Consider the following 144,179-nt stretch of genomic DNA (forward strand, 5'->3'; position numbering starts at 1 on the left):
AAAAATTGCACCGCATCCGCGGATGCTTGCGATTTTCATGCGGCCCCATTCACTTCTATGGGGCCTGCGTTGCGTGAAAAACGCAGAATATAGAGCTGTGGCGGAACCCGCCTCGCCACTGGGCATTGGAGAGGCCTGGCTGCCCGCCTCCTACCTGCTGACTATGGCCCCTGGTGATTTGGTACGTTTGAATGCAATATTTGGGCATGTGGTATTTTATATTGCTGCTACTGGCCCTATATTGCTGCTGACTTTTAGGAACAATGCCCCTTTACGACTGGGTAGCAGATTGCATTCAGGCTGTCTTACAGACTATGTATGTTATTATGTGTTCGGTTACATTGTATCTGTGTATGCCAGGGTTCAAGTTAGTCCATTACGTTTGATAATTGTATTTTCGTTACAGACAGAGGGAAGGGGATTTTGTGTACAATTGCTGGGAAGGTTTAAATACTGTAGATACATATGATTGGCTGTTTTGCAGAGCCTGTGGGTGGTACCTTGTTGGAAGATATGTATAAATCAATGCTTGTGTTAAAATAAAGGGAGTTCCTGTTTTAACCCTCAAGGTGAAGTATCGTCTCATTCTTGGGGGAGGATTTATGGTATGCTGTCCCAGTTTGACTGCTAGGAGTGAAAACCTATTCGTATGGTTCCTATTCAACTGCCTACAGCATTCATTGCTGGGAGAGGATTTATATGCTGGTTCGGTGATTGTGGTGTCTGCCAGAGTGCTTGGAAGCCTCAGGAAAACGCTAGGCGCATCCGTAAACGGAGGTACTCAGTCGGGGTGCCGGGTGATCCGTTACATTGGTGGCAAGCAGTGGGATGGCGTCCTAGTGCGAGGAGAAGCAGCTCAGAGACACCGGTAACGTGTGGAGTTACAAATTGAGGGCAAACGCTAGCACTCGTGCAGCGCCCCTGGGAGCAGAGGTATCCAGCGACTTGGAGCAGACAAGTATGGAAGGCTCTGAAGATGACTGGCTGGCCGAGGTGAGGCAGCGAGTGGACCAGTATGGAGATAATGTGTCCATGGATATATGCCAGGCCATCTGGAACCAGGTCACAGCCAAGCGACACGCAAGGATGGAACGAGAATTCCGACTGGCGAAAGAGAGAGAAATTGCCCAGCAGAAGGAGTGTTACAGCAGCCGAGCAGAGGCTGCATCCGAGGAGGTAAGCAGTTTCCCCTTGAGGCGGCCAGAGGAACCCGAAGTAGGGGTCCTCATAGACTGGTCCTGTGAGGAACCACAACAGGCAGGTGGAGACGGGACCGAGGTCTCTCCACCGGGATGCTGGGCAGCTGGCCCAGACCCTCAGCAGCAGCCGGAGTTGCCAGGTGTGGACGCAGGTGGTCCTTACTCGCAAATGTTGAGGGACCTCACAGACTGGTCCTGGGAAGACCCACAGATGGCAGGTGGAGATGGGACCGAGATCTCTCTACCGGCCCTACAGGGATACTGGACAGCCGGCCCAGATCTCCAACTCCAGCAGCAGTACCAGGAGGAGGAGGTAAGCAACCCCTCCCCTCCACAGCCAACTCTAAACCAGGTACTGGGGTCAGTAGAGGAGTCGTTAGCCCCCTCTGGCCCCCTCCCAGCAGAAGAGCTGGCATCTGGGCAGAGCGCCGCTGGCCTCTGCCCTACTTGTCCCCTTACTACCCAGCAGGACTGTACTCCAGTCCCTCCAGCAGAAGAGCTGGCATCAGGGCAGAGAGCCGCTAGCCTCTGCTCCACCGACCCCCTTGTTACAGGGCTGGCTTGTACCCCCCTCGCCCCAGCAGAATTGCTGGCATCAGTGCAGAACACCGCTGGCCGCTGTTCCCCAAGTAGCCCCAGCGGTTTGCCTAGCACACCAAGGGGAGACAGCAAGCCCCACAACAGTGCAGATGGGACCGTAGTCTCTGTACCTGCACCACTGGAGATATGGACAGTCTGTCCTGGTCCACAACAACAGGACAATGTATTGGAAGGAGAGGCAGTCTGTTTTCCCCTACAACAAGGGAGGGTGTCGCAGAGAGAGGAGCCTGTTACCCCTTCCCCCCAGCAACAGCTTTGTTTAACCAGGGGAGAGGGCACCCTGGTTACCTTCCCCCCAAGTCATGGATCTACAACTGGGCACAAGTGGCAGGGGGCCACAGGGACAACTACACCCTTGGAGAAAGGCCGGCTGACTATCAGAGCCCCAGACCGCCTGGAGGTCTGGAGTCTGGATAGTCTCAATGGGAAAGGGGAGAAATGTGGTGGAACCCGCCTCGCCACTGGGCATTGGAGAGGCCTGGCTGCCCGCCTCCTACCTGCTGACTATGGCCCCTGGTGATTTGGTACGTTTGAATGCAATATTTGGGCATGTGGTATTTTATATTGCTGCTACTGGCCCTTTAATGGCCATCCATGGCCATGTTATGACTTTTAGGAACAATGCCCCTTTAAGACTGGGTAGCAGATTGCATTCAGGCTGTCTTACAGACTATGTATGTTATTATGTGTTCGGTTACATTGTATCTGTGTATGCCAGGGTTCAAGTTAGTCCATTACGTTTGATAATTGTATTTTGTGGATTGCGTCTGAGACAATGCTTATTGTGTTGGTTAATTACATCTCAGACAATGCTCATTGTGTTTTGTTTATTTCGTTACAGACAGAGGGAAGGGGATTTTGTGTACAATTGCTGGGAAGGTTTAAATACTGTAGATACATATGATTGGCTGTTTGCAGAGCCTGTGGGTGGTACCTTGTTGGAAGATATGTATAAATCAATGCTTGTGTTAAAATAAAGGGAGTTCCTGTTTTAACCCTCAAGGTGAAGTATCGTCTCATTCTTGGGGGAGGATTTATGGTATGCTGTCCCAGTTTGACTGCTAGGAGTGAAAACCTATTCGTATGGTTCCTATTCAACTGCCTACAGCATTCATTGCTGGGAGAGGATTTATATGCTGGTTCGGTGATTGTGGTGTCTGCCAGAGTGCTTGGAAGCCTCAGGAAACCGCTAGGCGCATCCGTAAACGGAGGTACTCAGTCGGGGTGCCAGGTGATCCGTTACAAGAGCTTGCTGCGATTTTCACGCACCACACAAGTGATGTGTGAGAATCACAGCTCGTGTGCACAGCCCCATAGAAATGAATGGGTCAGGATTCAGTGCGGGTGCAATGCGTTCAACTCACGCATTGCACCGGCGCGGAATACTTGTCCCTGTGAAAGGGGCCTAAGGGTAATCTTGCTGGCAAATTTTTGGGAAGTTCATAAGTAATCCAGTTAATTATGAACCGATTCATCTCTAATTTAAATAAAATAAAAAAACTAATCCCAAAAAGTTCAAGTTTTTGTATTTTTATAGATTATATTTATTTAATTTGAGAGTTTTCAGGTGACCCCACAGATTTGCATTTAAATGCCCTTTTTCCTTTCACTTACTGTCTTTAACAGAAGCTGTAAACCATGTGGTTTTTTTTATGGTACCCGTTTCCTGTTGGAATACATTTAGCAGTATACTGTAATTGCCCAAAGTATACTTAAAAAAGCTCACATTTATCCTTGTATGACAATAGCTGCTCCCAGGCCATGCCCTGAAGTGCTGCCCTCAACCAGGTGAAATTGACCCATTTAAAATAGTTTGCCCCCCCCCCCCCCCCAGCCAGTGTACACTACTGTGCATCCTGCTTTATTTGGTTTTAAAGCTGTACTTTCATCTCGTCTGTTAGGGGTCTAGAGTTCACAGTGTATTTAATTTCCCTATACTAGCCCACCCATAAAGTTTCAACATCCTCACCCCAATTGCTTCTTTCACACTTTCCCAGCATAATAGCATAATCTGTATCTGCAGAGAATCAGGTTTCTGTGTTCACATTGAATCCCATCATCTGATGGCACACGTGAATCCCTTAGGCCTCTTTCACATGAGCATTGCGGGTGCGTTACAGGAAAATGCACAATTTTTCCGCGCGAGTGCAAAGCATTTTAATGCACTGTGAGCGCTGTGAAGTCACCAAAAGGTCCTTTTCCTCCCAGGTCCTCAAAGAAGAAAGACGACGAGCCCAGCTGCGCTAACAAGTGGTTGAGGAGAGTTAAATTTTAGTTTTAATTATTTTTTAACCCCTCTAACTTAACCCCCTAATTTACTTAGAATTCTGCATTAAGAATGCCATTTTCCCCTATAACCATGTTATAAGGGAAAATAAAGATTAGGTCCCCATCCCGATAGTCACCTAGCAACCACGCGTGAAATCACACCACATCCGCACTTGTTTGCGATTTTCACGCAGCCCCATTTACTTCTATGGGGTCCTGCGTTGCTTGAAAAACGCACAATATAAACATGCTGCGATTTTCGCCCAACGCACAAGTGATGCGTGAAAATCACCGCTCACGTGCACAGCCCCATTGGAGTGAATGGGTCTGGATTGAGTGCGGGTGCAATGCGTTCACCTCACGCATTGCACCCGCACGGAATTCTCGCCCTGTGAAAAGGGCCCTTAGGCTACTTTCGCATCGGCGTTTTCAATTCCGCTATTGAGATCCGTCATAGGATCTAAATAGAGGAAGGCAATGCTTCAGTTTTGTCCCCATTGTCAATGAGGACAAAACTGAACGAAACCGAATGCACCAAAATGCATTCCGTTCCGTTTGTTTGCGGCCCCATCGCTGACAAAAAAACTAAATAAAATACGCTGCAGAGTTCCTGTCCGCGATGTGGTGTGGAGCAAGACGGATCCGTCCTGACAGTCATGGACAGATCAGTTTTCTCTGACAATAGAAAACAGAGCCATCCCCCATTGACTGTCAATGGTAGTCATGACGGATCCATCATAGTTATACAAGACATAATACAACCTGATCTGTTCATGACAGATGCATGCAGTTGCATTATTGTAACGGAAGCGCTTTTGCAGATCCATGAAGGATCTGCAAAAACGCTAATGTAAAAATAGCCTCATCTGTGATCTCTTGAAGCTCAAACTCTTATTTAAGCAAAATTTTGGTCAATTTAACAAGAATTGAGCTGTAATGAGTATTAATGAGCTGTCAAGAGTTCAAAGAGCAGGGCTACAGACTGAGCAGGCTGCTCTGCTGGATAACCAGACTGAGGTAACTGGAAAAAGTCTGCAGATATGTAAACCCAACCTCTGTAGTACAACTGCTGGGAGTTTTTAATAAAGACCTATTTACCACAAAATATTGCCTCAAAAAAAAAAAAAAAAAAAAAAAAAAAAAAAAGTGTCCATGGCTTTTAAGCCTACAACCTAGTTCATTGAAATTATGCTTAAGGACCTGCCACTTTGTCACTGGTCGGTTCCAACATGGACCATGACAGTTGGGGCATCACCAGTCACTCCCATATTCATTCACATCTCGTCAAAGGCATGTTTCAGTTGGCAAATATTCTTTGTATATGAAAAGCTATCAAATTGTTTAGAGCAAGTCTATTGGACAAGATTTCTGTTAGTCAATGGGCACCTTCATCGTTAGATTTTTCTGGATAGAAATCTTGCCTGGTTAGGTCATGGATGTACAATGAAAGTTCTTATTGAATAGCTACAAGCAGAGATCTTAAAAGATTGAATAAGAACATTTGAAAATTCTATAAAACGTAACATTTGCTGAAACCAGAAGCAAAGATATAGTCAATCTAATTTGAGCCTGTGTTGTAAGGGTATTTTACGCAATCAAGTACTTATTGGTTATATGATCTATTTTTTGTAATCAGGCAGGCCACGCACCTGCTACGGGCCCGTGGCAGGAGTGGATGTAAGGTCCGCCCCCTACAATGTCTCCATTTGTGTATCATGCTATTGCCATAGTCCTATCTGGGGCTTGGACATCCCCGCTTCCACTCTGCTCAAGCCCCCCCCTCCTCCCTTACATACATTGTGTGCACAGATGGCGATGTCCCCAACCGCCGGGCACTGCACTGGTAGTGCCAAGCTCCTGCTGCCGATTGGCTAGTCTATTGCAGGAGCAGACAGAACTGAGCGGGTAGGACGCAGCAGTCTTCAGTGTGATACTGCACTGCCTTGCTCAGTGAAGCCACAGGAATCCAGCCCCCAGCAAGTTTCTGAGACTGTGTGTGCCACAGACAAAGCAAGTTTAACACCCAGAAGTGAGTCCCTCTATGTTTAAAAGAGTTCATGGATGGATGGTTAGTGGTGTGAAGAGGAGGCTCTTCTGGGGCAGAGCAAGCAGAGTTCATGAGGAGGGGAGGGAAGTGTTGCACTGTTCTGTATATAAGTCTCATCATATTAGAGAACAGTGTGCCCCTCCACCCCCCACATGAACTCGTGATTTCTGTTCATACTCATATGGAGGACAGTGTGCCATAGGTCAGTCTCCCCTCACCCTGAAGGGGTGGGGGCACCCTAGTGCATACCAAGTATAAGCACAAAAAAAAAAAAAAAAAAAAAAAAAAGATGTTGGGGGGTGGGCTATGTCAGGCTTTAGCGCAGTAGGCACAGGAGGGAGGAGTGATGTGTATGCGGGGCCCTGCCCTTGCATACATATGGTGCCCTGTGCCCACTCTGCTAAAACCTGACATAGCCCATCTATGCCCACTTCTACCAAAGCAGACAGGCAAGAGCAGTCATGTGTACTGTACCTCGCTCACAGCAGCCCCAGTGAAATCCTTACTCCCATACACCACTGAAAATAAAGTGTTAGAAAATGTTGTTTTAATGGTACTTACAATAGGTTATAATAAACTTTATTTTAAAAAAGTTTAGATACACTTTGTCAGGGATGCCCAACCTCCAACTGGTGCAGAACTAAACTTCTTCACATGCCCTGCCTTGTAGTTGCAATAGCTGGAGGGCCACAGGTTGGATATTTCCACTTTAACGGTTGTTTGAAGTCATCCCCTATCCAGAGGAAAAGGAGGGGTGGTGATGGGGGAGGAGCCAGGACAGTTAGTGGGATGGGCCAAAAGGTGGGTAGTGGCCAGAGCTGGGAGGACCAATTCAGACTTTTGCTATGGGGCCCCATTGATTTCTATGTATACCCCTGCTTGTAATGTAGCAAGTTGGGGATAGTTGGATAACATACTACCCTCCCATTTGCTGTGAAGGCCACGTCCCTTAGTATTATCTCAGAGATATGCATACTGTAGACTGGACATTTTTCAGGGAGGAGGTATAAACTTGTGTGCACAAAGACAAGTAACTGGAACTCCGCTGAGGACATCATCCAAGTAGAATGTTGTAGGTCACTCTTGTAGCCCATGGCCAACATCCCATGGTGAGTTTCTCCCCCCCCCCCCCCAATTTTATTGTGCAAGTCTGATTAATCCTCATTTATTCTGTATGTGATTTGTATATTTAATAGCACTTGGTAAATATTTTTTATCATTTAGCCTGCTTAAAGGGAGTCTGTCACCACATTTGAGCATATTAGACAGATCCAATAGCATTATATGTGCCACCCAGAAGTTAAAAACTGTACCTTTGTTGCATATACCGGAGTCTTCTTTCAGCCAAAAATGAACTTTGAAGATTCAGTAAACGCGCCCTCTCAAGTGCCCAGGGCGGCGTCTCAATCTTCCGAGCCCAAGACTGGACCTCCCCAACGGCTCATAACCTCGCCCTCCGTGTGCCTGTGCCCGTCCTTTACTCTCCTCCTCTCTCCTTTTCCACTGCGCCCGCTACGAATTTGACTGCGCAGCAGTGGAAAAGGAGAGAGGAGCGTAAACGAGCGGGCAGAGGCACACTGAGGGCGGGGTTATGAGCCGTTGGGGAGGTCCGGTCTTGGGCTCGGAAGATTGAGACGCCGCCCTGGGCACTTGAGAGGGCGCATTTACAGAATCTTCAAAGTTCATTTTTGGCTGAAAGAAGACTCCGGTATATGCAACAAAGGTACCGTTTTTAACTTCTGGGTGGCACATATAACGCTATTGGATCTGTCTAATATGCTCAAATGTGGTGACAATATAAGTTAAATCCACGGCACTCCAAAAGTTTTTTTGCAAAATAAAGTTTCACATTTTAATTTTCAGTATACAGAATATCGTTCATGTACATCCAGTGCAATTCATAGTGCAATTCATTTATAAATAGTAAGTATGTGCCATATCAGAAAATTCCCGGACGTTTCGGTCTGTACGACCTTCTTCAGCGGGCTCTGTAGGCAGGGTCAGGAGGCTGGCGCTGGATGTCATCCAGCGCCAGCCTCCTGACCCTGCCTACAGAGCCCGCTGAAGAAGGTCGTACAGACCGAAACGTCCGGGAATTTTCTGATATGGCACATACTTACTATTTATAAATGAATTGCACTGGATGTACATGAACGATATTCTGTATACTGAAAATTAAAATGTGAAACTTTATTTTGCAAAAAAACTTTTGGAGTGCCGTGGATTTAACTTATATTGTCTAAACCACTCTCACAGGCACCCACACTGGATCGAAGGTGTGCGGAGTACAAAATTATCTAACAAATGTGGTGACAGACTCCCTTTAAGCCCATTTATTCTCAAATTGTCAAATTTACATTAAAAACAGATCCCCTTAACCTACCTCTCCCAAAATATTTGTTCATAAGGGTTCTTCATTTACAAGGCTATAGGTAGGGGTTACGTTTGTTTAATGTGCACAAACCCACTACTGAGGGTGTTACAGAGACCGCCATTTTGTCCCATTCGTCCTGTAGCCATGTACTGCATTTAATAAATTACTCAGGCAAGATTTGAGGATTCAAAAAATAGTTTATAGGTTTTAAAGAAACATTAGTGCTGTCTCCATTACCATAGTACCAACCTTATAGTTGCCTAGTGACCAGTAGACAACTGTAGAACAGATTCTCAGTATATGGAGCAAATAGAACATAAATTATGTACAACAGGTTGTGCCAGTACATTGTGGACATAGTTGGACAATTGCATAGGCATGGCTTGCACAGAAGATACCTGTTGCACTGCTCAGCATTCCTGCTGTATGCAAAAATGTTTGGATTTCTTTCAGTGAAAGTTAAGGATTTAGGGATCAATAAACTGTTTTCCAATTATCATTTTGGTCTTCTTTTAGAACATATATGTTTCGTGAATCCTTTATGTGGTTGTATAAACAAGGCGTAGATAGATTGATTTTGCCATTGGAAATTAGATACAGAAATGCATCTTTATAACCTTGGAAGTAAAAATTCTTCAGTACCTGCGGGTGCAAAATAAAATGTATAACCGTATGAATAGTCTTAATAAAAAATGCTAATTACATAAACCCAGTGCATGTGTACACATCTGCATACATGGTGTAAGTACCCACCATCATATTACTTCATGCAAATGTTTTATCATAGTTAAAATGAATAAAAATGTGAGTTCAAGAAGATCAGTGACCAAAACACCAAAGGGGGGGGGGGGGGGGGGGGAGACAGAAGTGTCATCTGAAATATATCAATTTTTATGGAACGCCAAACCTTGAGTACCTGCTGCCTCACTGGGCGAATAATTTCACTGCAAAATCACGTGGCAATTGGCATTTTCGCGGGGATTATATCTTATTTGTGTGCAAAAAACTATGAAAAACCTTGCAAGTAACAAGTCTGTGAATTAAGTCTGCCCATTTGTGGGTAAAGCCCAGCATAGAATGACCAGACACAGTGGTCCCTCAAGATACAATGACCTCAGGATACAATATTTTCAACATATAATGTTTTTTTTTTCTGACCTATCACATGTTGAAACTAGATCAACATTCAATGGCTCAGACTCCGATCCAACCAATGAATGCCACTTCTCTGTTAAAAATAGTTTTATTAGTTGCTAGTTAGTTATTCCTGACTGTTATATGTAAGGACTTGTTTTAGCGATCTTAGTTATCTGCTTATTTTTCTTAAGTCTTCATTTTCTCTCATCTTGGATGACATTTTGGGTCTTTGGAACCAATACTCAAGTTACAGTGGTTTCAGGACAACCATTATAACTTGAGGGACCGCTATATAAATATACACAGTCTTGCAAAAGTGAGTACACCCCTCAAATTTTTTGTGAATATTTTATATTTTCATGGGACAACACTGAAGATATGACACTGATACAATATAAAGTAAAGTAGTCAGTGTACAGCTGGTATAACAGTGTAAATTTGGTGTGCCCTCAAAATAACACAGCAATTAACGTTTAAACCACTAGCAACAAAAGAGTACACCGCTAAGTGAAAAATGGTCAAATTGTGCCCAAAGGGTCAATATTTTGTATGGCCATTATTTTCCAGCATTGCCTCAACTCTCTTGGGAATGGAGTTCACTAGAGCTTCTCAGGTTGCCACTGGAATCCTCTTCCACTCCTCCATGAGGACATCACAGAGCTGGTGGATGTTAGAGACCTTACGCTCCTCCACCTTCCATTTGAGGATGCCCCACAGATGCTCATTAGGGTTTAAGTCTGGAGACATGCTTGGCCAGTCCAGCACCTTTACCCTCTGTTTCTTTAGCAAGGCAATGGTTGTCTTGGAGGTGCGTTTGGGGTCGTTATGTTAGAATACTGCCCCGCAGCCCAGTTTCTGAAGGCAGGTGGATCATGCTTTGCTTCAGTATGTCACAGTACATGTTAACATTTATGGCTCCCTCAATGAACTGTAGCTCCCCAAAGCCAGCAGCACTCATGCTGCCCCAAACCATGACACTCCCACCACCAAGCTTGACACCATCTGAACCAAATAAGTTTCTTTGTCTCATCAGACCACAGGATATGGTTCCAGTAATCCACATCCTTAGGCCTCATGCAGACGACGTTTTTTTTTTTACGGTCCGCAAAAACGGGGTCCGTAGGTCTGTGACCGTTTTTTCATCCGTGGGTCTTCCTTGATTTTTGGAGGATCCACGGACATGAAAAAAAAAAAGTGCAGAGCCAAACGTATCCGTTCTGAATTACAATGCAAGTCAATGGGGACGGATCCGTTTGACGTTGACACAATATGGTGCAATTGCAAACGGATCCGTCCCCATTGACTTTCCATGTAAAGTCTGGAGTCCCTTTTATACCACCAGAATTTTCTCCAATCCGATGGCATAGTTTAACTTGAAGCATCCCCATCACTATGGGAATGCCTCTATGTTAGAATATACTGTCGGATATGAGTTACATCGTGAAAACTCATTTCCGACAGTATATTCCAACACAGAGGCGTTCCCATGGTGATGGGGACGCTTCTAGTTAGAATATACTACAAACTGTGTACATGACTGCCCCCTGCTGCCTGGCAGCACCCGATCTCTTACAGGGGGCCGTGATCAGCCCAATTAACCCCTCAGGTGCCGCACCTGAAGGGGCTAATTGTGCGTATCATAGCCCCCTGTAAGAGATCAGGGCTGCCAGGCAGCAGGGGGCAGACCCCCCTCCCTCTCCAGTTTGAATATCATTGGTGGCCAGTGCGGCCCCCCCTCCCTCCCTCTATTTTATTAATAACATTGGTGGCACAGTGTGCGGCCTCCCCCGGCCCCCCCTCCCTCTATAGTAATAAGAACAATGGTGGCAAGTGTGCGGCCTCCCCTCTCCCCTGCGATCATTGGTGGCAACGGAGTTCCGATCGGAGTCCCAGTTTAAATCGCTGGGGCTCCGATCGGTAACCATGGCAACCAGGACGCTACTGCAGTCCTGGTTGTCATGGTTACTTAGCAATAGAAGCATCATACTTACCTGCTGGCTGCTGCGATGTCTGTGTCCGGCCGGGAGCTCCTCCTACTGGTAAGTGACAGGTCTGTGCGGCGCATTGCTAAATGAACTGTCACTTACCAGTAGGAGGAGCTCCCGGCCGGACACAGACATCGCAGCAGCCAGCAGGTAAGTATGATGCTTCTATTGCTAAGTAACCATGACGACCAGGACTGCAGTAGCATCCTGGTTGCCATGGTTACCGATCGGAGCCCCAGCGATTAAACTGGGACTCCGATCGGAACTCTGCTGCCACCAATGATCGCGGGGGGGGGGGGTGGAGAAAGAGGGGAGGCCGCACACTGGCCACCATTGTTCTTATTACAATAGAGGGAGGGAGGGGGGGGGGCGGGGCACACTGTGCCACCAATGTTCTTATTACAATAGAGGGAGGGGGGCCGCACTGGCCACCAATGATATTCAAACTGGGGAGAGAGGGGGGTCTTGCCCCCTGCTGCCTGGCAGCCCCGGATCTCTTATAGGGGGCTATGATACGCACAATTAACCCCTTCAGGTGCAGCACCTGAGGGGTTAATTGTACGGATCACAGCCCCCTGTAAGAGATCGGGTGCTGCCAGGCAGCAGGGGGCAGTCATGTACACCGTTTGTTGTATATTCTAACTAGAAGCATCCCATCACCATGGGAACGCCTCTGTGTTAGAATATACTGTCGGATCGGAGTTTTCACAAAATGAAAACTCAGCTCTGAAAAAGCTTTTATGCAGACGGATCTTCGGATCCGTCTGTATGAAAGTAACCTACGGCCACGGATCACGGACACCAATCTTGTGTGCATCCGTGTTCTTTCACGGACCCATTGACTTGAATGGGTCCGTGAACCGTTGTCCGTCAAAAAAAAAAAAAAATAGGACAGGTCCTATTTTTTTGACGAACAGGATACACAAATCACGGTCTTGGCTGCAAAACGGTGCATTTTCCGATTTTTCCACAGACTTATTGAAAGTCAATGGGTCCGCGAAAAAAAAAAAAAAAAAGGAAAACGGCACAACGGCCACGGATGCACACAACGGTCGTGTGCATGAGGCCTTAGTCTGCAGAAAACGGTTTGCGGGCTTTGTGCATCATCTGAAGAGGATTCCTCTTCCATTCAGACCAATTTGATGCAGTGTGCAGAGCACTGACAGGCTGAACCCACACCCCTTTAACCTCTGCAGCAATCATACTTCTCTACTTTGGATATGACTGAGCACAGGCACTAAACTTCTTTGGTTAACCTGTTCTGTAGAACCTGTTTTGTTAAACCGCTGTATGGTTTTGGCCACAGTGCTGCAGCTTAGTTTCAGGGTGTTGGCAATCTTATGGCCTAGGCCTGTGATGGCTAACCTCCAGCACTCCAGTTGTGGTAAGAACTCCCAGGACGCACACTTGCTTGGCTGTTCTCACAACTCCATAGAAATGAATGTAGAGCAATAATTCTTTTTTTCAGATCCTCAGAGTTCTTTGCCAAGAGGTGCCATGTTGAACTTCCAGTGACCAGTATGAGAGTGGGAGAGTGATAACACCAAATTTAACACACCTGCTCTCCATTCACACCTGGGGAGGGAAAATGGCTAATTGTTCACAATTTGGCAATTTTCAATTATGGGTGTACTCAGTTTTGTTGCCAGCGGTATAGAGAATAAAGGCTGTGTTTTAAGTTATTTTGAGGGCACACCACAATGACTGACTACTTTATGATGTATTAAAGTGTCATATCTTGTCCCATAAGAAAATAGTTACAAAATATATATTTTAGCAGGATGACCCGGCTTTGCATGGGTATATTTTCACCATTTCATTTAATGCTTGTGTACTGTTGAAAATACAGTATCGGCCATAACAGTGACCGACAGCACCCCTCCCCCTTTACACAGTTGCCCGCTACCTTAAAATAAACCCCTACAGTGTCTCACCCCCTTAAGTGACCTGCACAATGGCCCACACCTTTAACAGTCACCTTTACAGTACCCTAACCCATTAACTGAGACCTCCTCAGTGCCTGCCCATTGTTGTTATAGAAACCTGGTGTAAAACTGTGTGCATGTCGAAACCGAAGGACCTACAAGCTTCTATTGTCGGATAAGGGTCAGGTGATTGTGCCATATTTACATTTTTTTGGGGGGGGGGGGGGGGAATATCTCAGAAACTGTATGTCCTTGAGAGCCTTCCCGGACACCTGATGTACCTGTGTGCCAAATTTGGTGAAGATCGGCCCAGTCATTTGGTCTGCATTAGACAATACAAGCCCCCAACTGCCATGCACATGGTCACATGTCCCTTTTCAGCCAATGGAAACTCAAAGGCTCTTAGTCTCCACATACACACAGTTTTACTCCAGGTTTCCATAACAACCCAGCCACTTTTCTTCACTGCTGTAGGTCAGCTTTAGGCTGTCGTGTCGCAGCGTGACACCATAACCTATCAAAAATGGTTTGTGACAAAAGAGGGAGGGGCACTGTGGAGATCACTGTAAAGGGTGGGCTCCTGAGGTCAATGTCAAGGGAATGGGGGGCTGTGAAACTCAACGTTAAGGGGCGGGCTGCTATGAAGGTCAAAGTTAAGGGGATGGGCTGTTGTGGAGGTCCCATTTTAAGGAGGCAGGGCACTGTGGGGGAAGTCCGTGTTAAGGGGCAAGGAGCTGTGGAGTTCACTGTTAAGGGGGCGGGGTACTGTAGAGGTCACTCTTATGGGGGGATACTGTTGATATCTTTTATCAACGCAAACATTAAATGAAATATACCAGTGCAAAGCTGGTTCCTTCTGCAAGTTTATCTATATATTTTAGCAGGATGAACCTGCTTCCCAGATATATTTCGATTATTTCAATTAATATTTATGTGAGGGAAAAAATAAAGATATATGTGTCCCCATAACATTGACCTCTACAGCGCCTCACCTTGGTAACTGTAACAGTCACAGCCCCCTGCCCCCATAACAGTGTTCTCCACAGCGGTCCGTCCCTTTAACATTTACCCTCCACACTGACCTTCACAGCAGCCTGCTGCCTTAACAGTGACCTCCACAGCGACCCACCCCTTAAATAACCTGACAATGACCCGCCCACTTAAAATCAACCTCTACCCCCTTAACATTGTCCTTCACAGCAGCCAGCCCCATTAACAGTGGCACCTCCCCCCACACAGTGGACGCAGACTTAACAGACCTGCACAGTGCCCCTCCCCTTTAAGAGAGGCAAGGGTAGCCACAAATAGTTTCAGATTTCTCCAGATTTCTCTTGTTCATTCACTTTACTTTGCAAAATGCAAACACAGCATTATGTAGTTTGCACAGTACTGTAGGCAGGTTGCTGAAGCTCATTAAATAGACTAGTCCTGTATGGAGCCATGTTTATTTCCCATGGCGCATTGCCAAGAAGAAAAGAACCATCTGGCTAACCTATTTTCCTTTGTCAAAGCCCAAGGCTTAATGGAAAGTTGGATCTTGACTCCTTGCCAGTGCCACCTAGAAGTTTCTCTTTCTTGGGAGATACACCTTTGCACATTAATGTATATATATTCTGCCTAGTCAGTCCCTTCTGCTCTAGAACAGGATGCCTACACAGATCTATTCTTGATAGGTTCCTTCATATGTGGCAGCCTACCCTTGCTTGGTTGCTGGTCATGAGTACGATTGTAAGGTCACACTATCCATCTTTCACATTCTAGATACCATTTTAATTCAAAAATAATGTTCAGTCTAATCCATTGACTTGCATGGTCAGATTTGAGCTCACAAAAATGAGCAGGATCAAGCAAATAAAATCCAGTAAATAAAACCCAGTTTGCTTTATTTCATCCTATTAAAATATCATGATGATACCCTATACAGTACGTCTCCATACTCACATCTTCCAAAAAATGTGAATATTCAGTTGTATGCTGAATAGTCATGATATTTTAAGAAATAAAGCAAACTGGATTTTATTCGCTGGATCCTGCTCGTTTCTGTTGGATACATGTTAGAGTCTGGACTGATTTGGGATCCGTAGCTGAATTGGATTACAACTCCCCCACCTGCAAAAGCTGGACTTTTCTACAGACATGTCAAATTTGAGCTACAGAATCTATTGCCTTATTGTCCTGACTACATACAATATTGCTGGGTACTTTCAAACCCATATGGTGTGTTGGCCATATCAATTGTGGAGTCAATGCTTTAAAAGATTATATAAAAATACTTACTGTTCTTGTTGGTGGGAATAACGTTTGGACCACTCTACACATGTTCTGGATCGAGTACAAGAAGCTGGTATTAAATATATTCACGCACAGATGGCTGACAGGACAATCTCTGGGACAGATGTCAATCTCCCCTGTGAACGGGGATATAGTGATCATAGACTTTCCATCGAAGAATGGGTGGAAGTTTGTAATCCCACCGTCAACATATCTCTGGTAAGGAAAAAAAAAAATATATATAAAATATAAAAAAAAATTATTATATATACACACAGGTCCTTCTAAAAAAATTAGCATATTGTGATAAAGTTCATTATTTTCTGTAATGTACTGATAAACATTAGACTCATATTTTAGATTCATTACACACCAACTGAAGTAGTTCAAGCCTTTTATTGTTTTAATATTGATGATTTTGGCATACAGCTCATGAAAACCCCAAATTCCTATCTAAAAAAATTAGCATATCATGAAAAGGTTCTCTAAACGAGCTATTAACCTAATCATCTGAATCAACTAATTAACTCTAAACACCTGCAAAAGATTCCTGAGGCTTTTAAAAACTCCCACCCTGGTTTATTACTCAAAACCGCAATCACGGGTAAGACTGCCGACCTGACTGCTGTCCAGAAGGCCATCATTGACACCCTCAAGCAAGAGGGTAAGACACAGAAGGAAATTTCTGAACGAATAGGCTGTTCCAGGAGTGCTGTATCAAGGCACCTCAGTGGGAAGTCTGTGGGAAGGAAAAAGTGTGTCAGAAAACGCTGCACAACGAGAAGAGGTGACCGGACCCTGAGGAAGATTGTGGAGAAGGACAGATTCCAGACCTTGGGGGACCTGCGGAAGCAGTAGACCGAGTCTGGAGTAGAAACATCCAGAGCCACCGTGTACAGGCGTGTGCAGGAAATGGGCCACAGGGGCCGCATTCCCCAGGTCAAGCCACTTTTGAACCAGAAACAGCGGCAGAAGCGACTGACCTGGGCTACAGAGAAGCAGCACTGGACTGTTGCATGCCATTCGGAAATCAAGGTGCCAGAGTCTGGAGGAAGACTGGGGAGAGGGAAATGCCAAAATGCCTGAAGTCCAGTGTCAAGTACCCACAGTCAGTGATGGTCTGGGGTGCCATGTCAGCTGCTGGTGTTGGTCCACTGTGTTTTATCAAGGGCAGGGTCAATGCAGCTAGCTATCAGGAGATTTTGGAGCACTACATGCTTCCATCTGCTGAAAAGCTTTATGGAGATGAAGATTTCATTTTTCAGCACGACCTGGCACCTGCTCACAGTGCCAAAACCACTGGTAAATGGTTTACTGACCATGGTATTACTGTGCTCAATTGGCCTGCCAACTCTCCTGACCTGAACCCCATAGAAAATCTGTGGGATATTGGGAAGAGAAAGTTGAGAGACGCAAGACCCAACACTCTGGATGAGCTTAAGGCCGCTATCGAAGCATCCTGGGCCTCCATAACACCTCAGCAGTGCCACAGGCTGATTGCCTCCATGCCACGCCGCATTGAAGCAGTGATTTCTGCAAAAGGATTCCCGACCAAGTATTGAGTGCATAACTGAACATAATTATTTGAAGGTGGACTTTTTTTGTATTAAAAACACTTTTCTTTTATTGGTCAGATGAAATATGCTAATTTTTTGAGATAGGAAATTTGGGTTTTCATGAGCTGTATCCCAAAATCATCAATATTAAAACAATAAAAGGCTTGAACTACTTCAGTTGGTGTGTAATGAATCTAAAATATATGAAAGTCTAATGTTTATCAGTACATTACAGAAAATAATGAACTTTATCACAATATGCTAATTTTTTGCAGAAGGACTATATATATATATATATATATATATATATATATATATATATATATATATATATATATACACACACACATACATACACACACAAAATGGGATAAATAAAATTATTCATTTGTGTAAGATATTACTGTCAGAGGCATAACTTGAGAAAAGTCTCTTGGCTCCAATGCAAAATGTGTAGCTGGACCTCCCCCACCTACAATGTAGACACCAGGACAAGGGTATGACAACCCTGCCTCACCTATAGCTACACCCTTTTTACGTTTATCACATATTATACCATAAGTGACTATGCTGTTGGGTGCTTTTTACACTTCAGAGTTCTGACCCATGACTCCAGATTAGTTGCACTGCCTCTCGTCAGTGGCTCATGCTGTGGTCTCCGATTTAGGCCTAGCTGTGTGAATTGTACTTCTTACTTTCATTTTGTGCCGCCAGCTAATAACCCTTATCTCTAAAACTACTAAGAGGTCATAAATACTTCTTTAAGCCACATTCTTATCAGTAAGATAAGAACGGAGCTACAATGAGCTTTTTTTAATGTCAGAGAGCAGAGATAAGGAGCCTGTCAGATTAGCTGGCTGATGGGGCGGAGAGAAAATTAAGATCCCCCTGTTAGAGCCTCTCAGCCCTGTACAAAGGGGTTTGTAATAAAGACCAATTTAGCTAAAAATAATTTTTTTGCTTCAAAAGGAGTACAAAGCAAGTTGCCCCCCAAAAGATGTACATAACCATTAAGGGCATCCAGTCACCGCCAAGGCCAGTGATTGGCTATAGCCATGTCAAGCCAGATATTTTCAGCAAGGGAGCCCAGCAGAGCATTGCAGGCCCAGATGAGAAGGAGTGGGGAGCCAGGGCCAGGATGAAAGCTTCCCATTACAGGTCTGGCCAAGTATTGGCAGGGTATGGGGGTTCCAAAAACCCTCTCCAATCTTGCATAACCAGTTTTCATTTTTTCACTCTTCTCCTTCTCAAAAGTCACAACTTTATTTTTCTGTCGACATACCCATATGAGTTTTTTTTTTTTTTTGGGCGACAAGATTTACCTTCTAATGGCACCATTTAAATATTGCATATGATGTAGTAAGGAGATAGAAAAAGTAAATAAATCAAATTTATCCAAAGGATAAAAGCCGTAACCCAGGCATAAAGGACCTTTGGGATATCTTAGGTAAAGGATATCATAGCCTCCGGCAACCTCACCAGAAGTTCCACCGACATTGAACTAACCCACTGCTCCAAAACCAAGAAACCTAAACAGCCTAAAACAGTGGATTTGCAGAATTACCTCTGTACCATCTAGAGACTGCATAATTGTACTGCTGCAACTAAAAGACATCCAAAGTAAAAGTTGTGAGTTGCATCTTACCACTGTCTACCTCATTATTACTACCTATGGTTGTACCACCATTAACGGTACTGGCGTCACAACATAAAACATCAAGGGATTAAGCCGCAACAAGCACTCTAAGCATCCCTAAAATCAAGGGCACCTCAACCACCATCTTGGCTGATGCTTCCTACCACAGAGCGTGCCCCGGAGGATTTCGTGCTGTCCACCTCACTGTGAGGCCAGCCCAGGGAGGCCATCAGCTAACCGTGAGTAAACTGATCAACTGTGTGTTATATCATTTGGCCCCTCATCGGTCCACCGTGCACCTCACGTGTTGCCCCTGCGACTGGCTGGCTGCACAGTGAGAGGCCTGAGCTCCCAATGTCATCTAGCGGTTATGGCTTGAATGGCTGACTCGGTCATCCACTTCGTCCCAAGTGACATCAGACACCCCCAGCCAAGAGTCAGTGGGTTCATCAGACAGCCTTTAGTTGGCATGACCTGGGAGCAGGCCCTGTGCCCTCGCCTGTCCTCAACCTGCCTCGGTCCTTTTCTGTTTCCCTCAGCCAGAGAAGTATTGTATGCTGTAGGCTCAGCGCCACTATACAGAGAGGACGAGCTACTAGAAGACAGTCAGCAGCTACTGGCAAGCCAAGATGTGGAGGAGACATCTGCCGCTTCCTCCACTAGGCAGGCAAGTAGTGATGAGAGTGGCATGGGAGCTGCTGACCCAGAGATGGTTGAGGAGGACATCAGTGATGTGCAGACTTGATGAGGATGAACGCACTTGGGATCCGGGTGACGAAGAGACATCATCATCATCATCATCATCGGGAGAAGAGGAGGTTGGCAGCAGCAGAGCCAGCAAGATGCTAGCATGGCCGGGAGTCAGCAATGGAAAGTCAGTAGCCAAACATGCCCAGGGTAGACCACCTGCTTTGCAGGAGCCTACCAGCCCAGGAAGTAGAGGTGCATGGGTTTACAGAGGCAGCAGCGCGTAGTGTTGGGGTTAAAAAAATCACCTACTCAGCAGTGTGGCAGTTTTTTGTTAAGCCGCCAGGGAAGGTGAACATGGCCATATGTAGAATCTGTGGGCAGAAGGTGAAGTGTGGCCAGGGTGCCAATATTGGCACAACAGCCCTGCATCAACATATGCTGTCACCATAAAGTGGCCTGGGAGAAGTGTGGCTCTGATGTGATGGCGCAGCATCACCCAGTAGCACGCAGCCGATTTCAGGCAGTCAAGGTTCCACCACCTCAGCTGAAGTGAGCAGTCTGCCCTTCCCATCATCTGCTGGTCCTGATGCTCCTGCTCCTCAGCATTGGATCACCGAAGCGATTGCCAAGAGACAACAGTATGCATGCACTCATCCAACGGCGCAGAAGCTGAACGTGCTCCTGTCCAAGTTGCTGGTGCTGCAGTCTCTCCCTTTACAAGTGGTGGTGTCACAATACTAGTGGAATACTGCTGGAATCCAATGGCAGGGACAAGGCCTGTACACAGGAAACACTGGAGTCTTGAATAGGAGGTTGCAGGACTGAAGGATGTAGCAGAGCCAAGCAAGCGGAGCTGTAACCGGTAGCAACGGTGCAGGACTGAAGGATGCAACAGGGCCAGGCAGGCGGGGCCGTTACCGGTAGCAATGGTGCAGGACTGAAGAATGCAGCAAAGCAGAGGTCAGACGAGCAATGGGTCAGGGCAGGTGGCAAAGGAACGTAGTCAAACAGTCCGGGTCGGCAACAAGAGGTAGCAGGGTCTTCACAAAGTAGCAGGGTAAACCGCAAGTAGGAGGAACAAACCAGAGTGCTACTTCCAAGCAAGAGGACTGCACGAGCAGAAGCTAAACATAATACTCAAACAATTAGTAACAGGCTTGAGAGGTTTAAATGTGAAACAGGAAGTAAGATGGCACCCAGCTGAGACACAATCCACCATCTTAACTGAGGGAGAACTTAAAGGGCTTCTGTCAGCCCACTAAACCCTTTTTTTTTCTCCCGTTAATATTAATCCCTACACTGCAAGCTCCCTGAACATATGCTAAATATTCATTTTCGTTCAGTAGATATTGTTAAAAATCAAGTTTTATAATATGTAAATTACCTTGCTACCAGCAAGTAGGGCGGCTACTTGCTGGTAGCAGCCGCATCCTCCTCTCATCATGACGCCCCCTCCGCCGTTTGATTGACAGGGCCAGGGAACAGGTTCGTTCTCTGCTGGCCCTGTTCGAATTCAAAATATCGCGCCTGCGCCGTACCTTTCTTTAATCGGTGCAGGCGCACTGAGAGGTGGCCTCTCTCCCGGCCGCTCCATCCTCAATGCGCCTGCGCCGGGTGTGGATGTGATGTCATCGGCGCAGGCGCACTGAGAGGTGGCCGCTCCATCCTCAACGCGCCTGCGCCGATGACGTCACATCCACACCCGGCGCAGGCGCATTGAGGATGGAGCGGCCGGGAGAGAGGCCGCCTCTCAGTGCGCCTGCACCGATTAAAGAAAGGTACGGCGCAGGCGCGATATTTTGAATTCGAACAGGGCCAGCAGAGAACGAACCTGTTCCCTGGCCCTGTCAATCAAACGGCGGAGGGGGCGTCATGATGAGAGGAGGATGCGGCTGCTACCAGCAAGTAGCCGCCCTACTTGCTGGTAGCAAGGTAATTTACATATTATAAAACTTGATTTTTAACAATGTCTACTGAACGAAAATGAATATTTAGCATATGTACAGGGAGCTTGCAGTGTAGGGATTAATATTAACGGGGGAAAAAAAAAAATAAAAAAAAAAAAAAAAAGGGCTTAGTGGGCTAACAGAAGCCCTTTAAGGGCAAGACAATCTGAAATAAACAGACGTACCAGGATGATTTCTGACAGGTGGACTCTGCACCTTTCAGAGAACTGATGGCTTGTGCAGTCAAGGTGGAGAGTCCCAATCTGTTATTTATTTGCCAAAAAGGCAGTACCAGCCCTGCACACACATGTAGAACAGAAGCTGGGTCAGTCCTTGAGCCCGTCAGTGTGTCTGCCAAAGTGCACTGCAGCACCGACGTGTAGAGCTGTAACTATGGTCAGGGACAATACATATCCTTTATGGCTCAGTGGGAGAATGTCGTTCCTGCACAGCCACACCAGCAACTTGGCCAGATCACGCCGCTTCCGCCTCCATGTTCTCACACAGTTGGTCCTGCGCCAACATCCGCCTCCTCATCCTTCACTGCAGGCAGAATTCACAGTGTTCCTCCAGCATACCAAATCTGCAGGGCACGGCGGTGTCACGCTGTTCTACACCTAGTTTGCCTGGTCGAACTGAGTCACACAGGGGAGAAACTGCTCCGTGTCCTTCGTCAAGAAATCGAATCCTGGCTTTCTCCATGACAACTGAAAATTGGAACCACGGTGACAGACAACAGGAAGAACATTGTTTTGGCACTGCGCCAAAGGAGGACTGAGCCATGTGCTCTGCATGGCACACATGTTCAATTCGGTTGTCAAGTGGTTCCTGAAGCTTTTCACCCATCTGCAAGCCATCCTAAAAATGGTCAGGGAACTTTGCATGCACCTCAGCCACTTGAACACCGCAAAGCACACCCTACTTAAGCTGCAGAACAGCATCCCCCAATATAGGCTATGTGATGTTTCCACCTTCCATATGTTGGACCTACTATACGAACAAAGAAAGGCCATAAATGATTTCTTGATGATCCAAGCAGACAGGCGTACTCCCTTGTGTAACTTCAATGTCATCCAGTGAAGGACGAGGTTGGAGCATAAGCAATGTCTAGCGAAATGGGTGGTTTTTCTACACAGGTGACAGGAGAGGAGGAGCAGGCAGAGGAGCTACAGGGTGATGAGTAAGACAAGGCAAAGGACCCAGACACACCGTGGCAGTATGCAGTGCAGATGGAGGCAGGGAGTCCCTCTGAGTCACTTGCACAAATGGCCTGATGCATGCTCTCTTGCTTGCGTAGTGACAGACGAATTGTCACTATTCGGCAGAGGGATGACTCCTGGCTCTCCACCTTGTTGACCCTCGCTACCGGGCCCAAATTTTTTATTTATTTTTTAATTTTTACACTCGCTGAGAGGGAGGACAAACTGAACTATTAGACCCCTTTCATACGGGCGAGAATTCTGCCCGGGTGCAATGCGTGAGGTAAACGTATTGCACCTGCACTGAATTGCGCGTTGCGTGAAAAAAAAAAAAAAAAAAAAAACACACACTTAAGAATGCTTACTAAAATGTGGCTTGAGGGGGTTATAAAAACTCACCTCAAATCCGGAATGACCGTGTGAAAAAGGCCTTATAGAGACATCCCATGTAGTCAGTTGGCCGCTGCCTATATGCGCCATCGCCCATCCTCATGCAGGTCTGACTGGGGGGCCCTCTGCACTCACGTTCCACTGCCATGGCTGCTGGAAGGGGTAGGAGCAGTTTTCTTCACCTGCCTACTGAAGAAACTACTCACCAGCAGGTAGACATGGAGCAGAACCTGAACCAGCAGGTGGTGGCATACTTGGACAGCACCATGCCACCCCAAGTTGAAGATACGCTGGACTACTGGGCAGTCAAACTGGATTGTAGTGGAAAAGCTGTCCTGCAAGGCCACTAATGAGGCATCAGAGTGGGTGTTTAGTGCGGCAGAAGTCATAGTTACCCCAAAAAGAACTTGCCTGTCCATCCAAAATTTGGAGAGACTGACCTTTGACAAGATGAATCAGGTGTGGACCAGCCAGGATTTCCACCCACCAATGCATCAGACTAGATCCACACCAACATTGACTATTCTAATGCTGCCACTCGCCTGATGCCAAGTGCTCCTCCTTTCACCTACCATCTTCAGTGGGTATTGGTATTGCCACCCTCCCACTTTGTCGTCTCCTGATGCTGCCACCACCTCCACACCGCCATTGTGCCACTCTGGTCTCCTCCTGATGTTTCCACCTCACCACTATGCCATAGGGATACTCTGGATTTCTCATGCTGTTCCCACCCTCCCTACTTCATGACTGGGCCATTATTTTGCCTTTCAGCCTGGCTGACATCATTGGTTTGACCCTTCTTCTAATCTGTCAGAAGGGAAAAAAAATATATAAAAAAAATTAATAAAATAAAATAAATATGAGACGCACAACGGAGCCTGTCTGTGTAGCAGCTGCAAGGCCTGTATGGGCTCATCAGAATTGTCTTATGATTTGGTAGCCAAATCTCATCTCTAATCACAATGATATCACCATTGCACTGCTTGAGCCATGCTTCGCAGGATTGTCACTAGGGGTACTTACAGTTAAAATGTTGAGAGCCACTACTTTATAGCAACTGCAACTCTATTAGAGTGACTTAAACGGGACCGAGCTGCACCAAAAGGTCATCTAACCAATGATGGGCATGCACAGCAGAGTCCCTTCCACAAATGTTCAGCAGGGGTGCCAGTAGTCAGACCTCGATCAGATATTGAAGACTTTTCATTAGGTTAGGTCATCAAATATTATACAGAGTATTGGAGTAGTCATTTTTACTTACCACTCCTCGGAACGTAGGTGGCACAAACCCAAAGTAAAAAGGAACAAAACAACCACATATTATAACCTGTGGAAAAAAAATACAAATAAATTATATTAAAGCAGATTAACAGCATACTTTATAAAAGATTGTCAGTTTGGAAACACTGGAATTCTACTATGCTAACTGAGAAATGTTGCTAGACAAAAAAAAAAAAATTATAATATGGAAAGGCAGGACAAAATGGTCAAGTTGATGACTCAGAAGCCCCTGCCTTTGGCACTTGAAATTCAACATGACTGGTGCTAGATGGATTCCCTTCTTGATCCTTTTCTCACCAATGTTGAATAGTAAAGGGAAAAAGTGCCATTCATGCCATGGTGCCGAGGAGGTGGGTTTTCAGGTTTCTTTTGAAGGATTCCATGGTAGGCGAAAGTCTGATATGTTGGGCTAGAGAGTTCCAGAGTATGGGGGAGGTTTGGGAGAAATCTTGGAAAGAGGGGAAAAGGATGTCCTGTGGGGATGTATCAGAAAAATAGCTCAGCTGTATGGAGGGGACAGGATGTGGATGGTCTTATATGCATTTGTTATTATCTTTAATTGAATTTGCTGGGTAATGGGAAGCCAGTTAAGGGATTGGCATAGAAGTAATGGGGTGAGAGGTGGATTAGTTTGGCAGCAGAGTTGAGGGGTGGTGTGCTAGATGGAAGTCCATGTAGGACACCAACAGAGAGGGGGATGAGATGAGGAGGTGGGGTGAGTGGGAGACACTAAATGTCCGGTCTGTGGTATGATGCGATTCAGGAGAGGGCCAAGTCGGTGATGCCAAGAGATTAGAGACTTTCAAGCAGATATATTCTACATCTAGTTTATTATTTTTATCTATAATCCATCCTTGGTGTCCACCTATTTTACCTACTGCTCATTCTGTCCCTGCCAGGATGTATACACCAAGCCATTGGGTTATGAAAGTTAGACACTAAACAAATTAAAGCAAAGGGACCCTCTAAAGAAAGATCTTCTGTGAGCAATGTGTGAACTTATTAGGGCTGTTTCACAAGAGCAAGTCCACTGCAGATATCACGCTCCATGTGAGAGCATGATCCTCCATTCTGAAGTTGCTGGAGCGCAGGGCATTATTCTTTATAATGCTATGTGCCTGTCACTATGATTCTGTATCAGTAAGGTCATGCAGCGACATTATAAATCATGATCATGCCCAGCGCTCCTGCAAGTCCAGAATGGAGGATCACGCTCAGTCCTGTAATGGACTCGCTCATGTGAACTAGCCATTAAAATGTCTCCCTCTTCAATTAAGGCCTCATGCACACGACCGTTGTGTGCATCCGTGGCCGTTGTGCCGTTTTCCTTTTTTTTCGCGGACCCATTGACTTTCAATGGGTCCGTGGAAGAAAAAAAATAAATAAAAATGCACCGTTTTGCAGCCGAGACCGTGATCCGTGATATACTCAGATCCGACTCATGAAGACTCAGATCCGACAGTATATTCTAACACAGAGGCGTTCCCATGGTGATGGGGACGCTTCTAGTTAGAATATACAACGAACTGTGTACATGACTGCCCCTGCTGCCTGGCAGCACCCGATCTCTTACAGGGGGCCGTGATCCGTACAATTAACACCTCAGGTGCTGCACCTGAAGGGGTTAATTGTGCGTATCATAGCCCCCTGTAAGAGGAGATCCGGGGCTGCCAGGCAGCAGACCCCCCCTCCCTCCCCAGTTTAAATGTCATTGGTGGCCAGTGCGCCCCCCCTCCCTCCCTCTATTGTATTAATAACATTGGTGGCACAGTGTGCGCCCCCCCTCCCTCCCTCTATTGTAATAATAGCATTGGTGGCACAGTGAGCGCCCCCCCCCCCCCCCTCTAGTGTATTAATAACACAGGATCTGGCAGAGGGACGGGTGGATTGAGGAGGCGGCGCTGAGGTGAGGAAGGCGGCGCTGGGCGCCAGACGGCGAGGGGTGCAGGCGGGCATCCTGGATTAACGCAAAACCCCTTGGGCACCTTAGGTAGGTGAGTGACAGCTTATAAAAACCTGTTTTTTTGGGCTAATAGAGCTACAAGCAGGTTTAATAAGGGCAGTTTAGGATTCATGTGATTAGCACCGACATGGCCATATGTTTAGCTTATAGGGCACAAATCTGATGACAGAATCCCTTTAAGGACCAGGCCTTTTTTTTTTAAATCTGACATTGTGTCACTTTGTGGTGATACTTTAAAACGCTTTTACTTATCCAGGCCATTTTGAGATTGTTTTCTCGTCATGTATTGTACTTCATGACAGTGGTAATTGAGTAAAATTGTTTGTGATAAAAAAATTATTATGATGAATAAATAATATTAATAAATAATTATTTTGAAAAATTTGCCAATTTCTATTTCTCTACTTCTATAATACATAGTAATACCTCCAAAAATACTTATGTCTACTTAATGTTTGGATCATTTTGGGAATGCCATTTTATTTTTTGGGGACATTAGAAGGCTTAGAAAATTTTCAGAAAAATTTCAAGATTTGCTTCTAAAACCCACTTTTTTCAGGACCAGTTCAGGTCTGAAGTCACTTTGTGAGGCTTACATAATAGAAACCACCCAAATAGGACCCCATTTTACAAACTGCACCCTCAAGGTATTCAAAACTGATTTTACTAACTTTGTTAACCCTTTAGGTGTTCCACAAGTATTAATGGAAAATAGAGATTAAATTTCACTTTTGGCAGATTTTCCATTTGAATCCATTTTTTTTTTCTAGTTACAAAGCAAGGGTTAACAGCCAAACAAAACTCAATATTTATGGCCCCGATTCTATAGTTTACAGAAACACCCCATATGTGGTTGTAAACTGCTGTACGGGCACACGGCATTGCGCAGAAGGAAAGGAACACCATATGGTTTTTTGGAATGCAGATTTTGCTGGACTGGTTTTTTGACACCATGTCCCATTTGAAGCCCCCCTGATGCACCCCTAGAGTAGAAACTCCATAAAAGTGACCCCATTTTAGAAACTACGGGATAAGGTGGCAGTTTTGTTGGTACTATTTTAGGGTACATATGAATTTTGGTTTCTCTATATTACAGTTTTTGTGAGGCAAGGTAACAAGAAACAGCTGTTTTGGCACAGTTTATTTTTTGTCATTTACAACATTCATCTGACAGGTTAGATCGTGTGGTAGTTTTATAGAGCAGGTTGTCACAGATGCGACAATATCAAATATGATATTGGTTGTTTCAGTTTTACATAAAGCATTTTTGAAAAAAATATATTTTTTTAATGTCCCCACATTCTGAAAACTGTAGTTTTATTTATTTTTTGGGCTACTGTCTTGTGTAGAGGCCATTTTTTTTTTTTCGTTACAGGCAATACCTGTATAGGATGTAGGGTGCCCGCGATGGTCCCTCGATTCAGGACGGAAGACAGCAAAAAAAAAGTTCACTGCGAGGAGGGAGGAGACGGTTAGAGTGGTACCATTTTGGCGGGCACACACCTTTTTGATCGCTTTGTGTTATACTTTTTTTTAAATATTTTATTTAGCTTTTTTTGGGGGGTGGGGGGTGGTTTGCGGTGTTCATCTGATGGGTTAGTTCATGTGATGTTTATAGAGCCGGTCGATACAGATGAGGAGATACCCAATAGGTCTACCTTTTTACTTTTTTCAAGTTTTATTTTTTACTTTATTTTTGTCCCACTTTGGGACTTCAACTTTTGGGGGTCTGATCCCCTTTACAATGCATTCCTATACTTCTCTATTGGAATGCATTGGCTGTATGTGTAATACAGTGTGTACAGCTTCCTGCCTGTGAGATCCAGGGGGCTGGATCTCACAGGCTCTCCACCGGAAGCCAGCCCCGATGCCTAGGGAAGGTATTGCGCTGCCTTCCATGCCATCGGGTCCCCATCATAGCAGCTTAGATTCCCGCCCAACATAGCACGTGCCGCGGTCACCGATGCCGGCACATGCAGCAGGGGTCCGGCTATCGGTCACTGCCGGACCCCTGCTGCTGATCGGGCAGGTGCAGCTCCTGCACCCGCCCGATCACCATGACGTACATTCAAGTCATGGGTCCTTAACCTGTTACAGACACAGGGTGTACAGGTACATCCTGTGCTTTTCTGATCACTGCCGCGAGGTGATCGGAACAGAGTGCCTGCTGAAAATCATTCAGCAGGCACTCTGGGACAATGCCCGGGGCAGGGGTCCTGTGACCCCTCTGTATCGGCGATTGCAGCAAACCACAGGTCAATTCAGACCTGCGGTTTGCTGCGTTTCCAGGTTAGTCGGGTCTCTGGTGAGCCGATAACCCAGAATAGGATGGTGATCGGTGGTGTGATAATACACCACCTCTCAGGATCGCTTGCTATTTGCTGCAGGGCGGGGGTTGACACTGAGCCACCACAAAAAAAAAAAAAAGGGGGTACATAGGGACAGGTTAGGGAGAGCTTAGATAGGTAGGGAAAGTCGGGTGTCTAGGGGTCCACAGCACACTCAGCTGTGTGACCCTAGACCCCCCCAGGGGTGCTGCAGCTTGCCCCCCCCCCCACCTCACACACACACTTTTTGGGGCGCAAGCACTTTTTTTTGTGCATGTGCTGACTGTGGCTGGCGCATCGCCCACCCCACCATTGTGGAAGCGCTCATCTCCATATTCATCTGCATCACTGTCCTCAGGCAGGGGAGAGGCATCTGATAATGATCAGCATCTGATAATGATGTCATTGAGCCGCCTGAGCAAGGAGCACACAGTGGGGTACACAGGCCAGAAGAGGCCTGCAGCGCTGCCAGTCTCATGAAGGCATTTGTGTTTTTTTTTTTGTGTTTTTTTTGTTTTTTAGTGCACCTGGTGACACTAGGGCATTTCTTACTGGCCCATTTTTTGTGGGCACTATGGGGTCATTATTTGGTGGCACTATGGCATCTGGTGCCACTAAGGGGGCATATTTTTTTTTTACTGGCACATTATGGGAGACACTATAGGAGAGTGCCATGCTATAGGGGCATTTTCTTTACTGGCACTTTATAGGGGGCACTATGGCATCTGGCACTAAGTGGGCATTTTTTACTGGCACACGAGAAGGAACTATACGGGAGAGCAGCACTATGGGGCATCTGGTGGCAGTAAGGGGGATCTTTACTGACATTTGGGGGCACTGAGAAGGGGCATTTTATACTGGTATACATTATGGGGACATTAGCTTTTTTACTAAGTGGGGGCATTTCTTGTACAGTCATGTTATAAGAATTATTACTACTAGGGGCATTATGGTGAGCATGACTAGTATGTGCACCATGGTGGCATTATTACTACCAAGTGTGCTCTGGAAGAGAATTATTTCTATTGGTGGGATTTTGGGGAGCACTGTTACTTTAGTGGGCATTCTGGCACAGTATCAGCTTAGCACAATTTTTTGTGGACATTATGTTTATACCATTAGTGTCTGGGACACCATTAACTGGGCAGTTTTTTTTTTGTGTGTTTTTTTCTTTAGAGCACTGGTTGCCAATGATTGTTGAAGCGGGCACCATCTGTAGTACAAATATTTTTCAGGGGACAGTTTCTGCAGTGTAGTATTGGGGTGGTAGGATGGGGTGTTCAGAGGAGGTGTGCAGCACGCCAGACCTGCAGGGTATATAGACAGTGAGGTCAAGGTATGGGCAATCGAGGGTTACTCACTTTTTGGAGGACCCTGGGCAGGCATGCAGCAGTGAATGAGAGGCGGACACTAGTTCCTCTGGGGCACACTCTGGGTGTAGAGACCTGGCCTGATGTTGGGTGAGGTGCCCTGGTTGTTGCAGGTGTTTAGAGTGCCTGAGGCAAGGTCCCTTTAAGGATCGTGACGCCAGTGCCTGTAACAGTGGCACACCGGTTTTCAGTAGCAATAAGTGAGGTACACAGATGGTATGGTGAACCAAACGTTGCTTTACTTATAACAGTCCAACCTTGTACATCAAGATGGTAATACAGTCCCTTATGTCATATGCTGCACAAACAGGCTTATTTAAATAATGGCAGGTATAATCTTGCAAGATACTCGGAGGGTAATAATAATGCACACACTCAGACCAGGCTGTACCTTCTCCTCAGAAATAGTGTACCCTGTACTTTTGAACTCCTGGCTGGCTTTCTATCCCAAGGCCCGGACGCCTGAATGCTGGCTTTTATCCTTGGCAAATAATCTTCCTCCCGTATTTACCCTTGCACTGTCTTTATAGGTCCTCTGCCCATCAGCTTACTCATCTTAACTGGATACTCTGGCTCTGCTTGGCTGGAGGGTACTGCAGGTTTCTCCCAGGAGGCACATCTCTACTACTGGGGTTGATTCTTCTGAGCTAACATAGGCTCTCTTGATCCACAGGCAGGCTAGGGTTCTTCACTAGCCTCTTGGTTGTAGCTAGCAGTCGGGGCTATCAAGCTGCATGTCAGGAGGAGGCCCTCAGCATGTCCTGGGCTGGTGCCTTCTCACTTCTGTCTCCACAGACTCCTGACTAAGAACCCAACCCCTCCCTGTCTGGGCCTGGACATTTATACTAGGGGCTCCCTATCTCCCTCTAGTGTCTAGGATGTTAAACATATGACAGGGGGAACATAGCATGTAAAAACACACAATTTACATTAAATGCATAGATCAATACAATAGCACTGTCCCTGGTGAGTAGAAGTAACACGCTACCCAATTGACCCTTGTGTAGTGCCCACTCCTACCTAGTGGGACACTACATGTGAAGATGGAAAAGCGGTTAACTAATGTTTGTCAATCTCTGCAAAGACGACTGAAAAATCATGGTGATCTGGTCTGAATGGAGAAGGTGACATCACTGGATTTAAGGAGGTATGTGTCGCTCTGGCTCCTCTCCCTGCCATTTGCAGAAGGAGGATTAAGAGCTGGGTGAGGACAGCAGGCCACGGGTGGGTGGCGGATGGTGGTAGTGGGCGGTTACCACAGGCCTTGAGCAGGATCTGGGGAGGGAGGAGAGTGGAGGAGCTTCCTGGCTGTAGCCTGCTGTTGTCCATTGTATAATGTGAAGCAGACAGTGCAGCCAGGACAGGCCTCCCCCTCTGATGTGTACAGCCGCATTACTCCTACAAGTGTAGGGGGCGCTTGTGTTTACAGCTGATCAGCAGCAGGGCCAGGACACAACTAATGAGTGCTTTCATTGTGGAAGCGCTCATTAGTAAAAGGAGGTTGAAGGAACAGTTCGTACAGTGCCCAGTGTGTGAGCTGTACTCACCCTGGCCCTCTTCTCTAGGGCTGCAGCATTTCTGGCCAAAGAGCAGCTTGTGCAGAGTGTGAGGGAGAAGTGTAGTGTCCCACTAGGTAGGGGTGGGCACTACACAAGGGTCAATTGGTGAGCGCGTTACTCCTACTCACAAGGAACAGAAATGTCATATTTAATTCTGCATTTAATATATGTTTTAATGTGTTGTTATATGCAATGTACCCCTGTATGATGCAACAGCAGGCCTAGTTGGGTGTAGTTAGACATCCCAGGCACTAGAGGGAGATAGGATGCCCCTAGTATAAATGTCCAGGCCCAGACAGGGAGAGTTAGTGCAGAGTCAGGAGTCTGAGAAGACAGAGGTTAAGAAGCCTGCTCCTGACATGCAGCTGGATAGCCCTGGCTGCTAGTGATGTCCAGGAGGCTAGTGAGAAGCTCCAGCCTGCCTGAGAACAAGAGAGCCTAAGTTAGCTCTGAAGATACCCCAGTTGCAGGACCCAACCTCCTGGGAGAAACCCACAGTTATCCACCTTACAGGAGAAGGCGATCCAGGGTAAGCTAAGTAACCCTGATGGGCAGAGGACATTAGAAAGTGTAGCAAGAATCTAATACCTGAGGAAGATAGTAACCAAGGATTTAAGCCACCCTTCTAGGCATCCGGGCCTTGGGAGATATAAAGCCAGAGCAGGAGTTCTAGAAAGGACACTGTACATTGATTCTGAGGAAAGGTACAACCTGCTGCTGAGTGCTTATGAAGTTTACCCTCTGCGTATCTTGCATGAATATTGCCTGCCATTTTGTGTATAAGCCTCCTTGTGGAATTGTGTTTGAAAGACTGTACTCCTACCTGCTGTACAAAGTTGGATTGTTCAGTAAAGTTACGTTTGGTTCACTATATACGTGTGTACCTCCATCATTCCAACCACCAACCGGCGTGCCACCGTCCAAAGGCACTGGCGTCACGAATACCACAGGGACCTTGCCCCAGGCACACAAAATACCTGTAACATCCAGGGCACCTCATCCACCATCAGGCCTGGTCCCTATCCACAGAGCGTGCCCCAGAGGAACCGTGTCTACCTCTCCTTCACTGCCACGCGCCTGCCCAGGGTTCTTCAAATATAGTGAGTACCCTCGATTGCCCATAACCGTGACCTCACTTAGTCACACCCTGCAGGTCTGGCGTGTTGCAGAAGGAAGGGCCTGTGGGAGCGGGTCAGGCAAGGAGGAGGGGTCTGTGTGAGAAGAGGACACGGCACTGCATCAGGGAGGAAGAGGAGCTCATCTGGGGGAGGATTCAGGCAGCTTCAAGGAACTTTCTTCACAGCGAATATGAACTATAATGTGAATGTGCTGGAGCCTGTGCATGAGGAGAGGGAGGGGGGCTCAGTACATGAGGGGAGATGCTGCGGAGGAAGGGGGTGCTCAGTGTATGTGGGCAGATACTGTGGCGGCACTATGTCCTGTCAGCGCACAGCTCCAAGACGTATTTTACATAGGAGCACACTATGACCTGGCGCTGTGTGATGTCAGGACATGGTTTAGCACTGTGCTGCACTAAGTGCAATGGAGCCTGGAGAAGTAGCAGAGAGGGGAGTATTCACCATATACATTTCTTCTAGTCTGAGGGCTGCATTTTTGTACTAAGGAGTGTGGTGGAGGTTATAGGGGTGACAGGGGTCTGAAAGAAAATTTGAAGCCTGTATAAATTTGTGGGCTATTTATGAGTTGGGTGGGGGGGGTTGTTCTGGGGTCTGTATATAAATTTGGGGACAGATATGGAATCTTGGGCAGAAAAACAAAAAACAACATCTCCATCATCACTATAAATTTTGTCCTAGCAGACTAGAGGGGGTTATTAATTTTGGCAATTGGGGCCACTTCAGTCAATACTGTCTTTAAAATGCCCTGTCCATTGCACAGTAGTACTTTTTGCCAGACAACCCTCTTTGATAACACAGCCTAGGTGGAAATTTGAGGATACAGACAGTTTTATTTTTCTCATCTATGGATTGCTCTTCATATTTTGTTCACAAGCTACCCCGTGTATTGACTGTTTGCAGGGATATACCCTCAAGTGGCAACACCCAGCTCTTAGTTTTTTAAATACATTTCTAGCAAGAATAACAAAATGGAGAGTTCTTAGAAAAGATTATCCTGAAAGATTACATAAGGAATAGAGGCATTTACTAAGTCATGCCAGGAGAGGCAACAGGTGCTCCATAAACAAGAAGTTTCATGTGGTTGTGTTCCCGATACCTTAGAGCCGAAAAGGAGCTATCCTGGTGCCTCTTAGATAATCAGGCACAGAATTATCTTAAAGGGGTTCTCATCTCAGATTTTGAGGGCATATTGCGAAGATATGCCAAAGTCAGATAGAAGTGAGTGGGTCCCAGAGTTAGGACTCACACCCATCTCTAGAACAGGGCCTCCCAAGTGAAAAAGCAGCGTGTTCTCTATTCATTTCTATGGGACTTCCAAAAATAGCCAAACATGCCTGTTTGGTAAATAGAGCATATCAAAATACCAAACAGTTATCAGTGGACTGATAACAGGTGTTTATCAGTCCACTGTATTTACAAGTCTCCCCCCCCCCCCCCCCCCCCGACTTCCAATCTAACAGTTATAGATATGTATTCCAGTAAGAACAAGTTAAAGGGAACCTGTCACCTGGATTTTGGGTATAGAGCTGAGGACATGGGTTGCTAGATGGCCGCTAGCACATCCACAATACCCAGTCCCCATAGCTCTGTGTGCTTTTATTGTATAAAAAAATGATTTGATACATATGCAAATTAACCTGAGATGAGTCCTGTACGTGAGAGGAGTCAGGGACAGGACTCATCTCAGGTTAATTTGCACATGGAGCAAATCACTTTTTTTTTTTTTTACACAATAAAAGCACACAGAGCTATGGGGACTGGATATTGTGGATGTGCTAGCGGCCATCTAGCAACCCATGTCCTCAGCTCTATACACAAAATCCCGGTGACAGGTTCTCTTTAAGAAAGAGCTGTAACATGTATTGCTTTACTAGAACATAAAGCAAGCAAGCAAGAAGGACAGTCTGCATTTGGTGGAGTTCTCTCCTATGCTAGATTTCTATGAAGAAAAAAATATATATATGTTTTACAGGACTTTTACAACATATTATACCTCAATGACCTCTTCTTTTGAGTTGTATTCAGAAGCCAGTATGGCTTCTCCATCTGATAGACGCGTGAGAGCAACATAGAATCTTCCGGTTCCAATTTCATGTGCATTTTCAGGCAACAAGTTGAGGAGAGCTTTCCGAAAAATTGTTGCCAAATTAAAGGTTGGATAAAAAGGGCCAAGTATGGTTTTCCTAGCTTCAGCGGCTGCATCCAAGACTACTTTCTTTAGCTTATCTGTAAGGATATTAAAAATAAATAAAATTATTTTTATAGTGTTGCCATACACAAAAATGGCCAGAGAGATGCAAACCAATGGCATATCAGTAAGGGGGTTGATTGACGTTTTTTGTAGCTGCAAAAAGTCAATCACGCCGAATTAGAGATCTGAATCTCAATGAAAGCCCAGTCTAGGCCACAGATCACTACAGATGGATTGGTCATTTCTACAAATTTTAAAAGTGTACCCGAGTTTTCAGAGAAAGTTTGCATAATGGCCTACTTCATTTTAGAACCATAACTGAAGGAGCATTTTTTTTTTCCTAATGTCTCTCAGCCGGCCATATTATATTATTCCCTCTTCCAATTACACAGCTAGATACATTTCTTTCACAAGCGGAGTGGGGGAGGGGGTGGGGGGGGATCTGAAGGGAGTTAAGTCTCCCTTCTCTGGAATCTGCCAGTACTGTATGCAGTGATTTCACTTCCCATTAGGTTTGTTTTCTTCTAGGGAGTGATCACAGTTACACACAGGATCATCTTTGCAGTTCTTCCATCAGGCTCATGATTTCAGCTGGTTCTGACACATCCCCATTTCATGGGAACAACCTTCTATGTCTGTCTGTTACTAGACACAGATCTAGCCCAACAAGAAGTGGACTGCAAGTTATGTTTAAATGAGACTTTTCAGCTTTTTTTTTCCAGTGGATGCAGGCAGTTTATTTTATTTTTTTAAATGAAGAGATTTAGAAATTTGCTAGTCACACTAGTCTCTGTTAAGTATATAGCCTGGTGTTAGAACCCGCAGCACATGCTAGAGTCAATCTCTTGCTAGCACTGGCAAGACAGACACACGCATGCTCTGCAAGTTAAGGCAGCGGAATTGGAAGATTCAAAGAATATATAACATTTCTAACTTACTGGGAAGCCCTGAGACATAGGACAACCTTGCAAAAACCAACCCATAAATGAATTCATAGCTAAAAAAAAAAAGGAACACTATCAGGGCCCATCATTTTGCACTGCAAGAACAGCCCAAAATACTGGAACAAAAATGTCCAATGTGCTTTTAACAGGCTATTCTGGTTATAGAAAGTTACCCCCTATCCACAGCATAGGAAATCCTACCGTAGGAACCTCCAAATCATTACAATAGGGGAGACGTACCCCATGGAGCCCCTCTGAAATGGAGGGAGTGGCTGGTCAAAAAAGTGCTTCACCGCTCAATTTCTGAGAATGCCAGAAATAGCTGAGTGGTATATTCCCTTACCTCCAGCACTCCCATAGAAATTAATGGAGTGGCAGTGCGCTTTTCTGACCAGTGACCATTACCATTTCCGGGGGGGCTCCATGGGCTACTAGGTTCCTGTTCTTGTGATTGTGGTTCTACCACTGGGACCCACACACCAACCAGAGTCATCCTCTATCCTGTGCAAAGGGATAACTTTCTGTAACATGAATAATCCTGTTTACTGAAAACTTAGTGCCTAATTTTGGGGACTTCCAAGATACAGAATGTTGAAGAACTGTTTGAATATTCTAATTATTTTAATGACAAGAAAAAATAAAAATAGAAAATTGTGATCATGTAATAGAAGTTGCATATCAAGTCAAAAAAAAAGAAGAAGTACCATGTCAATGACCAAAAGCATACTTCAGCACTGAAGTGTAGACACCACATCAACTACAAAACCTAGTCCATTTTTTATTTTATTTTTTCCTTAGGGGCCTCTGTTTCATACAGATTAGGCTCAGTTTCCATTACATTAATTTTGGAAAGCTTTTATAATAGATTTACAGTAATATAAAACAGAAGTCACCCATACATTTCTCCATTTTAGAAACTACACCCCTCAAGTTATTCAAAACTGATTTTAAAAACTTTGCTAATCCTACATATGGGCACACTGTAGGGCTAAGAAGAGAATGGGCACCAAATTGTTTTTGGAGGGTAGATTTTACTGGGATGGTTTTCAGGTGCCATGTTGCATTTGAAGAGACCCTGGGAGGTACCAATTAGTGTTGAGGGAAGAGAGTTTCGGATGCTACATCTGAAGGCACTTCATACAGTATTCGGATTAATACTGTATGTAGATCTGTCTCTGTACAGTATTGGAATGTATGGGCTCAGATAAGAAGAAGTTGCACGTGAAATTATGCGGTATGCCAGACCTTGCAGGGGTATTATGTGTGAGGTCACTGTGTGAGCAATAGGTGGGCCAAGGTAAATACAGTTCTGGTTACATCGTCCCTGGGCAGGCTCGCACAAGTGAAAAGGAGAATGGCACAAGAATTCTCTGGGGCACGCTCTGGTGTAAGGGACACTAGCCAAATTGTTGTTTGAGGTGCCCTTGGTGGTCTGCATTAATATGCCAGTGGCAATGTCCCTTGTAGTTGTGACGCCAGTACCTTTTGTATGGAGGTACAACCATTTACTATAGTGTTAGAGGAACTGAGTCTGAGGCCAGCAGGATAAAACTTAAAGTTGAACTTTTACTGAAGATGACTTGATAACAGTTCATCCAATGCATTAAATAGTCTCAATATAGAGATAAACCTGCTGTTAGTCCTTTGCTGACAGGTGTAAGATGTCCCATTCTAGATATTAGATAAGGAGATTGTAGCCTTACTGGTAGATTACTTCAGGAATGGTCCTGGTTATCCTAGTTCAGGCTTGTGGAGTTGCCAACGGCAGATAAATTCAAAGGTCCTATGGCACTAGGAAGATTTGTCCAATAATCCTTTGGGGGGGGGGGTGTCTCCTTTCTGTGTAGTATTCTCAGATTAGGTAAAAAAATCACTTCAGCTCTGGGCTGAGATATGGAGAAAAGATCCAGATAACAGGCAGCAAAACTGCTAGACTATGCTCAATTGTAACTCTAGTCTCAACAGAAAGTTGTCTGGAAACTAGACTCAACAGGAACTGTTCTGGAACCTGACTGCACTAGACTGAACCGGCTAGGCCTGAGCTGGACTATATACAGTCCTGATCAAAAGTTTAAGACCACTTGAAAAATGGCAAAACATTATATTTAATATGGCTGTATCTAAACAAGGTTCCAAGTAGAGCTTCAACATGCAACAAGAAGAAATGGGAGTGAGACGAAACATTTTTTGAGCATTCAATTTAATGAGAACAAAAACTGAAACTGCTTTTTCAGCTGATCAAAAGTTTAGGACCACACCTCCAAAAATAAAAATAACCCCCCCAAAACAGAAATCCAAACATGAACTCAGTAATGAGTAGCTCCACCGTTATTGTTGATCACTTCAAAAATTAGTTTCGGCATGCTTGATGCAAGTGTTTCCATGAGGTGAAGGGGAACATTTGTCCAAGTGGTGAAGACGTCCGCACGAAGGCCGTCTGTCTTGAACTGTTGTCCACTTTTGTAAAAGCTTCCCTTGCCATCCATCCCCAAAGGTTCTCAATTGGATTTAGATCAGGGGAACACACAGGATGGGCCAAAAGAGTGATGTTATTCTCCTGGAAGAAGTCCCTTGTCCTGCAGGCATTGTGTACTGTAGCATTGTCCTGTTTAAAAACCCAGTCATTACCACACAGACGAGGGCCCTCAGTCATGAGGAATGCTCTCTGCAACATCTGGACATAGCCAGCGGCCGTTTGATGCCCCTGCACTTCCTGAAGCTCCATTGTTCCACTGAAGGAAAAAGCATCCCAGACCATTATGGCGCCCCCTCCACTGTGGCACGTAGAAAACATCTCAGGTGGGATCTGCTTGTCATGCCAGTAACATTGGAAACCATCAAGGTTAAATTTTTTCTCAGAGAATAAAACTTTCTTCCACCTTTGAATGTCCCATGTTTGGTGCTCTCTTGCATAGTCTAAACGAGCAGTTCTGTGGCGTTCAAGGAGACAGTCTTTGAAGACGTTTTTTGTTTTTGAAGCCCTTCAGTCTCAGATGCTGTCTGATGGTTATGGGGCTGCAGTCAGCACCATGTAAGGGCCTTAATTTGGGTCGAGGATCGTCCAGTGTCTTGATGGACAGCCAATTGGATCCTCCGGCTCAGTGCTGATGACATTTTTTTGGGTCTTCCACTTGACTCTTTTGTTCCATAACCCTCAGGATCATTTAAGAATTCAAGAAATTCCAAATGACTGTCTTACTGCATCCCACCTCAGCAGCGATGGCGCGCTGTGAGAGACCCTGTGTCAGAAACCATCCTGATATAGTTTACTTTGCCCTCAAGTTTGCCCTCAGTCAAGATGGTGGATTATGTGTTTCCTGGTTGCCATCTCACTTCCTGTTCCTGTCAGAAACCAACCTGATCTAGTTTACTTTGCCCTCAGTCAAGATAGTGGATTATGCGTTTCCTGGTTGCCATCTTACTTCCTGTTCCTGTTCCTTTTTAAACTGGCCAGACCTTCCTGTCTTTGCTGGAGTATTGTGTTTGGCTTTTAGTCTGCAATCCTCTTGCTGGAACTCACTCCTCCGTGAGTTCTGTGCCCTAGCGGTTCTCCCTGCTACCTCCTGTTGCTGACCCGGACTGTTCTTGGACCTTCGTACCTGCTTGCTGCCTGCCCTGACCTTTTGCTCGTCTACCTTCCTGCCAGCTTGCCGCCTGCCCTGACTTCTGCTATCCTGACCTCGGTTCTCGTCTACGGACTCTGTCTCACCTGTGCGGAGCACAACAACGTGGGTACTGCTACATCCGTGTTATATATACTCTGCTCCCAAGTCCTGGCCATCGGATTCCAGTTCTGTTGCACCAGTATCGTGACACCCTGCTTATGCAGTTCAACAACCCGACCACGTTAAAAAACTGAGTTTTTTTGCCTTTGCCATTGCAACGTGTGACTACCTGACAGAAAATGACAATGAATCCACATCTTTGCACAGATTTGGCCTTTTAAAAGGCATGTGGTCCTAAAATTTTGATCAGCTGAAAAACAGCCCGTTTCAGTTTACTCCTTGTTTTCATTAAATTGAATGCTCAAAAAATGTTTTGTCTCACTCCCATTTCTTCTTGTTGCATGTTGAAGCTCTACTTGGAACCTTGTTAAGATCCAGCCATGCTAAATATGATTTTTTGCCATTTTTCAAGTGGTCTTAAAGGGACACTGACAGGGCCAATAAGCATATTGAGGTATATATATGGCACTACAGGTCTTATAATGGGTATTACAATCATATAAGTATCCCCCCTGTCCACATTATACATACAGTAAACTTTAAGTTTTATAACCTGCTCCAACGGTCTTCAATCTGCCCAAGGGGCGGCGTTTCACCTCTCTTGCGCCCAGCCAGCCTCCCCCAACTGCCGCTTTGAAGCGCCGCCCAGCTCATGAATATTCAGTTTGCTGGGCAGCTTCTGCGGTCCCAGCTCTGAAGCACTGCGCTGAACAGTGCCCTGCGCATGTGCCGGATCTTGTGAAGTCAGGGACAGTAAGCGCCGCCCAGCGAAGTGAATATTGATGAGCTGGGTGGTGCTTACTGTACCGGACTTCACAAGATTCGGCGCATGCTCCGGGCACTGTTCAGCGCAGCGCTTCAGAGCGGGGACCGCAGAAGCCGCCCAGCAAACTGAATATTCATGAGCTGGGCGGCGCTTCAAAGCGGCAGTTGGGGGAGGCTGGCTGGGCGCAAGAGAGGTGAAACGCCACCCCTTGGGCAGATTGAAGACCGTTGGAGCAGGTTATAAAACTTAAAGTTTACTGTATGTATAATGTGGACAGGGGGGATACTTATATGATTGTAATACCCATTATAAGACCTGTAGTGCCATATATATACCTCAATATGCTTATTGGCCCTGTCAGTGTCCCTTTAAACTTTTGATCAGGACTGTATATGTGAGGTGTTCTCTCCCCCTAGTGGTAAGCTCAGTGTAATTAAATGCTAATACACCTGTTTGCGTTGTGTCGTTATGCATAATTCCTGCTATATACAAAACAGGCTATAAAAGGCATTATAAGTACAATACAACAACTTTGCAGTACCCACGAGAGTAGTGGGACACTGCACTTCTTGACCTTCCCACAGCGTATATATGCCTCCAGCTTCCTGGTTTTGGCCTCTTGGTTCATGTAAGCTCCTGGTACTGCCCTCCCACCTTAGTTCTGACTATTTTTGGTGTGGAATAGAGCAACTTGGGGTTTTGGTTATTCACCCGTTCTCTTAGGGTACTTTCACACTTGCGTTTTTCTTTTCCGGCATAGAGTTCCGTCACAGGGGCTCTATACCAGAAAAGAACTGATGAGGCATATCCCCATGCATTCTGAATGGAGAGTAATCTGTTCAGGATGCATCAGGATGTCTTCAGTTCAGTCGTTTTGACTGATCAGGCAAAAGACTTGCCTGAATGCCAGATCCGTCCTTCCGTTCTGCGCATACGCAGACTGAAAAAAAAAAAAAGGTGAAAAAAAATAAATAAATGCCGGATCCGTTTTGCCGGATGACACCGGAAAGACGGATCCGGCATGTCAATGCATTTTTTCGACTGATCAGGCATTTTTAAGACTGATCAGGATCCTGATCAGTCTTACTAATGCCATCAGTTTGCATACATTTTGCCTGATCCGGCAAGCAGTTCCGGCGACGGAACTGCTTGCCGGATCTCTCTGCCGCAAGTGTGAAAGTAGCCTTAGGCTAGGTCTACACGACGACATTTGTCGCACCAATGTCGCGCGACAATTTTTATAATGGCAGTCTATGGTGTCGCACTGCAACATGCGACATGCTGCGACTGCGACAGTCGCAGAAAATCCATTCAAGATGGATTTTTCTGCGACTGTCGCGTCGCAGTCGCATGTTGCAGTGCGACACCATAGACTGCCATTATAAAAATTGTCGCGCGACATTAGTGCAACAAAATGTCGCGCGACAACTGTTGCGCCCTATTTGTCGCGCGACAAATGTCATCGTGTAGACCTAGCCTTAATCTGTCATATTGTTCTGTCTTTTGTAACATGGCGATTGTGTTATGGTTCCTTTGAGGTCACAGCTGGCGGTATTGAATATAGTTCTGAATAGATGAAGATCAGATGGAGGACTTGCCTGCCTGCTCCATATGGTCAGTTTGAGCAGTTTTAAGGCTTGTGGACTTGGTTTTACAATTAATAAAATCTGTGGTTGACCACCCAGAAAATAATAAATATTTTAGGGGGTGGAGGTTCTGCTTCAATTTTTGCATCAGGCTGCATGCTTCTCTACCCCTGGCCACATAGCAGGGAGAGCCCATGAGCCTTTAGCTACGCCTTTTGCAGAAATAAATGCTCAAAGTATGGTGCACAGTGAAAATTGTAATATTTTCACAGATATGGCCATTTTAGTGCCCATTATGTTGTGTCCAGTGTCCCATGGTGAAATGTAAGCCCTGTTAATATGCTCTTCTTCCTGGCTTTATAAACAACCTCAGGCTGGGTTCACACCCTGAGCGTTTTACAGCGCGTTCCTACGCGCTGTAAAACGCACAACAGGCAAGAACCAATGATTCCCTATGGGAATGGTTCTCACCTGGGCGTTTTACAGCGCGTACGATCGCGCTGTAAAACGCCCGACGCTCAAACAAGTGCTTGAGCTTTTTTTTGGGAGTTTGTCGCGCGTTCCCGCACATAGAAATTCGGGAACGCGCGACAATGTGTGAACGCCAGTCTCTGTATGCGCGATTGTAAACGCCCGTACAATCGCGCATACAGAGCGCTCGTTTCAGAACGCTCAGGTCTGAACCCAGCGTAAATGTGGTGCTATTCTTTTGACTGAATGCATGAGAAGGCTCATGAGTAGAAGAGCACCATTCACATTTTGAGGCCCAATGTGGCGAGTTTGGCTACTTTCACACTTGCGTTCGGAGCGGATCCGTCTGGTATTTGTACAGACGGATCCACTCCTATAATGCAAACAATGGTATCCGTTCAGACAGACGTCTGCATTATATTTCACTAAAAAAGTCTAAGTACAATGTGTATGCAGATGGATCCGTCCAGACTTTACATTGAAAGTCAATGGGGAGGCGGATCAGTTTGAAAAATGCACCATATTGTGTCACCTTTGAACAGATCTGCCCCCATTGACTTCCATTGTAACTCTGGACGGATCAGTTTGCCTCCGCACGGCCAGGCGGACACCCGAACGCTGCAAGCAGCGTTCGGGTGTCCGCCTGCTGAGCGGAGCGGAAGCCAAGCGGAGCCATACTGATGAGTGGATGCGGATCCACTCAGAATGCATTAGGGCTGGACAGAAGCGTTCGGGGCCGCTTGTGAGAGCCTTCAAACGGAACTCACAAGCGGAGCCCCGAACGCTAGTGTGAAAGTGGCATTACACTGTGTGGATAACTGTAGAGGCCCTGGGGTTAAAATAAAATAGAGAGATGTCCTTTCAGTGCCCAATAATATGCTGTGCCCAACTGCTTTTCATTGTTTTGCTTGATAGATATTTATGTAACGTTCTATATTGAGAAACTAAAACTTAAATTCCCTACTTCGTTTACATACAGGTCAATGGCACAAGATCATTTGTATAACAGTTGGCAGAATGAGCATAACTTTTGTTAACTCCAGCAGGGATATTTGCATCATACTGTGTATTTCATTATTTATTACGTATGCATGTCAATGGTGGTTTACATCTTTTATATTGATGGCCCACCCCAAGCTGAACTTTTGCACCAGGGCCCAAACAGCTGAACTGTGGGGGTTAAGGTTGTCAGACATTGATGGCCTATCCCAAGGTCAGCCATATGAGAGGACTTTGCAATCTCCTTAAATGGGTTCTCTGGAATTTACATATCGATGACCTATTCTCAGGATACGAGATCGGCAGGGGAGCCAGAATCAAACCCCCTGCCAATCAGCAGTTTGAGGAGGTCAAGGTGCAACAGCGAGTGCCATGACCTCTTCACTCCCCAAGTACAGCGGCTGTGCTTGGTATTGCAGCTCTGCACCATTCACTTGAATGGGGCCTGAGCTGTGCCTATGCCACGTGACTGATGAACATGACCCCAACAACTCTACAGCCATTTGTTATTTTATAGTTTAGAGAAATATACTGGAAAGTCTACATACACAGACCATTTACTGATCATAAAGATGATGTAAGTGTAGACTGTCTAGACCTGCACCAGATTTATCACAGTGGGAAGGGGGGGGGGGGGGGGAGGAATTTGACCCTTTCTGCATTGGTGATTGGTTGGTCAATCACAGCTTCCCCACTGTAAAAGCCAGCCAGTGATGGAGGACATTGGTGCTTTAGGGCACCAACCACCGCCATGTTTACCGAGGGACATGGGTGGTGCCTCCCCTGTATGTGCAGAGTTTGGTATGACAAACCAATTGCAGCACAAAAGGCTTGTAATTTTTTTTAACCCCTTAAGGACACAGCCCTATTTCACCTTAAGGACCAGGCCATTTTTTGCAAATCTGACCACTGTCACTTTAAGTGCTGATAACTTTAAAACGCTTTGACTTACCCAGGCCGTTCTGAGATTGTTTTTTCGTCGCATATTGTACTTCATGACACTGCTAAAATTGGGTCAAAAAAGTTAATTTTTTTGCATAAAAAAATACCATATTTACCAAAAATTTTGAAAAATTTGCAAATTTCAAAGTTTCAGTTTCTCTACTTCTGTAATACATAGTAATACCCCCAAAAATTGTGATGACTTTACATTCCCCATATGTCTACTTCATGTTTGTAGCATTTTGGGAATGATATTTTATTTTTTGGGGATGTTACAAGGCTTAGAAGTTTAGAAGCAAATTTTGAAATTTTCAGAAATCTTCAAAATCCCACTTTTTATGGACCAGTTCAGGTTTGAAGTCACTTTGTGAGGCTTACATAATAGAAACCACCCAAAAATGACCCCATTCTAGAAACTACACCCCTCAAGGTATTCAAAACTGTTTTTACAAACTTTGTTAACCCTTTAGGTCTTCCACAACACTTCATGGCAAATGGACATACATTTTTAGAATTTAGATTTTTTGGAAAATTTTCCAATATAATCAATTTTTTCCAGGAAAAAAACAAGGGTTAACTGCCAAACAAAACTCAAAATGGGTTGCCCTGATTCTGTAGTTTGCAGAAACACCCCATATGTGGTCGTAAACTACTGTTTGGCCGAACGGGAGGACATAGAAGGAGGGGAACACCATATGGGTTTTGGAAGGCAGATTTTGCAGGACTGGTTTTGTTTATACCATGTCCCATTTGAAGCCCCCTGTTGTACCCCTAGAATAAAAATTTCAAAAAAGTGACTCCATCTAAGAAAGTACACCCCTCAAGGTATTCAAAACTGGGTTTACAAACTTTGTTAACCCTTTAGGTGTTCCACAAGAGTTAATGGCAGATGGAGAAACAATTTAGAAATTTCTATTTTTTGGAAAATTTTCCATTTTAACCCTTACTTTATTACTGAAAAAAATGGGTTAACAGCCAAACAAAACTCAAAATGGGTTGCCCTGATTCTGTAGTTTGCAGAAACACCCCAAATGTGGTCGTAAACTACTATTTGGCTAAACGGCAGGACATAGAAGAAGGGGAACGCCATACGGTTTTTGGAAGGCAGATTTTGCTGGACTGGTTTATTTACACCATGTACCCTTTCAAGCCCCCTGATGCACCCCTAGAGTAGAAACTCCATAAAAGTGACCCCATCTAGGAAACTACTGGGATAAGGTGGTTGTTGATTTGGTACTATTTTAGGGGTAAATATGATTTTTGGTTGCTCTATATTACACTTTTTTGAGGCAAGGTAACAAAAAATTAAATTCTAAAATTTTTCTACATTTGCTATTTAGTTTTGTGGAACACCTAAAGGGTTAACAAAGTTTATAAAGTAACTTTTGAATACCTTGAGGGGTGTAGTTTCTTAGATGGGGTCACTTTTTTGGAGTTTCTAGTCTAGGCTACATCAGGGGGGGCTTCTAATGGGACATGGTGTCAAAAAAAAAAACTGTCCATCAAAATCTGCCTTCCAGAAACCATATGGAGTTCCCTTCGTTCTATGCCCTGCCGTGCGGCTATATAGCCATTTACGACCACATATGGGGTGTTTCTGCAAACTACAGAATCAGGGCCATAAATATTGAGTTTTTTTGGCTGTTAACCCTTGCTTTATTACTGGAAAAAAAGGATTCAAATGGAAATTTTGCCCAAAAATGGGTGTTTTGGCACCGTTTTTATTTTATATTTTTAACACCGTTCATCCGAGGGGTTTGGTCAAATGTTATTTTTATAGCGACGACTTTTACGCACGCGACGATGCCCAATATGTATGGCTCTCAGACTTTGGAGACACTAAGCAGGCATCCTAAAACTGCGGCCCTCCAGATGTTGTAAAACTACAATTCCCACCATGCCCTGCTGATGGCTGTAGGTTGTCTGGGCATGCTGGGAGTTATAGTTTTACAACATCTGGAGGGCCGCAGTTTGAGGATGCCTGCACTAAAACTAATATTTTTTTGGGGAAAAAAAATTGTTTCTGTGTCTCCAAAGTCTGAGAGCCATAGTGTTTTATGTTCTCTAGGGGACTGTTGGAGATTATAAAAATTTAGTACTCCATGGAAGTGTGATACTCCCTGAAGCAATCGATAATGCAGAGGCCCGGATGATCGGGGCAAGTGTCACACTGAGTAGTGGTGTCCTTCCGTATCCCCCTCTTGTGACACACTCTGCATCTTTTTTGGGTTCGTCCCTTCTTTCCAGTATGGGGGACCACACCTGGAAAGTGTTGGCCAGGGACGATCCGGGCGCCTCCAGTTCCCGAGGTACTCCGGCCTGCTCTTTCCCGGTCCGAAAAGATCAGGTCTTTGAGGACTGCCTCATAGAATTGGAGGAATGTCCCTGTGCTGCCAGCGCTTCGGGATAGTACAAAAGAGTTGTACATGGCAACCTGCACCATGTAGACCGCAACTTTTTTGTACCATGCCCGGGTTTTGCGCATGGCATTATATGGCTTGAGGACTTGATCAGAGAGATCAACTCCTCCCATATACCGATTGTAGGCGACGATACAATCGGGCTTGAGGACCGTTGCCGTGGTACCTCGCACAGAGACTGGGGTGGTGCTGTTACCGTGGATTGTGGACAGCATAAGGACATCCCTCTTGTCCTTATACCTGACCAGCAACAGGTTTCCACTGGTAAGTGCACGGGTCTCACCCCTGGGGATAGGTACCTGGAGGGGGTGGGCAGGGAGGCCGCGTTGATTTTTCCGCACGGTCCCACAAGCGAACGTGGATCTGGCGGCAAGGGACCTGAACAAGGGAATGCTGGTATAAAAGTTGTCCACGTACAAGTGGTAACCCTTATCCAGCAGTGGGTACATAAGGTCCCACACGAGTTTCCCGGTAACACCCAGAGTGGGGGGACATTCTGGTGGTTGAATCCGGGAATCTCGCCCCTCGTACACACGAAATTTGTAAGTGTACCCTGAGGTACTCTCACAAATTTTGTATAGCTTCACGCCATACCTCGCCCGCTTTGTGGGAATGTATTGGCGGAAACTGAGTCTCCCCTTGAACGCAACGAGAGACTCATCAACCGCGACCTCCCTTCCAGGTACGTAGGCCTGCTGAAATGTGGCCCCAAAGTGATCGATGACCGGCCGTATCTTGTACAGCCGGTCATAGGCAGGATCACTTCGGGGGGGACATGCTGCATTATCGGAATAATGCAGACATTTCCGGATGGCCTCAAACCGGGAGCGTGTCATGGCCGTACTGTACAGTGGGGTCTGGTATAGGACGTCCCCACTCCAGTACAGCCTGACACTGGGTTTTTGCACTAGACCCATATGCAGCACGAGGCCCCAAAATGTCCTCATCTCGGCTGCACTGACCGGCGTCCAGCCACCGGGTCTAGCCAAAAATGAGCCCGGGTTTTGAGCGACGAACTGTTGGGCGTACAGATTCGTCTGCTCCACCATCAGATTCACCAGTGGGTTACTGAAAAAAAAACTAAAAAAGTCTATTTCAGTAAACCCCACTGTGGGAATCTGGATTCCAGGATTGCCAGCGAAATCCGGAATCTCAGGCTCAAAGTCCACTGGGGGACACCAGCTAAGTTCATCGGCAGGGGGCTCCGGTGAACTTATTTGGTGGGCCGGGAAACCAGTACGAACCCCAGGGCGGCTCGTACTAGGGTGGGCCACAGGATCCCTAGCATGTGTGGCCCCTGGCTCCGCCTGGCGGCGTCTCCGCTGCCTTGGTGGCTCATCGTCATCCGATGATGATGAGGAGGATGCGGATGACAAAAGGAACGTGGGGTCATCCTCATCCTCACTGGGGCTCTCAGAGTCGGAGGCAATCTGGGCATATGCCTCCTCGGCCGAGAACACCCGGCGGGCCATGGGTGTGTGTGTGTGCGTGTGTATGTGCGTGCGTGTAAACCTTTATTCTATGTGCGTGTGTGTGGGGGCACGGGTGTTCACGTACTAAAAGTCCAGGCAAAAAAAATGGGCAAGTGTTAAAAAAAAAAAAAAAAAAAAGTTCAAACTTGCTGATCAGCGGTTCAACGCTGATCAGCGGTCGGTGGGGTGGTGGGGCGGTGGGGCGGGCGATGCGCTAACAGTGGACGGACGCTAAAAAGTGCCGGCCAGTCAGCGCACGCAGAAAAAAAAAAAAGTGGTGGTGGGCGGGTCTGGTGGGGGGGGGGGGGGCTGGTGGTGAGGGGGGGGCTGGTGGTGGGGGGGATGCGGGGGGGCAAGTGGCAGGGGGGTCTGGGGTCTGGTAGCTGTGGAATAAATGTGATTTTTTTTTTTTTTTTTTTTTCTAACTTTTCCCTTCTATCCCTGCCTAAAGGTGCCTCTCCCTCACTGACCCTAACCTACCTGGGTGGCGATGGGTGCAGGAGGGTGATGGATGGCGATTAGGGGGACACAGGAGCTGGTGCTGGACGATGCTGCCGGGTGCTCGTGCAGAACAGGAAGAGGAGGGGAGAGAGGAGCGCAGGAAGTTTGAATCTCGCGCCTCTCTCCCCTGCACCAATCAGCACCCTGGACAGCGGCGTTCAGCACCAGGGCCAGCTCCGCCTCTGCAAATCCTCGGACTGCGATTGGTGGTGTAAAATTACGCCACCGATCGCAGTCTTTTTCCGGTTCATCGGGTCACAGGACACCCGAATGGACCGGAAACGCAGAAAACCGCAGGTCTGAATTGACCTGCGGTTTTCTGCGATCGTCGATGCGGGGGGGTCAAATGACCCCCCCCCTGCATTGTTACAGGATGCCGGCTGAATGATTTCAGCCGGCATCCCGTTCCGATTAACCCCCGCGGCGCCGGCATCGCTATTTAAAGCCATGACGTACCGGTACGTCATGTGTCCTTAAGGACTCGGGAAACATGCCGTACCGGTACGTCATGTGTCCTTAAGGGGTTAAATACACCCTCTACAAGACTCCATTTCAAATAGAGCAGCATGCAGAGAGGGTTCTTGCCTGTCTCCGCTGTAAGAGCCAAGACCACTGGGTCTTAATGTGCGGCACTGTGTAATGCCCCAGAGTGGAATTACCACTCCTATACCCTGCTTCTATCTATCTGTGTATGCCAATATATGTCATCTTGTGTATTTATTTCAGGTCCTATACACTGCATGTCTAATGTTTGTAACTTATGGTCATATGTAATATGCCTGGTTCACCAGCAAACACGGCAGAGCTACAGTTAAGTCGAATGGAGCTTTCCATTCTAATCCCCCGCTCTGGATGAGTGAGCGAGTACCCTGCTAGGGGAAGGAGGGTGTGCTGGGCATGTCTCTGCTGGACGTGCCCAAGCCAAGCCAGCCAGAGCACCTGGGGTCCAACTGTATCCAGGTAGGAGCACCATGACACAAACTAGAAGGAAGATTTTAGCCCCCCCTATTCCAACACCTGGGTATCACCACAAAATGGGCCCTGGTGGCTTTGTGGCAACTGCGCTCTATTGAGCCGTCCCAAGATCCAATCTCCTGTCTGCTTTCGGCTGGCATAGAGCCACCAGTGCACATTTGTCACCTTTTGTCTTTGTTAGTCCTGCACCAACTCCTCTTTCCAGGTTTCTGTGACTACAGATCAGTGGTGTATGTTACTGTGCTGAATTTGTTGCAAGAGGTTCCCCCCCCCCCCCCCAATTGTCTTTTGCACCCTTGACATCTTTTCTGCATGCATCCTGCAGCCGATAAGCACCGACCTATTCCAGAGGTACTGAAGCTTGCAGAATTGTATGCAATCAGTCCCCCCTAGCCCTCTGCTAGGACAACCACCCAGAATGGGCAAAAGTTCTCTGCAATGAGAACATATTGCTGAAAGGAAATGTGTCAAAAATTGTATCAGCCAGTTAGAACCAGATAAGGCTACTTTCAGATCTGCATGGTTGCTGGATCTGTCATGATCAGCACAAACGTTTCCATCAAACGGATACAGCCGGTTGAAATATCTCTAAAATGGCCATGATGGATCCATCACTAAAAAGCCAAGTCAATGGTTGCTGGATCCATTTTCTGCTGTGTTCAAGTAAACGGATCCAGCACCATTTATTTATGTCAGGACTAGAATTGAGCGGACACCTGGATGTTTGGGACCCGAAGCCCATTGAAGTCAAAGGGGACCAAAACTTTTGAGCACTAAAGATGGCTCAAAAAAAAAAAAAAAAAAAAAAAGCTACAAATGCCAGCAAAATGTGGTTAAGAGCATGGCAAGTGCTCTGCAAACAAATGTGGATAGGGAAATGACTTTGAACAACAAAATACGTAAACAAAAACACACAACCACTGATCTAGAAGGATGAGGTTCATATGGAGTAGGAGGTTGAGGAGGCGGCCAACACTTTTTTTTGTTTTAAATTATTTTTTTAAATTAGGGTACACCCCAAAACACTGGGAAATATAACCTGTGATAACCCTCTCCTGTTGTGCTAAACACACGTTCAGACAATACACTGGAGGCAGTGTACCCCAGCACCTCCAAGGGGTAAACAGGCAAGCTCAGGCCATGTGCCCAAGTTGGAGACCCAGAAGTTGAAGGGGGCAGACCAGTCATTCAGTTTGTGTAGGCGTGTGCAAACATACTGCCCCACCATGTTGCACATCCCCGTGAGGTTCACGATCCAATTGGATATCTGCTCTATCAACTGTCGATTTGGTTTTCTGCGCCTACCATGTTGATCACAGTTAGCGGTGATTCGGCGAATCAGGGTTCCACGCCGGAAAGGGAGATCAAGTGGATGAAAATTTAAATTGTGATCGAGCGGAAATGTGGGAGAAGCTATTAAAGTGGAAGAATTGAAGGAAAGGAGGGGGTGCACGGCAATTACCCACTCCCGACTCGGGGAGGTAGTGATGATTAATAAAAATGCAGGACTCTTAAGATGCCTTGTGTTATTGGAATGATTAATAAAAAAATAATTATTATATACATTATATGTTTATATTATTGGGGAAGTTAGACAGGAGAGGCCATGCTGCCGCTTTGTTGACTTTAGACAACTTCTGCCTGATCGTACGTCCTCAATCCATTTGGATATCTTCTCTATCAACTTTCGATGTTCTTTTCTGAGCCTACCATGTTGATCACGGTTATCAAATAAATAAAATATACTCCAAACATTAAACTTTCACTCAAAAAAAAAAAGAAAAAAAATTTTTTTGATAAGGATTTTTTTTTTTTTTTGTGAGAAAGTTTAATGTTTGATGGATTATTTTCTTTACGTATTTTATTTGGAAAATGAGCATTTTGGAGAAATCCCTGGAGCAATTAGATTCGTAATGCAATTATCAGGTGTGCCATGTAGGGGGGGGGGGGGGGAAGGGAGGGGGTTAAATAGCCGCCTACCCTAGGCATGGTAGATTCTCGCCCCTGACGAAGCTTTATGTGAAACCCGACTCGGGCTGTGCGGAAAGAATACTATCATATTGATATGCTGAATAACCTTTTAACTTCTGTGAGTATAATAAAACAGAAAGTTTTTACTGTGCCGGAGGTACTCTCACTATTGTGTGATTTATGACATCTTGCAGAAAAGCCTTTAACGATCCAGCAAAGATTTGCTGAGATTCAATCTGGGTTGAAGCACACCACTATCCAACTAAAGGGTGTCTGTCTTGAGCCAGAGAAAGTGATTACCTGCATTCCTGGAAAAACGCTTTGTGTGAACAAGGAGCAGCGCGGTCCCACTACATTAACACTTTGGATAAAGAGGCAGTATGACTTCCTGAAGTTTTTTGTGGTTTCTAAGTAATCAAGCACTGCCCGTCTAACATCAAGCGAATTAAGGGTAGATTCCCAATCATTAGACGGGTTGTTAAACAGTGAAGGTAGAGTGATCTCCTGGTCTTTATGAAGCTTTGAGACCACTTTTGGTAGAAAACACTGATCTAGTTTTAGAATTATCCTGTCGTCTAAGACCTGTAGGTAGGGCTCTCTAATTGATAGTGCTTGTAGCTCACTGATTCTTCGGGCTGAGCTGATGGCCACCAGGAAGGCAGTTTTCTAAGATTTTAGTTTCAAGGAGCAGTCACTCAGAGGCTCAAATGGAGGATGGGATAGTCCCTTAAGGACAATGTTTAAATCCCAGGTAGGGACCTGGGACCTTAGAGTCGGACGTAACCTCGTTATTGCCTTCGTTAATCGCCTTATCCACCTATGGTTTGCCAATTCGGTGTCATAAAAGCAACTGAGAGCCGATACCTGGACCTTCAGTGTGGATGGTCTCAATCCCATGTCAAATCCTTTTTGTAAAAAGTCCAGAATCATCTGGATATTTGGAACTGAGGTATTTGGCGAGGGCAAACCTGACCACGAGCAGAACATAATCCAATAATCCCTGATGCTTTAGAATTTGGGTCTCAGGATCCAGGCTGCTAGGTTGAGGAAGTCCGGGTTTGGGTGTAGAATCGGACCTTGGTCTCGTCTTTGGCAGAATCCAAGGATCTTCGCTGGCAAGGTTCCACAAGATTGGGAACCAGCTCTTATTTGGCCAGTAGGGTGTTACCAGTATGACCAAGTCCTGTCCTGAATGATTTTCTGTACCACCCTCTGTATTAGCGGAAGAGGAGGGAAAGCGTAATGAAGACCTCAGTTCCATCTGAAAGAGAATGCGTCCAGAAATTTTGGGCTGTCTCTGGGATCTAGGGAACAAAAACTGGCAATTTTGAGTTTACCCGAGTGGCAAAGAGATCCATTGCTGGTCTCCCCCATTTGTCCAACATAGTCAGGAAAACGTCCTCGTTTAAGGACCATTCAGAGTGGTCTCTTTTTGCCCGGCTGAGGTAGTCTGCTTCCACATTTAGGGACCCCTTTAGATGGACTGCAGACACTGAATGAACATTCGCTTCTGCCCAGGTGAATATCTTTGCAGATAAATCCAGCAGGCTGCTTGATCCCGTGTCTCCCTGACGATTTAAATATCTTATCACTGTCGTATTGTCTGACAGGACTCTTACGTGATGGCCTTGAAGATGAATTTTGGCTTGCTTTAGAGTTTCCCAGACTGCCATCAATTCTCGAAAATTTGATGACTGGAGACAGAATAATTTTGGCCAGACTCCTTGCTAGTAAACATCTCCGACCTTCGCTCCCCTACTGTACTGGCTTGCATCCGTGGTGATCTGGGCATAGGGATTCTTTGACCACGTCACCCCCTTGGAGATATTGAGCCTGTTCTTCCACCAAAGGGAGTTTATACTTTGAGGGATGATCACCTTTTGGTCTAGGGAAGATTCCCTTTTGTCCCAGACCCTGAGGAACAGCTGCGTCCGTGATCAGAGTTTCCTGGCCAACGGATCACGGACCCATTCAAGTCAATGGGTCCATGAAAAAAAAAAAAAAAAAAAAACAAGGATTCTCACAAGATTGGCATCTGTGTTTGTGATCCGTAGGTTACTTTCATAAAGCCGGATCCGAAGATCCGTCTGCAATAAAGCTTTTTCAGAGCTTCGTGAAAACTCAGATCTGACAGTATATTCTAACACAGAGGCGTTCCCATAGTGATGGGGACGCTTCTAGTTAGAATATACTACAAACTGTGTACATGACTGCCCCCTGCTGCCTGGTAGCACCCGATCTCTTACAGGGGGCTGTGATCCGTACAATTAACCCCTCAGGTGCCGCACCTGAAGGGGTTAATTGTGCGTATCATAGCCCCCTGTAAGAGGAGATCCGGGGCTGCCAGGCAGCAGACCCCCCTCCCCCCCAGTTTCAATTTCATTGGTGGCCAGTGCGCCCCCCCCCCCCCATTGTATTTATATCATTGGCCTCCCCCCCCCCTCCCCCGATCATTGGTGGCAGCGGAGAGTTCCGATCGGAGTCCCAGTTTAATCACTGGGGCTCCGATCGGTAACCATGGCAACCAGGACGCTACTGCAGTTCTGGTTGCCATGGTTACTTAGCAATATTAGAAGCATCATACTTACCTGCTGGCTGCTGCGCTGTCTGTGACCGGCTGGGAGCTCCTCCTACTGGTAAGTGACAGATCTGTGCTATAAGCAATGCGCCGCACAGACCTGTCACTTAACAGTAGGAGGAGCTCCTGGCCGGTCACAGACAGCGCAGCAGCCAGCAGGTAAGTATCATGCTTCTAATATTATTAAGTAACCATGGCAACCAGGACTGCAGTAGTGTCCTGGTTGCCATGGTTACCGATCGGAGGCCGCACACTGCCACCAATGAAATTGAAACTGGGGAGGGAGGGGGGGGGGGGTCCTCTCTTACAGGGGGATATGATGCGCACAATTAACCACTGAGCGGCACCTGAGGGGTTAATTGTGCGTATAATAGCCCCCTGTAAGAGATCGGATGCTGCCAGGCAGCAGGGGGCAGTCATGTACACAGTTTGTAGTATATTCTAACTAGAAGCGTCCCCATCACCATCGGAACGCCTCAGTGTTAAAATATACTGTCGGATATGAGGAGTTTTCACGATATAACTCAAAGCCGATGGTCCGTGGATCCTCCAAAAATCAAGGAAGACCCACGGACGAAAAAAGGGTCACGGACCCCGTTTTTTTTTTATGGACCAAAAAAAATAAAAAAAGCGCGTGCATGAGGCCTTTGTCTAATTCTGGCCGAAGACATACTCCCCAGAAAAGGGAATGGCACATAGTCTCAAAATCCAGACTGTCACCCGACCAGCATTTAAGCCACTGAGACCTCCGAACATCTCATCTTGTACTGATGGAGTAGAATGCACCTCCTCTACCCCCATAGTAGCCCTAACGGCTTTTAAAAGCTCGGGCATATCTTCAGAAGAGAAATACAATTTCCTTCTGCTCTCTGAAAATTCTCGCTGAGAGTTAATCTTCATCCTCCATATATTTAGAAGAGGAAGCTGAACCACCATAAACTTCAGAATCGGATGAAACATAAATCGTCTGATTTGTGGCGTTTGGCGGGGGGCTCCGTAAAAACGGGTTTCTGTTTGAAGTGAAGAAATGGCCGCAAAAGGAGGAGTTAATCTCTTCCTGCATCATAGATCTATTTAGTCCATGAGGGACGACTGTTCCTCACGGACAATTTTAGAAATGCAGTCCCCGCACAAATTCTTAGGATGGTCATCAGGTAAACATTTAAAGCATGAAATACATTTTGGAGTTTTCTTGGGCTTTCTCAGAGGGTCTTTAGCACCAGGGAAAATATCCACAATAGTGTGCCCAGGTGAGAGAGGAAGAAAAAAAAAAAAAACCCTCTCCCCTATGGGGAACTTACGGACAGCAGGGTAGAGGCCTCAGACGCAGACATCCTGGGGATAGCCAGAGAGAGGGTAAGCACTCACCGCAGGACGCTGCAGCAGGGGGATCCATTTGAATTCTCCTGCCTCCAGAAGCCGGCCGCGTCACTTCCGGTAACGTCACTGCTGGCCGGAAGTGATTAACCCAGATCAACCGGAGGCGAGTCTCTCCCCCCTGCCCGACGTTAGTACAAGACCGCGGGCTGATGGGGGGGGGGGGGGGGGGTTCCCGCCGAAGCAGGTACGCCACTCCACATCCAATTCAGGACCTTCATCTCCACGGCGGCTGCACATGTAGACCTTTCTCCGCCCCTGTCCTCTGTAGGGACAGGAAACACTGGTGTTTGGTGGTGGGAGGGGGGTATTTAAACCTCTCTCTGCTTCCTGCCCCTACAGAGGTCAATCTCCTTGTATGGCCGTCGTGGTGATGCTATGGAAAAATTTGTGAAATTTATTAAACCTGTCAACTAGGTAGAGCAGTGGTATATCAAAGCCAAAAATTTGTGAATTTCACCCAAAAATTTAATAGGCAAATTTGTGAAATGACAAAATAAAATACGTACAAATTAAAAAAAATAAAAATAATCTTGATGTATGAGGTGGAGGTCCATATGGAGTAGGAGGTGGAGGAGGCGGTGGATGTAGCAGTGTAGGTGGAGGAGGACGAGGTAGACACTGGTTTTTGGTTTAATTATTGTTATTTTTTTATTAGGGTAAACTCCAAAAGAGTGAAATATCCAAGATACAACAACGAGCAATCGCGCTGTAGTATAACAATGGCTGCTTAGTGCCGTATACATGTCTATTCTGCACAAGGTACGGACAAGTCCTGTGGGATCCATGCCTCATTCATTTTAATTAACGCGAGCTTGTCCACATTGGCTGTGGACAGGCGGCTGCGCTTGTCTGTGATGACGCCCCTTGCCGTGCTAAACACGCGTTCAGATAATACACTGGCTGCAGGGCAGGCCAGCACCTCCAAGGCGTAAAGGGCAAGCTCAGGCCATGTGCCCAATTTGGAGACCCAGAAGTTGAAGGGGGCAGACCCATCATTCAGTACGTGTAGGCGTGTGCACAGGGGCGTAGCTAAAAGCTCATGGGCCCTGGTGCAAGAGTTCAGCTTGGGCCCCCGTCCCTCATTGCTTGCTGGCAAGAGGAGCACATATCCTTCCTGCTGCCTGAGGCAAACATTGAAAGGGCCCCCCCTCATGCCAAATTCTTAACCTAACCCCTTCCCTCCAGCCAGAGGTGTAAATTGACCAGTATGCACTTTCTATAATGCCAGTGTCTTATGTGGCACAAGGGTCTTTGGGCCCCCTCAGGCTCCTGGGCCCGGTAGCGACTGCTACCTCTGCACCCCTTATAGCTACGCCCCTGCGTGTGCACACATACTGCTTCACCATGTTGGTAAAAGGCTGCCTCCTGCTAAGACGTTCCATATCAGCTGGTGGTGCTGGTTGTTGTGGGGTGCTGACAAAGCTTATAGATATTATTGCAGTACGCAGCCCTGCAGGGTGAGGAGAATGGTGAGGTCACAGGGGTAGTTACTAACCGAGGGTGGTTATAGCACTCAGTCTTTTATATACCCTGGACAGACATACAGCAATGATGGAGAGGCTGGCACAGGGGACCTCTGGGGCAATGTGTATAGGGACCAGGCCTGATTGTAGGTGAAGTGCCCTGGATGTTGCAGGTTTGTTTAATGTGCCGGTGGCAGGATAGCTTTAGATTTGTGACGCTAGTGCCGATAACGGTGGCACACCGATTTATGGTAGGAATAATTGAGGAACACAATGTTGTGGTGAATCAAAAAACTTCTGTTTACTGGAACAGTTAACTATATACAGTCTTTTCATATGCGAGAGGTATATACAGTTCCATATGCGAGAGGTAGTAACATGCAGGCTTTACATCAATTGGCAGGCACAATGTTCTTGCAAGATACTCAGAGGGTTAAACACTTATAGATCAGGCTGCACTTTCCTCAGAATCCTGTCTGTCTTTATCCCAAGGCCTGTATACCCTATTGCTGGCTTTATCCTTGGTTAGGGGAAACTTCCTCAGGTATATGTCTCCTTGCTTTAAATAGATCCTTCTGCCCTTCAGCTCTGCACTGTACTTTGTAGGAACTTAGTTTCTCTCAGGAGGCAAGCTAGTAGCCTGGGCTATCTAGCTGCATGTCAGAAGCTCCACTTCAGCTGATGCCTAGCTAAAGTCCACACTGAATTCTGACTCTACACAGACTCTTGACTGACTCTCCCTGAGCTGAGCCTGAATATATAAACAACTAGGGGTCCCCTAGCTCCCTCTACTGTATAGGAGGAGGAACTACCCCGAACAGGCCTGATACAGAGATTACAGGGAAAATACACATAATGGTGGTATGCTGGTGAGGACTCCCCTGCATAATGGAAAATGGACAGATCTGCTTTTTGCAGTCCATAGACTTCTATTATGACGGAATGCCTCTAAAGGCTTTCCGTTATGCATTCCATTATAGAATTGCGTTATGGTCTGTGGTAACAGAATCCATAACGCAATTCTCCTTTTACCAAAGAAAGCGTGAACAAAACTTCAAAATATGCAATTCGCTCATCTCTACTCGTGACTTTCCCACTTGGTCCTCCCTGTGTATCAGCAGCACATGATCCCAAAGACAGTACACACTGGCTCCTTCCCCGCCCAAGTGTGTGGAGAGACAAAAAGGGCATTTTTTTTTTTTTTACACGAAAAAAGTTAATTTGTAATCCACATGAGGTATGGCTCCAATGTGCACAAGCTGGAGATGTTTTTATTTTTTGGGCTGATGGAGTCTAAGAATCTGTGCTCAAGAGGTAAAACAGGGTGTTAAGATATATGACATTTTCTTTATATGCCCTTATACAGCTTATCTATCGATCTACAGTCATATGAATATGTTGTCTGTTTGTTAACCAGAAAGTGTTTAAATAAAGTTGCACACACAAAGAAAAAAAAAAATGAGAAAAAGAGGCTGCACAGTAAGCAGCAGTGTGTGTTCCTGAGGAAACAAAAAGCATGGTGCCTGTGTGAGTTTGTCCTCCATCAGAGAGCTGCTGTAATCCACAAGATAAGTTCAGAAGCAACTTAATCCGGCTATCCTGTCTCTTAAGTAAAGAAATGGCAACAGGTTATGGGCCCAGGAGAGAAGGAACAAGCCGATGGAGCAGGCTACTTTTTGATGGAGATGAGAAGAATTATGAGCTGTGGGAGACAAAATTCCTAGGCCATCTACGCTTGATGAACCTTAAAGAAACCATCCTGTGTGAACCAGCAGATGGAGTAGACCCTATGCAAGATAGGAGTAAGAATGAAGAAGCTTATGCTGAACTAATACAATTCCTAGATGATAAAAGTCTATCTCTTATAATGAGAGAAGCAACTGATAATGGAAGAAAAGCGCTGAAAATCCTGAGAGATCATTATGCTGGCCAAGGTAAGCCACGTATCATAAACTTATACACAGAACTAACATCTCTTCAGAAATCTGAATGTGAAAGTGTCACAGACTATATCATACGCACAGAAACAGCTATTACAGCACTGAGAAATGCAGGGGAGACCCTCAGTGATGGACTGTTAGTTGCTATGATTCTTAAAGGCCTGCCTGAATCATTCAAACCATTTGCAATCCATATAACACAAGGTAAAGAAGATATGACTTTTACTGACTTTAAAACCCAGTTACGGATTTTTGAGGACACTGAAAAATATCGTAGCAGCACAAGCACTGATAATGTTATGAAGGTCGGCACCCCTGTTATACCAACAAAGGGGAAAGACATCATTATCTGCTACAGTTGTAATCAGAAAGGTCACAAAGCCAATGCATGTCCAAGCAGAGTGAATAAAAGGAAGACACAGTGGTGTAATTATTGCAAGAGCTCCACTCACAGCGAGACATTGTGCAGACGAAAAGCACGAGACAATGTAAAGCAAGTAGTGGATGATACAGAACAAACATTTGCTTTTAAGATAAGCGAAGACCAGTTAAGCAATCCCGTAACAAAAAGCCTGATGGTAGATACAGGAGCAACATCGCATATTATTACAGACATTAAGAAATTTAAAAGATTTGACACCTCATTTAAGCCAGAGAAACACTACATGGAGTTGGCAGATGGAAAAAGAACTTCCGGTGTAGCACTCAAGAGAGGCGACGCAGAAGTGTACCTAATGGACAGTAGGGGAAAACAAATGAGAACATTGCTACAAAACGCATTATTTATTCCCACATATCCACAAGACATATTCTCAGTTGAAGCAGCAACAAGGAATGGGGCGTCTGTGGAATTCCGACAAGATGACAGTATTCTGGCTCATAAGAATGGTACAAAGTTTATTATAAAGAAATACAACAGGCTTTTCTATTTGGACACCTATAAGGGATGTGAAGACAGTTGTTACGGTTGTTATGATATTCAGATATGGCATAAAATTCTTGGTCATTGTAATTACGATGATATCTTGAAACTACAGAATCTAGTAGATGGAATGAAGATCCAAGGTAAGGTTGATAAGTCCAACCTGAAGTGTGAGATTTGTACCCAAGGGAAATTTGCTCAGAGTAGAAACAGAGAGCCTGACACCCGTGCAAAATACCCACTTGAACTAGTACACACAGATTTAACAGGTCCTATACAGCCAGTTGCAAAGGACGGATTCAAATACATCATAGCATTCACTGATGATTATTCTGGTGCAGTGTTTGTATACTTTCTGAAGAACAAGAGTGACACAGTTCTAGCCACAGAGAAGTTTATCGCTGACACTGCCCCCTATGGGACCATCAAGAGAATGAGGTCAGACAATGGTACCGAATTCACATCGAATGACTTCCAGTCACTACTCATAAAGAGGAGCATAAGACATGAGACTTCAGCACCTTACTCACCGCATCAAAATGGAACGGCTGAAAGAAACTGGAGAACACTGATAGAGATGGCAAGATGTATGCTAATAGAGAGCAAAGTACCAAAAGAGTTATGGACATATGCAGTGATGACAGCAGCTATGATTCGAAATCGATGCTTTAACAGTCGTTTGAAGCAAACGCCGTACAACATACTGACAGGGAAGAAACCAGACTTTTCAAAAATGAAGATTTTTGGGTCAGAATGTTTTGCATACAAACATGATAAGAAAAAGCTGGATCCAAAATGCACAAAAGGAATTTTTGTAGGATATGACAAAAATAGTCCCTCTTACCTGGTGTATTACCCTGAAACTGGCAAAGTCTTCAGGCACAGACTAGTCAAATTCATTGAAAAGGATGTAATCGAGAAACAAACTCAGACTGAGCTGTTGGACAATAATGATGATGACTATGAGGAAAGGAGTGTAATTCCTGTATCAAGTCCAATAACTAAAGAGACCCCAGATTCTTTAGTGGAGATTGCAGAGGACAAAGATGATGACCAGGGTACAAGATACCCTACAAGAAATAGAAAAACTCCTCAGTATTTAAATGACTATGTACTAGAATCTGTTCGTGATGATCAGGTACTGATGAATATAGATTACTGCTATAGAGCACATGATGTACCCCAGACCTTCAGAGAAGCTGTTGTGGAATCATATATCTAGTATCAAATGTATACTTGCTTGTATTATATCTAACAGTTTGCTTAACAAAATGGCCCCTGAAGTAGCAGCCAGCTCCCTTAATAATCCCTTACTAAACACTTTATGATATTGAAATTGCTGACATAGTGCTGACATTGCTAAAGTATGGAGTGATAATGTGATACCTTGTCATGGGACTTAGTAATGTGACAATTAGATCATCAAATTAGCCGAGTCATAAAGTTCCTCTTTTTTGCTATAAAAAATCATGTAATCTGAATAAACGCAGCATCTTGCATTGACTGACTTCTCTGTGACAGTCTGTGTGTGATCTCTTTCAAGGCGTACGTATGCCAATCATTTTATACCATTCGGAGCAATACATCAACTCTTCACTGACTATATTGGAGTCAGATCCAGAACCATATCAGTTGGCGCCCAACGTGGGGCCTGAGGATTGGACCTCCTGCTGGCGTACCCCCAGAGACTGGATCCAGAGAGACAAGCCAACGGACACCGGGACTGCGCAGCCCGTAATAAGAGGTGAGAAAATATATTCATCTTACCTATTCTGTGTCCCTTGGCTTAGTCTATCCATATTTGTTCTAGGGAGGGGTGCACCGACAGTGAGGCATCCTCAGGGGCATGAAAGTAAGAACCCCATTGTATTGATAAGCTTGATGTATTGTGTTTTATTATTTTTTTGTGTATGGTTGGTTTCTCTGGTCTCTGGGAGAAAGGAAAGGAGAGGCATAGACTGACAGAACAATAGAAGTCTCCTAAAGTGCCTACATTGAGGGGTAACCCTGGTGTGTAACCCCAAGAAATAGTAGAAGGGAAGGAGACGGCTTGCTGATAACCCAGTGGTGTGTTAATCTCAAGCTCAAGGTGTTTGTTTGTCAGTGTCTGTGCTAATCCAACTATCAGAGACAGTCAGTAAGTGAAGGCTCCAGAACGTGTTGAAGGCTCCAGAACGTGTTGAAGGCTCCAGAACGTGTTGAAGGCTCCAGAACGTGTTGTTTTGAAAAAAATGGGTAACCGAAATAGTGTCCCGAAGGGCTATTGTTCACCTGAACAGTACGTGGCGGACCGGAGAGGAAAAGGTTATGTTAAAGGACTAAGCAAGTTAGAAAAGAATTATGGTATTGCAAAAGGAGGTGTATTGTGTTCTGCTATGTGGCAGACATTGTTGACTGAGAAAAGAGGCAAATTGAATGATGATAAGTTGATAGATACAGTCAGGGTATGGCTGGACTGTAGCAAAGAATTTGAACAGACAAAAGGAGAAGCAATGTTTGATGAAAAATCAGGACTCCATTACTATCGGCCTGGCCCAGTCTTAGTACAGGAACAGCCACCGCCCTATAACAATGGCGCAGCTGAAAGAAAAAGGGGAAGTTGGACTTGTACACATTGTGGTCAGCAGAACCCTGCCCCCCCGTGATACGTGCTTAGCCTGTGGTGCTCCACGCCCACATAATCATGCTCTTTTAGCCCCCCAGCACGTCTCACCAGTCCCAGCAATGACGCCATCTTGTCCTCAGCCAACGCCCAAGGCTGGACTTGTAATCTCCCCAAACCCTGCTCTTTCTGTCATGCCACAAGTCACTGCTATATACCCACTTGTAAATCCTGACGGCACCTACATGCTACCCAGTCAGCCCATAGCTCCAGCTCATATAATGGTAGGAGGTAGTGGTGCTGTAGATCAGGAAGATGAGGATGGGGAGAAACAAAAGGAAGATACAGGGGAAGACTCACAGCAGACAGTGGACTATGCACCTGGTGCTGCAGCACAAACCCCGGGATATCGCAGCCCCCCACCGCACCTTGGACAATTTTCTGATATTACCCTAAGTAGCCAGCAGGGTGCAGCAAGAGCAATGAATGAGTCTTTTCAAAACCAAATTACAGAGCTGCAAAGAGAGATCCATAACATAGGACAAGGAAATCTTGAAGCCTTAAGGGAAATATACTTGAACACTCGCCCAGTCGGGCCACCTAAGTATGTGTCCTTTACCCCCCAGCAGTTGTTCACCATAGTGAACCTCATGCCTGACCCAGATACACACCCTATGCCCTTTTATAGAAAATTGGCACAAGTTTATCAAACCTACGGGTGTACTTGGTCAGACTTGCAAAGTATTGTGCAAAATAAAACTGGTGAATTTTCTTCACTTATAATGGATCACATACGCCAACCAGAACTCCCTGGAGCAAATTATGACACTCGTGATTCAGAATCTGGCCGTGATTTCATTCAGCAATTATATAAGTGGGCGAAAGACAGACTAGCAGAGCAGTCCACGACCCTGCAAGACATGGTGCAGGATAAAGCAGAGTCAGTAGAAAAGTTTGTACAAAGAGTTAAACAAAACTATAAAGATATGGGATTCAGTCCAAATGAACCTGTGCACTTAAGACTCCTAGCACGGTCATTTGTAGATGGCCTTAGGCCAGATCTGAACAAAGCTCTTGTAACCTGTCGCCCAGAATGGAAATCATTAACATTGGAAATTTTAGAACAAGTTGCAAAAGGGCTGGAGAGTAGTACAAAGAAATCCCGCATATCAGTCATGGCAGTCATGACGGGAGAAGAAAGAGAGGAAAGACCCCCGCCCCGTGTCTGTTATGGGTGCGGCAAACCAGGGCACATTAAGAGAAACTGTCGCTCCAAACATCTGTGGCCAGCAGATCAGAGCCAAAGAGGAACTCCTCCTCCGTGGCCAGCTCCATCCCACTAGGACGTTGGCAAACCAGTGTTGCTGGGAGGGGACACCCCGTGTATGGCAGTCTCTGCCCCTCCTGCAGGCCCCGCCCCTCGAATCACCCTCGATGTGGCAGGGAAGGAACTCTCATTCCTTGTAGACACTGGTGCAGCCCGCAGTGTGTTATGTGAGAACGCCATACTCCCTTCCTGGCTCACAGATATGCATTTACCCTGCTCTGGTTTAGAAGGGGTCACCCAGCACAACCCTGTTACTAAGCCTCTCTTGATTACTCCCTCCACTAAGTCCCAAAGCCAATCTCCACAGTTACATCTGCCCACTGGAGTAATGTCACAATTTGTTGTAAGCTAGACATGTCCTTATAACCTATTAGGCTCAGATTTTCTTCAGAAAATACGGGCCAACATCCAGTTCAAGGAAAATGGTACAGTTGTTTTAGGTACGGCATTGAGTCCTGAAGAAACCTGCCTCCTAATGGCATTAAAATCCCAGTCACTTGAATCACATGAACAAGGGGATTCGCTGCAAAGCATTTTGCACCTCATCCCTGATACCCTTTGGACCAAAGGTCCCCAAGACATAGGGCGTCTCAAAGTCCCGCCAGTCACTGTAACCTTGAAGAATCCTAACTTACTGCCATATAAAGCACAATACCCTCTCTCCATTTCCCAGAGAGATGCTATCACCCTCCAGATACAGGCTCTTCTTGCAAATGGAGCTATTAAAATTACCACCTCACCATGTAACACTCCCTTATACCCAATTAAAAAGAAGAGTGTGAAGGGACAGCCTCCCGTATATCGCATGGTACAAGACCTCAGAGCAGTTAATGAGGCTACGGTCTTTGAAACCCCCATTGTACCAAATCCCCACACTTTGCTTGCTAGCATTCCTCCTGTGGCTGCTATCTTTACTGTCATTGATCTAGCAAATGCCTTTTTCTCTGTCCCATTACATGAAGACTCCCAATTTCTCTTTGCTTTTACACATGATGGAAAACAATACACCTGGACGGTGTTGCCTCAAGGAGCTCATAATAGTCCTTCCTGCTTTAGCAAAGCAATGGCATCCATCTTACAACCATGGCAAGCAGATCACCCAGAGGTGGAACTCTTACAATATGTCGATGATTTACTCCTCTGTGCTGACTCACACCCCGTCTGCCTGAACTCATCTGCCTCACTTCTTGCCTACCTGGCGGATGCTGGATGCAGAGTCTCACGTTCTAAATTACAGTTGTGTCTTCCAAAAGTTGTTTTCCTAGGTCACTGCATCTCACAAGGCAGTAAACATCTTACGGATGCCAGGAAGAAAGCAATTTCAGACATCCCACTGCCAGATACCCCTCACCAACTGCAAACCTTTCTGGGACTCATTTCATACTGTAGACCATGGATCCCTGATGCATCCGTTCTGATGCAGCCACTATTTGATTGCATACCCCGTATTGCTACTGTCCCTTTCCAAATGACTGCAGAAGCCATAAAAGCATTCCAATCCCTCAAACAAATCATTGTCACTGCCCCAGCTCTTGGCATCCCTAACTATCAGCTTCCCTTTCGCCTTTATGTCATGGAACGTCAGGGTCATGCCACTGGAGTTCTCACCCAGAGCCATGGAGGTCGTAGTAGACCTCTAGGCTACTTCTCAAAACGTCTAGACCCTGTAGCCAGAGCCACCCCTTCCTGTGTCAGGGCCGTTCATGCTGCTAGTTCTCTCCTGAACGCTACCGCTGACATCGTCCTGGGACACCCACTCACCATCATGGCTCCCCATGACATCTCAGCTATCCTGCAACAAACACAACCTAAACACCTCACTGCACAACGCCACCTCAGGCTCCAGTGTAGTCTGCTTCTACCAGATAATGTCACCATCCAGAGATGCCACATCCTCAATCCTGCTGCACTCCTTCCTCTCCCAAGGGGGGAGTATACTGCAGATGGAGATTCTGAAGATTTTATTGATCTACGTGCTGAAGAAGATCTTCAGGAAGAAGAACTATGGGCCTCAACCGACTCTCTTTACAAGGAACAAGAACATGATTGCATTACAATGATGGAAGCTGAAGTAGGAACTCCACCATCAATACAGGATACTCCTTTGCAAAACCCACACTGGACACTCTTTGTAGACGGTTCAAGGTATGCCGATGACAAAGGGAAATTCCATACAGGCATGGCAGTTACTAGTGAGTATGAAGTACTGTGTGCAAGGCAATTGCGCCCAGACCAGTCAGCACAAGAGGCTGAACTCATAGCTCTTACTGAGGCCTGCCTCATAGCAAAAGACTCCACTGCTAACATCTACACAGACTCCAGATATGCTTTTGGAGTAGTTCATGATTTCGGAATAATATGGAAGGCCAGAGATTACATTACAGCAGCAGGAACCCCAATTAAACATGCTTTAGCAGTGGAGGCTTTGATGACTGCAGTACTCCTGCCCACCAAAGTAGCAGTAATCAAAGTAAAGGCACATACCCGTGCTGACACACCAGAAGCCAAAGGAAATGCATTGGCTGACCAAGCAGCCAAACAGGCAGCAATGGAAGAGGAAAGAGCACAGCCAGATAAAATCATGTTAGCACAACCGGATGTCAAGCAACAAGAAGTATCATGGGAACTACTGAAACAGATGCAGAAGCAAGCCACCCGCTCAGAAAAGGAAACCTGGCTAAAGGAGTCAGCCCTGGAAGAAGAATCCGGACTTTGGACACAAGGGAAGAAAGTGTGCTTGCCTAGAGCACTCTATCCTGTAATAGCCTCTGTGGCCCATGGGCCCACTCATCAATCTAAGACAATAATGAAAGAACTCATCAATAAAATATGGGTAGCCCCAGGAATCACTCCTGTACTAGTGAAATATGTCCAGTCATGTTTAATCTGTGCCCAATGCAATCCAGGTAGGACTGAGCCCACGCCCAAAAAAAATGTCTCCCAAAAGCCTTATACCCCTTCCAGAGGATCCAGATTGATCATATCCAGATGCCAATGTGCCAAGGGTTTCAATACGTGTTAGTAGTGGTAGACATGTTCTCTGGGTGGCCAGAAGCCTACCCCGTCAGGAATCAGACAGCAACAACTACTGCTAAAAAATTGATACAGGAAACTGTCTGTAGGTACGGGGTACCTGAGGTCATTGAGAGTGATCAGGGCCCAGCATTCACTGCTAACCTAACCCAAGAGGTCTGGAAGATGGTAGGGTCACACCTGGCATTCCACACCCCTTACAGACCCCAAAGTAGCGGCAAAGTCGAGAGACTGAATGGGGTATTAAAGTCAAAAATGCTGAAAATGACTAGGGAGACAGGGCTCAATTGGGTTCAGTGTTTACCAATAGCACTCTTTGCAGTCAGACACACTCCCAAACCTCCCCATAAGCTGACTCCACATGAGATATTGTTTGGGTCGGGACCCCGGATGGGGCTGTACTTCCCTCAACAGTTGCAAATGCATTATGAATCTGTTGCAAAGTATGTGATAGCTTTGAGCAAACAGTTGTCTAACATCCATGTGCAAGTCTTTTCTTCCATTCCAGATCCTGACTCCCTAGAAGGCAGCCACACTCTGAAACCAGGAGAGTGGGTAGTGGTCAAGAAACACGTCAGAAGTACCCTAGAACCACGCTTCAAGGGGCCTTACCAAGTACTACTGACCACTCCAACTTCTGTAAAGCTCGAAGGGAGATCCACCTGGATCCACGCCTCTCACTGCAAAAGGATAAGGAACCCGCCAGATTCAGAAATAACAAAATGATTTTCTTTTATCTGCTAGCACTGGTGACACTCACCACCAGTGCATACATTCCTCCCCCGGCAGAAATGGATGATGACGGGTGGGACAATAAGTTTGTCAAACATCATCAAGTGTTGTATAAAAGCTTCCCTAATAGTAGTAGCATGGGATGGGTCCCCATGGCTAATGATAAACAGAACAGGACCCTCAGCTCAGAATAGCAATATGCCCTGGAATGACTATATGTGGAGCAATGTATCCTGCTTCCCAAATTGGACCCACTGTTACTGCCTACAGGTACAAACCCATGGTATGGTTTTCAGTTCCCATAACAGATCAGGCTGCAATGATTCCAACCCAGACAGTCCAGTACAGTGCATTGGTATATATGCTGAAGCAAGTGGTGATCTGGCCTGCGCCCGGCGCAGTGTAAAGGACTTGACAATAGGGATAACTAGTAAAACCACAGAGGGTCAAGAAAAGGGGCAAAAACTAGCAGAAGGTATCAAATTAGCCCACTTAATCACTCGGTTGTTCAATAGTACAGTGGTTTCGGTCCCAAAAAATATATACCTAGTATGTGGACACAGGGCATATAAATGGCTCCCTTCGGATTTCAAAGGTTTATGTACAATTGCTAGGCTCACACCAGCCACTTTTACACTGCCTCATGGAAAATTAAATGTCAATGCCATCCCCAAACACACCTTATATAAAAGAGCCGCAGATAACATTCCTAGACCAAATGGAAAACCCCATCTTGTAGAAATGAGTGGTGCCAACAAGTTCTTTAGTACTCTATTAATCTATCCTATGCTTACACAAACATATGACAAGCTAGTAATGGCTACCGACTACTTGGATGATCAGATTTGGGAAATTATGAAACTGATGAATACATCTAATGTTGTCCAGAATCAGCTCATCATAGTCACTAATCAACACACTTTAGTATTAGACTACTTGACTGCAAAGGATGGAGGTATGTGTCAGGTAGTAGGTACTGCATGCTGCCATTATATCGATCCACAAGGTAATCTACAAGTAAAAGCTGGTTTGGAAAAGATGAGTGAGATACGTGATGAATGGCTAGAGGCTCACAGTGCAGATGAGTCAACATGGTGGTCTGACACTTTCTCATTCCTTAATCCCAGTAACTGGTTCAAGGGAATTAGTGGATGGACGATGAGAATAATTCAGGGAATATTACAGATAGCCCTAATATTGATGGTAATCTACATATTTATCAAATTTGTTGTTTCCTGCATTAACCGCATCACCAACAGGAAGAAGCCTGCTGAGGAAACCATACTACTTCTCTATGAACAAATGGCTAGCACCGCAATAGATGTGGATGTGATTCCTGCATTCCCGACACCCCCGCCTTCTCCAACTCCCGCTGATGAAGCTCCTCCTCTACCCAGGCCTGAAGATCCAAGAGATTATGAGAATTAGGGACAAATGAATCCCAGGGTATTACCAGAAGTCCGCTCAATCGGGAACTTATTCACAAGGGATAAGTTGTCGCCACTGTGGGTGAAGAGGATACGAATGGTATGCCAGGGGATTCGCTAGGTTTAGGGAAAGTCTACAATCAAGTCTACAATCAAGTCTACAAGGGGGGACTGTTGTGGAATCATATATCTAGTATCAAATGTATACTTGCTTGTATTATATCTAACAGTTTGCTTAACAAAATGGCCCCTGAAGTAGCAGCCAGCTCCCTTAATAATCCCTTACTAAACACTTTATGATATTGAAATTGCTGACATAGTGCTGACATTGCTAAAGTATGGAGTGATAATGTGATACCTTGTCATGGGACTTAGTAATGTGACAATTAGATCATCAAATTAGCCGAGTCATAAAGTTCCTCTTTTTTGCTATAAAAAATCATGTAATCTGAATAAACGCAGCATCTTGCATTGACTGACTTCTCTGTGACAGTCTGTGTGTGATCTCTTTCAAGGCGTACGTATGCCAATCATTTTATACCATTCGGAGCAATACATCAACTCTTCACTGACTATATTGGAGTCAGATCCAGAACCATATCAAAGCCATGGAAACACCCCAGTCACAAAGTTGGTTAGATGCAATGAAAGAAGAGATAGAATCACTAAAGGAGAATGATACCTTCACATTGACCACATTACCAGAAGGTAAAAATTCAGTGGGGGTTAGATGGGTATATGTGATAAAAAGCAATGCAAATGGAACTGAAACGTACAAAGCCAGGTTTGTGGCAAAAGGTTATAGTCAAGTAAAGGGAACTGACTACATGGAAACTTTTTCTCCAACTGCAAATTTTACTTCATTACGCATTTTGATGCAAATGGCAGCACAATATGATTTAATTTTGCATCAAATGGATGTGAAGACAGCTTACTTGCATGCCCCAATTGATTGTGATATATATATAGACCAACCAGAAGGTTTTGAGATCAAAGATGACACAAATAAAAAGCTAGTTCTCAAACTAAAAAAGTCACTGTATGGTCTTAAGCAATCGGGAAGAAACTGGAACAAGATGCTACATGATTATCTATGTTCAAATGCATTTATACAAAATTCTGTAGACCATTGTGTATATGTCAAACAGAACGGCAATGAACAAGCAATATTACTAATATGGGTTGATGATCTGATCATTGCTGCAAGCAATGAAAAACTACTCAATGATGTGAAGTTAACACTTGCGACAAAATTCAAAATGAAGGATCTTGGGAAACTGAACTATTTTTTGGGCATTGATTTTAGACAGACTAGTGAAACGGTGAAGATGAATCAGAAGAGATACATTTTGAAAATAATAGAAAGATTTGGTATGTCAGATTGTAAACCGAGATCCACTCCCTGTGAACAAAAATTTGATTTCGACGACAAAAGCGAACTTGCAGATGTAAAAAGCTATCGGGAGATAGTAGGCAGTTTGATTTATGTGGCTACATGTACAAGACCGGATTTGAGTTGGACTATAAGCAAACTGTCACAACATTTTTCACAACCAAGTGTACAACACATGATCACTGCCAAACATGTACTGAGATACTTGAAAGGAACTGTCAATTTTGAACTATGCTACAGAAAATGTAAAGAGAAATTAAAACTAGAGGCGTATAGTGATGCCAGTTGGGCCTCAGACCAGATTGATAGGAGGAGCACAACAGGATATTGTTTCAGCCTGACTGAAAATGGACCTCTGATTTCTTGGAAGTCAAAGAAACAACCAACAATAGCACTATCTTCCTGTGAAGCTGAATATATGGCATTAGCCGCAACCACACAGGAGAGTCTATATCTTGCACAATTGCTAAGAGAATTGGACAGTGAATGTCAGTATGAACCAGTAAAGATCTTTGAAGACAATCAGAGTGCGATAGCTCTCGCAAAGAACCCAGTTTACCATCAGAGATGCAAACATATTGACATTAAATTTCATTTCCTTAGATCTGTTCTGAGTGAAGGCAAGATAGATCTTGAGTATTGTTCTACAGATAAAATGGTAGCTGATGTTATGACTAAACCAATAACAAAGTTTAAGCTTGATAGGTTTGTTAGTTATATTTTTGGAATATAGATAGTAAAATGATGTAACTGTACCAAACTATTTCTCATAAGCAGTATAAGAGCAAGTGGGGGTGTTAAGATATATGACATTTTCTTTATATGCCCTTATACAGCTTATCTATCGATCTACAGTCATATGAATATGTTGTCTGTTTGTTAACCAGAAAGTGTTTAAATAAAGTTGCACACACAAAGAAAAAAAAAAAAGAGAAAAAGAGGCTGCACAGTAAGCAGCAGTGTGTGTTCCTGAGGAAACAAAAAGCATGGTGCCTGTGTGAGTTTGTCCTCCATCAGAGAGCTGCTGTAATCCACAAGATAAGTTCAGAAGCAACTTAATCCGGCTATCCTGTCTCTTAAGTAAAGAAATGGCAACACAGGGCAACAAAACGGATAGATGGGCCAACAAGATGTGGCTCAGATTGTCCAAATATGAATGGTTCTCACAGCATGAGGTCACTTACAAGAGGGGCTGGAAGTCTTCCTCCTAGGTCCCATAGTTGAGGGTGCAAAAGTCCTTTAGGCTGTGCGACATCCTCATTGCTGTCACTGCTAGCTCTGATGCCCTCTGCAGGTGCAAGCCTTGGCTTTTCAGGTAAGCAACATTCTTTGGACAGCAAGCAAGCATAGACCCTTGGTCTTGCATAGCAAGGAGCTCTAAATTCTTTGGTGGCTCCGGAGTGCATGGAACAGTATCAGTTGATTCCTCCTTATCCTCACACACCTCAGGGCACTGCACCTGTTTGATGGGCTCAGGCTGTACAGCAGCAGTAGGCCTGAAGATTTCTGTAGTGGCAGCAATAATGGCCACAGAATGGCTCTTCTCTGGTTCTGCTACTCCAGTAGTCAGGGGAAACTTGTAAAATTCGCCTGCCAGGTAGCCTGGTGCTCCTTCACTGTTACTGCAGCAGTTTAGAGTCCCTAGTGGCAATGACAGTGGCCACAGGGCAGTACTTCTCTGATCCCACTATGGCAGTAGTTAGAGGCATGATGCATGTTGCTGCTAATGGATCACTGTGATCCAAGTGGGTGCTATCCTCACTGTCAGACATTATCTTACGGGTACATGGCATCAAAAGCAAATTGCAATTTAAGTGCACGTCACTATGGGCAAACGGCAGCAGAACTGGTGCATGGCTCCTTTAAAAGTCACTGCAACTGCTCAATTTTGAGGAGTATGATGGTCAGACAGGCAGATTATGGCCCTTAACAAGGTTAGTTTCCCCAGCAATACTCACTCAGACCTCTGCACATAGATTCCTAGGAAGTACCTGTATTTTCCCCCTTCTCCAAAATGGTCACCACTTCTACTTCCTGTAGGCGGTTGTTTGGTTCCCTCCCCTCTGCTGGGTGAATGTCTCAACACACAATGCCCAAGTCCAAGATGGCCGATTTACCCCCATTTTGCCACACTGTGGCAGATACACTCACCAGCAGTAGCTAGATGCTATAAAGTCTCTTGTAGGGTGTTTTACAGATAGAGGGGGCCTTCAAGGCGCAAAAGTAGTACTCAGTTCGTGAAGCCAATTGCAATCGACCGCCTCCCCCCAGGGCCCCTGAATAGCGTCCCAGGTGTAGTACGAATTGCTGAGTGGTGTAGTGTGGCCTAAATGTCTCTTTATGTGTACGATGGTGCTCCTACCTGGTTACGGCTGGACCCCAGGCTTTGGCTCTAAAGCAATAAAAAGGGGGAAGAATTCAGGGATTTGAAAGAATAACTTGAGTCCAGACCTTGAGATGAATTTCAATGGCAGCTTTACTTGAATACACGTTTCTTCAAACAATTTTCAGGCTTTGTCTTGATTCCAGCAGGCAAACTCAACTCTGCTTTATCTCTGCCGTGCTGACAAGCTAGCTTAGTAACTTTGATTTCTTCTTTATACTGCACCTCTCTCCTTTCTCAGACTTTGGTTCTCCCAAGGTACTATGCTCTTTGCTTCAAGCTTCTGCCTCCATGGCCAGCAGAGCTTAGGGTGCTCTGGCTGGCATGGGCACATCCACAGAGATGTGCCCGTGCACACCCTTCCCCTTGCTGGGGGTAAAACTAGACCAACTCTAAGGCCTCTTTCACACGGGCGTCAGTTTTTTTGCCCGGATAAGAGCCGGGTGCGTTGCGGGAAAATGCGCGATTCTTTCTGCGCGAGTGCCAAACATTGTCATGCGTTGCACTCTCGTGAGAAAAATCGCGCATGTTTGGTACCCAAACCCGAACTTCTTCATAGAAGTTCGGGCTTGGGATTGATGTTCTGAAGACTGTATTATTTTCCCTTATAACATGGTTATAAAGGGAAAATAATAGCATTCTGAATACAGAATGCTTAGTACAATAGCGCTGGAGGGGTTAAAAAATAAATAATTTAACTCACCTTAGTCCACTTGCTCGCGAAGCCTGGCATCTCCTTGTGTCTCCGCTGCTGATGAACAGGACCTGGGGTGAGCGGCTCCATTAAATACAGGTTAAGGACCTTCGATGACGTCACTCCGGTCATCACATGGTACGTCACATGATCTTTTACCATGGTGATTCACCATGGTAAAAGACCATGTGATGACCGGAGTGACGTCATCGAAGGTCCTTACCTGTATTTAATGGAGCAGCTCACCCCAGGTCCTGTTCATCAGCAGCGGAGACACAAGGAGATGCCGGGCTTCGCGAGCAAGTGGACTAAGGTGAGTTAAATTTTTTATTATTATTTTTTAACCCCTCTAGCGCTGTTTTACTATGCATTCTGTATTCAGAATGCTATTATTTTCCCTTATAACCATGTTATAAGGGAAAATAATAATGATCGGGTCTCCATCCCGATGGTCTCCTAGCAACCATGCGTGCAAATCGCACGGCATCCGTACTTGCTTGCGGATGCCATCCGATTTTCACACACCCCATTCACTTCTATGGGGCCTGCGTCACGTAAAAAAAAAAAAGGACAATAGAGCATGCTGCGATTTCAACTGAACGCACAAGTGATGCGTTAAAAACATCGCTCATGTGCACAGCCCCATAGAAATGAATGGGTCAGGATTTAGTGCGGGTGCCATACGTTCGCCGCACGGATCGCACCCGCATGGAAAACTCGCCTGTGTGAAAGGGGCCTAACTGGTCCCCACTGGGTGGGAGGAGATCGGAATGGCAAGTTTTATTCTTTCTAACTACAGCTCCGCCGTGTTTGCTGCCACCTGCTGGTGAACCAGGTACATTACATATGAACAGTTGCATAACAGAATTAGGAATGCAGTGTGGAGGGCCTGGACAAATATAAATAGATGGCATTGGTGTTAGCTCAAGAGATAGTAGCAGGGTGCATGAGTGGTAACACCACTCTGCGGTATTATAAAAACCTAAAAGCAGAAGTATAATAGCAATTTGGATCCCCAATAAGCGCAGCAAGGTATAATAAAATCGCTCCCATTACCCAGGCTGTACACTCTCCTATTGCACACCGTTCTCCTTTTATAGTGTAGATGTTGACTCCCTATCCTTTCCCTACAGAATGAATAATCTTCCCCTGAACTTGTAAATAGTTTTTTCCAGCAAAATGAAGTATTTTCTAGCACTGTCCCTAGCGCCTGCTGACTAAGTACACTGGAAAAATGGCTGAGGGTATTTATAGGGCTCTGACATCACAGGGGCTGGCTGCATGGATCGTGTTATGGGTGATCCCGCTTTCCCAGAGTTCTTTACTCAATGTCCCAACACATGCAGCAGCCATTTTAGGAAGAAAAAAAAAAACGTGATTCGTTACCACAAAGCGTGAGGAAATTCAGAGCAAATCCAATTTTTCCTGAAATTCGGATTGAATGCCACTTTGTCAACTTCATCTCGCTCATCTCTAGTTATGCCTCTCAAACAGCAAGGAAGGGAAGGACCCCAAAAATTTGCATAGTGTGTGCCAAAAGGGGGGGGGGGGGGGAAGACAAGCAAGGACCTCCTCTGGAAAACCTGGACTGTGCATAAAGGATTGCGTCGAAGTGTATCACACACCCACGGAGTCTTAATTCTCTCTTTTATGTGCCCTATAATTTTACCATGTCATTATACCCTACCCTAGTGGCTTACATATTTATCTTTCACCAACCATTACTCATTTATTTCTGGAAAACAGTGTTCAAAATACTTAACATTGCTTGATAATGTCCTTGAGTGGTTTAGTTTTCTAAATGGGGCCACTTTTTGGGGTTTTCCCAGTGTCAGGGTAACTCAGGGTCAAATGTGACATGGTGCCCAAAAACTTATTCAGCAAAATCTGCCCTCCAAAAGCCACAAAAACTGATGGAAATAACGGATCAGTATAAGGCCTCTTGCACGCAAACATATTTTTATTCCGTTTCTGTTCTTTTGCAAACCCATTTTTTTCAATGGGTTCGAAAAAAAAAAAAAAAAAAAAAGTTTAATTTCTTATGTCCAACTGCAATATTTCTGATAAATATATTTATATATAACAGTATATAAGTATTTATGTATCAGAAATATTTCCACATCTTTAGGCCTCATGCACACAACAGTTGTGCGTTTTGCGGTCTGCAAGTTGCGGATCCGCAAAACACGGATGACATTGATTTTTTTTTTTTTAATAAAGCCCCTCGTGTACTGACGAGGAACAGCTCAATTAGGGTTCCTCCAAATATAAAAAATGATTAGACAGTGTATACCGTATATCATGCGAATGGAATTAGCTTTATGTTGCAGGACAAAGTTGTAAAAAAAGAAGTCAGCAACCCATCCCAAAAGAATGAATCAAATGAACGCTCATCAGCGATGATCTGGCAGTGTAAGGCTAGGTCTACTGCAACATGCGACATGCTGCGACTGCGACGCGACAGTCGCAGAAAATCCATTCAAGATGGATTTTTCTGCGACTGTCACGTCGCAACATGTCGCATGTTGCAGTGCGACACCATAGACTGCCATTATAAAAATTGTCGCGCGACATTGGTGCAACAAAATGTCGCGCGACAACTGTTGCGCCCTGTCTCACGACAAAAGTCGTCGTGTAGACCTAGCCCAATACTGCCACAGATTACCCGATGATGAACAAGCAATTGTGATTTTTAAGCATTCTTAAAACTGATTGTATGCCGATGGCAGATCATGTGTGTAATTACAATCTGCCAGCAAACACCATGGCATTAGCAATCACCCCTTCCCATACTGAGGAGATCACTGCATATAATAGCAGCGGTCTCCTCCTCTGGCAAGCAGGCGATTGTTGGAAGGAATGCTTCCCTCCCGACAATCACCTGCTGTTTCTGTTAGTGTAATACTAGCTTAAGGCTACATGCACATGACTATGTGTTTTGCAGTCCGCAAACCACGGATCCCCAAAACACGGATGGCATCCGGGTGAGTTAGGACAGGTTATATTTTTTTGCGGACCACAGAACGGAGGAACGGATGCTGACAGCACATCTTTTGCGGCCCCATTAAAGTGAATGGGTCCGCATCCGAGCCACCAAAACTGCGGCTCGGATCTGGATTAAAACAACGGCCGTGTGCATGAGGCCTTATAGTGAGCCAAAACCAGGGATGGGACACAAAATATATCTCTTATGAGGAGGAGGACATCTTTCCATTGGTTGCCATGACGCTGTGCGCTCCTTCAATGCCAGTCCACTATCTCACTGACGTCTGCATGAGGCTTAACTGATGGGAAAAAAAAAAGGGTGGGTTCACATCACATTTTATGCCTCCGTTTAATGTACAGGTGCTTCTAAAAAAATTAGCATATTGTGATAAAGTTCATTATTTTCTGTAATGTACTGATAAACATTAGACTTTCATATATTTTAGATTCATTACATACCAACTGAAGTAGTTCAAGCCTTTTATTGTTTTAATATTGATGATTTTGGCATACAGCTCATGAAAACCCAAATTTCCTATCTCAAAAAATTAGCATATTTCATCCGACCAATAAAAGAAAAGTGTTTTTAATACAAAAAAATTCAACCTTCAAATAATTATGTTCAGTTATGCACTCAATACTTGGTCGGGAATCCTTTTGCAGAAATGACTGCTTCAATGCGGCGTGGCATGGAGGCAATCAGCCTGTGGCACTGCTGAGGTGTTATGGAGGCCCAGGATGCTTCGATAGCGGCCTTAAGCTCATCCAGAGTGTTGGGTCTTGCGTCTCAACTTTCTCTTCCCAATATCCCACAGATTCTCTATGGGGTTCAGGTCAGGAGAGTTGGCAGGCCAATTGAGCACAGTAATACCATGGTCAGTAAACCTTTTACCAGTGGTTTTGGCACTGTGAGCAGGTGCCAGGTCGTGCTGAAAAATGAAATCTTCATCTCCATAAAGCTTTTCAGCAGATGGAAGCATGAAGTGCTCCAAAATCTCCTGATAGCTAGCTGCATTGACCCTGCCCTTGATAAAACACAGACCATCACTGACTGTGGGTACTTGACACTGGACTTCAGGCATTTTGGCATTTCCCTCTCCCCAGTCTTCCTCCAGACTCTGGCACCTTGATTTCCGAATGACATGCAACAGTCCAGTGCTGCTTCTCTGTAGCCCAGGTCAGGCGCTTCTGCCGCTGTTTCTGGTTCAAAAGTGGCTTGACCTGGGGAATGCGGCCCCTGTAGCCCACTTCCTGCACACGGTGGCTCTGGATGTTTCTACTTCAGACTCAGTCCACTGCTTCCGCAGGTCCCCCAAGGTCTGGAATCGGTCCTTCTCCACAATCTTCCTCAGGGTCCGGTCACCTCTTCTCGTTGTGCAGCGTTTCTGCCACACTTTTTCCTTCCCACAGACTACTTACTGAGGTGCCTTGATACAGCACTCTGGGAACAGCCTATTCGTTCAGAAATTTCTTTCTGTGTCTTACCCTCTTGCTTGAGGGTGTCAATGATGGCCTTCTGGACAGCAGTCAGGTCGGCAGTCTTACCCATGATTGCGGTTTTGAGTAATGAACCAGGCTGGGAGTTTTTTTTAAAAGCCTCGGGAATCTTTTGCAGGTGTTTAGAGTTAATTAGTTGATTCAGATGATTAGGTTAATAGCTCGTTTAATGAATCTAAAATATATGAAAGTCTAATGTTTATCAGTACATTACAGAAAATAATGAACTTTATCACAATATGCAAATTTTTTTAGAAGGACCTGTATACTGTCAGAGAAAGTGTCTATCCCTGCACCAGGATTATCATGAGCCCCTGTTATACACCCGCTGCAGAACTTCACATGTACACAACCTCTTAGCTTTAGCCATTTAGGATTCATAATTCTTGGCTTGTGCGAGAAAGAGCCCTTCACCTCCAAGTTAGTTTCAGTGATGGGTTTTAGGGCTGTTTCACACAAGCAGATGCCGTGCCTGGAATCCGCTGCGTAAAACAGAGCCAAGCCCCGCTCCGGACAGCAGAGACACAGAGCATTAACATGATTAATAATGCTCTTTGCCCCTCTGACCTTTTTACTACAAAAAAAAAAAATCAGCTAAAGTTGTCACTGATTTTGTAGTAAAAAGGTCAGAGGCATGGAGCATTATTAATCATGTTAATGCTCTGTGTCACTGCTGTCCGGAACAGGGCTTGGCTCTTTCACGCAGTGGATTCCACACAAGGGATCTTTCACACGAGTGGATGCCATAAGGGTAAATTCACACATTTTTTTTTTTTTTTAATACACTCTCTCCCCCCCTCCCTCTTCTGGTTTTCCTTTAAAAACTGCATAAGGCTCCCTGCACACGAATGCGTGCTTCGCGTTGCCGTATAGCTGACCGCATTTGCGGATCCGCAATACACAGGTGCCGTTCCATGGGCATTCCGCATCACGGATGCGGACCCATCCACTTGAATGGGTCCGCAAATCTGGAGATGCGAAATGAAAGCACGGAACGGAACCGAACCACTATAGAGTGCTACCGCGGGGTTTCGGCCGTACTTACGTTCCGCAAAAATAGAGCATGTTGTATCTTTTTGCGGAACGGCCGGATCGCGGACCCATTCAAGTGAATAAGTCCATGATCCGCTGCAGCTACCCCATGGACTGTGTTCAAGCATTGCGGATCTCTAACAGGGTGAATAGGACTTCACACTCTCCCTGCTGCCCTGTGCATAGTACACACAGCAGCAGGGAGCCGACTATGGCAGCCAGGGCTTCAGTAGCGTCCTGGCTGCCATGGTAACCGATTGAAGCCCCAGAATTACACTGCTGGGGCTCCGATCAGAAGCTGCCACTGCTAAGAGGAGGGGACCCTGTAGCCACTGCTACCAATTATTTTAATACTGGGGGTTGAGAGGGTCGGACCTACTGCACCACCAGTGATAATTAACCCTTAATACAGGAGGCGGGTACTGGCAGCAGATCAGCGGCACCAGAGGGGTTAACTGCCACTAATCGCAGCTCCCTGTCAAAGGCAGGGTGCCGACTATGCTATTCTGCAGCCGGCACCTGGCTCCTGTATTATGTGTTAAAGATGACCTTATAGGGGTCCACAATTTAAGTATTAGGCTACACAGAGCGGCACCCAGAGATGTCCCTGCACTTATTATTCCTGGGCGCCGCTCCGTTCGCCTGCCGTGTCCCATAACTGTCTCCTGCTCCATATGCTAATTACTATTGGAGCAATGGGGAGGAGACATCAGCTTCTCTAGTGGGCGTTCCTTCTCCCCTGGCTGTAGTGCTGTCCAATCACAGCACAGGGAGAAGGAATGCCCAAGGAGAGAAGCGGATGTCTCCTCCCCATTGCTCCGATAGTAATTAGCATATGGAGCAGAAGACAGAAATGGGGCACGGCGGGGGTGAACGGAGCAGCGCCCAGGAATAATAGTAAGTGCAGGGAGATCCCTGGGCACCGCTCTGTGTAGCCTGCTACTTAAAGGGGTTGTCAGAGTTATGAAAAAAAAATAATATAGCACTGAAAAGCTGAATAAGAAGAATAAGAAATAGATATATTTCCTCATTTCCCTGGTTCTTTTCTGGCCCTTTGTTTACATGCAATAAAAACAATCTCTGCCCCTCCCTGCGCTCTGCTGAGGCCTCTTTCACACGAGCGTGGCGTGTGAGGGCCTGATAAGATGCGGGTATGTGGCAGTAAAATGCACGATTTTTCCACGCAAGTGCAAAGCGTTTTAATGCGTTTTCCTCGCGCGTGAGAAAAAACGCCATGTTTGGTACCCAAACCCGGACTTAATCACTGAAGTTCAGGTTTGGGTTAGGTGTTGTGTAGATTTTAATATTTTCCCTTATAACATGGTTATAAGGGAAAATAATAGCATTCTTAATACAGAATGCAAAGTAAATTAGGGATGGAGGGGTAAAAAATAAATAAAAGTTACTTACCTGCTCTATAGCTGCTGGTCTCTGTTCTATCTTCAGGACCTGGCAAAAGACCTGTGGTGACGTCACTGTGCTCATCACATGGTTCATCACCATGGTGAGGGACCATGTGATGTGACGTCACCACAGGTCCTTAGCCGGCAGCTCAACATTACAGAAGAAGACAGAGATCCACAACTACGCGATCAAGTGGACTCGGAGGGGTTAAAAAAAAAAAAAAAAAAATTACTCAATCACTATTTTACTTTGCATTCTGTATTCAGAATGCTATTATTTTCCCTTATAACCATGTTATAAGGGAAAATAATACAGATCAGGTCCCTAGCCCGATTATAAAAAAAAAATAAAATAATCGCACTGCATCCGCACTTGCGATTTTCACGCGGCCCCATTCACTTCTATGGGGCCTGCGTTGCGTGAAAAATGCAGAATATAGAGCATGCTGCGATTTTCACGCAACGCACAAGTGATGCGTGAAAAAATCACAGCTCATGTGCACAGCCCCATAGAAATGAATGGGTCAGGATTCAATGCGGGTGCAATGCGTTCACCTCACGCATTGCACCTGCGCGGAATACTCGCCCGTGTGAAAGGGGCCTAAGGGAGTGAATACAAGAGCTGCCCTGAGTGACATGTCTGCCTGCTGGGAGACTCTGCAGCATGTTGTATGTGTAGGACTACAAGTCCCAGCTGTATAATGACACTTCTAATGCACACAGGATCTTCCCCCTACCTTCTTGTGCAATGTTCTCTCTAGTATATCAGCTCCAGTGCCCAGAATAGTCTCCTCACTGCCTGCAGAGCTGTGCAGCTGAAGGAGTTAAGAGTCCCAGCAGAGAGACGGCAGTGAAGGGGGGTGTGGCCTGGTTTACAGGCTTGTAAACGACCTCTATCAGAGCAGGGAGAGAAGCTGACATCACAGGCCATGTGACCCTCAGTCAAATCTGATAAACCAGGCACTGCAGATAAAGTGAGTGAATTGGAAAGCAGTTATGTTTGCTTAGTTAGGAACATAGAAAGAACAAAAACATAACTCGGATAACCCCTTTAAAGTCTGGACCCATGAAAAGTCCTATCATTGGTGGCGCAGTGCACCCACCCCTCTCTCCTCATTGGAGGCAGCAGTACAGGAGAAGGGAGAGACCGCTTCCTTCTCCCCTGTGCTGCTGAGAGAACATGACCGTGCCGACAGCAGCGTGCTCATGTTCTGCGATAGACTGTGCAGCCCAGTATCGAAAATTTTTAAAAAGGTTTCTACCACCAGATATACAGTTATGTAGCTGACTGACATTAGCGATTCGCTGTCAGCACTGTATATACTGGCTATGAGTGATTGTGTGTAGCCTAGATCCACTGGCTTCAGGTGCAGGGTTGTAACGGATATACTGGCCGCAGCGGCACACAAAAAACTGATCGGATCACTGCACTACATGGTAATGTGAACAAGTCCCTTGAGACCCTTCTATGTAGAGGCAGTGCGATCAAGTGTGCGTAATGGTATGCGACCGTTGACCCAAGTGGCGCAACCGCACCTGTAATTAAACACATCTCTTAGTACTACTAGTACACTAGCGTCCATTTACAGTGAATCCGTGCTCCAAATTTGGACTTGCATATTAGCTACTACCAGCTAGCAAGTAATGTTTTAGCCCAGTCTCTCACCTGTACAGAGGATTTATTTATGACCGTCCTTTGTACCGTTGTGAAACTGGTGCCTGATGGTCACAGTTGTGACATATAGTCTTTTGCCCCCTTTTAAACGGACTACAATAAAAAGTTGTTTTGTTCATTTTTTAAACGTTCATCAGGCTGTGAATTTATTAGCTTAGTACCAGAACACACACACATATATATATATTATATACATATACACACACACACACACACACACAGAATTGCCTCGAGCCGCCTTTATTCTGCGTTTCATATATACAAGCTAGAGCTTTAGTAATGTACACGGGTCCTACCGCCTGCTGGTCACTAGGCCAGAACAAGCCGTCTCAGGGAAATGGAGAGGTTAAAAGAAAAAACTAAACCAAATAAAAGCTTACTAAATGCACGAGTGAGTGGCCGGGGTAGCCTGCTTCCATCTCGGCATCCTTACAGAATCTGTATTCTCCCGATGCCGGCTTCCTTACTGCGCCTGCGCTAACTACTTTACCGTGAGGAAGCCGGGACCAGGAGCGCGGCATTCACTTACAGTGCCGAATACAGAAGCGCACGGCACAGGCGCGGGAATTTGTATTCGATACTGAGAAGTTAAGTCAATCAACAGGAGCGGGGCGGGAGGGGCGCGATGGGCGGCTGAACTGGTTAGTGAACGGAGCCCTCGAGGTGCTAATGACGCCCACATAGCACCTAAGGGGCTCATTAGCATATCTATAAAAGTACCTTTAACAAAAACGGCTGCAGGAAATACTGTTAGAAACATACTGTTATGTAGTGCTGACAGCGAATCGCTAATGTCAGTCAGCTACATAACAGTATTTCTGGTGGTAGAAACCCTTTAAGTCCCAAAAGTATCGATTGGGTATCGAAATTTCGATACCCGCAACAACCCTAATTTAGACAACCATATTTTTGGGTCTGCTTCCGTTTCCGCAAATTTTGTGGAATGGGTGCGCACCCATTTATTTTAATGGAAATGTCAAAAGATGCGGGCAGCACACAGTGCAATTGCGGACTAGAATAGGCATTTCTATCATAGGGCCGGCCATATGCACTCCGCAAAATGCTGGGATCCGTGTTTGTGGACCGCAAATCAAATAAGTCATGTGAACGTAGCCTAAGGGCATGCCGGGCGTTCCTTGCAATTTGCGGTTCCCAATGCACAGTCGACACCTGTGTGGTTTTCGCAGACCCATTCTACTTGAATGGTTCCATGAAAATATTATATTATATTTTTTTATATTTTTTTGCAGTGTGGAGGCAAGTGGATAGGTCCGCATCCATGATGTGGTGCACAAACGGCCGGGGCCTGTATATTGCGGACCCGCAATATGGGCCAGCCAGAACCCTGAGGTTCAGTTCACACTTCAGTTTATCTGGTCAGTAATTTCCAGTTACCAAGAGCCAGAGATAAATGCGGGTCAAAAAAATAAAAAAAACAGAACAGGTGCAGATCTTTCCATTACACCTGATCTCCGACGAGGCTTCACTACTGGTTTTGGTTCACAAAGGCCTAAGGCACACGGCCGTTCCATGCATTGGGGACCATAATTTGTGGTCCCCGATGCACGGGCAACATCCATGTGGCGGCCGGGACGAGACCCATTCAATTTGAATAGGTCCGTGCCTCCAGATTGCGGACCCATTTAAGTGAATGGGTCCACATCCGTGATGTGGGGAGCACACAACCATTGTGTGAACATACCCCAAGTGCTCCAAACTTGAGAAATTCTGTATTTTACTGCACATACAAATGGTGTAATATATATTTTACATACACTACCATGTTGAATACTCATACACGCACTACATTTTGAAGACATTCAAGAAACACATTTCACACGTAAAGCAAAGAACATACAGCATGTTCTGTGTGCCCCTATCATAAACAAGTATGCAGAAGGCTAGAAGAAAGGGTTAATTTGTCAGATTGAAGTCCAATAACCCAGTATTAGGTAACAGCAAAGTGTAAACCGCATGCAGTTCTTACCTAGATCAATATTGAAGACCACAGCAGCTGCAGCCAGACACCCAGCTGATGATCCATACACCTGTGGTGCGGACTTTAATATTTCTGGGGCCCGGTCAAGGAGGGCTTGGACCACTCCAAGCTGGTATATGCATAGGAAACCACCCCCAGAGAATGAGATAGACAGAGGGCGCCTTCCAGAGGATGTCTCATGTTCCATGGTCTAAGGAGAGCACTGAGGATTCCTTGCCTTCTGTAGAACTCCTTTCTGTGTCTTCATGAATACATGTTGCAGAGGATTTATTTGATGAGGTATAAGGCCCCCGCCCCTTCACAGACCCTCCGCATAATTAGCATAATAGGCTGTGGTCGACAAATAGTCTCTTTGTAGAAACCAGTTATTGACATGCCCCATTTTTACTGCATATTGCATAAGCTGACTGACACCGAAGGGCACATTTAGGGCTCATGCACATGACCGCTGCTGTTTTGCGGTCTGTTTTTCACGGATCCGTTTTTCCATATCTGAGGTTTTTTTTCTCTGATTTAAGTCCTTTTCCGTTCTGTTATTGCACATATGATCCGTTATCTTGGATAATTATAACAATTGTCGTGCGACACATGTCATTGTATAGCCCTAGCCTTAGGCCGAATGCACACGGCCGTTTTTCACGGCCGTGAGCGGTCCGTGGAACCACGGGCTGGATTCCTGCTGAGAGCAGGAGCGCACGGCGTCATTGGTTGCTATGACGCCGTGCGCTCCCTGCTGTCGCCGCAATACAGTAATACACTGGTATGATCTATACCAGTGTATTACTGTTCTGTGCCGGCAGCAGGGAGCGCACGGCATCATAGCAACCAACAACGCCGTGCGCTCCTGCTCTCAGCAGGAATCCTGCCCGTGGTTCCCCGGACCGCTCAGGGTGAGTTCACACCTTAGGGTGAGTTCACACTTCAGTTAATTGATCAGTTATTTCCATCAGTTAGGGCTCATTCACACGAACGCGTGATGCCCGCAATCCACGGGCACCGTTCCGTGGCCATTCCGCATCATGGATGCGGACCTATTAATTTCAAAGGGGCTGCAAATCCAGAAATGCGGAACGGAACACTACAGAAGCACTACGGAGTGCTTTCTGGGTTCCGTTCACTGCTTCCGCACCGCTAAAAGATAGAACTTGCTCTATCTTTTTGAGGAACAGAAGGATTGCGAACCCATTCAAGTGAATGGGTCTGCGATCCCCATGTGCCTGCCCCATGAATGGTGCCAGCGCATTGCGGACCACAATTTGCAGTCCTCAGCACGGGCTTCACGCGTTCGTGTAAACGAGCCCTTATTGTGAGCCAAAACCAGCAGTGAAGCCTACTGAGAGATAAGGTCTAAGGCCTCTTGCACACAAACATTTTTTTTTTCCCATTTACGTTCCGTTTTTTGCGTTCCGTATACGGAACGATTCATTTCAATGGATCTGCAAAAAAAAACAGAAGGTACTCCGTATGCCTTCCGTTTCCATATTTCCATTCCGTTCAAAGAAAGAACATGTCTTATTCTTGTCCGCATAATGTACAAGGATAGTACTGTTCTATCAGGTGCCAGCTGTTCCGTAAAAAACTGAATGCACATGGACGTCATCCGTATTTTTTGCGGATCCGTTTTTTGTAGACCGCAAAATACTGAAAAAGCCATACGGTCATGTGCAATAGGCCTAATGGAAAGATTTTCACCTGTTCTGTGTTTTTGACCCGCACCTGGTTTTGGCTCACAATAAGGGTCCATTCACACGTCCGCAAAATGGATCCGCATCCGTTCCGCAATTTTGCGGAACGGGTGCAGACCCATTCATTTTCAATGGGGCCGGAATGTGCTGTCCGCATCCACATTTGCGGATCCGCACTTCCGCATCCGTGCTTCCGTTTCCGCAATTGCGGACAAGAACAGGCATATTCTATTAGTGCCGGCAATGTGCGGTCCGCAAAATGCGGAACTCACATTGCCGCTTTCCGTGTTTTGCGGATCCGTGGCTCCGTGTATCCGCAAAACACATTGCGGACGTGTGAATGGAGCCTAACTGATGGAAATAACTGACCAAATAACTGGAATATAAACACAGCCTTAGGCCCCATGCACACGGCCGTGTTTCACAGCCGTGTGCGGGCCGTGGAACCGCGGCCTGGATCCCTCCTGAGAGCAGGAGCGCACGGCGTCACTGGTTGCTATGACGCCGTGCGCTCCCTGCTGCCGCCGCAATACAGTGATACACTGGTATGATCTATACCAGTGTATTACTGTACTGTGCCGGCAGCAGGGAGCGCACGGCGTCATAGCAACCAGTGACGCCGTGCGCTCCTGCTCTCAGGAGGGATCCAGGCCGCGGTTCCACGGCTGTGAAACACGGCCGTGTGCATGGGGCCTTAGGCCTCTTTCACACTACCGTTTTTTTTTTCCGTTTTGCGGTCCGTTTTTTGCGTTCCGTATACGGTCCGTATACGGAACCATTCATTTCAATGGTTCCGCAAAAAAAACGGAATGTGTTCCGTATGCACTCCGTTTCCGTATTTCCGTTTTTACGTTCCGTTGAAAGATAGAACATGTCCTATATTTGGCCGCAAATCACTGTCCGTGGCTCCATTCAAGTCAATGGGTCCGCAAAAAAAACGGAACACATACTGAAATGCATCCGTATGTCTTCCGTATCCGTTCCGTTTTTTTTTAAACCATCTATTGAAAATGTTATGCCCAGCCAAAATTTTTCAATGTAATTACTGTATACTGTATATGCCATACGGAAAAACGGAACGGAACAACGGAACGGAAACGGAACCACAACGGAAGCAAAAAAACGGAACAACGGAGGCAAAAAAAACGGAACAACGGATCCGTGAAAAACGGACCGCAAAACACTGAAATGGACATACTGTAGTGTGAAAGAGGCCTTACCAAGCTCGTCAGTTTTTCAGGTGTATTTCATTTGGCTGTCATTCTGTTGCCGAGCATTTATTAAAAGTCGTGCAGCAGGTATTTTTAATACTCTGACCTCTGGTTGTTTTTCAGTTAGACAGGTTGATATTCACTTAGACTGGTCTAATTTATTTGCACATAAAAAGAGTTCTTATCTTTGCGGAGAAAAGTCGCATGTCAATTTGAAAAAAAGTCACAATTCACCTCTGAAGAAAAGTACACCAGCCCTGGGGTGGCATAGAAATAAGACAAATTCAGGCGTAAAAAAATGGCACACCTAGGTTGGAAAAAATTAGCAAAAGTTAGAAATCTTCTGAATTAGGGCTCATGCACACGAACGTATTTTCTTACCGTGTCCCTCCATTATTTTTGCAGACCGTATATGGAACCATTCATTTCAATGGGTCTGCAAAAAAAAAACTGAAGTTACTCCGTGTGCATTCAGTTTCCGTATGTCCTTATTTCCGTTTCGCAAAATAATAGAACATGTCCTATTATTGTCCGCATTATGGACAAGGATAGGACTGTTCTATGAAGGGCCAACTGTTCTGTTCCGAAAAATACGGAATGCACGCGGATGTCATCCGTATTTTTGGTGGACTGCAAAATACATACTGTCGTGTGCATGAGCCCTTAGTCTAAAAAAATCTAAATAGATGGATAAGACACAAAAGCAGTTTCAGTAGTAAATGTGACGGGCACCGATCAGTCTGCACTGCAAAAAAATATAATACAATAATAAAATTCAATTTTTTTTTGTGGTGCGGAGGCATGGACCAAAATGCCATAAAGCGCTCTATAGTGCATCCGCGGCCTTCTGGTCCGTTTCTTCCGGATTGTGGACCCATTCAAGTGAATGGGTGAATAAGCATCCGGGATACGGTGCACACACCCCCAGTGTCCGTATATTGCAGACCTGCTGTTTGTGGGCCGCAATACGGGCCGCCACATGTTCGTGTGCATGAGCCTTTCACGTGTCCCCGAGACTTTCTGGTAATAGGCTCTTTAGTCCACATTTGCCGAGTTCTGATCTGTTTGGGGCAGTACTTTTTGAAGCTTCAGATAAACCTGATAATGTTTTTCCATATCCAAATATACAAATGGAGTCATAAACCGCGATGTGACAGTCGCAAAGATTTGGGTTGGATTAGTGGTCGATTGTCGTGCGTGACTTCATAGACCACAATGAAACTCACCTGGGACTTGGCTGTGTTTTTGCTGCCAAATTACAGCTCTAAAATTGTCATATAACAGCAAGTTAGAAAAATGTTTGTGGTTGTGTGACCCTTCACCGTGTAGCCCCAGACTCATATTTTATCTATATGTGTAACAATGTAAAGGTGCCTTCATACTCCGGCAAGGCCCCCGACATGCCCCTGTCCCACCCAACTGCCGAACACCTGAAATTGGCTGTGCTATTAGGGCCGCTTCACACGAGCGGATGCCGTGCGTGGCATCCGCTCCGTGAAAGAGTGCCAAGACCCGCTGCAGACTGCAGAGGCACGGAGCGGTAACATGACTGTTAATGCTCCGTGCCTCTCTGTGATCTCTTTACTACGAAATCACAGTTGTCACTGTGATTTCGTAGTAAAGAGATCACAGAGAGGCACGGAGCATTAACAGTCATGTTACCGCTCCGTGCCTCTGCAGTCTGCAGCGGGTCTTGGCACTCTTTCACGGAGCGGATGCCACGCACGGCATCCGCTCGTGTGAAGCGGCCCTTAGGCTAGGTCTACACGACGACATTTGTCGCGCGACATTTTGTTGCACCAATGTCGCGCGACAATTTTTATAATGGCAGTCTATGGTGTCGCACTGCAACATGCAACATGCTGCGACTGCGAAGCGACAGTCGCAGAAAATCCATTCGTGATGGATTTTTCTGCGACTGTCGCGTCGCAGCATGTCGCATGTTGCAGTGCAACACCATAGACTGCCATTATAAAAATTGTCGCGCGACATTAGTGCAAAAAAATCTCGCACGACAACTGTTGCGCCCTATCTGTCGCGCGACAAATGTCGTCGTGTAGACCTAGCCTTAAACACAGTCACACAGACAGTTTAAAAAAATTGACCTGCAACAATTTTTTCAACTTAAGTAGTTTTTTTCCCACCAGAATTGCATCCATTTTACAACTGCTTTTCACACGTGTGAATAAAAACTATATGAAAATAAGGACTCTTTTACATGTCAGAGCATCACAGACAGCACATGTACCTATTGATTTATTTTTGGGTCTCATGCACACGACCATATTTTTGGTGCGCCTGCAATCCACATTTGTTGCGGGTCCGATGTCGACCCTTTCACTTCAATGGGGCCGCAAAAGTATAACTATTTCGTGGCCCCACAAAAAAACAGAACATGGCCTATTCTTGTCTGTTTTACGGACAAGGATAGGACAGTTCCATAGAGGGCAGAATTTTCCGCTCCAAAAAATGCAGAAGGCACACAGCCGGTATCTGTGTTTTGCGGATCCGCAATTTGTGGACTGCAAAAACTGCTACAGCCGTGTGTCTTTTTTTACACTTGTGGAAAAACAAAACCACGGAGACATGAACTACTTTGGTCCATAATGCACATGACCATATTTTTGCTGCGCATCCAATCCGCATTTTTTGCAGAACCATTCCGCATGTCTGCAAAAGAATAGAACATGTCATATTCTTGTCCGTTTTGCGGAAAGGGATAGGCATTGTTATAATTGATCCGCAAGATACATACGGTCGTGTGAATGCACCCTTAACTAAGCTCGCCTTTTTTTTTATGTGAAAATAAAAACAACAAAACAGGTGTATTGACAGTCTGTCTTCAATTAGTATGTAATTTATTATCGTTTCATGAATCTGCAGTGGCGAATAATATATAGGGGGGGGGGGCACATAAGATACCACAGTCAAAAATGGGGGGGCACTAATAATTTTCACCACTTAATCATACTACTGAAAAAAATAAAATAAAGTATTGTGGTATACAGGGATATCTTTTTATTGTACAGTGATGGCCAGTTTGCCGTGTTCGCCCACGAACACATGCGGGCTGCCATCTTAACTCACAAATCCTGCAAGGCACAGGTAAGTCCTTACCTGTGCCTGCCCTGCGACCCGGTCTGAAGCAAATGCGGTCACCGGGAGCAGGCAGTTCTGAGAACAGTCCGATGAAGGCCCCCGGCGGCTGTTCTCGGAACTGCCTGCTCCCGGTGACCGCGTTTGTTTCAGACCGGCTTGCGGCACTGGTAAGGACTTACCTGTGCCTTGCCGGACTTGTGAGTTAGGATGGCAGCCCGCATGTGTTCGCAAACACGGCGAACTGGCCATCATTGCTAACGTAATGCATTTTTTTGGTATGAGATGACGGTTTAATTGACACTATTTTGTGGGGCATACACCTTTTTGATTGCTTGGTATTACACTTTTTGTGATGTAAGGTGACAAAAAAATTGCTTTTTTTACACCCTTTTTTTTTTTTACAGTGTTCACCTGAGGGGTTAGGTCATGTGATATTTTTATAGAGAAGGTACTTACGGATGCGGCAATACCTAAAATGTATACTTTTTTAATTTATTTAACTTTAACACAATAAAAGCATTTTAGAAAAAAAAAGTTTTAGGGCTCGTTCACGACAACCGTGTGAATCCCGTGCCTATGCTGTGGACAGCAAATTGCAGTCTGCAATGCACGGGCACCGACCGTGGCTCAGCCGCATGGGGATCGTGGACCCATTTACTTGAATGGGTCTGTGATCCGTCCGTTCCACAAAAAGATAGAACTTGCTCTATCTTTTTGCGGTGCAGAGGCACGGAACAAAACCCCAGGAAGCACTCCGTAGCACTTTCATAGTGTTCGGTTCCTTGCTTCCGTTCCGCATCTCTAGATTTGCGGACCCATTGAAGAGAATGGGTCCGCATCTGTGATGTGGAATGCACACGGAATGCTTCCCGTGTATTGCGGATCCGCAAATACTGCAACGGGCAGCACACGTTCATGTGAATGAACCCTTAGTGTCTCTATACTCTAAAAGTCATATTTTTTTATTTTTTCGGCGATTGTCTCATGTAGGGGCTCATTTTTTGCAGGATGAGGTGACAGTTTGATTGGTACCATTTTGGTGTACATAGGACTTTTCTGATTAATTATATTACCTTTTTTGCGAATTGAGGTGGGCAAAATCTCAATTTCATCCTATTCTTTAATTTTTTTTTTATGGCGTTTACCGTGCGGGGAAAGTAACATGACCCTTTCAGACATCAGGTAGTTACGGATGCGGTGATCAAACATGTGTAGTGTATTTTATTTTTTACATTTTTAATCAGTGATAAATGTGCGGCTATAAGAAGAAAAAAAAATATATTTTTACTTTTTAAAACTTTTTTTTTACCCAGACCCACTTGGTTCTTGAAGATCCAGTGGGTCTGATGCCTATATAATATACTACAGTACACTATATAGTGTACTGTAGTGTTTTGTGACTTTACACTTAGCCTGATCAGGTTGCTGCCTTTAGCACAAGCCTGATCCGGCTTAGCTATACCATGGCAAGCCGGAAGCCTGTTAGGGCGTCCAGTTGCCATGGTAACCATCGGACGCTGCAACAACAGAGCAGCCACCCATCAAGTATCGGGTGGCTGCAAGGGCAGAGCAGCGCCCGATGGGAGAGGGAAGGAGCTCCCTCCCTTTTACCCCTTCCATACAGTGGTCCCCTTCCGTAAAGGGGCCTTGTTTTTAGTTCCATATACAGTCCATATACGGAACCATTCATTTCAATGGTTCCGCAAAAAAAAGGTCACTTTACGGAATGCAAAAAACCTTTGTGTGAATGAGCCCTAAGACAGATCTATAGTCACTAAAACTGTCCTAATAAGTCTGAGAATTAAATTGAAGCTGAAATCTCTGTGAAAAAGGGCAAAATGTGGTGCAACATGCCACTCAAAACAGAGACAGAAAAGTACACCTGCCACCTGCGCTGGAGTGCCCCATACATAAATAGGTCTGAACATAGTTGCAAAGTTTGAAAACTTCTAAATTAGTCTTAAAACTCAAAATAGATGCAACAGGCGCAAATACCGCCAAAACAGGAGCAAAATCAGTTGCTAAATGAGACTGAAAAAATAAGACAGTCGTAAACAGGCTTTTAACTCATGAAAACAGGTGCAGACACTATAGTAAATGTGCCCCGAGGATGGCCACTAGTGTTGATCGAGCACCAAAGTGCTCAGGTGCTCAAGTAGAACACTTTGGGATGCTTGGGTGCTCTACAGAGCACCCGAGCACAATGGAAGATAAAATCGATTTTAGAGGGAAAAGTGTTAGGAAACATTCTTTCCTGTATATTTACTTGTATATAAAGTGCAAGTGCTGCCAAAAATTACAAGGAAGAGGCACTCCTATACAACCTGTATATCACATAAAGGAGGGCCTCATTCAAATTGTGATACAATTGTTCAGGTAGTGGGACTTCTACACTCATAAAGCCTATGCACTAAGTGAAAGGGCTGCCAAAAATTACAAGGAACTGTCACTCCAATACACCCTTTATTACACATAAAGGAGGGCATCATACACAGCCTTCAAAAATTATGATTGATGGTTTGCTGGTGACCCTCTAAAACATTAGGCGCAAGGGCCTGCTGGTGACCCTCTAAAACATTAGGCGCAAGGGCCGCTGCTGATCTGACCATCTAAAACATTAGGGGTGAGGGTCTGCTGCTGAGCTGACCCTCTAAAACATTAGGGGTGAGGGTCTGCTGCTGAGCTGACCCTCTAAAACATTAGGGGTGAGGGTCTGCTGCTGAGCTGACCCTCTAAAACATTAGGGGTGAGGGCCTGCTGCTGATCTGACCCTTAAAAACATTAGCGGCGAGGGCCTGCTGCTGATGTGACCATCTACATTAGGGGTGAGGGCCTGCTGCTGAATTTATTCAACAGACTTTTGGGTCCTTCAGGAGGTGGTCACACTATATTTCTATATATATATGAGATTCAGTGGTCACTGGGGCCGAAGTGTGACTTTTTCTCACCTCACTGACTAGTTTTTTAAAAAATACATTTTAATGGTTCATTTTAAAATATTTATTTAATACCACTCTAAATTTTAAAATTCCTCAAATATTGGAGAGATGGGAATTACATATAGTACTGACAGTGCGGACTTGTTGGGGTGCCTGATATCTTCTCAGGACTGTCTCCCTTCTCTTTATATATCCTACTCCTATCTCTCAGTCTATTTGATATCTCGGCTCCTATTTTACTATATGCACTCTCTCCCCTGTTGGGGTTCCCTACTCTCCAATATTGAACTAAAAATCAATGTCACTCCTGCATCCCTACATGTTTCGCCGTACAAACGGCTTCTTCAGGGGATGGCGTGCAGGTAACAGCGTGTGTGAGGCTATTCCAAGGCTTTATGCCTTCTCTTAGTGTGGGCGGGTGTCATCTAGCCAATCGCTGCAGGAATCAGCTTGATTGGCACTCTTCGCGGTCAATAGATGTTTATTTCCGGTATTCCGAGTTGGCGTCATCAGTCCTCCTTTGATGACTTAGCGTCGCCTACCCGTGACGTTTCTGCTCTGCGTCGCGGGTCCTCCTCTGATGACGTGTACTTGCTCTTTCGGTTTGCCTTGGCTCTTGCTTCGCGCATGCGTCAAGACTTAGAGATTTTTTCACCGTCACGAGCGGTTTCTCTCCCCGACTGCCTTACCTGCGCTTGCGCCCGAACTCTTTCATTTTCTAAAGGAGAAGGTGAGAAATAGAGGTGGAGGGGGAAATAAGAGAGAACCATTGGGGGGACCTAAATTTGACATTGCCTCCATTTTTGCTACTTCAGGGGGAATAACTCATGTGTTGATTATTATTTTTTATGTCTATATAGGGAAATTTTTATATCTTTAATCCATGTTATTCATTGTTTATTGATATGTTATATCCAAATTCATTTCCTTCCTATATTACTTCTTGGGAGAAGGAAGGATCACTAAGCTTATTTTATGATACTCATACTGCACATTTATATCACTCTTTGTTATTGTTTACATAGAGAGAATCGTGTTCTTTTATGTGTCCTATATATATTTTCTTTATTAATCCCTATTGAGTTATCTAGCATCTTAATCCTATTGTTTATTTTTTGTATTTATTTTTTATTTTTAATTTTTAATTGATTTTATGTTATTTTTGGAGTTTTCTTTTCTTTTCTTCCTTTTTCAAATTTTTATCTTTTTGTCTCTATTTTTTATTTTTTATTTATTATTTTTTATTTATTTTTTATTTATAATTTTTATTTTAATATTATTATTATTTTTTAAGTTTTTGATGAATTTTTATTTGTTTTATTATTTTATCTCTCCTTTTGTTCTTTTTTCTTTTTCCTTCTTTTTATCTCTTTACCCCCTCCTTTTTTTTGGGGTATTTTCTCTTATTCATACTATAATGTCTACTTATAATTATTTCATTATTATTTTTCTATAGGTTCCTTATTCCTCCTTTCCTCGGATATCTTTCTCCCTAGAATGCCTGTCAGGAGCAAGAGTTATAGGTTAGTACTTCATTTATCATTGTTGTTCATACCGTCCGTTTGGATAGATGACATTTCTCTGTCCACGATTTTTACCATTTGTAATATTTAATATTATATTTATTATTTAAGCTTCGAAAAGCCTCTCACAATGATCTCAATTAGAGTTCCTTATTTGATTTTACTTTTCCTATTCATCTTTTTTTCACTTTTGTTTGTTGAGAGTTATGTTGCCGTTAACTCAAAGATTATATTATTATAAAAAGGAAGAAAAGGTGAATCCTTCATTTAGGCCATTCGGTGCTAGTGCATGGAGGCGGTATATCCACCTCGTCTCCTCTTGTTGGAGTTTCTTGTCTATGCTCCCTTGTCTGGGGTTTGTCTTTATTTTCTGTATCCCCCAGATCTTTAGGCCTGTGGTTTGGCCCTTATGGAATCTCTGCAAGTGTCTGGATAAGGGTGTCTCTTCCGTTGTATTTAGGACACTAAAATGTTTAGAGATTCTTCTTCTAAATTCTTGGATGGTTTTTCCTACGTATAACTTATTGCACTCGCATTGTATTCCATATACGATACCCATGCTTCTGCAGTTTATGTATTCCCTAATCTGGTAAATTTTACCATCAACAGGATTTACAAATTCCTTCTTGGGTGCCATATATCTGCAGAAGCTGCATGCTCCGCATGGGTATGAGCCTTTCGTTCTCAACCAAGTTTCTTTTTTTCTGATAGTTTTTTGAAAATGGCTCTTCACCAACATTTCCTTTAAATTTGTCCCACGTCTGTATGTGATACTTGGATTTTTTGGAAGTATCTGTACCAAGTCTCTGTCTGATTTCAAGACATGCCAATGTTTTTTCAGAATATTATACACCTGTCTATTCTGTACATCAAATGTCCCTATGCATCTGATCATCTTGTCAGTATTTTTCCTTTTTTCCCTCAGAAGGTCATCTCTATCCGTACTTTTTGCTCTATTATATGCCTGGTGCAGCACTTTCTTCGGGTAGCCTCTTGTTCTGAATCTGGAATATAGGATTTCACTTTCTCTGGTGAAGGCCTCAGTATCAGTGCAGTTCCGTCTTGCCCTAAGATATTGTCCTATGGGGATTCCTTTCTTTAATGGTTCTGGATGGAAGCTCTGCCAGTGTAGGAAACTGTTCGTTGATGTAGATTTCCTATGTATCTCAGTTTGTATTGTGCCTCTCTCATCCATCATGATTTTTAGATCTAAAAAGTCAATGCTATGCTCTTGGATCTCCATAGTAAATTTGAGGCCTAGACTGTTAGTATTTAATTCCTCCGTGAATTGAATGAATTCTGTTTTGGTCCCTTCCCAGAAAATTAAAATATCATCTATAAATCTTCCCCAAAATAATATTAAATCCGTGTATTTAGTATTAGTTTCTGTGAAAACGTGCTCATCTTCCCACCACCCTAGAAATAAATTCGCAAAACTTGGTGCACAAACCGTGCCCATTGCGGTCCCGTGTGTCTGCAAATAATAAGTGCCATCAAAAATAAAATAATTGTGAGTGAGAAGAAATTGTAACATTTCTATTACAAGTTCATTATGATTGTGAAAGTGGATCCCTTTAGTGTATAGATATTTTCGAACTGCTTCTATTCCTAACTCATGACTTATACTTGTATATAGCGCCTCAACATCGAGGCTCGCTATTAAGGTGTTGGGGCTTACTTCGATATCTTTCAGTTTCCTGACCAGATCTAATGTATCTTTAATATAGGATGGAAGACTTGCAACGAATGGTCTGATCATTATGTCCACGTATGTACTGATGCCTTCACACAGATTGTCGTTTCCGGAGACTATCGGTCTGCCAGGTAAGGGGTCTCTTTTTTTGTGTACCTTGGGTAAGGCGTAAAAGGTTGCTATTGTGGGGTATGGATTGAACAACATTTTGAATTCTTCTTTCGAAATCAGGTTCTCTTCTTTGGCATTTTTCAAAAGGGTTTCAAGTTCTTTTTTGAATTTCTCTGTAGGATTTAGTTCTAATTTTTTATATGTTTTCCCATCCCTTAATAATCTATTTACCATATTGATGTAATATTCCTGTTTCATTAGGACAATATTGCCCCCTTTATCAGAGGGTTTCACCACCACATTTTCTCTTTCTATCAGATCAGTTAGAGCTACCTTCTCTTCTGGGCTAAGGTTATTCCCTACCTCGCTCTTTTTCGTTTTTATTGTCTTCAGATCTTTCGTTACAAGGTTGACAAATGTCTCAACACTTGCATACCCTGAGAAGGGGGGAGTATACCTTGATTTCGGATGTAGGTCTGTGAATGGTGCTTGACCTGTTAGATTTTCTCCACTGCTTTCTCTGAATAGTTCTTCTAGAACTACAAGGGCTTCTCTTTCTTTTTTACCTGGGTCTTGTTTTTCTTTTTCCTTAAATTCTTTGTGTAGTGCCAGTTTTCTGGCAAATAAATTAATATCTTTGACCCAGGTAAAACAATCAAAACCTGGTGTAGGTGTGAATGAGAGACCCTTGTTCAGTAAAGATATGTGGTGGGGCTCCAGATCAATCTCTGCTAGGTTGATAATTTGCATACTTATAATTCCTTCTATGTTCTCTGTTGCTGGTTGTACCCCCACTTGTCTCGATCTCTCAATTGCACACCTGGCACTAAAAAAGAAGGTGTTATACTGCTTCCCCCTTGTGTCATATTTTGTGGGGTCGCCCCTTGTATTCCTTGTATTAGTGATGGTACATAAACAGTAGATGTAGAGGGCAAAGTAGATTGTACATTTGTGCCTTGTGTCATAAATGTTGGATTGACCTGTGGATGACCCTGCCATGGTCGACTCTGATTCGACCCTTTATTTCCTGCAGAGTATTGTGAATAGTTTCTCTGTTGGTACGAGCCTTTATAGTGTTTGTTCCTTTTTTTAGCTCCTGTTCTTGGGTATTTTCCACCTCCTTCAGATTCGGAGTTGTCAGTCTCAGATATATCTGTGTAGTCTCTTTGCTCTGTACTTCTGGGAAAGAAAGGAGCAACACTGTTTCTATTGCTGTTATATATATGGCCGGTGTCAAAATCCCTTTTATCTCTTAGGTATTTTTTATGTTTCCTCTCTTTGATCTCTGTTTGTAAATTCTCTATGTTTTTCTGTAGTTGGTTTTCTAAATTCCCAAATTCAACTTGGTTTCGGAATATCTGAATGTCAGCTATCTCCTTCTCAAGTTGAGCTGCCAAGTTTGTAAGTAATTTCTTCTCGTATTCGCATATATAGGCTTGCATGCGTAACGAGTTCTCTGTAATCAGGTCTTCCCACCCCTTGATAAATTCCGTATCTTCCTGATGCGCATTAGGGACGATACGAATGCGCATCCCTCTATATACAATTTTTTTGGTTCTCTCTTATTTCCCCCTCCACCTCTATTTCTCACCTTCTCCTTTAGAAAATGAAAGAGTTCGGGCGCAAGCGCAGGTAAGGCAGTCGGGGAGAGAAACCGCTCGTGACGGTGAAAAAATCTCTAAGTCTTGACGCATGCGCGAAGCAAGAGCCAAGGCAAACCGAAAGAGCAAGTACACGTCATCAGAGGAGGACCCGCGACGCAGAGCAGAAACGTCACGGGTAGGCGACGCTAAGTCATCAAAGGAGGACTGATGACGCCAACTCGGAATACCGGAAATAAACATCTATTGACCGCGAAGAGTGCCAATCAAGCTGATTCCTGCAGCGATTGGCTAGATGACACCCGCCCACACTAAGAGAAGGCATAAAGCCTTGGAATAGCCTCACACACGCTGTTACCTGCACGCCATCCCCTGAAGAAGCCGTTTGTACGGCGAAACATGTAGGGATGCAGGAGTGACATTAGATTTTTAGTTCAATATTGGAGAGTAGGGAACCCCAACAGGGGAGAGAGTGCATATAGTAAAATAGGAGCCGAGATATCAAATAGACTGAGAGATAGGAGTAGGATATATAAAGAGAAGGGAGACAGTCCTGAGAAGATATCAGGCACCCCAACAAGTCCGCACTGTCAGTACTATATGTAATTCCCATCTCTCCAATATTTGAGGAATTTTAAAATTTAGAGTGGTATTAAATAAATATTTTAAAATGAACCATTAAAATGTATGTTTTAAAAAACTAGTCAGTGAGGTGAGAAAAAGTCACACTTCGGCCCCAGGGGCCTGCTGCTGAACTGACCATCTAAAACATTAGGGGTGAGGGTCTGCTGATGAGCTGACCCTCTAAAACATTAGGGGTGAGGGCATGCTGCTGATCTGACCCTTAAAAACGTTAGGGGTGAAGGTCTGCTGCTGAACTGACCCTCTAAAACATTAGCGGCAAGGGCCTGCTGCTGAACTGACCATCTAAAACATTAGGGATAAGGGTCTGCTGCTGAGCTGACCCTCTAACATATTATGGGCGTGTGCCTTCTGCTAATCTGACCATCTAAAACATTAGTGGCGAGGGCATGCTACTGATCTGACCATCTAAAACATTAACCCTGGGTTCACACCTGAGCGTTTCTGAGACGCGCGTATTTGTCGCGCGTTTTTATGCGCATTTTTTGCAATAGTAAACGCGCGTTTGTGTGATTGACTGCAGTGTTGTCCAATGAGTCTATGGCCAAAACGCCCAACAAACGCCCCAAAAAAAGCTCAAGAACTTGTTTATACATCGGGCGTTTTACAGCGCGTTCAAACGCACTGTAAAACGCTCAAGTGTGAACCAGGGCCATAGGGAAGCATTGGTTTTCACGTGTTGAGCGTTTTACAGCGCGTGAAAAACGCTCAGGTGTGAACTTAGGGTAAGGGCGAGGGCTTGCTGGTGACCCTCTAAAACATTAGTGGCGAGGGCATGCTACTGATCTGACCATTTAAAACATTAGGAGCGAGGGCAGGCTAATAAGGCTACTTTCACACTAGCGTTCGGGGCTCCGCTTGTGAGTTCCGTTCAAAGGCTCTCACAAGCAGCCCCGAACGCTTCTGTCCAGCCCTAATGCATTCTGAGTGGATGCGGATCCGCTCAGAATCCATCAGTCTGGCAGCATCTGGCGTCCGCTCCGCTCAGCAGGCGGACACCTGAACGCTGTTTGCAGCGTTCGGGTGTCCGCCTGGCCGTGCGGAGGCAAACGGATCCGTCCAGACTTACAATGTAAGTCAATGGGGACGGATCAGTTTGAAGATGACACAATATGGCTCAATTTTCAAACGGATACGTCCCCCATTGACTTTCAATGTAAAGTCTGGACGAATCCGTCTGCGGCTACTTTGACACTTAGAATTTTTTTTACAATATAATGCAGACGGATCCGTTCTGAACGGATCCACCGTCTGCATTATATGAGCGGATCCGTCTCAGACGGATCCGCTCTGAACGCAAGTGTGAAAGTAGCCTAAACATGTTGATATAATGGAGGAGGAGGATGAGAAAATGAAGATTGCATTCAATACACCATAAAAGCCACATTTAAAGTGCCTTTATGTTCAGCCGCTTTCTTCTGGTGGAGTACAGAAGTCAGGGGCAATCCAGGCGTTGTTCATTTTGATGAAGGAATGGCGATGAAAAGAGCTCTTTGGAATATCCAAGTGTGGGATCACTTGTTTGCCAAGACTCTCCATGGTGGGAGGAAGGAGGATCAGGGCGAGGATTCTGTTGACCAGACTCTTGGCTACTGAGACTGGACTTTGTGGAAGACGGGGTAGTGCTTAATAGTGTTGATCACGAATATTCTAATCGCGAATATTGGCACTTTGAGAATTCGCGAATATCTAGAATATAGTTCTATATCTTCGTAATCGCAAATATTCTAGATTTTTTTTTCATCAGTACCCATGATCCCTCACTGCGTCTTGCTTGTGGGTCAATGAGAAGGCTGCAATATCTTTGACTTTAGGAGTAGAGTTGATCGCTTATTTTCGCATTGCTAATTGTTATTGCAAATTTTCCGATTGCCGATTTTTGCAATCAAGAAAATTATGACTGGAGATCATGAATTCTTGAATATATGACGAATATTCACCCAAATATTTGTAAAATATTGCGAATTCGAATATTGCCCATGCCGCTCATCACTGGTGCTTAACCGACTGGAAGCATTATCTGCTGCAATCCAACAGACCACCTAGTCGCACTGGTGTCACTTCGAGAGTGGTGTCCTGCGCCGCCCTGCAAACTGGGACATAAAGCTAGGTAACGTGGATGAGTGCGTTTCTTGTGCTCTGGCAGCAGGCAGTTTCATCGTGCCCAGGGCCATGGCCTCTGCGTGCACCATCAGCAGCACGGCCACTTCCCCGTCCCTTACTGCTCGCCTTGCACATTTTAAATGGTATATGTGCTTGCAAGTATGTCACACGTATAGTAGCGCAGGTTTTGTAAGTGTATGCACAAATAAATTAGGCTGAATGTCACAGATATTTAGGATGCGCAAACGTTATACAGAAGATGTAGCGCAGGTAATGTCACTGAGACTGTCACCAGCGGTCAAACAATTAGGCCTCTTTCACACTACAGTTTTTTGCGTTCCGTATACGGTCCGTTTTTTGCGTTCCGTATACGGTCCGTATACGGAACCATTCATTTCAAAAAGATAGAACATGTCCTATATTTGGCCGCAAATCACAGTCCGTGGCTCCATTCAAGTCAATGGGTCCGCAAAAAAAACGGAACACATACGGAAATGCATCCGTATGTCTTCCGTTTCCGTTCCGTTTTTTGCGGAACCATCTATTGAAAATGTTATGCCCAGCCCAATTTTTAATATGAAATTACTGTATACTGTATTTGCCATACGGAAAAACGGAACGGAACAACGGAACGGAAACGGAACCACAACGGAAGCAAAAAACGGAACAACGGATCCGTGAAAAACGGAACGCAAAACACTGAATTCAACATACTGTAGTGTGAAAGAGGCCTTAAGCTGAATGTCACAGATATTTAGGATGCGCTAATGTAACACAACAGATATAGAAGAGGTTGTGTCACTGTCAGCAGTCGCCAAACAATTGCATGCAATTTAGCGCAGGTTGTGCTAATAATATATATTGCAGCCAGATAAAACAATAGTCCTTAAAAGAACTTTTGAGTCTCTAACACCTTTCAACACTAAACAATTCCTGACCCTACACTTTCTGTCCCTTCTGCTGCATTCTGCTCTCCCTGACTAAGGCTTCATGCACACGACCGTTATTTTTGCTGTCCGCAAAAACGGGTTCCGTAGTTCCGTGATCTGTGTCCGTTTTTCCTTCCGTGGGTCTTCCTTGATTTTTAGAGGATCCACGGACATGAAGGAAAAAGTCGTTTTGGTGTCCACCTGGCCGTGCGGAGCCAAACGGATCCGTCCTGACTTACAATGCAAGTCAATGGGGACGGATCCGTTTGACGTTGACACAATATGGTGCAATTGCAAACGCATCCGTCCCCCATTGACTTTCAATGTAAAGTCAGGAGTCCCTATTATACCATCGGATAAGAGTTTTCTCCAATCCGATGGTATATTTTAACTTGAAGCGTCCCCATCACCATGGGAACGCCTCTATGTTAGAATATACCATCGGATTTGAGTTACATCGTGAAAACTCATATCCGACAGTATATTCTAACACAGAGGTGTTCCCATGGTGATGGGGATGCTTCAAGTTAGAATATACTAAGAAGTGTGTACATGACTGCCTCTTGCTGCCTGGCAGCACCCGATCTCTTACAGGGGGCTGTGATCCGCACAATTAACCCCTCAGGTTCCGCACCTGATGGGGTTAATTGTGTGTATCATAGCCCCCTGTAAGAGATCAGGGGCTGCCAGGCAGCAGGGGGCAGACCCCCCTCCCTCCCCAGTTTGAATATCACTGGTGGCCAGTGTGCGGCCCCCCCGGCCCCCCTCCCTCCCTCTATTGTATTATCATTGGTGGCCAGTGTGCGGCCCCCCCGTTCCCCCCCTACTTCCCTCTATTGTATTATCATTGGTGGCCATTGTGCGCCCTCCCTCTATTGTATTACTATCATTGGTGGCCAGTGTGTGGCCTCCCCTCCCCCCCGATCATTGGTGGCAGCGGAGAGTTCCGATCGGAGTCCCAGTTTAATCGCTGGGACTCCGATCGCTAACCATGGCAACCAGGACACTACTGCAGTCCTGGTTGCCATGGTAACTTAACAATATTAGAAGCATCATACTTACCTGCTGCACTCAGAACAAAGAAGAATGACCCCAGGTAACCCCCAACGTGAATACAAGGACAGTGCCTACATGTATATCGTATAGATACTAGGGGGTACCCGACAGAGCTCCGAGTGTAATAGCAGAAAAAGAGAAGAGAAGCTTAAAGTACCAAACTAGTAGTTAGAAAAATACAAAATGTTTTTATTATGAAATACATGATAAAAAAGTACATATATAATACATGCCACAGACAGGGTAAGGGAACAGGGAGGAAAAAAGAAGAAGCGCCACCCTGGAAGAGCACACTGGTCACAAGAGAGTATATAAAAAAAAACGCGAAACTCGCGTTGGGGTAGCGCCACCCTGGTTCCTGTCCACATCTGGTCCTCTCCTGGTGAGTCTTAGATCAGTCTCCCCGCCATGGTTCTATGCTGCCGATGTTGAGACACCTCACTTGGCTTTCCATCACCTGTTCATTGACATATTTGCATTGTCAATGCTTTTTGTACTCTGTGCATTATAGCCATACTGGTTGGGATTCTTTGATCTCTACTCCCCCCTTATATCTTTTCATCCATCATTCTTTATACTGTGTTCATGAGGTGGTCATTGTACCACACACTGTTGTATGTTCCTCATGTTCATAATATCATAACATTAATTTTTTTATATACTCTCTTGTGACCAGTGTGCTCTTCCAGGGTGGCGCTTCTTCTTTTTTCCTCCCTGTTCCCTTACCCTGTCTGTGGCATGTATTATATATGTACTTTTTTATCATGTATTTCATAATAAAAACATTTTGTATTTTTCTAACTACTAGTTTGGTACTTTAAGCTTCTCTTACCTGCTGCACTGTCTGTGACCGGCCGGGAGCTCCTCCCTCTTAAGTGACAGGTCTGTGCGGCGCATTGCTTAATGATCTGTCACTTACCAGTAGGAGGAGCCCCCAGCTGGTCACAGACAGCGCAGCAGGTAAGTTTGATGCTTCTAATATTGCTAAGTAACCATGGCAACCAGGAATGCAGTAGTGCCCTGGTTGCCATGGTTACCAATCGGAGCCCCAGCGATTAAACTGGGACTCCGATCGGAACTCTCCGCTGCCACCAATCCACCAATGATGGGGGGGGGGGGGGGAGGGGAGGCCGCACACACTGGTCACCAATGATATTAATACAATAGAGGGGGGGCCGGGGGGGCGCACACTGGCCACCAATGATAATACAATAGAGGGAGGGAGGAGGGACGCACATTGGCCACCAATGATAATACAATAAAGGGAGGGAGGGGGGACCCGCACACTGGCCACCAATGATAATACAATAGAGGGAGGGAGGGGGGGAGAGGGGAGGCCGCACACTGTGCCACCAATGAAATTAATACAATAGAGGGAGGGAGGGGGGGCCGGGGGGAGGCCGCACACTGTGCCACCAATGAAATTAATACAATAGAGGGAGGGGGGCCGCACACTGGCCACCAATGATAATACGATAGAGGGAGGACGGGCCGGGGGGGGGGCCGCACTGGCCACCAATGATATTAATATAATAGAAGGAAGGGGGACCGGGGGGGGCCGCACTGGCCACCAATGAAATTAAAACTGGGGAGGGAGGGGGGTCTGCCCCCTGCTGCCTGGCAGCCCCTGATCTCTTACAGAGGTCTATGATACGCACAATTAGCCCCTTCAGGCGCGGCACCTGAGGGGTTAATTGTGCTGATCACAGCCCCCTGTAAGAGATCGGGTGCTGCCAGGCAGCAGGGGGCAGTCATGTACACAGTTCGTAGTATATTCTAACTAGAAGCGCCCACATCACTATGGGAACGCCTCTGTGTTAGAATATACTGTCGCTTCTGAGTTTTCACGAGTTTTTATGCAGACGGATCTTCGGATCCGTCTGTATGAAAGTAACCTACGGCCACGGATGCCAATCTTGTGTGCATCCTTTTTTTTTCACGGACCCATTGACTTGAATGGGTCCGTGAACCGTTGTCTGTCAAAAAAATAGGATCACGGAGGCGGATGACAAACAGTGCATTTCCGACTTTTCAACGGACCCATTGAAAGTCAATGGGTCCGCAGAAAATCACGGAAAACGGAACAACGGCCACGGGTGAACACAACGGTCGTGTGCATGAGGCTTAAGGCCTCATGCACACGACAGTATTTTTTAACGTCCCGCATAACGTGGTTCCGTTGTTCCATGATCCGTGGCCATTTTATCTTCCGTTGTGCTCCGTGTTCCCGTTTCTTTTGCGGGCCGTCAGAAATCATGGAATGGTTAAAAAAATGTCATTTTAATATCTCCACCCAGGATAGTGGTATAAATGAAGGGCACCTGAGTTTGGTTTTGTGGCCATTTTCTGTAGTCTTTCCAGAGTACAGAGGTTATTTTGGCTGCTTCTCTTTGCTGGATCACCATGTCGGATTCAGAGGAAGAGGTCTTACTGCATTGGCTCGTTTCTCGGCAATGGGGACCGCGCACTCCTTTGTTGAATGAGGACCCGAGTAAAAGGCGACGATTTTGGGTTCATCCGATTGTTTCGCAACGCTACCGAAAAGGACACTTCCATACCCTCTACAAAGATCTGCGTCTGCATCTTGAGAAGTTCTATTCCTTCTGTCGGATGTCAGTGGGTACATTTGATCGCTTGCTGTCATCTCTATGTACTGTCCTTACCTTTATGGACACCAATATGAGGCGCAGCATTTCTCCTGAGGAAAGGCTCATCGTCACGTTGAGGTAAGCAATATTGAACATTTAAAGTTTCACCAGTAATGTGCACTGCTTCAGTTTGGCCGGACTAGGGCGCAGCTAAGGGTAGGCCTGCATGATTAGGTTTGGTTGCAGGGTCTTGGGGGTTAAGGGGTTAAGAGATTTGAATTGAATGTGGGGTGGGGGGCGTTGCTTTAGTGGGGTGGAGTTTGGGGGGCTATTTATGGGGGTGTAGCTAGGCAAGGGGTGCCATTTTGTGGAGTAGTTAAAACTGGTAAGATGTCGCAGACAGAGGGCATACGGACGCAGCGGGTACGGCCGCCGGCGCGCCTGAGTCCCACGGAGACCCCCCAGGTTCGGCGCCGAGTGAGGAGCCCCTCCGGGGACCCTCCACCCCAGGAGGCATCGAGGCGGTCTGTATCTTTGTCCTTCTGGCGTGGGAGGAATCCGATTGCTAGGCGGAACCCAGCGCAGGGCAGGAGGTCCCTCCCTCTGCCCTCTCCTGCAGGCGGCGATGGATCAGGAGCTGGGGCGGCGGGATCCCTTACCGGTATGGTGGTGGAGAGGCCTGCTCAGCGCGGGAGTGTCAGGGGCCATGGGGCACACAAGGCTGCGCAGCTGCTAGATGGTGGGGAGCGCAGGCCTCAGGCTGAAGATGTGCCGGGAAGATGTGATTTGCTCCAGCGCCCTCTAGGGGCCGGCAGTTAGAACGCACCCAGTATGGAGTGTGGTGGTCCAGAGGGAGGAAGGTCGTCAGGATGCAGGATGTTCCGCTGCAGGGTCCACAGCCCGCTGGTAGCAAGGTGAGAACCCGTGGGGATCCATTAATTCTATGTTAGGTGCCAAAGGGGGGAGCGGGCTGGGGGGGGGTCAAGGGGAGTTAGCTGGGGGTTTGGGACAGTTCTTGAGTAGTTTAGCGGGGTTGGGGAGTGCGGCCAGGGTCCCGGTGCCGGCGGTGGGGGTCCGGGCGGGGGACGTTGGGGGGAATGGTGAGGTGGTGACGCAGGATGGCGGGTTGGTTTCGGTGCAGACGCAGGCGGGGGGTGATGCGGGAGGTGATAAGGTGGGTGATGTGGCTCAAGGGGAGGTATATGTTTGTTTTGAGGGGCCGTTGGGGGCGCACTTGAGGCAGGAGGTGCGGGATAGGATTTGGAAAGGGGAATATGTGGAGATTTTTTCGCTCCTCCCGTTGGAGCGTTTTAATCTGGATAGGGAGCGGAAGGACGAGAAGAGGAAAGATGAGGATGAGAAGCGGCGGTACAGATTGATACCGCGTACGTTCTGGAATTGGTTGCAGGCTTTCGCAATCTTGGCGAGTGTCATAGGGGAGAAGAATCCGGAGTGTTGCTCGGCGTTATTCTGTTACATGGATGCGATAGGGGAGGCTTACCGGGTGTATGGGGGTGTGGGATTGTTACGGTACGCCGAACAGTTTAGGCAGAGGAAAGCGGTCCGCCCGAATATGCGGTGGGACCATAAAGATATCGGTTTATGGATGAGGGTGACGGCGCCAGGGAGGCAGGTGCAGCCCTTTCAGAGCGAGGCAGGGGTCAGAGCGAGGCAGGGGGGGCTGGGCAGTTTACATTGGCGGCCGCGTCCGCAAAGGGACAATGTTTCTTGTTTAACGAAGGGGGATGTAAGTTTGGCGCGAAGTGCAGATTCAAACATGAATGTGCCAGTTGCAGGGGGAATCACGCAGCGAACAGATGTTTTAAGGGGGCAAAGCACAGAGGGGGTGCGGATGGGGCTGGAAAATGGTCGGACGCCGGTGCGGGTGGAAAGGATGGGCCCATTCTTAGATAGATATCCTAACAGGGAGGTGGCGGAATGATTGAAGGGGGGGTTTTACGGTTGGGTTTGTGATTCTGTTGGATACTTTGCCGGCGGTTTGGGGGGTAAGAATTTGCGATCGGCACTTGAGCACGGTCAGGTGGTGGCGGAAAAATTGGCAGGTGAGGTTCGGTTGGGGAGGATGGATGGGCCGTTTGATGCTCCCCCGTTGGCGAATTTGAGAATTTCGCCGTTGGGGGTGGTGCCTAAAAAGGAGCCGAATAAATTTCGGTTGATACACCATCTTTCCTTTCCGAAAGGGGCGTCGGTCAATGACGGTATTGACCCCGATATTTGTTCGGTGGTGTATACGTTGTTTGATGCGGCTTTGGGTTGGGTGAGGAAGTTGGGGCCTGGGACGCTATTGGCTAAAACTGACATTGAGGCAGCGTTTCGCCTGATGCCGGTGAATCCAGTTAGCTTGCATTTGTTGGGATGTTGTTGGGAAGGGAGGTTTTTCGTGGACCGTGTTTGTCCATCGGGTGTTCGGTTTCTTGTGCGTTTTTTTAGAGGTTTAGTTCTTTTTTGGAATGGGTGGTGAGGGATGTGGCAGGTTGTTCGTCCATCATTCACTATTTAGATGATTTTTTGTGTTTGGGTCCGGCGGATTCGCGGGTGTGTGCATTGCTGTTGGGTTCGTTACAGGCGGTTTTTGCAGCGTTTGGAGTTCCGTTAGCGGGGGATAAGATGGTTGGTCCTATGACTGAACTGAGTTTTTTTGGGATCATTATCGATACGGTTAGGATGGAATGTAGACTCCCTGTGGAGAAGGTTCGGGATTTGCGGGAGATGGTGGCAAGGGTGGGGATGGCCAAGAAGATTCGGTTGAGGGATCTTCAATCGCTGTTGGGGAAGCTGAACTTCACCTGTCGCATTATGCCGATGGGCAGAATTTTTTGTAGACGGTTGGCAGCGGCGACGGTGGGGGTGACGGCTCCGCATAATTTTATTAGGCTGGGGAGAGAGTTGAGGACGGACTTAGAGGTGTGGGATGGGTTTTTGCAACATTTTAATGGAAGGGCGCTAGTCATGCAGGAGGTGATTGATACGTTTGATTTTGAGCTTTTTTCGGATGCTGCGGGGGGGGGGGGGGGGTATATTGTCAGGGGCGTTGGTGTGCGGGTAGTTGGCCTGAGTCGTGGGTAAGCAAGGGTTGGGTGCGGAACTTGGCGTTGTTGGAGCTTTTCCTGATAGTTTTAGCGGTGGTGTTGTGGGGTGAGGAGTTTCGGGATAGGAAGATTCGGTTTCATTGTGACAATTTGTGGGTGGTGCAGGCGATCAATTCCTTGACTGCCTCATCACCTCCTGTAGTGCATTTGTTGCAGCACATGGTGTTACAATGTTTGTCTAGGAATGTTTGGGTGGTTGCGTGTCATGTCCCGGGGGTGTCTAATTCCATTGCTGATGCTCTTTCTCGTTTGCAGTGGGAGCGGTTCCGGCAGTTGGCACCGGAGGCAGATCTGGAGGGTTTGGTTTGTCTGGCGTCAATGTGGGAGATCTTGGAGGTACTGTAGCGGGGCTGTTTAGGGCATCTCTTAGTGATGGGACATGGGCGGCTTATGGTAGGGCTTGGGCTGGTTGGGAGCGTTGGTGTGCAGGGCTGGGGGTGGGAGTCGACGGGGGTGAGGTTCCTTTGTTGTTGTTTTTGGGGCAAATGAAGGAGGAGGGGTGGTCGGTTGCTAGGTTAACAGGTGTATGGCAGGTTTGGCTTTTGGGTTTCAGTTCAGGGGTTTAGAGGATGTGTCTAAGACTTATTTGGTTAAGCGGGTTTTGAGGGGTTGGAGGCGGGGTAGGCGGTTCCTGGATGGCAGGAAGCCAATATCTTTTGAGTTATTGTTGGGCATTGGTAGGCAAGTGGAGGTTGTGTGTTCCGCGGCTTGGGAACGGTGTTTGTTTAGGTTGGCCTTCTCGTTCGCATTTTTTGGGGCGTTTAGGGTGGGCGAATTGGTAGGCAGGAATGTGAGGTGTTCGGGGGGCGGATGTGTTGGTAGTGCATTGTGGGGGGAATGATTTGGGGGTTACGCCAGTGCGTAACTTGATTAGGGATGTGAAATTTGTTTTTTTGAGGATTTGGTTGTTGTTTCCGGGGATAGTGGTTGTATGGTCAGACATTGTGCCTCGTAAGAGATGGCGGGATGTGCGGTCGGTTGAGAAGATAAATAAGGCACGTATTAAAGTGAATAGAGCGATAGGGAAGTTTGTGGCTAAACATGGTGCGGTGGCGGTGAGGCATAGGGAGTTGGAGGAAGGTGTGGGGGAGTTCTGGAGAAAGGATGGAGTGCATTTAAATGTGGTGGGCATAGATTTGTGGTCGCTGGGGTTGCAGGATGGCATTGAGAGAGCGTTGGGGGTGTGGCGGAACGCGCAAGCTTGAGGGGTGAGGGGGTCAAGTTGCGCGTTGTTGGCAGGTAGGAGGTACTGGAAGCTGGGACTACGGATCGGGATTTGAGGTTGAGAGAGCCCCTTATGGTGGGGGCTGGACTCTCATGGTGGGGCTTACCTGTTCGGTTTGGCGAGGCGTCCACCACCTGGTGTCTCCAAGATTGTATAGTGCGGCTGGAGGCAAGGTGGAGTTGCCGTGTGGTTTGTAAGTAGACAATTTGGGACTTCCAGGACCTCGTTCGTCTGTGGTTATGTTATTTATGTTATATATATGTTATGTATTTATATTAATAATAAATGGCTGCTGTGGCCAATTAAATCCATGTGATGCGTGGTGTGGTTATTTTGGGGGGATAATGGTGGGTAGACGGGTAGGGGAATGGGGGGGGGGTTAAGAGAGGTATTAGACCCGGAGTATCAACCAATTAATCATGTCAGGAGTAACATGTGCTAGAAAATGGCTGCTGTGAGACATGTGCTACTGTTTGCTGAAGTAACCTTTGTTTTGCCTTTTTTTTTTTTTGTGGTGTTTTCTGTTTTACCCCTTTAATCCCTGCCACATTAGATTCCATTATTGAAGTTTTTTTTTTCTTTTGTGCAAGTTTTAAACGTGTGGTCAGCTAACGGCCTCCAGACACTCCATGAATCCTCAGCACTCGCCAGTAGTTTGTTTAAAATGTTGTTTTAGTCAGTCAGCCAGCCATGTTACAGCAGGCTATAACCTGCCTGTCTGAGTGAAAAGTTAATTTTTTTTCGTCAATTACTGGTGTGCGCGGTTGTTTTTTGTAGCGTCAGTAAGGCCTCATGCACACGACCGTTGTGTGCATCCGTGGCCGTTGTTCCGTTCGACATGTTTTTCTGCGGTTCCATTGACTTTCAATGGGTCCGTTGAAAACTCGGCTTCTGCACCGTTTTTACACCGCGCCCGTGACCCGTGTTTCCTGGCCGTGAAAAAAATATAACCTGTCCTATTTCTTTCACGGCTAACGGTTCGCGGCCCCATTCAAGTCAAAACGCGGTTGCACACCCATTTGACATCCGCAGCCGTTTTATTTCTTTCATTTGCCATGGGCAATCTGTCTGGCAAAAGTTGTGCCAATAAATTGAAAAAAAAAAAATATGTACAGGAAGTTTAGGGTCACAGGTTATGCTAATTTCTAGCCACCTGTGTCTGGAAGCTTCTCAGTGTGGTGAGGCAGCCATTATATTAATTCTTCTGCCACAATGCCTCGGTGGAATGTGGAAAAATTAATCACACTGGTCCAGGAGAGGCCAGAGATATGGGATACCCGCAGTAATGTATACTTGGACCGTACTAGAAAGGATGCTGCATGGGAGCAGGTGGCCCGTAGCCTGCGCAAAAATCGAATGGGCCAAAGCAGATAGCCGAGGCCGTGCCGAATTTGGTAAGTGAGAGCAATGTAGTTGTGCTGTCCTTGCCCTCTGTGTGCCAACAAGATGTAGTTTTTTAATCCCTGAGGTCCCAATAGTCTTATTTTTGGGGTCCAGCTTCATTTGCCATAAAGGGCTGAACATAGTTTGTTAAAGTGACGTCTATTAGATACCATTCTCCACCATTTCTACATTTAAATGGCTGTCCCTCCCTTTGCTCCAGCAAACAGTACTCATGTATATAATCACATGTTTGTGCCCTTTTTTTCTTGACACATGTCCTTGTATTTGAGCATCTTATAGTTGTCACCTTCACATAGTTTTTTTTTTTAGGCCACAGGGCTTCCACGACTAGTCTCCTCCATCTTGTTCTTCTTTATTAGTATTCAGACACCTGCTGGACTGTACCATGTGCTGTTTATTCTGTCCATTTTGGATGTTAAATTGTTTTATCCTTTTTTTTTTTTTCTTTTCAAACAAATGTCATTTTCAGATTTGTTTGGGGGTAATTTTTAATTTGGTGATCAATTTGTTTTTATGTCATTTTTGGACAGTGAAACAAACTAAAACTCGTGGTCCAGTTGCCGGGACCAATTCCGGCGTGAGGTGTCCAGTAAGGCCGGAGTGGAGAGGGTACTTCAAGGAAGAGGCCCTACATCTACACTGCCCAGTTGCAGTTTTTAAAACCGGTTATGGACTTGAGGCCGTAAGTATATTTTGGTTTGTAGTTCCATTTCACATTTAGCTGAAAGTTACGTTTGTATATGGCTCACCTAAAGTGTACACAAAAGTAATGGGTTCATTTGTGTTGTACTATTGAAGACATATACTTTCTTTAGGGCTGCCATGTACAAAATTACTCCATCCATTTTTTTTTAAAGTTAAATGCCAAGCATGCCTGAATAGCTGTAAGTTAACCAGTCCTGCTTGGAGTTGGAGTTGTGCATCAGATGGTGGGCAACATTTTGTACATGCCTGGTGTTGGTTGTGTCCATCATTTATGTGGAGGAGTCACACCAGTCAATCCCGCTGCTGAGCTGTATGACGAGACACCACGTGTAGTGCGCACATAGCACCTCCTCTCTCTGATTTGTTCCTGCTGCACTAATTTTGGGCCGGTCAAGGAACATAGATGTTTTCAATCTGATAATGTTTTTCGCAGCGACAAGCCACGTGCGCACTGCACGCATTATCTCATCATACAGATGTTCTGCATGATTGTCGCCTGTTGGTCATACAACAATAAATTCTTTGGAACATATCCTCAGGATCGGTCAGTTCTTCCGAAAAATGTGCACATGTCTCCCGTTTTTAAGGGAGTCCAGATGTGCTGTAATATTTTCCACATAGATAGCCAATTTTATGTAAAATGACGTTTAGGGATTTGATATCCATTAGGTATTGCCCATGTCATTTATATTGGTTTTATTGTATTGCACCAGCTACAACATTGATTCCTTGGATTGCTCCTCTAAAATGACAACCACAGAATCCTATGATAATGGTTTAAAATGATGTTCCATCAAGGCTTGACCAGTCGTCTCCAAACGACTACTCTCAGCATGTTCAATTGTGGCCTAGTACATGTTAATTGTTAGCCGTAAAAGAAGTTCAACAAGTTAAACATTACATCTTGTATGTTGGTATGGTTGAAGCAGGCCACATACTGTTGAGATGGCGTGAATATCCGCACTGGTTTTGGCCCTTGAATGAGTATTCCTCTTCTGACGCTGGACAGCTGCAACCGGCAATCAATGTTTTTCCATTACGTTACCATTAGCCCTTTACAAGTTTTGGCCCATCGTGGCATTTAAATAGGAATTTCATTAGGAATTGCACTATTCACATAGATGCTTGTGTTCATTGTGTAAACTCATGATTTTGGTGTATGGAGCCACTCTGTATATATTGTATTTACACGGCTGGTTACACCTAATATCAATGATGTAATTCTGAAATGTTTAAATTAAATTATCTAATTGTGTTGTTTTTTTACTTTCAAAAACAGTACTGTGGACAGTCTGGAACCCTCTGACGATTCGGAATCGGCAGGAAGTGAAACTCCGGCAATGTTTTCGCCAGAAACAAGTCCCGCACCGACGCCGGCAGAGGATCCAGAGGAATCTTCACAGGCCCAGGCCCCACAACCACTGTCCAGTCCACCCCGGGTAATACAGCCGCAGCCAAGACGTCGCCGCCAAGTCCCTCCCTCCACCTCTGGGTAAGAGAGTCGTGAGGTTATTGACGCACGCGTCATTGATTTTCTTGCCCAGAGGCAGCGTGATGGAGTTGAGAAAAAGATGCTCAGGGGATTAGGGCCCCTAATGAAGAAAATCCCAGAAAATGAGCAAAATGAATGCGTAGCTTCCATTGCGGTCGTGATGAAAATGTTTGCGCTGCCAAACAATGGGGACATTCTAGGCAAATTAAACTCATGGAAGAATGAGATTGAAAATGCCGGCCAGCCTCCAAGACCTGGACACTTTCCAATTCCAAGTCAACCAACCCATGCGCCTTCTTTTGCCCCACACCCCCAGTACGGCCCACCCCATGGCCAAATACAAGGTGTGGCTCAGCCCATTTACCCGGGCAGTTTGCAAACTGTCCCACCACAGCAGGCCCAGGGAAGGCCACGGTCCTCCTTTGCTGCGGGGTCGTTTACACAGGACCTTCTAGATCTGTGATTTGTGTGTTAGCTTATTGTTTTTAAATTGTTTGGTGCTTCATGGGCAAAGAATTGTCCTACCTTACCGTTGGTTCGGCAAAATATTTTGCTAAAAAACTTTTTTGCACCAAAAATGTGTCTGTTTTTTATTTGCTACATTGCACAATTCATTTACCTTTAATAATTGTCTTCTAAGCAAAAAAACACACGCACAGTATCTCCCAAAGCAACACTTTATTATGAGGCACCACACCTTTAATAATCAGTACTTTGAGGATGAGGTATTAGAAAATTTTGTGGACAATAGACTAGAAATATAAAGATGTTAGAGTCTATTTACATTTAGACAAAAGCCTCATTTATATTAATTTTTAAACAGAAAAATCTCAGCCTGCAAGCCCACGTCAAGGGTCCTCATTATCTTGCGAGTCCCTACACTCAACTACCACAATAATTTAAAGTAATCTATCTACAAAATAAAAAAAACTAAAGAGCCCAGAAGATTTCAAAAACTGCCATGAATAGCGTCCCTCTGCCATGGCAAGGACCCCTCTGGGCTATAAAAGTAGTCTTCATAGAGTTCCCGAACTGCAATGCCTGCAGTCTACAGAAGAGGAAGCCTTGTGAATCCTGATGAAGTTGTGCAGAACAACACAAGCTTTAATCACCAGGGTAGCATTCTCTGGATCCATCTGTATGGATGACAAAAACACCCTCCACTTGCTAGAGAGTATCGCGAAAGCGCACTCAACATACCAACAGGCACGAGTCAACCGGTAGTTGAAAATACGCCTCCTGACATCCAAACCACGCTTTGGAAAGGGCCGCATAACATGTGGAGTCAAGGCAAACCCTTCGTCCGCCACGATGACAAAAGGAGTCGGTGGACCTGCATATCCGGGCAGTCTTCTGGACTCAGGCAGGGCAAGCTGGTTGGCATGAAGCCGCTCACCCATTCTAGAAGCACTAAAGATGCGAGCATCCGCAGTGCTTCCATAGGCCCCGATATCAACCATTATAAACCGGTAATGACTGTCAGCAACAGCCATCAGCAATTACAAAAAAATATTGTTTGTAATTGAAGTAACAGCTCTCTGATGTGCTTGCCATCCATTGCCCCGATGCAGTTTGGAAACTGCGCTGAAATTTGGAAGCCCTCAGCAATCCCAACCCAATCATCCGCCTTGGGCTGCGGCATCACCGTCTCTCGGAGTTGCTGCCAGATGACATGGCAAGTGTGTCGTACAATTCGTGAGATCGTCGAGGTTCCTAAAAGAAACTCAAAATGCAGTGATGCAAAAGAGTTGCCAGTGGCAAGGAATCTGTTGAGAAAAACAAAATAAAAATAAATAAAAAATCAGTCAACAGCAAATGTAAGGGAACAACAGATTCATGATTCTAGTAGAATGTTGTATACACTACATGATTGTAAACATCCTATGTCTAGTGGTGGGGAACCTAAGTGACAGGTGCAAGAGGCGGCACTCAAGGCCCTCTCTGTGGGTAACCACACCCATTGAAAAGTCTAGGGTTTACAAATATACACCCTAGAAACTGTACAAGTTTAAAAGGAAAATGATTTGTGGATTGTGCCAAAAAAATAACAGACAACAAGTTTTTGCCCAAAACAAATTTAAGAAAACTATTGGGCTGAACTATAGGTAAGGTAAGACAATAGTTTGCACATTATGCACAAAACAATTTAAGAACATAAAACAATTAAATTCAAAAATAAATCACAAATCCAGAAGGTCCTGAGTAAAGGACCCCGCTGGAAAAGAGGACTGTGGCCTTCCCTGGGCCTGCTGTGGTGGGCCAGTTTGCAAACTGGCCGAGTAAAGGGGCTGACCCGCACCTTGCATTTGGCCATGGGGTAGGCCGTACTGGGGGTGTGGGGCGAAAGAAGGCGATTGGGTGGGTTGTGGTTGAAATTGAAAGGGTCCGGGTCTTTTGGGCTGGCAGGCATTCTCTAAATCTATCTTCATAGAATTCAATTTTCCCAAAATGTCGTCATGATTTGGTAAGGAGAAAATTTTTAGGACGACTGCTAATGAAGCCACGCTCTCATGATGCTCGTTTGCATTTACTTGCTTCATTAGGGGCCCTAGTCCCCTTAGCATCTTCTCCTTCACACCATCACTCCGCCTCTGGGCAAGAAAATCTATGACTCATGCGTCAATAACCTCATGACTCTCTTGCCCAGAGGTAGAGGGCAGCGACGTCTGGGCTAGGGGTTAAATTTTACGGGGTGGACTGGCCAGTGGTAGGGGGGCCTGGGCCAGTGTTGATTCCTCTGGGTCCTCTGCCGGCGTAGGTGCTGGACAGGTTGCTGGGGAAAAAAATCGCAGGGGTTTCACTCCCAGCCGAGTCAGATTCTTCAGAGGGATCCAGACTGTCCACAGTACTGTATTTGAAAGAAACACAAATAAAAATTAGATCATTTGATTTCAACATTTCAAAAGTACATCATTTATATTAGGTGTAACCATCCGTGTATATGCAATATATATACGGAGTGGCACCATACATCAGATATTTGAGTTTACACAATGAACACCAGCATCTATGTGAATAGTGCAATTCCTAATTTAATTCCATTTTAAATGCAACGATGGGACAAGTCTTGTAAAGGGCTAATGTTAATGTAATGGAAAAACATAGATTGCCGTTTGGAGCTGTCCAGCATCAGAAGAGAATTACTCATTCAAGGGACAAAACCAGTGCGGAAATTTAGTCCATTTCAACAGTATGTGGCCTGCTTCAACCGTCCAAACATATAAGATGTAATGTTAACCTTGTAGAACCTCAATTACAGCTAAAAAAGAACATGTACTAGGCCACACTTGGCCACAGCATGGTGAGAGTAGTCGTTTTAAGCCGGCTGGTCAAGCATTGTTGGAACATCATTATAATCCATTATCATAGGATTCTGGTATTGTCATTTTATATGAGCAATGTAAAGAATCAATGTTGTGGTTGGTGCTATACCACTAAACCAATATAAATGACATTGCCAATACCTAATGGGTATCAATTTCTTAAACTTACAAAAGTAAGATAATGGGTATCTATGTGAAAAATATTACATCACCCTATAAAACAAAAAATGATACACTATTCTGGACTCCCATAAAAACGGGAGACATTAGCACAATTAAAAAAAAAAAAAAAATTATCCAGAGGATATGCCCATTGACTATAAACGTCCAGGAGGTGGATCTCTATTTCTGAAAGCACGTTTTAAAACGTCCTGCAGCTTTCCCCCCTGTGCTCCGGCCCTGTACAAAGAAACTCCGTGACTCAGCTGCCTCCTGACAGCCAAGAACATGGAGCTTTACCCCGAGACCTTTTTTGCTGGTCTCCGGGCTTTTGATCGCTTTGACAAGCAGTCAGAGCGATCACAAATGCATCTACCATCTCCCTCTCATTACTGCCAGTCAGAGAGGGAGATCGGTATTTAAACTAGGCATCGCGATTGTAATGTTAAACTGTAAGCCCTGGAGACCGATCAGCATGATCTCCAGGGCATGCGAGCGCTGTAATTTCCAGTTACAGCGCTCTGAAATGCTTGTACCGTCTCCCTCTCTGTAGCGCTGGCAGGAGAGGGAGATCAGTACATTCACACTCCAGCAGCGATCCCCCAGCAGCTCTTTTCACTGTATGCTGAGACAAATCAGCATCGTCTCCAGAGCATGTGTTGTGAGCGCTGTAATTTGCAGTTACAGCGCTCAGAAAGGCTTGTACTGTCTCCCTCTCATTAGTGCTGGCAGGAGAGGGAGATCAGAACATTCACACCCCCCCAGCAGCTGTTTTCACTGGAGACCAATCAGCATGATCTCCAGGACATGTGACTGCCTGAGCCAGGAGAGTGCAGGAGCTGTGAGGTCTTTCAGAGACCTCGATCAGCCCTGCACTGAGGCTGTACAGCAACGTATGCTGCTGTACAGCCTCTCTGTGGGGGCCATTTCTCCTGTAACTGGGGCTATGTCAGCACCAGTTACAGGAGAAATCAACAGTGGAAAAAAAAGTTAAATGTCCCCCAGAGGTCTTGTATGACCTTATGGGGGACGCAAAGTGTAAAAAAAAAAGTAAAAAAAAATAAAAATAAGGTTTTCACATGTAAAAAAAAAAAAATCCCCCAAGTAAGGAATAAAAAAAAAAATATTTAAAAATATAAAAAATTAAAATAAAATAGACATATTTGGTATTGCCGGGTCCGTGACGGTCAGCTCTATAAATATATCACATAATCGACCCAGTCCAATAAACACCATAGAAAATAAAAATAAATAACTGTCAAAAAAAGCCATTTTTGTCACCTTACATCACAAAAAGTGCAACACCAAGTGATCAAAAAGGCGTATGTCCCACAAAATGGTACCAATAAAACAGTCACCTCATCTCGTAAAAAATGAGCCCCTACATAAGAAAATCTCAAAAAAAAATAAAAAATAACTATAGCTCTTAGAACATGGAGACACTAAAACATAATTTTTTTGTGGGACATACGCCTTTTTGATCACTTGGTGTTGCACTTTTTGTGATGTAAGGTGACAAAAATGAGCCCCTACATAAGAAAATCTCTAAAAACAAAAACAAAACTATAGCTCTCAGAACATGGACACATTAAAACATATTTTTTTGTTTCAAAAAGGCTATTATTGGGTAAAACTTGAATAAATAAGAAAAAGTATACATACTAGGTATCGCCACGTCCGTAACAATCTGCTCTATAAAAATGTCACTTGACTGAACTTCAGATGAACGCTGTAAAAATAAATAAATAAAAACTGTGCTAAAACAACCAAGTTTTTGGTCACCTTGCCCCATAAAGTGTTATAATTAATGATCAAAAAATCATATGTACCCAAAAATAGTACCAATAAAACTGGCACCTTATCCCCTAGTTTCCAAAATGGGGTCACTTCTTGGGAGTTTCTACTGTAAGGGTGCATCAGGGGGGCTTCAAATGAGACATGGCATCTAAAAACCATGTGGAGTTCCTTTTCTTCTGCACCCTGCCGTGTGCCCATACAGCAGTTTATGACCACATGTTTCCTTAAACCGCAGAATCTGGGTAATAAATATTGAGTTTAGTTTGGCTGTTAACCATCGATGTGTTAAAGAAGAAATTGGATTAAAATGGAAAATCTGCCAAAAAAGTGAAATTTAAAAACGTGATCTCCATTTTCCTTTAATTCTTGTGGAACGCCTAAAGGGTTAACAAAGTTTGTAAAATCAGTTTTAAATAACTTGAGGGGTGTTGTTTCTACAATGGGGTCATTTATGAGGGTATCCACTATGTAGGCCCCACAAAGTGACTTCAGACCTGAACTGGTCCTTAAAAAGTGGTTTTTGGCAATTTTCTTAAAAATGTGAAGAATTGCTTCTAAACTTCTAAGCCTTCTAACGTCCTAAAAAAATAAAATGACATTTCCAAAATGATGCCAACATAAAGTAGACTTATGGGGAATATTAAGTAATAAAATATTTAATGAGGTATCACTTTCTGTTTTAAAAGCAGAGAAATTGAAATTGAGAAAATTGCAAATTTTTCAAAATTTTTGGTAAATTTGGGATTTTTTCATAAATAAAGGTGAAATATATTGACTCAAATTTATGACTACCATGAAGTACAATGTGTCACGAGAAAACAATCTCTGAATGACTTGGATAAGTAAAGGCGTTCCAAAGTTATTACCACATAATATGAGATATGTCAGTTTTGCAGAATTAGGCCTGGTCAGGAAGGGGGCAAATGGCCCAGATGGCAAGTGGTTAAAAACTGCAACTGTGCAGTGTATATGTAGGGCCGCTTCATTGAGGTACCCTCTCCACTCCGGCCTTTACTTGAGACCTCACGCCGGAATTGGTCCCGGCAACTGGCCCAGTAGGTTTTAGTTTGTTTTACTGTAAAAAATGACATAAAAATCAATTTTGCACAAAAAAAAATATAATTCTGATAAAACTTACAAATAGTAAAATTTGAATAAAAAAAAAAAGAGGACAGGGCAATAAAAACTCAAAAATGGACAGATTAAACAGCACATGGTACACTCCAGCTGGTGTGTGGATACTAATGAAGAACAACAAGATGGAGACTAGTCGTGGAAGCCATTTGGACTAAAATACTTTACATGGAGGCAAATGACCCATTTCTGACTTAACTTATCCAAAATAAATACTAAAAATAATGACATGACACTTTGTGTTGGAATAAAAATGGCTGCAATGCTTTATTAAGGGTAAATAAATTAATAAATAATTTAAACTTCAAATTCATAAATAAATAACCATAAAAAATTCCAATAATTGCCGAAATCCACTCAGCAATAGCTGAGTGATACAGCCCCTCTAATAAAGCAAAGCGACATAAGCAATAGAATAGGGAGGGAGGGCGGGGCGACGATCCGGTCTTGATAAAACTGGCCCAGAAGTGCCGCCGAAACCCTCATTTTAAGGACTAAACTTTCCCGCCGCTGGCATCCACACCAATCAGCTGTCCAGAAATCTCCCCCAGCAACCAGCTGCACCAATCAGAGAGGATCCCTGCATGTCATCCAAGGTTCAGGTGAGACCGGATAAAACCAGCTGATTCTGACAGGTCTTAACCCTTTCATAAAACCTGAAATAAAAGAGCGGGAAAGCAAGAAAAAGGAGGGGGGGAGGAGAGAGAAAACGAGCAAAACCATACAAAAAACACATATTAATGGTGTCATTGCCCCCATGTGTCCCCCAAGCGAAACGCTCTGGGGGGCCTGAACAATATGTGAAGGTGACAACTGTAAGATGCTCAATTACGAGGACACGTGTCAGGCCAAAAAAAGGGCACAGACATCTGATGTACTGTATGCTGAAGCAAAGGGAGGGACAGCCATTTAAAGATAGAAATGGTGTGGTATGGTATTTAATAGACGTCACTTTTACAAACCATGTACAGGCCTTTATGCTAAATGAAGCTGGACCACCAAAAAAACACTATTGTGACCTCAGGGAATTTAAAACTACATATTTTTGTCACACAGAGGGCAAAGACAGCACAACTACATTGCTCTCACTTACCTAATTTGGCCCAGCCTCGACTATCAGCTTTGGCCCATTCATTTTTGCGCAGGCTCCGGGCCACTTGCTCCCATGCAGCATCCTTTTTTGTACGGTCCAAATAAGCATTGGTTCTGGTATCCCAGCTCTCTGGCCTCTCCTGTACCAGGGTGATCAGCTTCTCGACATTCCAGCGAGGCATGGTGCCAGGAAAAGAAATGTAATGGCTGCCTCACCACACAGAGAAGCTTACAGGCACAGGTGGCTAGAAATTAGCATAACCTGTGACCTTAAACTTCCTGTACATATTTTTTTTAAATTTTATTGGCACAAGTTTTGCCAGACAGATTGCCCATGGCAAAAGAAAGAAATAAAACGGGCGCGGGCGTCAAACGGGTGTGCAACCGCGTTTTTCACGGCCCCATTGACTTGAATGGGGCCGTGAACCGTTAGCCGTGACAAAAATAGGACACGTTATATTTTTTTCACGGGCAGGAAACACAGGTCACGGGCGCGGGTGACAAAATGGTGCATAAGCAGAGTTTTCAACTGACCCATTGAAAGTCAATGGGACCGCAGAAAATCACGTCAAACGGAACAACGGCCGCGGATGCACACAACGGTCGTGTGCATGAGGCCTAAGACTGAGCCAAACCACGTGTCATCGGGTGCTATATAGCACCCGATGACAAGTTCCAGTCAGCCAATGACTGTAATGTCAGTAACCAACATGGCTACGGCATTACAGTGAGGGCCAGTACCCTGCCCATTTATTGACTGCCAACAAACGTGCAGGAAGGAGACTCGAGACGCTTGAGCACACGTGGTGTTCGGCCGAACACCGTTATGTGCCGATCATCGCGATGCTTGAGTGAAAATGGTGTTCGGCCGAATTTACCCGCCCAACACTAATGGCCACCGTTTTCTGTTAGTGAGTAAATAACTTTTAAGCCTAGCAGTGTCAGTGGAATAAAGATGACACACGGACCAAACATGAATCCTTCAAGGACCTCTTCACGGATGTACCACAGACCATCTTGTCATGGATATCATTACTAGAGATTAGCAAAGTTTTGAAAAATTTGATTTGCCAGCTTCGCCGAAGTTTGACAGGAAATTCGAAATGTTATGAATGTCATGAATCACTATGTTAAAACCCCATTTAACGGCCACTTATACAGAGTTCCACCCGTTTAACGGCCATTAAAAACGGTAATGGACTAGTGCAATATGGCCTTTTGGGTTTAAAAAAAATAATGACTCACCTCATCCACTTGCTCGCATATACTGTAGGCAGTCCTCTCCTCTCTTAATTGAAAAAGACCTGCTGAAGGACTGATGATGTCACCGCGTACTCCCAGTGCGATCATGTGGTGATGTCATTGTGGTCATGCTAGGAGCGCGGTGATGTCATAACACTCAGCGCAGGTCCTTCGGCGGGTCTTTTTCAATCGCCTGTGCGCAAACAAGCAAATGAGGTGAATATTTTTTTTTTTCTGTTTTTCTAAGACAACTCCAGCCACCATTTTAGAAAAAATGATTTGTTACCACAAAACGCAAGGAAATTTTGCTTAGTTTAGAATCAAATTTTTCCCAAAATTCGGACCAAATTCCACTTTGGATGCTTCGCTTCACTCAATACTAGTAATCACGAACACGGACGTGTGAATGAGGCAATAGGCCTGGATTACAATGCAACTTTTTGCAGTACTACTGATTGGGCATCATTATTAAAACAGTCTAATGCCTTATTCATACAGTAAGGCCCCTTTCAGACGAGCGAGTGTCTCGCTGCGGACTCTCAGTGAGGCACCCGGCCTGAACTCCCAGCACTGCCGGTGTCACATAGCATTATATTGATTTTTGATGCTATGAAATCTTTACAATCACTTGATGTTTTCTGTCTGGTGAATGCCTAATGTTTGGGGCCTATACTCCTCTGGTCTGCAGTAATATTTATATACAATGACCGTCTACTATGCCTCCAGCCATATAATGACTTGATCTTTTTTGTACGTCAAATGCATAATTTTGGGGGCCTTTAATGTAACTGGCCAACAGTAAAATTGTTATACGGAGACCGCCTAATGTACCTCCAGACACATAATGACTTGATATTTTCTGTACGTTGAATGCATAATTTTTGGGGCCTTTAATGTAACTGGCCAACAGTAAAATTGTTATACGGTGACCGACTAATGTACCTCCAGCTATATAATGACTTGATCTTTTCTACATGGTGAATGCATCATTTTTGGGGCCTGTAATTTAACTGTCCAACAGTAAAATTGTTATACTGTGACCGCCTAATGTAACTCCAGCCACATAATCACTTGATGTATTCTGTCTGGTGAATGCCTAATGTTTGGGGCCTGAATCCACTAGCCTGCAGTAAAATTGATATTCAATGACCGTCTAATATACCTCCAGCCATATAATCACTTGATCTTTTCTGTTTGGTGAATGCATCATTTTTAGGGCCTGTAATCTAACTGGCCAACAGAATTTTTTTTATACGGTGGCCGCCTAATGTACCTCCAGCCACATTATCAATTGTTATTTTCTGTACGGTGAATTAATCATTTTTGAGGCCTGTAGTCCATTGGCCTGCAGTAAAATTTATATCCATTGACCGTCTAATATACCACTTGATCTTTTCTGTGCAGTGAATGCCTAATTGTTGGGGCCTCGTAGGAACTCAACACCATGTGTTATCGAATTTCACCTCTTTTGGGGGTTTATTCAACCCCATCATTTGGGGTTTATTCAAGAGGGGGGATTTTGTTAGCCATGTTTTTAATCCAATTTAATATTTTTAGTTCTTTTGAACATACAGTGGATATAAAAAGTCTACACACCCCTGTTAAAATGCCAGGTTTCTGTGCTATAAAAAGGCCCCAGTTCTTCAGCTAGAACTGGGGCCTTAGTAAAGCTAGAGGGAATTATGAACAGTTCCAAATACCAGTCAATATTGGCACAAAACCTTCAGGCTTCTGCTAGAAAGCTGAATATCAAGAGGAACTTCATCTTTCAGCATGATAACGACCAAAAGCAAACATCCAAATCAACAAAGGAATGGCTTCACCAGAAGATTAAAGTTTTGGAATGGCCCAAGTCAATGCCAAGTCAAAATATGCCATGCTGACTCATATCCAAAAAGACTGAGTGCTGTAAAAAAAAAAAAAAAAAAAAAAAAAAAAAAAAAAAAGGTGCTTCAACAAAGTATTAATTTATGGTTGTGCACACTTATGCAACCATATTATTTTATTTGTATATTTTTTCTTCCCTTTACCTAAAAGATTTCAGTTTGTTTTTCAATTGAGTTGTACAGTTTATAGGTCATATTAAAGGTGGAAAAAGTTCTGAAATGATTTATCTCTGTGTCTGTCTCATTTTTTTACATCACAGAAACTTGACATTTTAACAGGGATGTGTAGACATTTTATATCCACTGTATGTATTTGATCTGTATTTGTACTGGCCTACAATAAAATTGATATCCAATGACCATCTAATATACCTCCAGCCACATAATTACTTGATGTTTTCTGTCCGGTGAATGCCTAATGTTTGGGGCCTGCAATTCCATGGCTTGCAGTAAAATTGTTATCCAATGACCGTCTAATATACCTCCAGCCACATAATCACTTGATCTTTTATGTACAATGAATGCATAATTTTTGGAACCTCTAATCTAACTGGCCAACAGTAAAATTGTTATGTGGTGACCGCCTAATGTACCTCCAGCCACATTATCAATTGTTCTTTAGTGTACGGTGAATTAATAATTTTTGGGGCCTGTAGTCCACTGGCCTGAAATAAAATTGATATCCAATGACCATCTAATATACCTCCAGCCACATAATCACTTGATGTTTTCTGTCCAGTGAATGCCTAATGTTTGGGGCCAGAGTTGAGCGGACACCTGGATGTTCGGGTTCGACGGGTTTGGCCGAACTTCACAAAAAGGTTTTAGTTCGGGACCACTTGCGGTTTGCGAACATTTGATAGCATTCTCGCGTTCGTGAATCGTCCCGGTTGATGTTTGTCCATCACTAATTAGATGACACTGACAGCATTATGTCAGTGTTATCCAGTACGTTCCAGACCTCTAAGGGTTACATAGCATCACAAATTTCCATCAGTTATTTTGAGCCAAAACCAGGTGTGGCTCTAAACACAGAACAGGGACAGATCTTTCTATTATACCTTATGTCTGTGGAGGCTTCAGTACTGGATTTGGCACACAATTAGAGATGAGCGAATCAAAGCTGACAAAGTAGAATTCGATCCGAATTTCAGATTTTTTTTTTATTCTCATCGAAGCCGAATTTCCTCGCAGTTCGTGGTAACAAATCAAATTTTTTCCTAAAATGTCTGCTGTTCGTGTGAGGACACCGAGAAAGGAACTCTGGGAAGGCGGGGTCACCCATAATACCATGCATGCAGCCAATTAGCAGCCAGCCCTGTGATGTCACAGCCCTTTAACCACTTCAGCCCCGCTAGGTGAAACCCCCTTCATGACCAGAGCACTTTTTACACTTCGGCACTACACTACTTTCACCGTTTATCGCTCGGTCATGCAACTTACCACCCAAATGAATTTTACCTCCTTTTCTTCTCACTAATGGAGCTTTCATTTGGTGGTATTTTATTGCTGCTGACATTTTAACTTTTTTTGTTATTAATCAAAATGTAACGATTTTTTGGCAAAAAAATGACATTTTTCACTTTCAGCTGTAAAATTTTGCAAAAAAAACGACATCCATATATAAATTTTTCGCCAAATTTATTGTTCTACATGTCTTTGATAAAAAAAAATGTTTGGGCAAAAAAAATGGTTTGGGTAAAAGTTATAGCATTTACAAACTATGGTACAAAAATGTGAATTTCCGCTTTTTGAAACAGCTCTGACTTTCTGAGCACCTGTCATGATTCCTGAGGTTCTACAATGCCCAAACAGTAGAAAACCCCCACAAATGACCCCATTTCGGAAAGTAGACACCCCAAGGTATTCGCTGATGGGCATAGTGAGTTCATAGAACTTTTTATTTTTTGTCACAAGTTAGCGGAAAATGATGATGATTATTTTTTTTTTCTTACAAAGTCTCATATTCCACTAACTTGCGACAAAAAATAAAAAATTCTAGGAACTCACCATGCCCCTCACAGAATACCTTGGGGTGTCTTCTTTCCAAAATGGGGTCACTTGTGGGGTAGTTATACTGCCCTGGCAATTTAGGGGCCCAAATGTGTGAGAAGAACTTTGCAATCAAAATGTGTAAAAAATGACCGGTGAAATCCAAAAGGTGCACTTTGGAATATGTGCCCCTTTGCCCACCTTGGCAGCAAAAAAGTGTCACACATCTGGTATCGCCGTACTCAGGAGAAGTTGGGGAATGTGTTTTGGGGTGTCATTTTACATATACCCATGCTGGGTGAGAAAAATATCTTGGTCAAATGCCAACTTTGTATACAAAAATGGGAAAAGTTGTCTTTTGCCAAGATATTTCTCTCATCCAGCATGGGTATATGTAAAATGACACCCCAAAACACATTCCCCAACTTCTCCTGAGTACGGTGATACCAGATGTGTCACACTTTTTTGCTGCCAAGGTGGGCAAAGGGGCACATATTCCAAAGTGCACCTTTCAGATTTTGCAGGCCATTTTTTACACATTTTGATTGCAAGGTACTTCTCACACATTTGGGCCCCTAAATTGCCAGGGCAGTATAACTACGCCACAAGTGACCCCATTTTGGAAAGAAGACACCCCAAGGTATTCCGTGAGGGGCATGGCGAGTTCCTCGAATTTATTTTTTTTGTCACAAGTTAGCGGAAAATGATGATTTTTATTTTTTTTTCTCTTTTTTCCTTACAAAGTCTCATATTCCACTAACTTGCGACAAAAAATAAAAAATTCTAGGAACTCGCCATGCCCCTCACGGAATACCTTGGGGTGTCTTCTTTCCAAAATGGGGTCACTTGTGGGGTAGTTATACTGCCCTGGCAATTTAGGGGCCCATATGTGTGAGAAGAACTTTGCAATCAAAATCTGTAAAAAATGACCGGTGAAATCCGAAAGGTGCACTTTGGAATATGTGCCCCTTTGCCCACCTTGGCATCAAAAAAGTGTCACACATCTGGTATCACCGTACTCAGGAGAAGTTGGGGAATGTGTTTTGGGGTGTCATTTTACATATACCCATGCTGGGTGAGAGAAATATCTTGGCAAAAGACAACTTTTCCCATTTTTTTATACAAAGTTGGCATTTGACCAAGATATTTTTCTCACCCAGCATGGGTATATGTAAAATGACACCCCAAAACACATTCCCCAACTTCTCCTGAGTACGGCGATACCAGATGTGTCACACTTTTTTGCTGCCAAGGTGGGCAATGGGGCACATATTCCAAAGTGCACCTTTCGGATTTTGCAGGGCATTTTTTACACATTTTGATTGCAAAGTTCTTCTCACACATTTGGGCCCCTAAATTGCCAGGGCAGTATAACTACGCCACAAGTGACCCCATTTTGGAAAGAAGACACCCCAAGGTATTCCGTGAGGGGCATGGCGAGTTCCTAGAATTTTTTATTTTTTGTCGCACGTTAGTGGAATATGAGACTTTGTAAGGAAAAAAGAGAAAAAAAATAAAAAATCATCATTTTCCGCTAACTTGTGACAAAAAAAAAAATTCTAGGAACTCGCCATGCCCCTCACGGAATACCTTGGGGTGTTTTCTTTCCAAAATAGGGTCACTTGTGGCATAGTTATACTGCCCTGGCAATTTAGGGGCCCAAATGTTCATAGAATTTTTTTTTTTTCGCATAAGTTAGCGGAAATTGATTTTTTTTTGTTTTTTCTCACAAAGTCTCACTTTCCGCTAACTTAGGACAAAAATTTAAATCTTTCATGGACTCAATATGCCCCTCAGCAAATACCTTGGGGTGTCTTCTTTCCAAAATGGGGTCAGTTGTGGGGTGTTTGTACTGCCCTGGCATTTGAGGGTCTCCGCAATCATTACATGTATGGCCAGCATTAGGAGTTTCTGCTATTCTCCTTATATTGAGCATACAGGTAATGAGATTTTTTTTTTCCGTTCAGCCTCTGGACTGAAAGAAAAAAATGAACGGCACAGATTTCTTCATTCGCATCGATCAATGTGGATGAAAAAATCTCTGCCCAAAAAAAAAAATGGAGGGGAAAGGCGTCTGCCAGGACATAGGAGCTCCGCCCTACATCCATACCCACTTAGCTCGTATGCCCTGGCAAACCAGATTTCTCCATTCACATCAATCGATGTGGATGAATAAATCATTGCCGGGATTATTATTTTTTTTTATATATATATATATATACACAAAGTGTTTGCCAAAGCATAGGAACGCCGCCTCCTCCTCAGCTCGTATGCCTCGGCAAACATATCTGTTACTGCAGAGGAGAAAATCCCGTCTTGCAGCGCCGCATACACCGACTTGCGTGTAATCTGACAGCAGTGCAATGCTTCTGTCAGAATGCACATCGGTGCTGCAGCTGGTCGATCGGTTGGTCCACCTGGAAGGTAAAAAGACAAAAACTTTTTGAACTGAACATTAGCGTGTTTGCTTACTGGTGTGTTTTTTTTTTTGTTTTGTTTTTTTTACCTTTATAGAACAAACCTCTCCTTCCCCATGGGTCAATGTGCAAAGCGCAAATCGCCCAAAGATGTGGCGAAGTGCGTTATGCACTTTGTCCCATGTGAAAGGAGACGTTTGCAGCAGCAGTGAGTGAATGGGCCCTAATAGCCCTGTGTGCCTATCCTGGTGAGATGATCCCTATGCTAATAGTGTACCTGTGAGTGGTACTTCCGGAAACACTCTCCAAAGCATAGGGCAGGGTAGTCAGGACAGTCAGGACAGAAATAGCGGGTGTCACGCCTTATTCCACTCCTGCTACAGACACGACATCTTTTTCGGGGTGACGGTTGGGTTGAGGTACCAGGAACGACATTGGGGAAATGTCGCTCGTGTAGACAGCTAACTACACTGGTGGATGGGGCCACGGAACCTCCTGGGTACAGGAGGTTCTCGATGATCTCTTCCTGAAATTTGAGGAAGGATCCAGTTCTCCCAGCCTTACTGTAGAGAACAAAACTATTGTACAGAGCCAATTGAATTAAATATACAGACACCTCCTTATACCAGCGTCTGGTTCTGCGGGAAACTAAATACGGAGACAACATCTGGTCATTGAAGTCAACCCCTCCCATGTGGAGGTTATAGTCGTGGACTGAGAGGGGCTTTTCAATGACACGGGTTGCTCGCTCAATTTGTATTGTCGTGTCTGCGTGAATGGAGGAGAGCATGTAAACGTCACGCTTGTCTCTCCATTTCACCGCGAGCAGTTCTTCGTTACACAGTGCGGCCCTCTGCCCCCTTGCAAGACGGGTGGTAACAAGCCGTTGGGGGAAGCCCGCGCGACTAGTTCGCGCGGTACCACAGGCGCCAATCCGTTCTGGAAACAAATGCCTAAAGAGGGCCACACTTGTGTAAAAATTGTCCACATAAAGATGGTACCCCTTGCCGAATAAGGGTGACACCAAGTCCCAAACTGTCTTCCCACTGCTCCCCAGGTAGTCAGGGCAACCGACCGGCTCCAGGGTCTGATCTTTTCCCTCATAGATCCGAAATTTGTGGGTATAGCCTGTGGCCCTTTCACAGAGCTTATACAATTTGACCCCATACCGGGCGCGCTTGCTTGGGATGTATTGTTTGAAGCCAAGGCGCCCGGTAAAATGTATTAGAGACTCGTCTATGCAGATGTTTTGCTCTGGGGTATAAATATCTGCAAATTTCAGGTTGAAATGGTCTATGAGGGGCCGAATTTTGTGGAGCCGGTCAAAAGCAGGGTGGCCCCTGGGACTGGAGGCGGTGTTGTCACTAAAGTGCAGGAAACGCAGGATGGCCTCAAAACGTGCCCTGGACATAGCAGCAGAGAACATGGGCATGTGATGAATCGGGTTCATGGACCAATATGACCACAATTCATGCTTTTTTGTCAGGCCCATGTTGAGGAGGAGGCCCAGAAAAGTTTTAATTTCGGAAACTTGGACTGGTTTCCACCGGAAAGGCTGGGCATAAAAGCTTCCCGGGTTAGCGGTGATAAATTGTGTGGCATATCTGTTTGTTTCGGCCACAACTATGTCTAAAAGCTCCGCAGTCAAGAACAGCTCAAAAAATCCCAGGGCCGAACCGATCTGAGCTGTCTCAACCCGAACTCCAGACTGGGCAGTGAAATGGAAAACTACAGGTGCGGCTGAAGTTGGGGACTGCCAATCAGGGTTTGCCAGCACCTCTGGGATTCTAGGGGCTCTACGGGCACGTCTTTGCGGTGGCTGCGACGGGGTCACTACTGCACGTGCCACCGTACCAGCTTCAACTGCCCTTCTGGTGCTCGCTACTTCACCAGGTTGTACGGCAGTGCTGGTACTAGGTCCAGGGAGGGCTGGGCTGCTGGTGTATGCCTCACCACATAATCCGACAGCACCAGCCCCACTCTGCTGCTCTTGAAGGGGATCCTGCGCAACCTGTGGTCTAGCGACACGGGGCCGGGTACGCCTGGTGGTATCTCGGGACCTCAGCCTCCTCGTCCGAACTTTGGGTCAGAGAGCCACTGCTTTCTACAGGTTCGTATTCTGACCCGCTGGATTCATCAGATGAGGGTTCCCACTCCTCATCCGACTGGGTCAGAAGCCTGTAGGCCTCTTCAGAAGAATATCCCCTGTTAGACATGTGGGCAACTAAATTTAGGGGTATTCCCTGAGACTACCCAAGAAAAAAAAAAGCAAGCCTGTCTTACAAAGGGGAGGCTAGCGAGGTACCGGAGGCCGCTGCGGTTGATAAAAAATATCAAAACAGATTTTTTTATCGCCGCAGTGCGTGTAAAGTGATTGTGCAGTGAACCAAAGAAAAAAATTTTTTTGTCACTGCGGTGGGGCGGGTGTGGGCGAACGCACGTGTGGGCGACCGATCAGGCCTGATCGGGCAAACACTGCGTTTTGGGTGGAGGGAGAACTAAAGTGACACTAGTACTATTATAGATCTGACCGTGATCAGTTTTGATCACTTCCAGATACTATAAAAGTACAAATGCTGATTAGCGATACGCTAATCAGCGAATAACGGACTGCGGTGCGGTGGGCTGGGCGCTAACTGATTGCTAACTACCTAACCAAGGGGCCTAAACTATACCTAAAACCTAACGGTCAATACCAGTGAAAAAAAAAAGTGACAGTTTACACTGATCACTTTTTTCCTTTCACTAGTGATTGACAAAGGGGTGATCAAAGGGTTAATTGGGGTTCAGGGGGGTGATCTGGGGCTAAAGTGTGCTGTTTGGTGTACTCACTGTGAAGCCTTCTCCTCTGCTGGATCCAACCGACGAAAAGAACCAGCAGAGGAGCAGGCAGCCATATAACAGATCATATTTACAAATATGATCTGTTATCTGGCTTCTGATTGGATTTTTTAAAAATCAGCAATATGCAGGCGCATATTCGCGTCATCTCGCGTCTCGCGAGATGACGCGTATATGCGTGACTGTGCGCAGCGCTGCCGCCTCCGGACCGCACATCTGCGTTAGGCGGTCCGGAGGTGGTTAAATAGCGGCAGCCATCTTAGCTTCTGCCATTTACCAGTGTACTTTGTGCAGGGAGAGACGGCTGCAGGCGCTAGGGACAGTGTTAGAAAAAATGTCATTGTGCTAAAATAATGATTTACAAGTGCAGGAAAATATTATTCAAGGTGTAGGGAAGAGATAGGGAGGAATCATTATATTGAACAGGGTTCAGTAGGGGAGTTTACAGCCTGGGTAATAGGAACAATCCGATTACACCTTGCTGCACTGACTGGGGATGCAAATTGCCATTATACAGCTCTGTAATTCAGCAAACCATTCTTATTAGGGTGCAAGTGCTGTTTGATACAGGCATTAATAGGGTTTATTACAAGGAAATATTTATACGTCTTATTGCCCTTGTGCAGTGCAGTTATACATGGAATGATATATATTTCTGCACAAATTGGTCATAAAATGTGATCTGATCTTCATCTAAGTCACAACAATAGACAATCACACTCTGCTTAAACTAATAACACACAAAGAATTAAATGTTACCATGTTTTTATTGAACACACCATGTAAACTTTCACAGTGCAGGTGGAAAAAGTATGTGAACCCCTAGACTAATGACATCTCCAAAAGCTAAATGGAGTGAGGTGTCAGCCAATTGGAGTCCAATCAATGAGATGAGATTGGAGGTGTTGGTTACAGCTGCCCTGCCCTATAAAAAACACACAACCGGTTCTGGGTTTGTTTTTCACAAGAAGCATTGCCTGATGTGAATGATGCCTCGCACAAAAGAGCTCTCAGAAGACCTACAATTAAGAATTGTTGACTTGCATAAAGCTGGAAAGGATTAGAAAAGTATCTCCAAAAGCCTTGATGTTCATCAGTCCACGGTAAGACAATTTGTCTATAAATGGAGAAAGTTCAGCACTGCTGCTACTCTCCCTAGGAGTGGCCGTCCTGTAAAGATGACTGCAAGAGCACAGCGCAGAATGCTCAATGAGGTGAAGAAGAATCCTAGAGTATCAGCTAAAGACTTACAAAAGTCTCCGGAATATGCTAACATCCCTGTTAGAGAATCAACGATACGTAAAACACTAAACAAGAATGGATTTCATAGGAGGATACCATAGAGGAAGCCACTGCTATCCAAAAAAAACATTGCTGCACGTTTACAGTTTGCACAAAAGCACCTGGATGTTCCACAGCAGCACTGGCAAAATATTCTGTGGACAGATGAAACCAAAGTTGAGTTGTTTGGAAGAAACACACAACACTATGTGTGGAAAAAAGAGGCACAGCACAGCAACATCAAAATCTCATCCCAACTGTGAAGTATGGTGGCGGGGGCATCATGGTTTGGGGCTGCTTTGCTGCATCAGGGCCTGGACAAATTGCTATCATCGAAGGAAAAATGAATTCCCAAGTTTATCATGACATTTTGCAGTACTTTTTTGAGAACTTAAGGCCATCTGTCCACCAGCTGAACAGAAGATGGGTGTTGAAACAGGACAACAACCCAAAGCATAGAAGTAAATCAACAACAGTATGGCTTAAACAGAAGAAAATACGCCTTCTGGAGTGGCCCAGTCAGAGTCCTTACCTCAACCCGATTGAGATGCTGTGGCATGACCTCAAAACAGCCATTCACACTGGACATCCCAAGAAGATTGCTGAACTGAAACAGTTCTGTAAAGAGTAATGGTCAAGAATTACTCCTGACCGCTGTGCATGTGTGATCTGCAACTACAGGAAACATTTGGTTGAAGTTATTGCTGCCAAAAGAGGTTCAACCAGTTATTAAATCCAAGGGTTCACATACTTTTTCCACCTGCACTGTGAATATTTACATGGTGTGTTCAATTAAAACATGGTAACATTTAATTCTTTGTGTGTTATTAATTTGAGCAGACTGATTGTCTATTGTTGTGACTTAGATGAAAATCTGATCACATTTTATGACCAATTTGTGCAGAAATATATATCATTCCAAAGGGTTCACATACTTTTTCTTGCAACTGTATATTCTAAAGCATTTTTGGCTTGTATTAGTGGGAAAAAAAGGGCTTATTAGCCGTTGTGTGGTAAAGTGCTAAAATTACAGCCCATTCTGTCGTGTATTAGTGGCAAAAGTAAAATATATTTGCCGGTCAGCGGTGCAGTTATCTGTTCTAAAGTATTTTGTGGCGTGTAAGGCTGAGTGAACCCGAACTGTAAAGTTCGGGTTCATACCGAACTTTTGGGTTTTTGGACCCCGGACCCGAACCAGAACATTTCAGTAAAAATTTGGGTTTGGGTTTGGTGTTCGTCGATTTCTTAGTGCTTTTTGAAAGGCTGCAGAGCAGCCAATCAACAAGCATTTAACTTTGTGACCTTAAAAGCCATCACAGCCATGCCTACTAGTGTCATGGCTGTGATTGGCCAGTGCAGCATGTGACCCAGCCTCTATATAAGCTGCGTGTCACTCTGCTGTTACTAGTGTAGGGACAGGATGCTGCTGTGAGGGAGAGAATAGGACAGAATCTGTTATCAGAACTCCAATTTAACTCAGCGATCTACATAGATTTAGTTGTGTGGGTGCAGTGCACAATCTTTTTACCCTGCCCTGAGCCCAGTGACAGAAAAAAATAACTTTTATCCGTCTTTTAGTTAGGTGGGCGGCGGCCATTTTATGCAAGCTCGGTGCACCAGCACTGCATCTGAGCTTTTGTGACATTCAAATCCAAGCTTGAAATACTGCACTAATGATCTGGTTTAAAAAAAAAAAAAAAAACACCCTTTTTTTTTTTAGCAATATACAACATCTGCTGCATTTGCATGATTAGTCAGTGTGCAATTTAAGCTAGAAATACAGCCATAATTTTCAGGGTTTTTAAAAACACCCTTTTTGTGCAAAATACACTATTTTACAGCCCTAGCTGCATCTGCACGTGTTAAATTCAATCATTATATACAGCTTTCATATTCTGTTATAAAAAAAACACACTTTTTTTTGCAAAATACTTAATATTGCAGCCCTTGCTGCATCTGTAATTGTTAAAAACAATTAAATAATGTTCTGGCTTTGAAAAAAACACACATTTTTGGCAATATCCAACATCTGGTGCCTTTGCATGATTATTCAGTGTACAATCTATTCTAGAAATAAAGCCATAATTTTTTATTTTTTTTTAAACACCCTTTTTTGGCAAAATAAACAATTTTACAGCCCTTGCAGCATCAGAACATGTGAAATTCAAGGGTTATATACTTCTGTCATATTCAGTTATTAAACAAACACCCATTTTGGGCAAAAAAGGTAGTTTTGCAGCCTTTTCTGCATATGTCATTGTGAGATACACACTTTAGATACTGTGGTTATATTAAGTTATTTGAAAAACAGCCATTTTCTGCACAAAACCTAAATTCCGGCCTAGTCTGGATCAGTACGTGTGAGAAACACCCTTTAGATACTGTTGTTCTATTCATTAATTTGAAAAACAGCAATTTTGTGCACAAAACTTAAATTCCGGCCTAGTCTGGATCAGGACATGTGAGATACACCCTTTAGATACTGTGGTTATATTCTTCAATTGATAAAACACCCTTTTTGGGCAAAATAAACAATTTTACAGACCTTGCTGCATCCGAACGTGTAAAATTCAATCTTTATACACTGCTGTCATATTCTGTTATTAAACAAACACCCATTCTGGCCCAAAAACTTAATTTTGCAACCTTTGCTGCATCTGTCATTGTGAGATACACCCTTTAAATACTGTGGTTCTATTCAGTTATTTGAAAAACAGCCATTTGGGGCATTTTTTTTAATTTATTGCGGCCTAGTCTGGATCAGGACGTGTGAGATACACACTTTAGATACTGTGGTTATATTCTGTTATTTGAAAAACAGCCATTTAAGCCCAAAAACTTAAACTTAATTTTGCAGCCTTTGCTGCATATGTCATTGTGAGATACACACTTTAGATAGTGTGGTTCTATTCAGATATTTGAAAAACAGCCATTTTGGAGAAAAAACTTTAATTGCGGCCTAGTCTGGATCAGAACGTGTGAGATACACCCTTTAGATACTGTGGTTGTATTCAGTTATTTGAAAAACAGCCATTTTGGGCAAAACACTTAAATTCCGGCCTAGTCTGGATCAGGACATGTGAGATACACCCTTTGGATACTGTGGTTATATTCTTCTATTAATAAAACACCCTTTTTTGGGCAAAATACAAAATTTTTCTGCCCTTGCTGCATCAGCACGTGTGAAATTCAAAGGTTATATACTGCTGTCATATTCAGTTTTTAAACAAACAGCCATTTTGCGCAAAAAATAATAATTGCGGCCTAGTCTGGATCAGGACGTTTGAGATACACCCTTTAGATACTGTGGTTCTATTCAGTTATTAAACAAACACCCATTTTGGGCAAAAAACTTTAATTGCTGCCTAGTCTGCATCTGTACGTGTGAGATACAACCTTTACATACTGTCGTTCTATTTTGCTATTAAACACCTATTTAGGGAAAGATCCTAAATTTGAGAAATATGAGGAGCGCCTCAAATAAGGGACATGGCCCAGGTCATGGTTCTGCTGGTGGAGCTCCTGTTGCAGGGAGAGGACATGGTCGATCTGTGCCAGCTACACGCACAAGTGAAACCCCTTCCCCAGGTGCGAGTAGGCAATAGAACCTGCAGCGGTATTTGGTTGGGCCTAATGCGGCTCTACGAATAGTGAGGCCAGAACAAGTATAGGCGATAGTAGATTGGGTTGCTGACAGTGCCTCCAGTTCCTTCACATTGTCTCCCACCCAGTCTCCTGCTGAAAGATCAGAGTTGGCACCTGCAGCCAATGTCCATCAGTCTTTCACCTCACCCCCTTGCAAATCAGCCAAGCAGTCTGAGCCCTAAGTCCTGCAGAAGTCTCTTCTGCTTTTTGATGACTCTGTTAGCAGGGTTTCCCAGGGCCATCCACCTATCCCTGCCCCAGAAGTGGAATTGAGTGCACCAATGCCCAACCACTTATCTTTCAAGATGAGTACATGGGAGGACCATCGCAGCTCGTCTCGGATGATGGCGAAACACAGGTGCCAACTGCTGGGACTTTAGAAAGTGTGCAGACCGACAACGAGGGCAGGTGTGAAGATTGGGTGAAAGATGATGTGGAGCACGATGAGGTCCTCGACCCCACATGGAATCAAGGTCATGCGAGCACAGAGCCACCAGCACAGCAGAAGATGGAGCAGGGTGCAAAAGCGGAGCGAATCAGCCGTCCCCTAGACAGTACGCCTGATACTGCCCATCGCAGCAAGGGACCGAGCACACCAAAGCAAACTCCAAGGAGTTTCCTGAGACAATGTCCTCAGACAATGTGCTGACGACAAGACACGAGTGGTTTGCACGCTGTGCAATCAGAGCCTGAAGCGAGGCATAAACGTTCTCAAACTGAGCACAACCTGCATGACTAGGCATTTAAGTGCAAAGCACGAGCCTCAGTGGAGTAGACACCTCAAAAACCAAGAAAGGTCTCTGGCTCCACCTGCTTCCTCTTCTGCTGCAGTCTCGACCTCTTCATCCACCTCTGGAGTGACAGTGCCACCTGCCACCCCACAAACAGAGGATCTGCCAAAAACACCACCACCTGGGTCACCAAGAATCTCCACAGTGTCCCACGGAAGCATTCAGCTCTCCATCTCCCAAACACTGGAGAGGAAGAGGAAGTACCCCCCTACCCACCCGCGATCCCTAGCCCTGAATGCCAGCATTTCTAAATTACTGGCCTTTATAATGCTGTCATCCCGTCTGGTGGAGACAGAGTTTAAAGGCCTTATGGTCGTGGCTGTCCCACAGTACGTCATGCCCAGCCGCCACTACCTTTCCAGGTGAGCCATCCCTTCCCCGCACAACCAAGTGGGGGACAAAATCAGGCGTGCTCTGCACAACGCCATCTGTGTGCAAGGTGCACCTCACTACGGATACGTGGACCACTAAGCACGGTCAGGGACATTGTATCTCCATAACAGCACACTGGGCAAATGTGGCGGCTGGGCCTGAGGCGGATAGCAGTTTGGCGCATGTCCTTCCACCACCCAGGATTGCAGGGTGCTTCAGTTTGCCTCCTTTTGCTTCCTCCTCCTACTCCGCTTCGTCATCCTCTACCACCTCCTCATCCGGTCAGCGTAACACCTTCACCACCAACTTCAGCACAGCCAGGGGTAAACAACAGCAGGCAGTTTTAAAACGTATCTGTTTGGGGGACAAACCCCACACCGCGCAGGAGCTGTGGACGAGCCTTGAACACCAGACTACCTAGTGGGATACTACAAAGGTGGGCACTACAAAAGGGTAAATGTGTTTATTGCATTTACTGTCATGTGTTGCATTTCCCTGTGTTATCTGGGTGTCAGGCCTGTCAGGGTGCAGTTTAGCCTCCCAGACGTCAGAGGGAGCTAGAGAGCCCTAGTTATATATAGGACGGCCCAGACAGTGGAGGGTTAGTGTATTCCAGGGGACTAGAGGAGTCACCTAGTCAGCCTGAAGCTCCTGAGGCTAAGCTTAGCTCAGTTGAGACACCCCAGTAGTAGGAGAGCACCTCCTGGGAGAATCCTGCAGCCACCTTTCCAATCCAGCAGAGAATCCAGCTAATAAGCAAAGGTACTGTAGTATTTAAAGCAAGTGCCAATACTGGAGGAAGAAATATATATACCAAGGATTCAAGCCAGCAATTAGGCATCCGGGCCTTGGGATCCAGCCAGCTAGAATAGCTGTAGGGATAGAGCAGCATTGTACTGCAAAGCATTAACTGTTTACCCTCCAAGTATCTTGCAAGATTGAAACCTGCTGTGCTGTGAAGTAAACCTGCTGTGCATTTGTACTGTAAAGGACTGCATTATATACCACTGCAACTGCTTGTATAAAGTTGGGCTGTTTCCTAAAGTAAAGCAACGTTTGGTTTGCCACCTGTGTACTCCATTAATCCTCCTGCAAACCGGTGTGCCACCGTTACAGGCACTGGCGTCACGATTCTTAAAGGGACCTTACCTAAGGCACTTAAAATACCTGCAACATCCAGGGCACCTAACACATCATCAAGCCTGGTTCCTACATCCAGAGTGTGCCCCAGAGGAACTAGTGTCTACCTCTCCTTCACCGTCGCATGCCTGCCCAGGGTTCTCCTCAGAAAAGTGAGTAACCCTCGATTGCCCATAACTGTGACCTCACTATCGCAATACCCTGCAGGTCTGGCGTGCTGCAAGACTGATTAGTGATTTGTGCCAGTGAGCATCAAGCCCAGGCTGGTAGTGTGCAATAATGGGCAAAATCTCTTAGCAGCTCTGGGACTAGCCGGTTTGACGCACATCCCTTTCCTCGCGTATGTGCTAAATTTGGTGGTGCAGAGATTCCTTAAAAATTACCCCAATGTGTCAGAGCTGCTGCATAAAGTGCGGGCCGTCTGTGCGAACCTTCGGCGTTCTCACCCTGCTGCTGCTTGCCTGTCAGCGCTGCAGCGTAACTTTGGCCTTCCCAGTCACCACCTCATATGCGACGTGCCCACAAGGTGGAACTCCACCTTGCACATGCTGGCCAGACTGTGCGAGCAGCAGCAGGCTATAGTGGAGTTTCAGCTGCAGCACGCACGGGTGAGTCGCTCTGATGAACAGCACTACTTCACCACCAATAACTGGGCGTCAATGTGTTCCTTGTTGCGCTGATTCAAGTACTCCACCAACATGGGCAGTGCCGATAACGCCGTTCTCAGCATTACTATCCCACTTCTATGCCTCCTTGAAAAAACGCTCCTGGCGATGATGGAAGAGGATGTAGCACAGGAGGAGGAGGAAGAGGGATCATTTCGTAGGGTTTCCGGCCAGTCATTCACAAGTGGCTCTGAGAGTGGGTTCCTGCACCCACAAACGCCAGGTGCACAATTGTCCAGCCATGGCACAGTTCTGGAGGATGACGAGGTGGAGGATGAGGAGGAGGAACCTTGTTCACAGCAGGGTGGCACCCAGACCAGCTCATGGCCATCACTGGTGCGTGACTGGGGGTATACAGAGGACACAGATGATACACCTCCCACAGAGGAAAGCTTTTTGTTGCCTCTGGGCAGCCTGGCACATATGAGTGATTATATGCTGCAGTGTCTCCGCAACGACCGATGAGTTTCCCACATTCTAACTTGTGCTGATTACTGGGTGGCCACGCTGCTGGATCCCCGTTACAAGGACAACATACCGTCCTTAATTCCGTTATTGGAGCGTTATCGTAAGAAGCGCAAACTGGTAGACGCACTGCTGGTGGCATTCCCACCTGACATCGGGGGCACAGTGGAAGCACAAGGCGAAGGCAGAGGAAGAGGTCGCCAATGCAGCTGGGGCACCGCCAGCACCTCAGTAGGCAGGGTTAGCATGGTCGAAATGTGGAAAAGCTTTGTCAGCACGCCAAAACAACCAGCACCACCAGCTGATATGGAACGTCTTAGCAGGAGGCAGCATTTCAGCAACATGGTGAAGCAGTATGTGTGCACACGCCTACACGTACTGAATGACAGGTCTACCCCTTTCAACTTCTGGGTCTCCAAATTGGGCACATGGCATAAGCTTGCCCTTCACGACTTGGAGGTCCTAGCCTGCCCTGCAGCCAGTGTATTATATGAATGTGTGTTTATCAAGGCAGGGGGCATCATCACAGATAAGTGCAGCCGTCTGTCCACAGCCAATGTGTTCAAGCTCACGTTCATTAAAATGAACCAGGCATGGATCCCACAGAACTTGTCCGTACCTTGTGCAGAATAGACATGTATACCGGCCTTAACCAGCCATTGTTATACTACAGCGCAATTGCTCATTCTTGTATTTTGGATATTTCAAACTCTTTTGGAGTGTACCCTAATATAAAAAATTAAAAATTAAACCCAGAAACCAGTGTTGGCTACCTCGTCCTCCTTCAACGCTGCTTCCACCTACAACGCTACATCCACCGCCTCCTCAAACGCCTACTCCATATGGACCTCCACCTCATAAATGAAAATCTTTATTTTTTTTGTACGTATTTTATTTTATGTCATTTCACTACTTTGTCTGTTACATTTTCGGGTGAGATTCACCAATTTTTGGGTGTGATGTACCACTGCTATACCTAGTGGACAGGTTAAAAAAAATTCACAAATTTGTCTGTTACATTTTCGGGTGAAAGTCACCAGTTTTTGGGTGTGATGAACCACTGCTATACCTAGTAGACAGGTTAATACATTTAATTCATTTTTCTTTTACATTTTCGGGTGACCTTAAACAATTTTTTTCTGTCATAGACCCCTGCCCTACCAAGTAGACAGGTTAATAAATTTCACTAATTTTTCAGTTAAATTCTTGGGTTGACATTTTACAATTTTGGATGTAAATAAACACCTGTTCTGCATGGGTGACAGGGAATAAAATTTAAGAAATTCTTCTTTAATTGATGAGCGCCACCTCCTTTCATTCAATGCTTAAACTTTAAGAAGTTTAATAATTTGTCCCACATTTGCGCTTCAATAATTTGTTCCACATTTGCGCCTCAATAACTTTTCCCATATTTCCGCTCGATCCCCAAAAAAGTAATCCATTTATCTCCCTTGGATGTGGTCTCTCTTTCTCACGCTCCCTCTCCGGTGTGAAACCCTGATTTGCTGATAACCGTGATCAACATGGTAGGCTAAGAAAAGAACATTGCAAGTTGATAGAGAAGATATCCAAATGGATGGTGGACGTCACAGGGACGTGCCATCAGGCAGAAGTTATCTAGAGTCAACAAAGCGGCAGCAGGGCCTCTCCTGGCTAACGTTTCCAAATCCAAAATACCACAGTGACATTCCCTATAATTTTTTATTAATCATTCCAATAACAGGGCATCTTAAGAGTCCTGTATTGCTATTTATCGTCACTACCTCCCTGAGTCAGGAGTGGGTAATTGCTGCGAGCCCCATTCCTTAACTTAAAAGCTTATGCTTCAATACTTTGTCCCACATTTACGCTTGATTACATTTAATTTCATCCATTGACCTCCCTTGGATGTGGTATACCTTTCTCAGGCTCCCTCTCCGGCCTGGAACCCTGAATCCCTGCCACTAGTGATCACCATGGTAGGCACATAAAAGAACATCCAAAGTTGATAGAGAAGATATCCAATTGGATTGTGGACATCAAGGGGACGTGCAACATGGTGGGGGCAGTATGTGTGCACACGCCTACACTTACTGAATGATGGGTCTGCCCCTTCAACTTCTGGGTCTCCAAATTGGGCACATGGCATGAGCTTGCCCTTTACGCCTTGGAGGTGCTGGCCTGCCCTGCAGCCAGTGTATTGTCTGAACTTCTGTTTAGCACGACTGGATGGGGGTTATCACAGGTTATATTTCCCAATGTTTTGGTGTATACCCGAATTAAAAAAAATATAAATAAATTTAAAACAAAAAAACTGTGTAGGCTACCTTCTCCTCCTCAGCTTCCACCTACACTGCCACATCAACCTCCTACTCCATATGGACCTCGTCCTCACGATTATTATGTTTAATTTTTACGCATTTTATGTTATCTATAATCCTTTCCCTATCCACATTTGTTTGCAGGGCACTTGCCATGCTCTTAACCACATTTTGCTGGCATTTGCACCCCTCTAGCCCTTTCCATTATATTTTTTCAGCCATTTTAGTGCTCAAAAGTTTGGGTCCCCATTGACTTCAATGGGGTTCGTACTACCTATTAAATCATCCAAAGGATGAGATTATGTGTGCCAAAGAGTTATAACACAACCAATTGAAACAAAAGACACACATGTACAATTATAACACAAATATGTTAAATAATAAATATAACAACAGACCATAGACAATGATAAAATGAGTAGCAGCAGTGCAGACAAGCGCTGCGATAAGCAGCTCAGCCGCCTGACTCTGGGTAAATGAATCCAAAAATCCAAAAGAGGAATAGGGAAACAGTGTATGCTGCACTGAGCAGGCAATATAAACCCTACCCCCAATACACGTACAAGCCTCCAACCCCCACAGATAAACATACAACTGCAAAAATAGGAGCCAGAAAAATGGGTGAAATAACAGCACCTATAGCTAGCCCATAAGCAGTATGGAGGGACAACAATAGTAGTAATAAACGTTGAATAAGAAAACAATATACTATAACATATTACCTAGAGATGAGGAGGCACAAATGGCACAAACCCAGGTCTGGCAGAGAGCGCACCCCGACGACGTTTCGCTCCTCCGCTTTCTCAGGGGGCGTATACATTAGCACCTGCTACCACCCTACATATAGCCTGGATGATTGATAATCAGGTGTAATGCACCTGGCAAATAGCCAATGATACTGCAGCACAGAGAACTGACATGAAACAAACCAATCATTGCTGACTGCGTCATCTAACAGAGACAGCGCAGTGTCAGCATCACCGGTCACATGACCAGCCATAGTAAGACCAGGAAGTGGAGAAAAAAATAAAAAAACTTTATACGAATGTTCGAAATTAACAACAAGCGCATGCGGATTTTACCCAGTCATGCGAGAAGTCCGCAGCCGAGGTCAGCCACAAGTCACCGCCTCAAGTCAGATGCAGAGAAACTTGCTCAAGACCGGAATCATCGAGATCTAAATGTTATTGCGATCACGTAATCGCATACCACTTCCTGTCATACCATAGCAACTGGATGCAAATGCAAGAACCATCCCGCATGAACAGAGCCACCGGAACTTAGGTAAATAGCGATCACATGATCGCATCTTACTCACTGTGTTACCGGTAAGCCTGCGCTCACCCAAGCCAAAAGGCCTGTTTATCCAGATCAAATCCTGTGCTGCACTAAGTATTTCAAACATGGAGCAGGTTTAGACAGACATGGCATTTCAGCAGCAGACCACCCCAATACAATAAGGGACTCCTGCACATAATGTCATCATGCAAAACTTATCAGGAGGCACCTCCAAAAGAAGTTATACCTATAGGGTGAATATAGGATGTCTGCAGAGCAAAGATAATATATAAAATCGATGTAAAATGTGCTAAATAGATACCTACAAACTATATATACATATAATTAAATATAAAATGTGACATGAGTACTGATTACAGTCGTGCTATGCAAGCTCACACCATACATAGCAGGACCAAATCCTCTATAATAGTAATGAAACAAGTGTATAAAATTATGTATAAATATAAATAAGGCGCAACATTATGCGCTATACCCATTCCACATCCATAGAGGGTACCAAACATGGCCCTCCATGGTATTTCTAGTAAAACACTGTAAATGTGAGCATATATTAAAGAACAAGTAGTACAAGAAAGTACTTACTATATTCATAAAAGTACTTATATAATGCATAAAATAACAAGTGCTGCGTGATACAAAAAAAAAAAAAACTGTACGCAAAAGAAGAAATTGTGATGGTGCAGTGCAGTGCAAGTGAAAAATGCAGGGGACATTCAGTGATTTTAAATTTCATAACTTAAATGACTATATGATGGATAATACAGAACATCTTAAGTTTCACCCATATAACAGTTCAATAAAATATAAGCTTTAGTGCATACGCCGGACTACATATCCAAAGGCTACCCCCCAAAATGAATAAAACCATCAGTCAAATATAAATAAATATATCAGATGGCACTCTCTTCTCTGTGTTCGCATGATTGTCA

At 45.0% G+C, this 144,179-nt stretch overlaps 1 protein-coding gene and 1 long non-coding RNA gene across 3 annotated transcripts; one reads left to right on the forward strand and one right to left on the reverse strand.

Moving 5' to 3' along the window:
* Positions 1-8,674: 8,674 nt before the first annotated feature.
* On the reverse strand, positions 8,675-84,576 carry LOC122933399 (omega-hydroxyceramide transacylase-like). Its single transcript, XM_044288372.1, has 5 exons — positions 84,279-84,576; positions 34,856-35,088; positions 24,485-24,550; positions 15,813-16,022; positions 8,675-9,130 (listed from the first exon to the last, which is right to left on the reverse strand). The coding sequence occupies exons 1-5, from the start codon at positions 84,475-84,477 to the stop codon at positions 8,963-8,965; spliced, it is 876 nt and encodes a 291-aa protein (XP_044144307.1). The 5' UTR covers positions 84,478-84,576; the 3' UTR covers positions 8,675-8,962.
* LOC122933400 lies at positions 84,436-98,497 on the forward strand. 2 transcript variants are annotated; one of them, XR_006388428.1, is made up of 5 exons: positions 84,436-84,569; positions 94,681-94,747; positions 96,475-96,571; positions 97,868-97,952; positions 98,155-98,497. It is a non-coding gene; the product is annotated as an uncharacterized LOC122933400 (long non-coding RNA). The 2 variants fall into 2 exon arrangements; XR_006388427.1 differs by lacking the exon at positions 97,868-97,952.
* The last annotated feature ends 45,682 nt before the right edge of the window (positions 98,498-144,179 follow it).

This window comes from Bufo gargarizans, chromosome 3, assembly GCF_014858855.1.
Source record: "Bufo gargarizans isolate SCDJY-AF-19 chromosome 3, ASM1485885v1, whole genome shotgun sequence".
Lineage (NCBI taxonomy): Eukaryota > Metazoa > Chordata > Amphibia > Anura > Bufonidae > Bufo > Bufo gargarizans.

What these genes read in the sequence shown, in the direction of transcription:
- LOC122933399 (XM_044288372.1), bottom strand. Translation starts at nt 84,477, where the DNA reads ATGGAACATGAGACATCCTCTGGAAGGCGCCCTCTGTCTATCTCATTC. An exon ending in GGTCTTCAATATTGATCTAG is followed by an intron (nt 35,089 to 84,278) that starts GTAAGAACTGCA and finishes ATATCCTTACAG; the next exon opens with ATAAGCTAAAGAAAGTAGTC. An exon ending in TATTCCCACCAACAAGAACA is followed by an intron (nt 9,131 to 15,812) that starts GTAAGTATTTTT and finishes TTGCACCCGCAG; the next exon opens with GTACTGAAGAATTTTTACTT.